This window comes from Balearica regulorum, chromosome 2 (genome assembly GCF_011004875.1).
Source record: "Balearica regulorum gibbericeps isolate bBalReg1 chromosome 2, bBalReg1.pri, whole genome shotgun sequence".
In the NCBI taxonomy this organism is placed as follows: Eukaryota; Metazoa; Chordata; class Aves; order Gruiformes; family Gruidae; genus Balearica; species Balearica regulorum.
Window position 1 is genome coordinate 21733822 of NC_046185.1, and position 126854 is coordinate 21860675.

Sequence of the window (126854 nt, forward strand, 5' to 3'; positions counted from 1 at the left end):
CCACAGGGGCACACAACCTGCAAATTCACATCAGGTATTTGCACCCATAATTCAACTTGAGACAAATCTTAAATTAATCTCCAGACAAAATAAGGCAAAAATACTCTCCTGGGATATTTTGATCAAAATTTTGTTTTGCAGACACACTTTCCTAGCATTAAATTCTTCTAAAATCATTGGAAATGTATATAAGAATAATTAAGGGAGGCTAGCATAATGGCTGGAAATATTAATAGCATATATTTTTCCAGCATAATGAGGGGTTCTTACAAATAAGAGATTGTATATCAGATTTATAGAATTCACATAAAAAGCTAAACATAACCAGAATGTCAAGAAAAATATTGGAGTGGTGTGTATTATACTTCGCAATGCGCTCTGAAGGGAAGTGTAAGAAGCTCCATCACTTCAGTCTCTTAAGGCTGGATTAAGGAAAACAAAAATACACTTTGGGAGGAGAAAATTGCAACTGGTAGATGTGGAATACTAAACATTACTGTTGCAAGAGATCTTGTCTGTCTCCAGTTCTTTTTGTTTTATTAACGTGAGAAATACAAAGATGCAGAAATATGCGTCACAGCACAGTGTTACTTTCCACGGATAGAATTTCTCTGATGAGATTTAAAAAATCCTGGTGCTGCATTGGAGAAAACTGAAGCTCTCAGAAACCAAGCTGAAACCTGAACAGTATGTACCCAATTTCCAGTCTAATTATTCTATTCCATACAGTTGTGAGAAACTGAATAAGAACTTGTCTATTGAAAAGTCCTTGATTACTGCAAACAATTGCAGGGCCACAGCCCCATTTAACTGTTTCTCTTAAAAGAATTGTTGAGCTTTTGAACTGCGAATATTAACCTGTATCTTTTGCCTTCTGCAACAATTAGTCAGTATTCCTGTTGTGGAGAATGTATAATAAATACCTCGATAACCTGAAAAACTGTCGTTTCAAGCCAGTACTCAATAATAGCTCTTTTACTCTAAGTAAAATTTTGTATGAGTGATCACCAGATACAGGTTTCTTTTAACAACAAGCTACTGATGAAGCAAATTATTTTACAAGACACTTCACTGCAGAATCTTTTTTTCTCTATTGTCACTGCTGTCGTTTTTTTGTAAAAATCAATCCTAATGTTTATCTGTAACTGGAATATGTATCTTTATTCACAAATCCAATATTTAATAATCTTTTGTACCCAGCAAATGATGTAATCACATCTCACTTCATTTCCCTGGAAAATGGGTGACGTCCTCTGCCCTGCCTCATATAGCTCAGCATCAAGCTTTGAGACCTAATTAGTTAGAGTCAGTTGAGTGTTTAAAATTCCCAGACAAAATACGTAGAGACAAACTGAAATCATCCTTGGTTTTTTGCAGGTGTCTTCAATTTGTTCTAAATATACACAGAACATTTATTTGGTTCATATTCTTTTTATTATTTTCTGATTCTGTCAAGGTTTTTTCCTTCTGCTATTCTAATATCTCAGGTTTAGGGCTGGGAGAATAAAAAGCCCCTGTGGATGTACACAGTGTGTAGCAGCAGCTGAGATACCACAAAATAAAGGTAGAGTCAAAGAAACACACTTACCTAAATAAAAAGGTGCTGGCAGGGAAAGCCAGTGAAAACCTTTACCTGTCTTTCCTTGGAAATAATAAGAAAGGTATCAAAAGATTTCAACATTTCAGGATTTCAAAATAACTGGAATTCATAAGTCTTAAGAAAAAGGACTTTGCTAAAGTGAAGTAAGTTCAGTCTTTGCAATGTAATTCAAATTGCACTTGTAATTCAGGTCCTGGAATTAACCCACTGAAGCAAAGCTTGAAAAGATTTAGATTTACTCAGGCTACCAACAATACAATAATGTCTTACAATTTCACAACTCCCTGTCTGTTGGCGATACTGCCAAACCGCGGTAATCTGTCAGTCTGAGGCTCAGAGTTGCTAATTGTTAAAAAATTAACCTGGACATCAATGCTGAGTTTCTGTGCCTGAAAACTTATACGGACTCAAGCACTTTTTAATCAGGATGAGATAACAACTGAGCTCTTCATTGAGACACTTGGGGAATGATTTTAACGGTGATGTTTAAGTCCCATTTTTTACAGGAGACGAAGTGTGTTCAGGAGAGAATTCCTGCACTGTCCGACCACTGACTCTGATGAAAAGAGACTCTCACGGCATTGTCCTGCTTGAGGTACAATTCATGTCACCTCAGCTACCACTTTATTTCCAGGGCATTAATCACTTGAGTATTGAGCAGGGGGACATTATTTTATATTATTATTTAATTATTCTAGTATTATTTCATTTTATTGTTCATTATTGATGATGTTATTGTTGTTATTATTATTGTTGTTGTTGTTTGATGATGATGATGAGAGTGGCAGGAACTAAGGAGGGAGAGGAGAGAGGGCGGAAGGGGCTGGGAGAAGGACCTGGTTGAGGTTATGGGCATGTGGCAGAGCCCGGCCAGGCAGCTGGGCTGTCCGTGAGATTTCCATACAAGCAATTTAGGCTAACTCTGCTGTTGCATCTTTATCAAATTTGGCAACAGTTCAGACAGTAAAATAAATCGGGTTTAAAGCTTCATTTTTAATAGGTATGCTCTTTGTCTGCCTACCAAATAATGCTGCAAAATGAGTAACACTATTGTGATGAGGAACTTAGCTTAAAATTTCAGCAACATATCCAGCTATTTTTAGAAGTTTTCATGATTATTTGGAAACCCATCTGAATCTCCAGGGGACACTGAAGCCATCACTTCGTTATCTTAACCTCCATCCCCAATGGCAAGTCAACTTCAGCTAACAGGGTCCCTGCACTGATTTCAGTGGGCTTTGGATCCGGCACTCTCAGAGTAAGGGAAAGCTGCAGTAATGTACTAAAATTGGTTCTATGTAAACAGCTAAAATAATAGGAAAACATAATGAGTTCAAAATTACACACACAGAGAGATAATAAACAAAAAGCTTTGTGCAGATGCTATTCCCACATGAAAAAAAAAAAAAAACACAAACAAAACAAACAACCAAACCCAAAATAAAAATAAATATTATAGGGAGTAGCACAAGGGAAGTATTGCTGGTGAAATCAGAATTCTTTCCAGTGTTTTATATGATACCCCTACGGGGATGATATTTGTTATCACAAAATATGTGTACTTTTTGTCTCATAAATAAGATATAATTTCATATTAGAATATTGTATTTTCTGCTAAAAACACCCTATGCAAAGCAGTGCAGTTTTACATATATTTAGCTTCCTGCTTTCTCTCTTTTAAAACATTTATTAACCAGAAAGACCTCACTGACATGTAAATTTCATTTTCTATGCCCAGCAGATTAAAATACATCTGTTTCAGACATCATTCAGTAAAGAAATAATTTGAATAGTTCATTTTATTAGAAAAAGATTTATGTCAGCATTCAACTATGACAAGAGAGGGGATAGTGGCATGTGCACAATACTGGAAACAGATTTTCCCTGAAAAGTATCTGTATTGAACAGAATTGTGCCAGAAATAACGTGGGCTTTCTATGAATAGGTTAACCTAGTAGGTTGTGGACAACACCGGTCTTTCCAGGTAGAGATATCCTGTTCCCGCCCTGGATAAATCACTCAGGCTCCTGAATTAGCAGCTGACTGAATCAATGTATATTTAATACACATTAGGAGAATGTGCATGACGAGGTAGATGGGAGTCAGTCCTGTCTGGCTGTGTGGAGCTCCACATGTCAAGGAGAGAAATTTCGTTCTCTTGGGGGTTTACTTGTACTGTCTCAGGAAAAGTACCTTTTATTTTATTTTCATTTTTATTTTTCTTATAGTTTGCAACAATACCAGCAGGCTAAACGTAAAGGCATAGTAAATATAAAGCATAACAAATACAGGAATAACATGTCAGGCTAGAGTATTCTGTGCTATATGATCTAGCAGCATATTATAACTGGGATATGAGAGGTGATAAAGTGCCATACATGACTAGGTAGTTTAGGGAGTGATAACAGAATACAGATCCCATCTTATCTAGGTCACAAGTCTGAAGGCAACCTGTTTTTTTGTGATTGAAAGTCATTGCTATCCAATGGGGTTTTAGTACTCTACATGGGTTGAGACCATGATAACCTCATATTTTTAGAGAAAGTATTCCCCCTAACACCAGTTGAACTCTGATTTCTTCCAGGGCTGGACAAAAATGACTACTGTGTTTGTAAATATTTGATTCTTTTAAATGTCATGATAGTATGCATGCTATCATGCATTCATAATATAAATATGAAATAATTGTTCAATTCCGGGCAATATTCACACCAAATTCAGAAAAATGCTTGAGCCTGTCAAAATTAAAGTATGCTTTTCAGAACTTGCCTAGATACAGAAGGTGGGAAGCTTTCTTGAACTGGAGCACACAAGGAAAAGATGAAGTGGAAGAAAGGATGTATCTGTTGAACAACTTACTTGAAAAAAAAAAGTGATCACAGCCTTCAATGAGCTGTTAGGATTGTTATTAAAACATACTGGCAGGTGAATTCAGAAGGGGGGGGGCGGGGGGTGTGTCTCTGCACCTCTAATGCAGTCATACCATGTGAGTAAGTCTCAGCTGCTGGTCTAGAGACTAAATTACCACAAAACCTCGGATGCAAAATGCAAAATAAATATATGTCACACTGGTTGAGCATATTGCAGCATTGTAATGTGTTCCTGTTCATACAAATATTTGATAATAGTGAGCAGCCAAAGCAGCCTGATAGAGAAAAACAGAGTACCAAAACAGAGGCAGAAAGAGATGAACTTCAATACAGCCATCATTAAAGCTTGATTAAAAAAGCACACAAAAAATTTTGCCTAGGTTGCAAATCCCTGCTTATGGAAGAGACCTTTTAAAACATACACTCACTTTACATACCTATGAGATAATTAATTCTCAAGAAATAAAAAAAATATAGATAGCAGATTGAGAAATTGAACTAATAAAATAGAGATAGAATGGAAGCAAATTTGGAGGAGAATGGTAAGGGCTTTTAAAGTGCTAGTTATGGTATTCAATAATCACCATTTGTGTTCTTTACAGACAAAGGCATATAGAAATTTGCCCCACGGAATCTCAAAAGATGTAAATCTCTGCATTGCTCTGGTTCCACCCTACTAAAAACAGCTGGTAAGAAACTGAGAATCTGGTGTGCTTCAGAACCCTCAGACTCACCTTTGATTTTGACTAACTATAACTACAGATTTAGAAACCAGTTCCTCACATTACAATACAGTTATAAATATGACCACTATTACTCATGAAGGAAATCTTGATTTTGTACAATTAATATCTAAATACATTGAAATTCTCTCTTAAATAAGTTTGTTACTTTTTCCTTTAAATATTTACATGATGTATTTCCCATGTGTGTCAATGTTCAATTCTGTGTAATTATGTTCTGTAAATATATAAGCTAGTGTGAATAGTGAGATTGTGTTTAAATATATATAATGTTCTGTATATAAATACACAAACCATAAAGTTTTACCGACTGGGACTAATTTTACCCCAATTTCATGCTCGTGTTTGGAAGCCATTACAATAGGTTGCTAAGGTATATGAATATTTCCCTATTTTCACATTAAAAAAAAGGGAGTAATAAATGAGCTTTTGACCACATTTTCCTGTCTGCAGTGTACTGCAGCACTTGATTAGAGATGTCCTGAGAAGGACATTTGTGATAAGAAGGTACTATATGTCTCAATTTAAGGATCATTTCCCAGTTAAATAAGCCAAATTAAACTGGCGATAGCAAAATACCAAATAGGAAACTCTTTTGTACGATGTCAAACATCTGCATTCCTCCTTTGTCATGGACGTCATTCCCAACCGTTTGTACCTCCTGAAGGATTTACAGTAAATGAGAAGTAGAGAAGATGGCCACTTCATTGTGCGGGAACAGGCTAGGACCTATACTCCATTTATTTCATGAATGAAATCAGGTATGGCAAGTCTTGGTTTAACCCATTCCTGCTCCAGGCAATCCCTGTTTTATTCAACATAAAACAGCCTGAAAGCAAGCAGGCTAAAGAAAATCCTTCTGAGAACTGTGCATCTAAAGCTCTTTCCCTTAATTAAATTCTTGGCAATGAAAAAAATACTTATTATTATACCTCTGAATCAGATGCAGCGACATTCATCCTAAAGGACCGTAAACTGTCTCACAAAGCGTGTGTACGTGTTTGTCATGCCCACAGTTTCGCAAGGAGGTGAAATTATCTGTCAGAATGATTTTCAGAACAATCAGAAGAGTTGCCTTTTAACACCGGCATGAAATAGGGTGCACAAAGATGCTGCTTGGCATATTTATATTTTTCTTTTACAAGAAGGAACCTGAGGGAGTTCCCATTGCACGGAGTTTGGAGAGAAAAGCCCAGATCCCGACCGCTGGGGAGGCAGGTGGAGCCCCATGGCCCAGCTCGCAGGATTGGGCCCGAGCGTGCTGCTGCTTTTGCAGAGCGCTGTGGGGAAAAATTTCCTCGCAATGGTTTCATCACCCACACTTCTAGTTAAGTATCGTTCAATTATTAAGGCCTGTAAAAGTCAGAGAGACTAAAAGAAAGAAGAGATCTTGGAAAGATCTGAGGGGAAAATGGCATTTTTTATTAGTATAAAGATTATTTAACTTTGGAGCTCTACTAATGATAATTTCTGTGACCAAAAATGTCCCCTTATGATTAATCAATTATGCAAACCATCCCCATTTCAAGGCTGGTAAAGACTTATTTAATGACATTTTTCATGCATTTCATGTCTTTAATATATTATTTTTCCCTTTGCTCTGACAGAGCAATCTGCTCTGCAGAAGCAGCACTGTGTGCCATCAAACAAAATCATTCCCCATATCGAGAAACAATTGTTTATTTAGAATACATTCTAAAAATTGATCCTTTTACAAGAACTGATTCCGTGTTCAGCTCGTTTCTCTGCAGCACGAATTATTCCTCCACCGGCATGTTTCAGTACAGACTGTTCCAACATTAACGGTATGAGACACGGAGAACAACAGGCCCACTGCAGGGCTGGTTTTTTCCCTGTTTCTGCTCCCCGAGGAATGATCCCACCTCACCTTGGATATACCCTGTCTCTAGAGATGCAGCAAGAAGTCATTCAGCCCTTTCACTAATTCGTTTCTGGGTATCGTCTGGGCAGAGACTGGCAATAATCCCCAACGGCGTGTTACACGGCGTGGACTAGCGTGTCCCTACGAAATGAGCTGAGACTGCCAAACTCGTTTCAGTTAAGGCCAGTCCACAGCAGTGTCCGAAGGGTTGCGGTCAGTGCTGTATGTGCTACTCCGCAGAGCAATTCGCAAAGCCCAGTTTACTGAAGGGAGGAGAAAGAATCCATCAAGAAAGGAACTATTTAAGACAATGGCTCTAAAATACGATTCACATTTTATGGCTGAGCTTGACATCGCATGAAAGAAAGAGGTACTTATTAAACAAACAACATGTTAACAAGAGAGATTAATTTATTATCATGTGTACAAGTCATATGGAGATTTGGGGAAGATTGAAGGAAAGCGGCTTTCACAGTTGTATTGCTCAGGTTTAGTTAGCACACAAAGATCCCATTTATGGAAAGAACAATGCTTGGGTCATTAGTACTGCTGCAAGTGAGCGACTCCGCCGTCTTTCCCCTTGTCATAATCTGTGCTACACGGCAGTAAGACAATTGTCACTGTAAACTGCATCCCGCACTGAAAAGTGAGAAAACAATTGCAATGTGCCATTGGAATTAAACAAATAATTAGGACGAAGAAGAGCATGTGCTCTGCAGTTCCACATGCATTCCCTTCTCTTTTGAAAGATGCAGTGTAACCTTAATTAAACTTGTATGTTTAAAAGTAAATATTTATTTACTGTAGATTACCCTTCCACCAAAAAAAACCTTAGTAAAAATATAAATGCCTGAAGAGTAAACTTGCATTGCATGTACTCTGTCCGTGATAAAACAGATTAAAATAAAGAAAAAGCAGGATAAAGGAGTCTCTTGCATGGCTGACTCAAGATCCCCATCTAGCGTCCACAAGAAGATTAACAGAACCTTTTAAAAACGTATTTTAAATTTAAAAAAAAAAAAAAAAAAAAGAGAAAGAAAAAAAAAAGAAAAAAAACCCCACAAACCCAAACCAAAAAACCCCAATAAAACAATCACCACAAACAAACCAAAACCCAGATTTCTTTCTCTGAGGCTTCAGGTCTCTGCATTTTATGGTACACCATGATATAGAAATTGCCATATTTCATTTTATGGCCACTGGTTGGTTTTCATCACTTTGCTTCTATTCTTTTCTATTCTATTCTGTTCTACTCTATTCCATTTGTGTCCTTACACTGCCCTCCTCACCACTGCTTATGAGAACCTTTAAGGAGTACCCTAAGTGATATGACTAGGATACGCCATGTATTTTACTCCTATCTTCTCTTCAGTAGCAAATTACATTTAGGGACATGTTTAACTAGGCTGTATCGTGGGGAAGATTGGCTTGTAAGTCCAGCTGGGTTCCTGTTAATTGCTTTCGCTTGTTGTCACTGCATATGCATATTTTGGTCTGAATTTTTACCATAAAAAGCGAGATCAGAATAAAGTTTTCTGTGCTCATGGCAGCAGGTATCATGGTTTGAGAAGTTCCTTTTGCTACCAGTTGCACCTGCCACATTCCACTCCCATAGAAAAAACCAGCCTGACGCAGCGTGCGATAGTCACAGGATGTTCCCACACCCGATCTGGCAATGGGAAGCAACACAGTATCAAAAATCTGGCAAATAAAAATCCCTAATATTTAATCCAAACTTTTCATACACACTAAAAACAGTCTTTAAAAAGATTTTTTTAAAGTTGAAGGAAGGGATTTCTTCCATTTCTCCTCATTCTTGTTCTACTCCTCTACGCTTCCTATAGTTTGGGTAGAAAAATGGGTGGGATTTAAGAAATCTTTTCACAGTATGCAGTACATACCTCTCAGCCAGCTCCTGTAGCTAGCAATGCGGGAAGAAGCAGCAGCGTGGACTTCAGCTTGGCTGTGCACAGGAAAGGGTCACCCTCCCCTTGGCTGCTCAAGCCTGGTGCTAGCTCAGCTAGACCCTCAAAGTGCTGGCCCACACCTCCTGACTGCCGTATAGGGTCCTACAAAGGCTTGTTTATCGAGGGACACACGGGAAGTTACCCTTCCTTTTTATGGTCCTGGATGAAGGGGTCTTAGGGCACATGGTGCCTTGATGGCTACGTGGCTCAGAGTCTCTCTCAGGTGGGAAGTTCTGAATGTATCTATATCTCCAGCGCTGACCACAATCAACTCAGGAGAAGGCGGAAGAGCATTATGGGAATGCTAGTTTTACTTAAAAACAAACCAGAAAAGTCTGAGCTTCTGGATAAAGGGTTTTGGTTTGGTTTGTTGGTTTTTTTTTAAATTTTGTTTCCAGCAGGTTTGTAATAAGTACACAAAAATTTGTAAGAAAATGTCTTCTGAGATATTCCTGGACTAGAGCAGTCAGGATGAAATGAGCCTGCAGATACCTGGGTCTTGTGCTCCTTCCCTCCATGTGAACTAGAACACTTGATGAGCACATTTATAAAGCTGACCGTGGTTTTCAAGATTTCATAGAATCATAGAAATATTTAGGTTGGAAAGGATGCTTAAGATCATCGAGGTTCCCAAGATTTTGCAATATTCCTTATATTCACAGTGGTGAATGCTCCTAGAATTGGCAATATTTCTGAAAGTGGAATCAATTTTTCAAGAGCAGGACTGTAACTAAGCACATTACCGCCGTGCTGAACTCAGCGAGTGAACAAGGCTCTCTGAGCTGGTTCCTAAATCCAAGCGGATATTCTGTAAGGCAAGGATAAAACACTGGGTCTTTTCTATATTTAAACTTTCAGATCAGGAGTGGGCTTTCTTACACAAAAAGACCACATACTTCTGCTGCAATATATAGACTACTGCAGTAGTGCCTCCCAGCTCTGGTCAGAGACTTGTCCCAGGAGCTGCACAAATGCAAAAGATTTACTAGGAGCGAAGCCCACAAGCCCTGTTAGTCAGAAGGCTATAAACAGGCTTGAAAGAAGACAACAATTATTGCAGGTGATGGACAAAGTTATCTATGTACCCATCATCTCAACAGTGTCAGATTGTCCTATAGACATCAAGTCAAAGGGATTTTAAGGATGGAGGTGAAGGAGACCATTCTCTTGGACATCTCCTAAGTCTGGGGGCAGCGTAGGAGAAAGAAGGAAGATGCTTCTGGCAAAAGGTAAAATGAGGCAACAACAGCTGGCATTCATGGGGTGGATGGAGGCGGGAATCCACCATGTGAAGAACAAAGCAAGACATGGAGGATGAGAGAGAGGATGAGTACCTGACAGCTAAAGTGAGTAAAATACAGGGGCAAAAGGAGGTGAGAGGAGTAAAGTCCCATCAGCCTAGTGCGGCCAATGGACTTCATGGGGCAGAACAGTGCCTTTCTTCCTCTATGGGATCACTAAAATGCCACAGGCTGAGGATCAAAGATGTGCTTTTGGCTATTATTAACACTGTTATTTCTTTCTCAAAGTAAGAAGTAACCACACCTTTTAAAGAGTAACTGGAAAATTATAAATTAATATATAATTATAGTCTATATGCCAATATTCTTGGATTGTTAGAAGCATAAATATCTCCAAAACTTTCTAATTTCTTTTATTTTTAAAGAAAAATTGTTGACTTTTCCCATCGATCTGTCTCAGGGTAAAGTACTGTATTGCATATAAATATATACAGAGCATGTGTGCTTCCTTTAATTCACAAATCCTTAGCTTTTCCTTGTCTGCACTTACATAAACTGTTAAATATTTTGTTTAACAAAAATGATGGGGAAATGGCAAACTGACAAATAAAATGAATATTAAGAAATTTCTCATGATCTTCTATGTACCAGTGAAATAATCACTTTGTCACTGGTCACTACATCTCTTCCACCCATATTCATCAAGCCTTGTTATCTGTGCTCCTGGTGCTTTTAAGAGGAGTCTTCATATCCAAATTTCTTTCTTCCTCAGATCAGGTCTGGAATTCCTTCTCCACCACACTTTGCTTCCCTCATTTCCTATGATTACCCAAATCAGTTCTCATAGCTTCCCGTCTAGTATGTAAACATCTCCCCATTAGTAGTGTGGCCAGGATACATTTTGTAGGACTATGTGGTGCTGTTTGATAAGATAGCAGGAAAGAAGCTATTTTCTGATTTAAAGATAGGGTATCTCTCCTGACGGTTTGTGTGGCAGTTAAAAAGTTCTAAAAACATTTGGATTCCCATTAGCACTCTGATGGCAGGGCACAGATAAAACATGTCAAATTTTATCAACGTGCAAAAATTTCCTCAGTTCTTAAGGTGTAAACCAGGCCCTACTATATCAAGCATTAATTCTTTAGGTAAACCAAAAGTCACAGAAATGAAGGGACCTGTAGGGTGGAGGAGACTGTATGACTAAAAGACATAGGCAAATTTTGGCCTCATTTGCAAAGTTTTTGTCCAAGAAAAGGCTGGCAGAAGCAGAGTGATCTCACTGCTGTTGGCAGGGTGGCCACTTTGTAGGGATTTCTTGGTGAAGAAGCAGCTTTCAGCTGTAAAAACTGACAAGTTTGCAGTTACAAATTGATTCTCCAGTATCCTCGGTATCTGGCCACCTAGCACGCTGCCTCGCGAGGCATACTGGGATAGTTTTCCTGACAGCATTGTCAGCAGTCATTTTCTAGCATTGTGGGCTTGACACACACAAGGAGTATTTGCTTTCTACTGAAATTTTTCTTATAAGTAATTACATTCTTATAAATAATTACATCAGGGTGGTATACTTTTCAAAAGCATCTATGGATTTGAGGGGCCACCTCCCATTGAATTTGTTGGAATGGCTTTGGTATTTACGCTAATATGGCCTCATAGCTCATGGGTGCTCTCTTTCCTGGGCAAGACAATAGTATTTAATAGTAAGCTCATGACCTTTTCCAGGGCTGCCCGTGCAGATTAAAAACTGCAGTAGTTTTTGCAAACCTGTAATCTTTTCCTCAGTTCCCTCCCACCAGTCTTCTTCTGATGACTTGGTAGTATTAAGGTTATATTTACGTGGCCCTTAAGCGGTGTGCTATCACTCGGTACCAGCACAAGTATAGTCAAACAAAGAGAAAAGCTGTCTCAGACTCAGAATAAAAACAGAAAACAACATGCCCAACCCTCAACACTGCCAGTCTAAAACTAGCTGGGGTGCAGCCACAAAAGCCGTCGTCTCAGCTTTGGGCTGGTAAACTCTCCCTGTGTGCTCTTTGTACCCCAGGGAAATCGTTACTCATCTCTGGGTATGAATAGTCAGAAGCTGAGCTATAGTTATATTTAAACCAGACATTGTTTATTCAAAAGAGAGAGGGAGAGACAGAAGATACTGACAAAGCCAAGAAATAAAATAAAAGCCTGACCAGAGCCTTCCTAGAGGAATCTAAATATCATTGTGAAATAGTGGTAGCAGTAACCTTCCACGGAGCTGACTCCCTTCCCAGTATCAGCAGTCCCTGACAGGTTGCCCAAAAGGGAGGCTGCTTTTCTTCATCTTCCAAAACATTTGGTACTTGCTTCCAAGAAGAGGCTGTGGCAATACCTCCCCGGCTCCCCCATCGGGTCCGGCCAGGGAAGCAGCTCTGAACTGTGCTCGTCTCAGACACAGCAGTGGATGTTGCTTGAGAACTCCTTTAAATCAACACATTTACCAGATGCTCGGCCCCGCCAGCTTTGGCAGCTGTACCATCTGTCTCAGTCCCCGTGATGGAGTAGACTTGGTGGGCTGCTTGTAACTCCCACGGGTCCCTCTGCACAGAGCGTACATGGCTGGGACTCGCTACCTGGGCTCTGCCAACAAAATGCGAGGAAGTAATCCATCTGAATGGCCCGGGGCAACAACGAGGGTGATATCTGTTAAAAACTGTTTCCCTCAATCTGCATTCCAGAGGAGGTAATCTTTATTTTCATGTAGAACTCCCAGTTTCAGAAGAGATGACAGCCTTGGATTTAAAATCTACAAAGGCTTTTTAAAGTTCTACCAATTCCTTCTTTCTTGTATCTTTTGGCTGAAGTCTGGAGAAATTGTTATCACTTGCCCTTGGAATTCAGTGCTTCTCTCTTTCCAGGCTGCCTGAAGGATCTTCTCCTTATCTCTCATTTCCACTAAAGTCACAAGCATTGTGTTCTTCGAAGGAGTACCCTTGAGTTGGTTGTGGGTGAGTATTTTACAGCATCAATCAATACAGGAAACATCCTCATTCTCTGGCAGAATGTCATTTTTCTAGGAAATCCACTAGATCTTTTCTGTCAGTTCCAGCTGAAGATACTGAGACTTATTCACACTGATGGTCTGGTTTAAATATCAGCTTGTTTCTGAGAATTTCAGCTCTCTGAACATGGATTATATGGTTCGTTTTAACAGATCTTTGTTAAGCCTGCATGCAGAAGGCTTTTGTGTCTGAGCCATTGATCTGTGCAGTCAATCTGATTTCCCCCACATTGACGCAGAGCAGTAGTGCTCACTAACTTTGCTAGAAGCCAAACACCATCCATAAGACAAATCCAAGGTCTGCATTAGCAATCGGGATCTAAAGAAGCAATGCTACTATTGTTACTATTCCCTTTTCATTCTTTTTCTCTCCCTTACTTCGGAAATCAGTGAGTCATTGGCAGGGGTATGGGGGATAGAGTGGGGGAGAAGAGAGTGTTGGCACAAAAGACATCTGATGGTATGTCATTTAATAGAATCGATTCAACCCTCTGAGGTACTTTTATGATCCAGAGTAAAAGCCGAGAGCTGTAATGGCTTAGCAATCTGCAGAGCTGTAAATTACTCACTTTATTGGGGGACAATCTCAGTAAACAGACAGAGGAAGGCAGGAGAACCGCATTCTGCTTCTGCCACCACCACTGACCTGTGGTGGGCAAACCACACAGCTATCAGCGCCCCCCCGGCCCCCTCCTTGTTTTGTGTATTTAGATTGGGGGTGGAGGGACATACCATGTGGTTAAAAAGAGGTTTCAATCTCTCAAGATTGCTTACAGTGTAAATTACTATTAATCATAAATTCCAAGACAAAAGAGTGTGCGTGACAGGCTGGATATGCACATCATCCCAAGGGATGCACACCATTTCCCAGCACGGTGTGGTGGGGAGCGCTGTGTACCTGACTGCTTTCCCCCCATTTGTCTCTGAAAGGGTTGCAGCCAACAGGGGTGTGGTTGGTTGACCCTGGCTGGACACCAGGTGCCACCCAAAGTCGCTCTGTCACTGTCCGTCCTCAGCTGGGCAGGGGAGAGAAAATATAACGAAAGGCTCCTGGCTCGAGATGAGGACAGGGAGAGATCACTCACCAATTACCATCAGGGGCAAAACAGACTCAACTCAGGAAAATTAATTAAATTTATTTCCAATCAAATCAGAGTAGGATAATAAGAAATAAACACAAATCTTAAAAACACCTCCTCCCATCCCTCCCGGGCTCAAATTCACTCCCAATTTCTCTCCCTCCTCCCCCCAGCAGCACAGGGGGACGGGGAGTGGGGGTTGTGGTCAGTTCATCACACGTTGTCTCTGCCACTCCTTCCTGCTCAGGGGGAGGACTCCTCACACTCTGCCCCTGCTCCAGCATGGGGTCCCTCCCACAGGAGACAGTCCTCCATGAACTTCTCCAGTGTGAATCCTTCCCACAGGCTGCAGTTCTTCACAAACTGCTCCAGCGTGGGTCTCTCCCACGGGGTGCAGTCCTTCAGGAGCAGACTGCTCCAGCGTGGGTCCCCCATGGGGTCACAAGTCCTGCCAGCAAACCTGCTCCAGCGTGGGCTCCTCTCTCCATGGGGCCACAGATCCTGCCAGGAGCCTGCTCCAGCACAGGCTTCCCATGGGGTCACAGCTTCCTTTGGGCATTCACGTGCTCCGGCATGGGGTCCTCCATGGGCTGCAGGTGGATTCTGCTCCACCATGGACCTCCATGGGCTGCAGGTGGACAGCCTGCCTCACCATGGTCTTCTCCATGGGCTGCAGGGGAATCTCTGCTCCAGTGCCTTGAGCACCTCCTCCCCCTTCTTCTGCACTGACCTGGGTGTCTGTAGAGTTTCTCACATCTTCTCACTCCTCTCTCTGGCTGCTCCTCCTCCTGGTGATTTTTTTCCTCCTGACTCTGTTATCCCAGAGGTGTTACCACCATTGCTGATGGGCTCAGCCTTGGCCAGCGGCGGGTCCATCTTGGAGCCGGCTGGCATTGGCTCTATAGGACATGGGGGAAGCTTCTAACAGCTTCTCACAGAAGCCACCCCTGTAGCCCCCCCGCTACCAAAACCTTGCCACTCAAACCCAATACAATGGGTAACTGGAGGAGATGGAAGAAATTCATTCCCTCTCCTTTGGGGGCCTGTTCATGCAAAATTGGGGAAGTGGGGAGGCTGTAATAACTGTCCTTCTGCTCTCTTTAGTTTCACCTGTGAGTAACAGACAGGCAACCCTGCTCCTGTTGTTGGGTGCAGAAGGCCTGGCTGGGCGAGCTGTGCCTACGCGCAAGCCATAGGAACAGTAAAAGAAGCAGAAATGTGGCTAGGAGGGGGCAGAAGAGAAGAGGACAGGGGACAAATCCCCCAGGGAACTGAATGGCAGCATGGCTGAGGGCTTTGAGGATAAGAAAGGAGATGATGTAAGGGCAGAGCAAGGGCAGACATCTAACGACAAACTCTTTTCTAGGAAACTTTAATCATAAAAGCTGACAATCTCTATTGAATGTTATAGCCTTCTGCTGATGACTACAGTGCCACTATATTCATTAACATCTTCAAGTCATACTTAATTATATTTATTAATTGTCTCCTTTTCCTCTGTTATTTTCCTCCTGGATTTCATTTCTTCATTCTCTTTCTGATTTTGCTTTCTGTTGTTCAGTTTTTCCTCTCTCTTTCCAGCTTCATTAATTGGCTGATATTGCAAAGATTTTGTAAAACGATTTATATAAAAATAAAGCATCCCTCACCGGGTGCCTGATAAAATGAAATTACATGTTAGTACATGTTAGATGTATTACAGGAGTGACATCTTCACTGCAAAGGTTGAGATCTCACTGTCCTGAAGGGATGGAGCAGGAGCAATCCACAGATTCCCATTCTGTGACCCTCAGATGCTCAAAATAAATTGAGAGATGGGTGCAATGAATTCTGCTGTGTCACCTCCATGCCATGTCAGGATTACACCCAACAACCCCTTCTTTCACTGGATGTGGAGAGGAGCAACCACCCAGGGTGTGACGGAAACAACTGCAAGACATCTCCACCAGCCAGAGCTCCCCTGCCCCAGGGGTGCCACCGCAGGCACCTCCAGCTGCGAGCACTTTCTGTGCAACCCGTACCTTGTTGCAGACTAGATCTTCATCAGGAATAAATCAGTTTAGCTCCACTGACTGGAGGGAAATCATATCAGTGTAAATCAGTTTGGACTGTGATAAAATCTTCTTGAAACTAATCGAAGTTGGCTTCATTAGGAAACTTTCAAGAGTCTAAATTGATTAAAATTAGGAGCTTATTATTTGAAATAAATCGCAAGAATCACATATATGGCAACTTTTACCTATTCCCATTTACAAATTAACGACAAATGAGTTACAAATTTGTCAAATATACTTATTATTTGAAGTCAGTGGAAATTTTATGAATAATTTAGTCCTCAAATCGTGTGTCTTCAGGACTTATTAAGAATTGAGTATTCAGAGTCTCAGATATTCATTTTTGTTTTGACTGAACATACAGATCAGTGATGGATTTCTGCTCATTAATATGAACTTTATGTTGTTGCACGTAAGATTTACTATACCATAAATAATATCAGCAAACTCATTTGTTAGTATAGCCTAACAAAATGAACACAAAAAGAGTGTAAGCACAGCTGAATATAATGTAGTTAGAAACTGGATAGTCACAGAATTTGACCTTTTCAAAGCCTCTTTGTATGAGTCCAGTTTTAGTACGTGGCAAAGTAGTCAAATTTGTAATATATTTTGAGGAACAAAATGTGAATTTATGTTCCTTTAGCACTTTATAAATAGTCTCAAAGGGAATAGAAAGTGTATGCTGATGAGATGCTGAGAACGTAACAGCTGGGGGAGAGGCAGAGACAAAGAGCTGGGCAGAAGGTGGACCTTGGGCACATGATGAGAAAATAATAAAGTAAATTCAATCTGTAAATATGTTGTGGGCTGAGGGAGGCAACACCTGCTCTGAGACTGCATGGTGAGCCAAGAGTCAAAATAGCCATGGCTGGTTAGAGAGATGGTGAGAGATGGTTAGTGAGGTTAGGAGCTGTCTTCTTTTTTCCACTCTCACCCCCAAGCTCTGCTCATTTCATGCCACGGTTCCTTTTTTCTTGTGGGAATTTGTAGCAGCCATGGTATCTTGCTGGAGGTTTTTCAGACCTGAAGCAGCTCTGGGGTCCACTGGGGTCAAGCCTGACCTGGGGTCTCAGAGAAGTGGCCCAAACCTCCCCAGGGAGTCTGTGGGGCTTTGTAGCTCCCTTGGGAATGGCTGTGCCACGCTCTGGAGAGGAGTATTTCATTTCCTCTGGGTCAGTTCGCTTCATTTAAAGCTCGTTATTTTTGTTCTTGAAATAACTGCTCCTGCAGTGGAAGTCTCTGTTTGCTCTCATTTGATGTTGGTTTTCTCAGGCTGTTTGGTACAGCATTATTCCGGTATTGCAAGCAGTATTATGGCTATCTTGAAAGCAGACATCTTCTCTCCAAGTAGTTTTAGAATTTGCTGGGAGGCCACCTACCTGAGCTGCTAGTAAAGGCATAGCAAGAGGTAGAGGGTATAAATGGCTAGTTTCTTTCTATATGCAACTATGAAACATCATTTTATGTTTAAGAACTAAATGGGGAAAAACCTTCTGTGGCTCTACATGGGTTTTTTTCCTCTGGTTGCTTTTTTTTTTTTTGTCTTTTGACTGAAGGGTGTTCTCAGATGTTGACATTAAGGGTTTAACACTTCTGTCTGTTCTCTAAATTAGAAGTGCCATAAAGCACCAGGAAGCCCAGTGTAACAAATTTACATTGTTATGCGTGGATCTTGATGAAGCTAGTGACATGTGCCCAACTTACTTTCAGGGTTTCTGTCGCTCATCCTTCCTTGATGCTCCAGACTGTCTCTTTTCCTACATTATTTTTATTGAAAGATGAGAAAAATGCAAAGCCTCAGCTTACAAAGCATTTGCAATCTCAGCTGAGAAATGAGTCATACCATCATGGACACTTCCCAATAATGCTGGAAGATTTGTGTGCGTGATTTGTAGTCATAGTTCGTAGGAGAAAGGAGAAACTAATTGTAAGTATATGCTGTTGGCAATGTTTCTCGATGAAAGATAGAAATACTGTCAAGAAAAAAATGAAACTTGAAAGATCTTTTAGGAGGGAGGGAGTAGCTGACAAAAAAAAATAATGGCGAGGTGGGGATGCCCTGGAGAAGCTGTGTCCTCTTGGACTGAGCCTGTGTTTGGAATTCCTCCGAGATGAGGTTGTTTGCGTAGCCCGCTGTCGATAAATAAAACATTCACAAACTAGGTCAAGATTAGAGCTATGAGACACTAACAAAACTGGATGATGAGCAGCTCTTTTATGTTGTTGAATAAATACACCAAGACTCATGAGCTGAAACTATTAAAAATTGCTTGTTATTAACTTTAAAAGTCCAGGGGAAAAATGAGGGCCATATGAAAGAAATCTCTGGAAAAATTCTTTAGGCAGAATAAGTATCTGGAGTACTGCTGCACATGTTTGGCCAAAGCTCTTCAGCTTCAGGAACTAGAACTTTGAACAATTTTTGTAAGTATTAAAGAATTTACAGAGATCTGTTTTGCATATTCAGCCTCTACTGTACAAACCAAATTGGAAATTAAATGGAAAACCATACAAAGTCATGTTTTGTTTATTGTATCACTACTCAACCTATATGATTCAGTCTATACAGTGCACAGGGAAGCATTCTTTGCACACCCTCTGTCCCTGAGGCTGGGAACTGGGACAGTGCATTGAAGTTTTTTTCCAAGACAGTGATAACAAAATAGAGAATCTCTCACAACAGTTTAGGAGACGTCACAAATGGGGGCTGTTGGCTGGGATGAAACTTTAGTTGTGGTCTGGTTCCAGATCCAGACAGTGCAGGTCTGCTATGGGATTGTTACGGCAGTTCAGTGAAACTGTGGGGTTATTACTGTTTAATTTCTCATTCCACAGTCCGTGTGCCTCTGGTGTTAGTCTCACACGCTACTCACACTTTGATTTCAATTTGTCTACATTCTTCAGGACACGAATCATGGTTATTGAAAGGTTATTCAACCTCCAGCATGATGCAACCCTGTTCCCAACTCAAAAGCCACTGACTGGTATACTAGTACGGATTGCCAAACTAGTGTGTTTGTAAAATATACCTCAAGGGCTCGATTCAGAGCTGGTCACTCCATGGATTTTCATTGAGATTGACGGTGTTGGTCTGCTGTAGGGTGTACTCTGTTACCTGAAGGATCCACTTCCAAGACGTACTTCTGAAGAACCGCCCCTGTAGCTTGGGCTGCTTCAGCACGTGTAAATATTAGTTACTGAATAGCTCAATAAATTGTAAAGGACAAAAGCAAAGTGTTAAACACATGGGCTTCACAGATCTACACATCCGCAGAACAGACTTTGCATTTGGTCAGATAAATGCAAATTGTGTGAAAGAGAAAACATAGTTTCATATCTTCCTTGATTTCTGGCAGAACACATTTTATGTTTATCTGTTCATTCACGAATGAATATGGATGTACCTATTTGGCATTAACGAAGGGACACTAATCTGAGACGCGAGATAAACTCTGCCGGCAAATTGGCAGCTGATTGCCTATGCTTCACTCTTCAGCAGGTTGTCTCACCCCCACAGTTCCTGTTTCCCTTTCTCCCTGTTTTTGCTGGAACAGCGAGCGTTCCCCAGCCGGACCTGGCTCTGTGCACCTGGACGGGGAGCGCGGGAGTACGGGAAATTGTTGCCCAGAACAAAGAAGTTAGCAGCAGGCTGACATGACTTACTTGAATAGGGATGGCCTGCTGGACTAGGGCCAAAATCATGAGACTTTTAGCCCTGGTTGAGGCGAGTCTCTTAGTGAAGGGTCTCAGTTGGTCAGTGGGCATTCTCACCGCCTTTCCGATTCCTCCGGCTTATTTTAAAAGCCGCATAATTCAGCAAGCGCTCCCAGCCGGTTTGTGGCAGTTTACAGTCGGTGATGGGAGGTGTGTGACGGTTCACCAGCAGATTTTTAACCCGGAGTTTCAGAAAACAAGCTCCTTCACCCCCCACGCGGGATGCTCCGTGGCGGGAGCGCTGCGGGCGGGCGGGCGGGCGCCGCGAGAGGCCGCTGTGCCGCCGGGGCTGGGCGCTGCCGCCGCTGCCGCTGCCGCCCGCCGGGACCGCGGCCACCGCGGTGCCCGCCCCGCTCCGCCGGCTCCCCCTGCTCGGCAGCACGGCCTCCTGGCCGCGCCGGGTTTCACTTCTGGGGCAGGTAAAGGCGCGCTGGCTGCATTTACAGATGAGGAATTTGACCCGAAACTCAAACACAACGTGGCATGTTTTGGGGTTTGTTTTTTTTTTTTAGTACAAGATTCAATCCCTTATAGGATAAAAAATAGATAGTGTGTACATCTATAATCTATGAAACAATTCTAATCATCTATGTTATTTAGGCAACCTCATATTTTCATGAAGCCACTGTAGTATTTACAACACAATGATCAGACGGAACCCACGCAGCAAGATTCTGTAGAGAACATAGGTCTGGCATCCCCGTTACTACTTGTCTTCCCCTGCAGTGACTGGTGAATCAGTGACTGACTTACATTATATAGGCACAGTTCTGTGTAGATATATTTGCACAGCTCTTGTGGACACTTTGCTTTCGGACACTTGGTGTAAGTTGATCAAGCAAAGCTTTTCCCTGTCGCTCTGCACATAGGGAGCTAGCTGATGGGCCTTGTATGCGTGAGCTCGTGGCTTTTTTTTAATTAAAAAAAAAAAAAAAGTCATTATTTTGTGCTTTAATGTATGAACCTAACCAGCTCTATATTCTTACCATCATGAAAATGGATTTTCAAATCAAAATTCTTTCAGCGCCGATTTTTCTAAGATTATTTATACACTTGCAGTGAACTCTACGCTAAAGTACATATTAATGCCTCTGTGCAACAGTGGTCCAAAATTACATTTTCAAACAAGAAAGCCAATTAAATCATTTTTTTTCTTTTTTCCATAACAGAACATAATTGTTTTTGTGAAACTTAATGTAAGTATATACATATACAAAAAAAAAAAAAAAAACTATTTCAGAAATTTCCTTTGCAAATCTGTTCAGAAAATCAAAATATGGGTCAGGATCTTAGCATCATGGCAACAGAACTGGTGGAAAAGGATTGTGTATAAGCCACTGCATGTAACTTTCAGCCACTGTTCTGTTGTTGAGCGTGTTGTTTCTTTCAGGGGTCAGGCTCTGACCATGATGCTGTTTGCACACTGAGATACCTTCAGCTGCTGCCGAGGGAAATTAATTACTTCTAACGTTATCTCTGTGTCTTTCCGTTTGCTGAAGATCTGTATCTAGAATTTCAGAATTCTCCTTTGGAGACAGCTTTAGTTTTACAGTTTATAAACTATTGTTGCTAACAGTGTCTGGATGCTAGATAGCACCCTTAGTCCTTTGTTGCTGTTTGGATGTATGTGTATCTTTTTCTGTTTCAATGTTAAATTAGATTTAGTTAGAATAACTAGATTTAGTTAGAATAACTAAATCACACTGGAAAAACTCTCCAAACTCCTTTCCAGTATCTGACACCATTTATCTCACTGACCATCCCGGTTTCTAGGAGTGAGATGGCAGACAGAGCTTTGTCTGTGCCTCGCTACATTCATTCAGACTGATGGGGAACACTGTCTTTTTCTTCTCTCTTTCCAAGTTGCAAATACTACTGAGGGATTTTTGCATTTTATTTTTCATATAATCATAGAATGGTGTGCTGGTTTTGGCTGGGATAGAGTTAATTTTCGTCATAGTAGCTGCTATGGGGCCATGGTTTGGATTTGTGCCGGAAACAGAGTTGATAACACAGGGATGTTTTTGTTACTGCTGAGCAGTGCTTACACAGAGCCAAGGCCTTTTCTGCTCCTCACCCCACCCCACCAGCAGGATGGCTGGGGGTGCACAAGGAGTTGGGAGGGGACCCAGCCGGGACAGCTGACCCCAGCTGACCAAAGGGATATTCCATACCATATGACGTCATGCTCAGCATATAAGGGGCTGGGGGAAGAAGAAGGAAGGGAGGGGTGTTTCTTTGCTTGTGTGCACAGCTTTTGCTTTATGTATTAAATTGTTTTTATCTCAACCCATGAGTTTTCTCTCTTTTACTCTTTTGATTCTCTCCCCCATCCCACCGAGGTGGGGTGAGCAAGCGGCTGTGTGGTGCTTAGCTGCTGGCTAAGGTTAAACCACAACAAATGGTTTAGGTTGGAAGGGACCTCAAAGATCATCTAGTTCCAACCCCCCTGCCATGGACAGGGACACCTCCACTAGACCAGGTTGCAATGCTCCATCCAATCTGGCCTTGAACACTTCCAGAGGTGGGGCATCCACAACTTCTCCAGGCAACCTGTTCCTACGCCTTCTTCAAGTCCTTCTCCTCAGGGCTGCTCTCAATCCATTCTCCGCCCAGCCTGTAGCTGTGCTTGGGAGTGCTGATTGATGAAAAGCTCAGCATGACCTGGCAATGTGCGCTTGCAGCCCGGAAAGCCAACCGTGTCCTGGGCTGCATCAAAACCAGCATGACCAGCAGGTCAAGGGAGGTGATTCTCTTCCTCTACTCTGCTCTGGTGAGACCCCACCTGGAGTACTGCGTCCAGCTCTGGGGGCCCCAGCAGAAGAAAGACATCAAGCTGTTGGAGTGAGTCCAGAGGAGGCCCACAAAGATGATCAAAGGGCTGGAGCACCTCTCCTATGAGGACAGGCTGAGAGAGTTGGGATTGTTCAGCATGGAGAAGAGAAGGCTCCAGGGAGACCTAATTGTAGCCTTCCAGTACCTGAAGGCACCTACAGGAAAGATGGAGAGGGGCTGTTTATCAGGGAGTGTAGTGACAGGACAAGGAGTAATGGCTTTAACCTGAAAGAGGGTAGATTTAGATTAGATGTTAGGAAGAAATTCTTTACTGTGAGGGTGGTGAGGCACTGGAACAGATTGCCCAAAGAGGTTGTGGATGCCCCATCCCTGGGAGTGTTTAAGGCCAGGTTGGATGGGGCTTGGGGCAACGTGGTCTAGTGGAGGGTGTCCCTGCCCATGGCAGGGGGGTTGGAACTAGATGATCTTTGAGGTCCCTTCCAACCATTCTGTGATTCTATGACCTTGTACTTGGCCTTGTTGAATTTCATGAAGTTTGCACAGGCCCACCTCTCCAGCCTGTCAAGGTCCCTCTGGATGGCATCCCTTCCCTCCAGCGTGTCAACCACACCACACAGCTTGGTGTCGTCGCAAACTTGGTGAGGGTGCACTCGATCCCACTGCCCATGTCACCAACAAAGATGTTAAACAGTGCCAGTCCCAGCACCGACCCCTGAGGAACACCACTTGTCTCAACTCTTTGAGTGCGACCATCCAGCCAATTCCTTATCCAGTGAGTGGTAAACTGTCAGATCCACGTCTCTCCAATTTAGAGACAAGGATGTTGTACAGGACAGTGTCAAATGCTTTGCACAAGTCCAGGTAGATGACATCAGTTGGTCTTCCCTTATCCACCAATGCTGTAACACCGTTGTAGAACTCCATCAAATTTGTCAGGCACGATTTGCCCTTAGTGAAGCCATGTTGACTGTCACCAGTCATTGCCTTATTTTCCATGTGCCTGAGCATAGTTTGTTGTGAATTTAAGTTACTTTTAGCTTGCATGCAGGCCTAAAAGAACTTTTGAAGCTAAGTCAGAAAGCAGAAAAAATGAAATGAACCCTGACATGGACTGAATCATCGTCACGGACAAAGTAGCTTGAAGGGAGCAGAAACTGCCATCCATTATTTTGAAGAAGCTGTCTCTGCTCCTGATGGCACTATGATGTGAAGGAAAAACAGAGAATCCCATCCTGCAGGTCATTAATGCTGGTTTTGTCATTTCCCCGGGCTCAGAGGTTCATCTGTAAAACCACAGGGGAGCGTTATAGTAAGGCAGTGTAGGAGGGAAAGTTTGTGGGCCTGAGTATGTTAGAACTGAACTGCCAGCTCCAGACCATTTCTGAGATAAAGAACATTTGATGGGGATGGAATAAAATATTTAATTTCAAGTTTCAGCCTTCAGTAGAAGGTAATTTTGAGAAATGCTCTGATTTTTGTTTCATTTGGAATTGATTTATCTTGAAAATATCAAAATAAAATTGAGATGAAATTTAGGGAAAAAATCTCAAATCTATTTCCTCCCTGCCTCAAACAAACAAAATTATTTTAATATTATTTTTTTTCTTCAGCTTTCTAAAGGGATGACGAAATGTACCCCAAATAAATGTGTGTATTTTGCTGGCATCAGCTCATCACAGTGTGTATGGAGCATGTGATCCGGGGGTGCAGCTGATGGAGTGCTTAAATCTGGGAGGCAGGAGGGATAGCAGGCCTAGCATCTGAAAGGACGGCAATGTACCACTCTGCTGTAAGGCACAAAACAAGTCGGGAATATGACACTAGTCTCAGAGAATTTGAATTAAAAAAAAATGAAAAATGACTGAACTGTGAATTATTCTGGTGAATGGCCACCTTCTGCAGGATCAGGTTCCTCAGCTACATTAGGCAGGAAATGGTCTGTTATCTGCTTTGGTTTTTAACAGAACACTTTGATGAGAAACTGTACCTGCTCTTACAATATGGCATCTTGTAAGCCACACTGATTTTCAACTGAGGACTGGATCCTGTCAATTCCTGTTTTAAGTAGCCATACCCACAAATTATCCTGCCCTGCATATAAGAAAATCAAGAGGTCACTTCAGTCTTTCCATGAGTTTCAAAAAAGCTCTTTCTTTCATGAAGACTCAATGCTTCTTACCTCCATCCTTGCCTCCTCCTGGCCCGCTTTTCTTACTGAAGTCTTTGAATGCCTTCCAGTAACACATTAAGTGAACTCACTGAAGCCTGTCACATGTTGTTCTTTCCATCTTTTTCTCATTCCTTCCTTATGGAAAAATATTTATCCAACTTGTTGATTCATGCAGTTATGAAAGGTAAATAGCAGCATTGGAAGCAGGGCATGCAGGGTTTCACCTTTCATCCAGAAAGTCTTTTACAGACAGCAGGGTAGGGATCAAAGTGTGAGAAATGCATTCCAAAATACAGAGGCCGACAGATTTCTCAACATCTTCAAAACCAGAACAAAGAATAAGCCATTGTAGCCATTCAATTGTTTTTCTGTTATATTAGCATGTAACAGGAATCAAAGCATATATAAGCAGAATTCTGATACCGTATTTCTGTACTGACATAAAATAGGACAGAAAAAGAGCACTCGGAAGAGCAAAGAGAAGGGACACATGCAGAAAGAGACTCACAAAACTGTTTTAGAAATAATGCTAAAAAGAGTTGGCCAAGCCTCTGCACATGCTCCACATAGCACAGAGGAAAAGCACAGGCTGCTGTCCTTCATGGTTAGATACTGACAGTAGTTTTAAAAACCACGAATGGCAGGGAAGTGTCCAACTAAGAGTTACTTTCCGAAGAAACTATGACTTTAATAAAAAGAAATCACTTGGGATCCCATCCGGCAGGGTGAACCTCAAGATACACGTTAGCTGGCTGCTCTCCCTGCTCGGTGGGCGAGCTACCTGCCTCCCAACAGAGCACTGTATCAGGACAGCGTAAATGTGTGGATACGCCTACTTAAAACACATATGGGTAGCGACAGCTGATGCACCAGCTTCAGGCTGCTGTAAGCCCGCTCCCCATGTAGACCCAGCGGGGCCTTTTCTGCTGCAGGTGAGACTGTGCCTTAGGGGAGTTTGAGGTTTAGCACCTTCTCGGCCTGAAACAAGTCCGCACCTTACACGATCCAGAAAAGTACGGTAACTGCTGGGGTGAAATGAAGCTTTGGGGAACATATTTCTTCTACTGTTGAAGAACTGCCTCTGTGGGTAATGCAAACCAAACCCATGCGGTCAAAACCAAGAGAGCCATAAGAATGAGTGTGACTGTAACGTAAGGACAGATTTTGCATTTTATACTGAACATTCATTAGGTTAAAAGAATAGAAATAACCCAGGGAACAAATCCCCAGTTCTTTTCCTGTTGAGCTGACAAGTTCTTATCACTACTGATGCTTATTTTGGAATTTGACAAATGAAAAAAACCCATGTTCTTAGACATGAAAAAATTCAAGTGAGAAGTTACAGGAAACTTTAATGGTCATAAAATGTGCAGTCTCTCAAATTTGGCTGACAAAATCACTTCAGTTGACAGCTTCCATTGTTAGGGATGTAATGGGTTTAAAAAGAGATAGGAAGCAAATTATAGGCTCTCTACAAATCAAACCCACCCAGCACATTTCTGTGGTACGCAGCAGTCATTTCTGCAGGTCTTTGCCAGGCAGAGCCTGGGGTAGAAGGCATGCTGCACCTGCAAGAGGCTGACGTGAGACGTTTGTGAGATGAATACTCTCGATCGCCAGAAGTAATTTGCAGAGACTTGGAATTAAACTTGTAAACTTTTATCCTTGGTTCACAGTGTTTAAGAATTTATTACTACATCACCAGGCACATACTTTTGAAGGACTGTTCCATACCCTGCCTGGATAGCATGCTGTAGTTTACCTTGCTTAGCTAAGATAGATTTGACATGACCTTTTCCCCTCACCTCCACTTTCACTTTGAAAACCCCTTACTGGTAAAGCACGCTTGTTGCTGGGGAGCCGGTGTGAAGAGAGCGGGAAGCAGTGGAAGGAGGCAGAGGGGCAGAGCCGGAGCGGGAACCAGAGGAGAGGCCCCGGCTGGTTTATGCAGCGCCTGCTCCCCTCCCTCCAGCCACACTGGGGATGGCAGAGGGGTGGAAGGTGAGTCAGCATCTGCTGCACAGATAGGAGGTGACAGTCCCCTCCTGACCTCTTTCTCCACTTGGTAGTGGCGGCAAAAAGGTTGTGCCTGGCTTCATGGCAATCATTCGCCATCACCATCTGATTTAAAGCCACTATTGCAAATGACACGCAGAACTCATTCCCGGGGCAGCTCTATTCAAAATGACACTTAACTGCGCCGAGTGAATGCTGATGAATGTCCTTTAATTAAAGCACTATAATAAAAAACACAGAACATCTGTGCCAAGGTGCTAAGTAATCGGTCTAAACAGATGTCCAATTTTAAACTCAGTCATATTACAGAAATATTATATAAAAATTTAAAATAGAAAACAGAGTTGCTGCTTTTCATATGTGCATTGTATTTCTCTTTACTCAATGCAAATCTTCTCAGCCTGCATTTGGTTTTATCTGAAGTTCAGTGAGCTATTCTCCTCCTTTGGGCTTCCAGTTAAGCAGCTGACATGCTCTGTTGGTAGAAGACTGAAAAAAATTCCCTTTTCTTTTATTGTGATTTGACATCCTAGTATTTATTACATCTAAAGTACTGGAAACAAATATACATGCAGACATGAACTTTTATGATAAATTTGGTTTGCAGAAAACATTTGGGATTGCTTGTGTTGCAAGCAATTTTTTTGAAAGAGAGACCTTTACTTGAAAAAAACCGACCTTGCTGAACAGCTCTGCAGTGCACCACAAGTCTCTCTTCTCAGCATTGAGCCTGTAGGCTCCAGCATAGCCTGACCACTGACCTCAAACACACCAAACTGCAACACAATCCTGAACTCCACATCAGAGAGGCAGCAGCCTGAGCTCTTCTAACAGGTATCTTCTGCAAAACACAGAGCGAGATTTGATCCTGGAAGAAATTAGGTCAAAAGAGTGGAAAACTTATTTCAGGGAATCATCCAGCAGATATTCACAAGCCAGATTCACATATCAGCATCCCTTCACCCTGTTTATTTTGTAGCCTTGTCTTCAGAAAGGAAGTTACAGACTGGTATACCTGCGGCTCCTCCTGTCGCTAAAACCTTTCCAGCTTCTACTAGTCACTAAAAAATGCAATGATGACACCTTCCACCTTTAGATAAAGACTTCTCCTCTTTACATTTAAGGCTATCCCCCCTTCTGCTCCAGCCTCCGTATCGCAATTCATCTTGGGGCCAAACGCCAGCGCTGGTAGACTTTTGCTGAAAGGTCAGAGCTCTGCAGACGGTCAGCAGCCACCTGGGTGCCAGGGGAGCACGGGGTGCCCCGGGCAGCAAAGCACACTTGGTTTGGTTTTGGTAAAAGGTTTCTGAGATAAAGCCCTCTGCTAAAAATAGCTTCACTTAAGGTTTGTCACATTCTGCCACGGTTTTCCAGAAACCCAGAGAAAGAAAAACATGTTTTGATTGTGCTTCCCGATGGCTGAAGCTTACCCCAGCTACAGCTTGTCACTCACTGCCCTACGGGGAGAATAACATGAAGAATAACATATTAAAAAAAAAAAAAAAAAACCAAAAAAACACAGGAAAAAAGAAAAGGGGAAGTTCTCTAAGCAGAGGATTGTCAGCCTCACTTGCAAACCTAAATTATAATGGGAGGCAGAGGTGCCAAAAGACCTTTTGCCTGCCCGTTTTTATGTGAGATAGGTAGCTTTTTCCACAGGAAAGTGGAAATGACCCTGACACTCACACAGTGGCCACTGGAGCTGCAATCTGGGTAGAAAAAAAGGGGGGGGGGGGGGGAATAAAGCTCCTTCTGCTCTGGGGGGAAAGTGATTTGAGAAGGCGAGAAGAGGAAGGCGGGGTGGGTAAAAAGAGGTGTAGTCTGTGGGTAGTGGAAAATTCAGAAAATATTGATTTGCCAGAATGGACAGAAATGGTGGACAAGGATGACCGCAGCGAGGGGATGGAGGACTCGCGTGCAGCACGGGCAGAGCTCTGCGTAGGTCAGGAGGGTGAATAGATCCAGATGTGGGGGGAGAGAGAAATTAGGGCAACGGCGAGTGAATCCCAGGGAGAAGTGCTGGGGCGGAAGAGACCAGTGGGATTGGGAAATGCAGGGAAGGCTGGAAGCTAGAAGGATTGGTGCTCTCCTTTGCCGATGGGCTGAGTGATCCTCAGGTCCTCTGGACGGGCTGAAAGGTTGTCTTCTTCCAGACTACAGCTACTGCATATTTAGGTTATCTCGTCCTGCCTGAAAACTTTCCTAGGTGGATTTTAATTTTTTTCCTCATGTTTGTCCCAGATTTCCTGGCATGCAGCAACCCAATCAGAGCAATTCCCCAGGTATTCCAGCCTATGTGCTATGTGTCTGCAAACCCTGAGCAACTCCACTGCGGAGTGATTGCCAGCACTTTCAGGAAGAAGCAGCTGTGCTGCACATTAACTTTTCTGCACGTATGGGAAATCCAGGCTGTCCCAGGCCCGTCTGTATTCACAGTATGTGAACAGTGGGGGTCAGTATGAAGTTACTGTGGAGGCACCGCACAGCCTGTGCCAGGCAGTCTTTGCACAAGGACCTTTAAAAAAGGCACGGGTTTGCTTGTTTTAATAAAATCTTCCTAGTTTTCTCTGTCGAGAGATGTAGAATTAACTCATGCCTCTGGCTGTCGATCAAGTAGGCCCCCATTGCCTCCTGGGAAAGCATTACTGAGGCATGCAGCAAAAAACCATTGCATGCAATTTAATTCTTTTCTCCTTTGAATGCTCCTAGGCTATTTTCTTATGTTGCCTGAACATGGCGATTGGTTATGCCAGTGCCCCACTTCCTGCCCTTTATATAGTCGTGCTCTGTGACCTGGCCCATAATACCAAAAAGGAAACCCCTCCAAGGAAATCTCTCTTGCTCCGAGGAAATACCAGCTGAGCACTCACAGGTCTCTGCATGGGGCAGCAGTGAAAGGGAGGAGGCAGGGGCTGGGGGAGCAGATAATCCAGCAGGATGGGAGGACAGAGCCTGGCACTCAGCTGGGTGGGATGTCCTGGAGGCCGCCTGGTTTGCTGTCATGGCTGGCCTGCCGGAGCCCTGGAGCATGAGATCAGAGTGCAATAGCTGCCTCTGATTCATGTCTGCAGTACCAAAAGTGCTGGGCAGCCAGGAGTAAGTGTTCCTGCGTGAATAGTTTCTAGAAGGGGAATGGCTTGATGGAATGAGAGGAGAGGAGATGAGCTAGAAAAGCTGTCACTTGATTTTATTGTGCCATTGACCCTGTCAGGATGTGGGGGTAGACAACTGGGTGTATTGTATTATGGCTCTACAGAGAGCAGCTTGAGCTTTCCACAGTGCTCCTTAATCGATCCAAGTGCAAATGGAAACCCAGTTCCTTGGGCAAGCAGCTATGCAAACAGGCAGCCATCTCTCTCCTTCCATTTCCATGTCTTAATGGTTCGCGCTTATGGGGCCTCTAGGCTTGAATGGATCTTACGTTTTTGTGAATGTTCATCATCTGGTCTTTAAGCTATGTCAGCCTTTGTCATTTGAAGGGTAATACTTTTGTCATCATGAATTTACGGTAATTGCATGCAATTCCTGCAAATATACTTCTGCTTTTTCTGTGTGCTCTCCACAGACATTTGTACAGCCTTATCCAAATCTACCACGAGATTTACCTCCATTGTGACGCCCTGCTACCTGATTACAGCTTGGCTGCTAGTGAACTGAGTCGATTCCTTGTTTTCCATAAGGACCAAAGCAAGGGAAGACATAGCAAATGCCATATTGATCTATTCTGTTAGTGTTTTGCAACTTAGCATACATAATTCTCAGAGCAGCAAGCTTTCCAGAGCAAGGATTTTCTTTTTGTCCTTGTTTGTGTAGTTTCTAATACAACGGAGTCCAAATCCTTGATGTGTGCATATTGTAGACCAACAAATTACCGTACTTTTTGGTAGTAAGGAGAATGAAGCAGACAAGAAGGAGATGAAGCTTTATTTCTAAGGGCAGTGAAGAGGAAATGACTCAGAGGAACATTCTGTGGTCCAGTGCACCTGAGTTTGCAGGTAGTATAAATGATCGCTTACAGGCTTCTTTTTGTCTTTATGCACACAGTGCAGAACCAGCATCCAAGAAAAAGAAAGTACAGGCTTACATTAAGAAATGGTTAGCACACAAACAAAAAAAAAAAAGGGTCTCTCATCCCAGCACGAATACTCTTCAGAGTGCTGTAAAGATCTGTGCTTGGATCTCTGCCACTTCTAACCTGTGTGAATGGATCCAGACAAATGTTCCAATGTGAACCAGTTAAAATATTAAGACTGAAGTGTTTGGAGAGCAGAATAAGCTCTGTGTGTATTAGCTGGACAGGAGGAGATATCTGGAACAAATGGATTTTCAGAAAATATTTTCTGAGAGTGTGATGATATAATGGAGTACCAGGGAGGAGGCAGATACCTTATTTAATTAGTCTTTGTCTTCTCTATTATTTGTTTCCTTTCCTACTACTTATTTATCTTAGAAAGTAATGCAGGAATTAACCAGAACAATGTAGGGAAAAAGTGACACTTGTGGAAAAACAGATGCTGATTGCACTGGCATAACGTGTGGGCGCAAAGGTCTATGCACAACTGTGTGTTGACCGCTTTGCAATATCTTTGCTTTTCCTCTTGTTTATTGAGAAATTATAATTTAAGCAGTGAAAAAGCATCTGACTAGTTATATCCAATTCTGCTGCCTTTTTTTTTTTTTCCGAAAGTGGAGGCGATTCACCATGTGGTTCATGTTTTGTAGGAATGTGGTAAGTATTTATGTAGCTCAAGGGCTTTCCTGGTAGCTGAAAGTCATGTTTGCGTAACTGACAAGTCATAACATGCTCATTTTTTATTCTTACTGGTTCCTGAGGATGTTTAATCAACAGCATAATCTGAACAAGTCTAGAAAATTGATGTTCTTAATTAGTAACTATTTCAGTTGCAAAGATTGAGATGTTTCCAGTCAACATGAGTAGAAGACTATTCTATACCTTGAATGTTTTCCTATTTGATTCTACTTCAAAAATATAAACATTTAATTAAAATTGTTAGAAATAATAAACATTTTCCAGCTGCTGTGGTAAATAAATCCCATCAAGCCATTCAAAATAATCTTTTCAGTCTCCAGTTGTTTCTGTTTGCAAACTATGCACAAAACGTCTTTAAGTCTTAGAAATGTTTGTGTGAGGACACGCAGCATGTACATCAGCCCAAGGCTTCTTCCCCTGCTTTGGCTATTTGTTCCTCACTGTTGGTATATGGGCTTTGCCAAGTCTTGCCAAATGGGATTGCTTCTTATCTCTGGTCAGCTGAAACTTAATGAGGGAAGGGGAATCTGAGTACCATTAACAATAACTGAGTAAGCAGGATGAACTCGAATATATTTTTGAAGTTAGCAGGTTAGCTGCCCAAATATCTGGGTTACCACACTTTGTGCAACTCCTTTTCCAACACTGTTCATGAGTGGTTCTATAACAAATTTGACAACAGAGAATCAGACATTCTCGTGAAGCTATTTTAGAAAGCAAATATAGCTGTGAATGAGCAAATTCAGGGAAATTGAATTTGATAATAAATGTGGAAATTAAAAAGACCTAAAATCAGCTAAAATGTATTTATTTTCCTAGCTTAACATTTGTACTGTGCTTGCTGCTACCAATGGCTTCTTTCTTACATAAAATACACACCTGACTAGTTGATACTAAACCATGTTCTTGCTGTTATGTTACTTCATCATCCGACGTGTCCTGTCTTCATCACGCACTGATTTTTGTTGGTCTCATCCACTAGTTACAGACTGTCTGGCTGGGTGCCTGCCTGTTGTCTTGCATAACACAGCTCCCACTTGCTCCAGCCATCTATGTACATCACAAAACAAATAATTACAGCTACCGTGCTCCACTATGTGTGATTTGTTTGAAAATGAAAATTGTCATACATCTGTGCCTTTCAAATGAATTCTGAATGTCTGTACCATGTAGCAATTTATAGCAACTGAGTCTTTGCCCTTAATACTTGAAACAAGTCTTTTGTTGGGAAGCAAATTGAGGATCCTTCTACATCGGAAACTCATCCTTGTATTTTTTTATTGCATTCATGTATGCAGTGATTGCAAAAACACTGCTTTATGCATTCAAAAGGTGATACCAGGCACTGATCCCAGGAGTAGGAACTTGTCTACCATGGGGACATCTTGATAATTAAACACGGTTGCCAGCTGTGGGCAGGGGCAGAGTTCGTGCTTGCTTAGGACAGCAGGCTGCTGAAGGCTGTTACTTGGCTATGACCCTCCTGCTTACCTTGTCTGTGGCAAAATCAGGAAAGTCACTGTTGAAGGACGAGGGCACGTGTGGGAAGCCCAGCCATGCAGGAGTGCCCAGTCCTCCCCTCCAACTGCAGCAAAACCAGCAAAGTTTGTGCCTTCACCAGCTTCCCATGGTGGTTCTGCCCTTTCCCATGGTTGAAGGCCTGGCTCCTCCATCCTTGCAGTGGCAAAATTCAATTTTACAATGCATTTAAGGAGCCTTCAGCTGTCTCTGTATAATGCAATTCCACACTTGGTGATTAAAATCTCTTTTTCATCCTTCTCCAACACAGAGCCTTTTCTGTTGATGACCTCACAAAATTTTCTGCATAGCTTCTTTGGCCCAAAAAGCAGCACTTTAGGGATTTCTAAACTGCAGTGTATCCAGATTTTATCCAGCATTGCAGATGATAAAAAATCCTGAAAGTTATGGTCTTTAATGGTGAAAATGAGTGGTGTTGTTTCTTAAAAACATATTTATCATATGTCTTTTAATGATTATGAACAGCTAGGTAGGTTACCCCTTGAATTGCATAATATAGCCAGCAGAAAAGTTGACATAGGACTTGATCTGAAAATGAGAATTAATCAACAGGTGATTAGATCATTATAACTATTTCTTTTAGCTCATTTGATGTTTGTTCAGTTCACCCTCCCATAAATATTGTTAGACTGCATATGCAATCACCTTTTCACTTACCTGTTAAGGCTAGTAAGTAAGAAATGTAATTAACTCCTACTTTGTTAATGACTGCATGATTCTGGCCTGCTATTAATAAAGACAGACTTGATATAAAATCCAAATTCTAGATGTGGAGCCAAAGATAGACACCCTTAAAGGTCCATACTTGCTCAGAGCCAACTTGGGGATTAAGCTGCTTTCTAATTTTTTCTCAAAGATCAACTAGGCAAAGTAAATATACTCATCTTCAACACCTTGTTCTCTAGAGGATCTATGCAACAATTCACCGTAAGTATTTAAACTTTGAAATTCTCCTCTTAAAATAGATAAATGGCCTGGCATTCAAAGAGACCCATAAGGCAGCTAACAATACCATTTTATCATGCAGTTTTGGAAAACATTTGCACAACTGAGTATTTAAGAGTTGTATAGATGCTTCATATGGTCCTTCTGAAATGTATGCAAACAACTTTCCATAATTACTGGCATGCTTAAATATCTGCATAAGGATAATCTTCTTTCTTGCAAGGTTCAGGTAGATAACAGAAGTAGTAAACCCAACTGTTCCATGCCAACCTTTGGTCCTTGTCTGACTTTTGTGGAAAGGATTTTGCAGTCTCTCTCCAGAAGATAATGACAAATTCCTCCTGATCTGAGGGCCTTGAAGGCTTCACTCAGCACACGCGGTTGCTGCCGGCAGGGCTGTGTCACCCAGCCGGGGCATGGGAGGAACGGCCCAACACCTCAGGATCATCGATGACAGTGTTGAAATGGTTTTGAGAGATCTGGGGGGTTTATTGTTGTTTTTAGCTGGGTCTCAGTTAATCAGTTAGCAAATTATACTAAGTTTTTAAGACCCATCTGGAGGAAAGACATGTAAATGGAAAAAAGAGAAGCATATTTAGCCTTAAAATTATCACTGAGTTTACTACCATCAATGTGGCATCGCTTCTTCTTTATAGCTTTGCAGTCTAGGAAAGAATAGTTGCTTGACTCTGGTTAGGTGTATGTTGAATGTAATTACCTTGGTTGCTCAGCCTGTCAGGCCTAAAAGAGATTTAAAATAACAAAGTATGGCATAAGGTATAGTTATTTTCCATGGCAATTGTAAATATTCGCAGTCTATTGTAACTGTTCTTTGACTTTACAATTTTGAAGTGCTTATCCAAGCATACCTGGGATTTGTTGACTGGAAAGGGGCAGAATGAGAGGATATGGGAAGCTGTAAATAATGCAGCACAAGCCCTGGGGGGTGGAATTGCGTAGCTAAAAACTTTGGGCTTGTGCTTCTTCCAACTGCTTTTATGTGTGCTGTAGTTCCATCTGTCCTACCTTTACCTACTACAAGATGGATGCAATTCACCTCTGGAAATGACGTGCTGTGGCAGTCCCCAGAGAGGCTGACACACAAAATGCTCTTTCCTTGGGGGGACCTCGGCTGCCAAGGCTCGAGCAGAGCAGGAGGACGGGAGTGGCAATGGGGAATTGGGGAGAGGTGCTGCAGGTCCTGTGCGTGCGGCTGAAGAGGCCTTGGCAGAGCTGGTCTCTCAGATTTGTTTGGAGGGCTGAAGAAGGCAGATGGGAGCTGGGAGGACCAGATGCACAGGACATAGCTCGAATGCCATGCAGATGTCTCAGAGCTGTGTTCTTCCCCTCGCTAAATGAGGGGTTAGAGAAGAGTCTGGAAACCATCCTTTAATCCATCATTGACTGTGAGATTTCTGGGTGCCATTCGTTTCAGCGTGACAGAGAAAAGGCTAAGGGCTGACTTGTTTCCCTATGATAGACTGTAATGGGAAATCGACAGGTGTGGAGTTTTCAGTGTTGGGGATCAAGATGTGACTGCTAGCCAGTAGCTCATGTTCAACAATATACAGTCTAGAAATCGAAACCAGAGGCTTACTTCACTTCTTCATTTCATTTTTGTTTGAAGAGTGATTGCAAACAATTAACCAATGAATGCTGTGGGTTGCCTACCACCTTTATTATTTTTTTTCTAAATAGTTATGCACATTTTTAAGTGGTTGTTTATTCAAGGATATTCTATAGTCTTGTCCATAAGAAAAGAAGATTATTGCAGCAGTTCATTCTAGCCTTTTAATCCAGAAGATTTTGTTGCTACTTAACATACAAAAGCAAAATTAATATGTATCAAACAAGAGTTTAATTTCCCACAGTGCCTGCCCTCAGTCTGGTGGGAAGAAGGAGAGACAGGAAAAAGATACACAAACAAATACCATGTGAACTAAAAATAGGATGTGCATAATGATTTTCAACTGGTAAAGAAGGGGTTTGACGAATTCCCACAGAACTGGGAAATAACATACATCACCCATTCTCACGAGGTCAGTAGTCATGGGGTGTTTCATCCTCACTCCTTCCTCCCAAAATCCACCCAAGGAAACAAAGCATAGGGGGGGGGAACAAAAACCAGATAGAAAATGTTTATTGCTCCCTTGCAAGATTTCCAGCTCTTGAACACTCTTCTGACAAACACAGTCAGGATAACCTTTATTCTGGTGGCTTCAAAACCAGAATAGGTGGTACCTATGCGTTGGTTCCAAAACTTCTTTGTACCTCACCCTGTGACCTTAAATTCAGTCTCTCATGCTTATGTAGCTGGCTCATTTTCATTTTGCTATGGAGTACCCCTACCCCCTACCTATCACGCAACAATTCTGTTTTGAAATCTTAAAGCCTGCAGAAATATTCCTGTGGGGGCTTTAACGTGTGCTACCACGGTGCCCAGTCTCCAGTCACTCCAGGATGCTGTTGTGTAGCAACAGTACAGAAGCACAGGGAGAAACAGTCCCTTTCCAACATATTAGCTGCTTAAGTAGCAAAGTGCTTTCCTTTCAGCTGACAAATGCAGAGTTATGGCACAGAAACATGAAGTGAATTGGTAAATACAAGAACTGACTCTGGGTTTTCTAATTGTAAACCCAAGGCTTTATTCTCATGGTGACCCAGACAATATCTCTTCTAGCTTGCGGTTGTTCTTTGTTTAACAGAAAGTCTTCTCTTTATTATTTTCTTTTTAATTTTTAAGCAGATATTTTGTGCAGTGGTTGCTGCAGAGACCCTAACAGATAACACTTCCTTCATTGCGATCGATTGGTTTACTATCATTCCCCTGGTGTGACTGGAGAAAGGGTGATTTAAAAAGCTTAATGATGATAAGCATATGCAAAAGAACACTTATAAAACAAAATTTATTTGAGTCCAATTTTTCTAAAATGTATATACATAACAAAAACTTTCTGAAATCAGCACTGTTGATCTAATGATACATTAACTCCAAGTTATCTTTAATATAAGAGATTAATTGATACTTCTAGTGTAGGAAGAGTGCTAATATTCTTATTAGCAACTATATAAAAAGATCACTTAGCATAGTTATAAAGTATTGCTTTGTAGGATTTAAAAGCAGTTTGCAACTCTTAAGGACCATGCTATATAGCTAATCTTTTCTGTATGACTAGAAAATGTGCTTCTATTGAAATGTATGTAAATTTGACACATCAGGTCAGTTCTAAAAAAGTAAAGAAAAAAGATTAGTAGTAACTAAATTGAATGAATTATGTTCTTACTGACAAAGAACACTGGTATTTCTAATCCCTTCTAAGGCTTTTTCTCTGTGTGCAAGATTATGGATATTTTTCCTGAATATCATAACATGTTTTCAAGGGTCCCTAAAGGCTGACACCTGAATCTGCTCACCTTTTAGGAAAAGGAATTATTTCTTTAAATTATGGAGCATTATTAACGCTTTCAAACTGGTTCAGAAAGAGATTAGAAAGTTATACTCTACCAGGCGAGAGTCAATATTTCCGAGAACAAAACCTACCTCCAAAGAAAATGAAGAGTTTCGTGTGGGGTCAGTGTATTTGTAAATCACTCCACATCAGGCTTAGGTTGCCAACATATTGTCAAACATATGGGTCAAACAGTGATGAACCTGGCTTTTCCCAAAGCTCAGCAGTGCTATTATCAAAGACAGACAAACCGTGGCTGTTTATGCTAGACTTCAGCTAAACTCTTGGTGTCATCTTAGTGAAACATTGGTATCTCCAGCCTTTTCTTCACTGAGTACAAGTTTCTTGGTTATTAAATATGTTGGCTTCTAAAATATGCCAGTAAATATCCAAGAACTGTTTTCGGATATAAGTAGTGAAGCAATCTTCACATTGGCATGATTCAATAAGGCTGAAGTACTTCAATTTAATTTTTATAATTTTAACTTTAGACTATAACTCTTCCATAAGTTTACTTTAGGTATGTCAGAACTTTTACTTTTTTTTAGATATTTTCTTCTTTGGGAAAATTGGAGGGTTTATTTACATTTGGGGAATCTTGACTTGCCTGAATGTCCAAGGAGAAGACAATTCCAACTTTTGATGTGCTGATCTTTTAGCTTAAGCCAAAATATCATCATTTTTCAGTCATTTGAATATATCTGATGGACAAAATAAGACCAGATTAGAATGCAGGATTCTCATTTAAGGAAATGTAAGAGTGTTGTTCTTCCTAAAATGTTTATTTTTTTTCCATTTCATTAATAAATAATAAGTAATTTTCCACATAGTCTTTTCTGAAACAAAAACCTCAATTTATAAACTCTCAATGCAAGTAATTTTGACACATTTAAAAAATGTTTTTTATTTTGTCCAAAATCAGTTTGTCCATGCTAATACGTCATAAAAATTAACATATCAGTAATGTTTTTTGCTTTAAATTAAAACATATAATCATAGAATCATTTAGGTTGGAAAAGACCTTTAAGATCATCACCAGGTCCAACCGTTAACCTAGCACTGCCAAGTCCAACCACTAAACCATGTCCCTAAGCACCACATCTACACATCTTTTAAATATCTCCAGGGATGGTGACTCAACCACTTCCCTGGGCAGCCTGTTCCAATGATTGACAACCCTTTCACTGAAGAAATTTTTCCTAATATCCAATCTAAACCTCCCCTGGCACAACTTGAGGCCATTTCCTCTTGTCCCATTGCTTGTTACTTGGGAGAAGAGACCAACCCCCACCTGGCTACAACCTCCTTTCAGGTAGTTGTAGAGAACGGTAAGGTCTCCCCTCAGCCTCCTTTTCTCCAGGCTAAACAACCCCAGTTCCCTCAGCTGCTCCTCATAAGACTTGTGCTCCAGACCCTTCACCAGCTCCGTTGCCCTTCTCTGGACACGCTCCAGCACCTCAATGTCTGTCTTGTAGTGAGGGGCCCAAAACTGAACACAGCACTCGAGGTGCAGCCTCACAATGATTCTAGTAATAACTCCGTGAAGCAGCCTGAGATTTGAAGTTGGAAAACTTTATGGAAATGTCAAATACAGTTAAAATGCAAGCACTGGAAAACAGTTTCATAAAGAAAATGAAACTTCATCTTGCTATAAAATACTATGGACAGCCTAATTTTTCAGATAGTTTGTTTCCTGCTTATAAACTTCTACTGAGACCAATAAAGAAAGAATTGAATCAAGCCATAGAGAAGCCTGAATTCTTCTGTGCACTTTTCATCTTTCTGGCATACTAAACCAATGCTAGATTCAGAATTAGTTACTTCAGTCATCATAAAACAACAGATAATTTAATATGCATTGATAATCCTCACAAAAACATGTAAACTAGTAGATAATTTAATATGCATACTAGTAGATAATTATCGATTTCCCCAAACACTTTGCAATCAATAAAACAGAATTATTTTTAAACTGTTGGGATTAACCTTTGGATTTCCAGCAATGCTGTAGTTAAGCAGCGGACTCAAACATGAACCATTTACAAGCCTGTGTGTGACAGCCTGTTAGTTCAGGAAGTTCAGTAAAGATCATTTTCTTCAGGAGGCAAGATTACACTTGCCCAACAATTTTTATATTGCATAGATGATCATGTTTCAGCTTCATATCCTGAGGATTATAACTTGATGTTATTCCTAGGAACTGAAAGGATCTTTAATTCAGTATTTTGTGAGCCTGAATGACTCAGAAACAGATTCCTTCCAGAATGGCAGGAAGGAAGGCAAGCTGGCATGTTAGTCCAGGCAATGGATGGCCTCGGACGAGAGCTGTCTGGCTTGCAGGGGGAGCCTGACTGGACTGGGATTTACAGTCCTCTCTTTCTTGGCAATTTCAGCAGCCCTAGCAAAGCACTGTTGGTTAAGTTCACACTTTATTTGTTCATGTGATTTATTTTCCAGATGTGACAGAGAAAAAAAGGAGACACTATAATCTTGCTCCATTCATAGCTACTTCTGCTCTCATAGAATCATAGAATCATTTCAGTTGGAAAAGACACATAAGATCATTGAGTCCAACCGTTAACCTAACACTGCCAAGTCCACAACTAAACCATGTCCCTAAGCACCACATCTACGCGTGTTTTAAATTCCTCCAGGGATGGTGACTCAACCACTTCCCTGGGCAGCCTGTTCCAGTGCTTGATAACCCTTTCAGTGAAGAAATTTTTCCTAATATACAATCTAAACCTTTCCTGGTGCAAATTAAGGCTGTTTCCTTTTGTTTGTCATTCTATGATTTCTCCCACATTTATTTCCTAATCCCCATCTACTTGGGAAGGAAGAAAATTATATTGGGGGATGTCTTTTTTGGGGGGGAGGGAGGAGAGGTTTATTTAAGGGTAAGCATCTGGATGAAGATGCAGCATTAGTAACAGTCACCAAAGAAGGAAGGTAAACCTCCCCTGGCACAACTTGAGGCTGTTTCCTCTCCTCCTATCACTTGTTACTTGGGAGAAGAGAACACCATCCACCTGGCTACAACCTCCTTTCAGGTAGCTGTAGAGAGCCATAAGGTCTCCCCTCAGCCTCCTTTTCTCCAGACTAAACAACCCCAGTTCCCTCAGCCGCTCCTCATAAGACTTGTGTTCCAGACCCTTCACCAGCTTCATTGCCCTTCTTCAGATGTGCTCCAACACAAAGGCAGAAGTTTCTGCCCCACGGGGTCTGCACGCGTATCATCTCACAGCAGCGCTCCCTGTTCTCCCCACGCCTCCCTATCACACAGAGAGACTGCTGTCCATCTTGGAAATAAAATCGGTCGAGGTGCCAAGCTGCTAAACTCTGCGCTGGGCTTTCAAGTCTACTGACAATGGAGGGTGTGCTTAAAGTTGCGGTTGTTTTAGACACATATTTTAAGCATATCACCAAATAATGATCAGAAATGGCATTCATCAGTTCATATGTCACAGACAGAAAAATTGTTGCTGGACTGGAGGCAGGAACTTAACAACTTTACCCAAGATGGCCCTAAGTAATAATTTCCATCACTGCCATTTACTGGCTTAGTTATACATAAATATTTTCTATTGGTCTTTTGAAGCATCACACGCTGCCAAACTTGTGCCCCATGGGCAGATCTATGTTGTGGTTTTTTTATGTGAACCTGAGAACTTCAGCTGAGAACAGTTAAGTCAAAATGAGCTTCATGTGCAAAGTATTTTTACACATCTATTCAGATGTTGGCTTTGGTGAGCTTTCAGGGTACACAGAAAAGTTTCTCTCCAATTCTGTCCCAGAAGGGCTTGCTGCCTTGTGCATCAAAGGCAGAGCGGGATTTATAAGCAAACTTGTTCAGAAAACTTTCCTCCAGCAATGTCGATGTAAGGATTGTCCATCAGAAAGCTTTATTCTCAGAGTCATATTTCTTTGCATAGTAGAGCAATAGCCAAAATGGTATTTCTACTCAAAACCATGAAGCTGCAATGATAACTTTTCAATAGGCAATATTTAATTTTTTTTTAAGGGTAAAGCTAAAAAAAGGCCTTGTCTTGAATACATCTGATCTAAAGTAAAATCTTTTGAACTGCACTAAAACTTTTTATCTGAACTCAGTTCAATCTTTAAGTGTTATGGATGGTTTCATGTATTTGTGTGAATGTTTTGTGGCCCTCCTTTCCTCTATGGTCTGAACTTCTCATTGCCTATACATCTCTCTCATGATGCATTATGGCATACTGTCACGGCAATCATGCACTGCAGGAAAGGCTGCCTAACCCTTAGGCAGGAGGGAGGGCTCTAGAATGACAGGTCCCATGAGGCACTTCAACATCACAGGCTGCTGCAACTTCATGTGGCCTTCAATAAACTTTTCTTCAGTTGGTTTAATGCAAGAAAATTAAATAAGTTGATATGAAAATGCTAAAATGTCTATTTCTGATTTTGGGGAAAAAATATCTTTTCTGGGTTTTTTCCAAAAAATTTCAAAACAATTTCTCAGAACGTTTTGGTATTTAGTCTGTTCATGGAACAAAAGTAATATAAAAATATTTGAGATTGGAAAACACTTGAATGAATGGTCATGGGACTCTCAATCAGTCCCAAAAGGAAGAAAAGATGCTCTGGAAGACAAATAAAGAAAGAGAAATTCCCAAAAGACAGTAACGACACCATGAAATGTTGGATACGCAAACTGGATCAGGCTTTTATGTGAATGACAGAGAACTACTTGTCATCTCTAGTTCAGTCAGTGAGACTGAGTGACTTTAATGGTCTTTTCTTAGCCTTTTGTCTAGCATGTGCTACTACTTGTTTCCTCTGTCTGGATGTACCTCCATAAATCCTCCTTTGATACCTGTACTGTGCTATTATTATTTTATTTAACTGAGTTTCTTGAGAGGAGAGGAGAGGAGAGGAGAGGAGAGGAGAGGAGAGGAGAGGAGAGGAGAGAAGAGAAGAGAAGAGAGAAGAGAAGAGAAGAGAAGAGAAGAGAAGAGAAGAGAAGAGAGAAGAGAAGAGAAGAGAAGAGAAGAGAAGAGAAGAGAAGAGAAGAGAAGAGAAGAGAAGAGGAGAAAGAGGAAAAGACTCTGGGAGAGCTTATAGCAGCCTTCCAGTACCTGAAGGGGCCTTCAAAAAAGCTGGAGAGGGACTGTTTACAAGGGCATGTAGTGATAGGACAAGGGGCAATGGCTTTAAGGTGAAGGAGGGTAGATTTAGATTAGATATAAGGAAACAATTCTTCACTGTGAGGGTGGTGAGGCACTGGCACAGGTTGCCCAGAGAAGTTGTGGATGCCCCATCCCTGGAAGTGTTCAAGGCCAGGTTGGATGGGGCTTTGGGCAACCTGGCCTAGTGGAGGGTGTCTCTTCCCATGGCAGGGGGTTGGAACTAGATGATCTTTAAGGTCCTTTCCAACCCAAAACATTCTATGATTCTACGTTTGTGTTACCACCACTCTCCAAAGCTTCCAGCCACCTTGCAGCAGTCCTGGCTGGAAAGTGACAAGGGAAGAAAAGTAAATAAAAGTATATGTTAAGTATAATTAGTCTATTTTTCTCCACTCTGTCATGTAGCTATCTCAATACATGATCACGGGACACTCTGGTCTCTATGCCACAGTGCCATGTTTGGAGCAGGGTTGCTACAGGAAGAAGAGTTGATGTTGGATAGGATGAGGTTATGAACTCTACTTTGTTCCCTTTTTGTTTTGACATGCTGCTGTCAAGTAGGTCTTCTAAGGAAAAAAGATATGAGACTGTTAGAGAGGATTTCTAGGTCAGACTGGTATTAAATAGAAACAACTAAAATACTTGCATTTCATAAAGTATGGAGTTAATACTCCATGACATTTTAATTTAAAACTGCTTTGTTTCAGAAGTGAAAGACATTTTACTGTATTTATTAATACAAAGACCAGGGAGGGGAAGTTCCAGAAGGACTAAAATCCATTTTTTAGGAACAATGCTATGCTATAAAACCTGTGCTAATTAAATTTGCATATCCTGCAAAGAGAACTGAAATAACAAATTACTAAGTGATGGGTGTTGCTTAGTCAAATGTCACTTTGACTTTAGTGTAAATGTTCAGCAGAAAGCTTTTGTATGAGATTTAGATCTCTTTCGAAGAGCCATGCTTTATCTAGCTTCTGGGGGAGGGATTCAGCCTAAATATATCATGATTTGTACTCATCTCAGTCTGAAAGCCACTAACATTGAAAGTTCATCCCCATCTACACTGTGAACTGAACCTAATACCCATCCAAAATAAACACTAAATCTGTGAGGAGGTCCAAATAAAAATTTGAATGCCATGGCTTATGTGTAATGTCTAAACTTTTCCTTCCATACTTGGCAGCGTCTTAGATTTATCTCTATTATACTGCTGTCAGTGCTCATTGATTTTGCACAGTCCGGCTTGATGGACCATTTAATTAACATTAATCTGTTTTGAATATACAGCCTGCATAGGTAAGATGTGTAGACTGTAGTAACCAGTTTCTTGTTAAGTACTATCTTTATACAATTAACTGTTGATAGACTATACCTCATTTATAGATAAGCTCCTTATGAATTTCCTGTAGTGTGGCAATTCTTACTTTAATATTTTTTTTTTTTTTTTTAATGCAAGGTCATTGGCAAAGTTTAGGTGTCATTTCTTACTGTAAAGGCTGACTTCTAACACCAGTCTGGTAACTGGACTATACAGCTGGTTCTTGAAGATAGGCTTTTGAATCATTTTCCATCTGGTTACATGGAAGTTTATGGAAAATGAATTTGGTGTCATTCCCCAGATGTCCAGCCTCTTTTGCCATTTAAGTTAATTAATTTGCTGGCCAACTCCAAAGAAGGGACAAAAAATGAATGGATTGTAATGATCAAATTTCTCTCTCACAGAAATGATTGAAAGGTTGGCAGGATGGAGCAGGAGAGCTGTCACTCTCATAATTTACATTCCAAGAGGATTTCTTTTTGCAGTAGTCAAGGAATTTGTAGAAAATCTGAATGAGATTTTTTGGGTGTTATTTAAAGAAAAGTTTTAATTCCCAGAGGATATGGTGTCTATTAGAGCAGTGGAAATGTACATTCAAGGTGAGCAACCAACATTAGCCAAGCTGAAAATTATTATAATGGGTCACAGAGGAGTAGCTGGTTATAATTTTTTTTTTTTTTTTTTTTTTGTCCTATAATCAAGGTCAGGAGGGAAGAATTAAAGATTTATTCCAAGTTTTTCATGTACATCTGGAATAAAAAATTGTTATGAAGGAAGAACAGGAGTTGCCTACCTTTTCAAAGTAGGTATCAAACTACAGAACCATACTATCTAATTTGAATCATTCTTTAGGAAGAGGTGAATATAATGACTCAGAATTGTGGAAGGTGAACTTACCGACTGTAAAGAACATTAATATTAGAAATATGAAAAGATTTGTGGTATGCCCACCTCTTATGAAAGCTAATCTCTCAAGTCACTGGGGTAAAAAAAAAGGATACCAATTTGTGATTCTAGCTGTTTGATTCTAAGATTAACCAGGATCCAAGAATTTTCCAAGAGGATAACTTCAGACATGGAACCTCAATGTTTCTGGGATGCTGCTTACACCACAGGCCTATGCAGACCATATCTTTACAGTGGTAGTCATGGAAAGCATGTAACTCTGAGGACTCAATATGGTGGGGAACTAAATACACAGCTTCAGTTAAGCAAGTACAAGAAATAAATCATTAGCTTTGCCTCAGGAGCTGATTTCTGTTTTTTAAAAGGATTTGCTAGGCAAACCTGTGATCTACATCTTAATCACTGCTTCTTAGGAGGATTGATTATTAAATGCAGACTTGTTATCCATATGGTAATCACTTTCAAAATTTTGGATGCTCTTCAAGGCAAAAGGTCTTATGTCAGGTATAGATCTAAAATCTCTTGGTATTTCACCATCATTTTTTGGTTTATAGAGGCAAAGACTCCACAGAGTTATGAAACTAAAAAAGGGAAAAAAGAAAGCAGATGAAGTGCTACACTCCTTAATTCTGTTCTGAGAACTGGTAGCAGATGTGTCAGCAAAAATACTATTTTGCTGGTGTAAGCGAGGCTGTGGACATCCATCCTTGTCCAAGCTGGGCTGTACTGACTGGAGATATTATTGTACCCAAGGTGCTCATTGTTTGCCTGCCCCCATCCACAATCTTGCAGATGAAAACAATCATGTCACCAGTTCTGACCCAGCTGGACATCCTGAAACTGGAGCCCTGGGTGGACTGAATACACTGGCCACGCTGGGAACAAACAGAGAAGGGAAGGGACCCCCTGATTTTCCGACCTGCAGAAGGGGGTGATGAAAGTTCCCAGCAAAGCGTAGGCAACAAACAGCTGGGAAAGCAACAGCACACTCAGCCTGCAGGGCTGGTGTGTAAAAATGTCAAAAGCTTATTTTAGGACGGTGTGCTGCTATGGTCGTTCCTATATAGAAGAAGGTTTTCCTAGCGAAAACAGGTTTAAAATATTCCATAGAAGTAGCATGAGAGTATGTATTCAAAAAGCCTGCATGTAATGAATATGCAAAAGGTTGTGCAGACACATTTAACTTTGGCTGGTTTTGCAGTCTCTATGTATTTGGAAGATAGCTTTTATATGGAATGTATATATATATAACGTACTTAACATAATCCAACGCTTTTTCTGTATGAAAGAGCATAAATATCTTGACTTCCTGTGATGAAAAATTGCAAAAAAAAAAAATCTCAAAACTAATGTATTTAAATTGACTGATATAAAATGGAGGCTTTTTTTAAAAGGTTCTGAACATTTTCAGCAGTATAGACACTTTAATTCACACTCTGTGCTTCACTAATGGCAGCTGTATTTGCCAAAATTGTACACTTGGTCCTGTCCTCCCACATGCTCTAACAGCTAACCAACAAAAGCTCTCAGGGGTTTAAAAATAATCTTACTGAGGCTCAGGGCAAAGGAGGCTTTTACAGTGAAGATATGCTACAGGCCTTTGTAAATCATTTAAGAACTCCAAGATAAAGCTGCAAAATCTAGAGATAAATTTTTAATTCTAATTATGCATGCAGTAATTATTAATAAACTGATGGACAGAAGTTGAGTGTTCATTAGGTACTGAGTATGAGTTCTGCAAATGTCTCATGTTGCTTTTAACATTCAGATATCAAAATAAATCACTAAAAAAACATTGGCATTTCTAATTAAGTGACAACCTGGATGATTTTGATGGAGCCTTAATTTTCTGGAGACTGATACTTCTCATCATCACTGATGCTAATTGACTGAGACCAGTGAGAAGTTTCACTGACCACAGTTTTATTTACACAATTAAGTTTAAGGAGCCAGGTTTGAAAATAGGGTGCCCTCATTTAAGCACATTTTTTGACAGTGTCATGTCTAGGACAACACACTGCTCAGAAGACAGACGTTTTAAAAAAATGTTGTTAACAGTTGGTACAAATGATCGTACAAAGGGAAAAGAAGAAACCACCCCTTTTTCCCAAGGAAGCATTTATGTAGAAATTATATTTATCAGCAGTACTTACTGTGTAAGGACATGTGTATTGGCACATGCTGCCTTGCAGTCATGGTACTAAAAATTCCAAGAAACTAGCTTGCAATGCAACCAGAGAAAATAAGCTGATAGCTAAAATATATATGTATAAAACTATTTTGCTGGCTGTATTTTAGGTTTTTCAGGGGTTTCCCATCCATGTGGATGCATGGCCTATCTCCAGCTATGTAGCAGCCTCTTGTCACCATGTGGCCCTTTGTGGTACAAACAGCTAGTGCCTGTGTCATAGGCAGACCCTGTGTTTGGGGTGGCTCACCACCTCATCTTTCCTTCATGTTCATAGGAGTGCTGTGACTGTGCAGGGCACACACAGTCATTTCAAGGCTTTTATCACTTGGACCATCCATGGAAATATTAGATCAGGTTGACTAGGGTTTGACTTGATACGCATTTAGCTTAAGAGAGGAGTTTAAGGGTTGCCCCTGTACCGAGGTCAGATCATACAACTGGACGCAGGGTTGTGGCACTGCCCGACACTGTTGGATAATCCAAATACCAGACTGGGGTCATCCTTGGGCCAGCGGTACACCCGTGCCCAGTTTACAGCTGGACTATTGTTGTTCTCCTCTTTAACCACTGCATTCAACTCTTGGTCTTTTGGCCAAGGGAAAATTTTGATAGACAGTTGTTAGGATCAGGATTAGGATCTGTGCTGCCAAACACAGAGGATGTGACCTTTTTGCTATGTAACAGCCACTAAGAGAAGCATCAGCCCAATGTCATTTTGTGACAACAAAGTATAGTAGGGCCAACAATTTTATCATCAAAGGGTTTTCATATGTCAGATGTTCACCCAGAAAGATTTTGAGGGCTGGAGAAGACGACAAGTCTGGGCAAACCCCAGACATTTGGTAGCCTTGCTCACATTCAAGGGTGTCCTGATTTACCCCTTGATTCTAGTGCAGTGGCCACAGCTTGCCAGTGTGTTACGGGAAACAGTCAGTCACTCTTTAAGAGATGTCTCATGATGCCATACATGTCCTCCCAGCTGCGAGCTGCAGCTTTTCTCCTGCACCTTGACCCCATATATAAAGGGAACTCACCTCTACATGTATATGGGCATGATGCAGAACCAACTGCAGAGTTTCAACTCCTTTTGAGCCTTACTGAGTCTGTGATTTTAATCACTGACAATATGGGAGTCTAATTCCCTGCCCCACTTGTGTTGCTATTGTAGTGCCATGCCAATGAAATGCTTCTGGCTGGTGAAATAACAGGAGTTGCATTTAAAAACAGGAGTAGTCAGTGGTGAATCTAACATACAGTTTCTAACTGTAAGCAATCGCTAGAATTGAGCTGGTAAAAAGGGACATGAGACTAAGCAAGAGAAGAGGGAAAAGTAGACAGAAATTAATGGCAGGAAGGTAGAAAAAAGCAGAAGGAAGGAAAGAGCCTGGGAAAATTAGGGAGGAAGAAAGAGGACAGAAACAGAAGAATCATTGCTGGAAGAGAAGGATGCATCGAAAGTGAACCTACAGACACTGGCAGCACAGGGCAAAAAAGAGAAATACAGAAAAAGAGGGAAATGAATAATGTATTGCTCCATTTGCACTTCAGTTCTGAAGTGGATTTTGGAGTTATTACCGCAATCTTAACATTTTCCAACTGAATTGGAATCAAGCCCTCACTTCACCCTTCACATCCTATTAGGCCGTTCTTAGATCATAACTTATTTATAGGTGCTCATAATCTCCCATCCTGACTATGGTAGCTTTGCTACAGCTTGACCTTCTTGAGCCTTAAATGTCTTCCCCCTGGCACAGACTAAACGCAGCCACGTCCACATCCATCTGAAGCTGGACTCCCTTTTCAACCTATTGCTCTGAGTTTCTTTTTCCTTCTAGAACCTTTCTAACAAATTTCTGTTTACCTCACGTCTTTTTGCATCATCCATTGATTGTGTTTATGAGGCAGGCTTCCCTGTACAATGCCTGTCACATCTGATATCACATTGTCCTCTATGCCTTGAATCTCTTCTGAATACTCCCTTCTTCTATGAAGTCAAGAAAATCCAAACAGATATCACTGAAGTATGTTTTATGGACCAGAAGTTACATTTTAACAGAAGAAAATTTTCCTGCCAAGCTCAGTCTCTAAGATGTAGTCTGTTGTAAGCTGCATCCTTTCAAGTTCTGTGTGTTAATTTTATGCTCTTTGGGACAAGTTTTGCATTTTCTCCTGTGGTTGGAAAATACCTACCACATGGGCATGAGAAAACCATTTCAGAAAGTGCTGAAAGTTTTCATGAGTAATGGCCATGATAAACAAGCCTGGACTTGCAGCCTGGCTTTAGGCTACTGGGTTCTCTAAATCTCTCCAAGAAAAGGAAAAGTAGCACAAAGGTGATCTGATTTACAACTGAATGAGTTCTGAGACTGGGAAGAGGCAGTTTGACTGCCCACCTCTTATCCACCTCTTGCCCACCTTTGGCCCTTCCTCCGCCTTCACCTCTCCCTCCAGCACAGAGGGATTTAACTTGATGCACATTTAGTTATTTCATGGCTTGAGGTGAAGGAAAGGCTTCGCTGCCTTCACCTACATGTGCTGTATAATGCAGGGAATTAGCAGTAGGTGGTAACACTGATACACCCTCTCTAATGCTGGAGAAAGGACCACCAGTGCAACGATTCACTGTTTTTGTAATTAGCAGATTCCTGTGTCCTAATCTCTTTGGTGAGCCAAAGCTGTCGTCACCAGAAACAATTTGCCCCACCAGCCCTACATCTGTTCACGGAGTGGACAGCCGGTCCTGTCCATCGCACTCCTCGCCAAGAGAGGAAGAGCTGATCGCATTCAGTGAGAAATTGAATTACAGTCACAGCAGAAGACCTGCTGTAATTTCATTTGTTTCTCATTGCATTCTTAAAATTATTTTGTTGTTTGCTTTAAAGTTATTGTTCGGTTTCAGTGATCTAGCAGTCCAGAATTTTTAAAGTAAGCATTTTAAATATAATAACAAGATAAAGATGATAACACGGTATATATGATCAGCATATGATTCCAGCCTTTAAAACAGGAAAAATATGGGCATGGACAAGATGTCTGTAAGTCATCAAATCAAGTTGCTTTAATAGAATTAATATTTTTAAGCTCACTAAAATAGTCTTGTAAGCTGGTGCAGTTTGGGATTTTCAGAAAATTGAAAACTTCCATTTGTGCTTTAGAAAATTGTCTTTGAACATTTTAATGACTAAAGATTTCTTGTAAAATTGTTTTGTATGTCTTTATAGTATTCTGACGTTAATGGAGTTGCCAGTTAAAACCAGAACCATTAAAATGCATGTGAGCAATTAAATGTTTCCTTTGCACCAGGAAAGTCTGAATCCCAGTGAAATTACTTATTGTATCTGAGGAAATGTGATGTTATAAATGAGGCTGTTAAAGCCTGCTGAGATACTCAGCCTGTATTTCTTCTATGTGTAAGAGGAAACAAGTGTGTGTGTGTGTGATGTTATTTAATATTTCCCCACAATCTAGAAGCCTTACTGAGTTTGTATTCAGGCATTGCTTCCATTGACTTTTGGAGACAGTGGGACCGCTACGTATCCAGCCTGAAACTTAAGCACAAGAGCATGGGCTATGTCTTCGGTGGTAATACTAATGTCTAGTCTTACCTTTCATCTTTGTTGTGCACTTATTTCTGGTACCTCAGCTTTCTATGCTTGTCACATCAACTGGGCACACTGAGATGCTCTTGTGGGTCCTACAAACCTTGAAGTCTTGTAGGCCCACTAATACACACTTTCCCAGCTTTATCTGCATCCCAGCCTTATCCACAGCCCACAGTCACCACAAATCACGTTATCTGCCCCTTCACCAGGCTGTTAAGCAACTGTATAACCATGCTGCCTTGTGCTCCCATGGCTGACAGCAAGTCGCATGAGACCTGGAAGGCCATATGATGCCTACTCCCAACTCACCTAGACTTACCTTTCCCTCAATATCAAAGGGAATTAATGCGGGTTATACCACTTGGTAACCTGCTTCTGCCCACCCTACACAGCCAGCATCTCTGGAAAGCCATCCCTGGGTGGAACTGCCAAGGGGTAATGAGACACTACCAGCTGCTGCTAGGACCATGTACGCCACCACTCACACCTCCACATCAGGAACAACCACCGTTATGGATTAGAATCTCTTTTTTTTGTTTGCGACTACACAGACAGCAGAACTGAATGTATACCATTAGACTCATAAAGAATGTTTTCCCCTCTGCATAAAAATGTCAGCACCTGTATCTTTGCTATTGCTACAACTTTACTGGCCACCTAGCTCCTGCAATGAATGGACAAGTACATATAGGCTTTGACTCACTTTGGCACCTTATATTGATGTTATTCGACTTTGGAACAGTCCTAAGGTATTTTACAGTTCTGCAAGCATTTACAGTTTAAGGAGTTTAAGGCCAAAGTCTCCAGTCAAGGTTGGACCAGTGTCCCATCTGCTCTTGGCAGCTTTAGAATAGGGAAACCAAAATGCATTAGTGAGACCACTTCCCTATCGCATCTGCCACAACCCACAGTGTGTACAAAACCCCAAGAGGAGGAAAGTGTCCTCTCTTCTGTCTGCCAAGAGCCCACTCCCATACAAAACCAAAGAGCAGACACTTTCAATTCAGCCAAACAGGGCAACTCTGCCTAATTAGCAGCAAAAGAAAACCCCATCTTTCACATCACAGAGAAGGCATATCTGTCCCTCTTAGCAGAATAGCCCTATCCACAGGGATGTGTGCTTTTTAACTGTTATTTTTGAGGTACCTGTACCTGAAAAATCTCATTATCCTTTTCTCTTCTTCTTGGCCTGGAAATCTTTTAAAATATTCCCTCTGGAAATCAGGTCTGTGATTTCCAGAACATATGCTTAGTGTGGCCTCTTACTCTTTCAGTTCTTAAAAAGGCCCAGATGGTCTGTTCCTCCCCATCCTCTGGGTCTGAGTGCTCTCCTTGACAGAGGCTGCTGCATGGGCATGGTGGCTGGGGGCTACAGAAGCCGTGAACATGCTGCAACGCGTATGCTCTGTTTATGGACAGTTTAACAGGAATGGGCAAAAATCAGGCACAGAAACTTGGCACTGATCTTCATATTTGTCATGTCTCCTACTTCATGGCCTTATCCTGCCAGTTTGAGCCTGTACTTGGAGATGCAAAGAAGTCTCCCAGGAGCAAATCTTCAGTCTCTTTCATCTCCCAATATGCTGGAAAAGAGGAGAGGGCAGACTCGTGATTAAAAGTTAGGCTCCTGCCAGATCACTACTCACATTCCTTTGCTAAGGCTGGACTTATTTCTTTGCAGAGCTTGTACTAGCAGAATTGCCTGGAGAAGATCTCTGGCCCCAGGTGGCAACACCTGGGCACCTGGTAGAGATAGCTGTCTCCTTGATGGCACCACGCTAATGGTACTACCCTGCTGTCTGTCTGTCTTAGATGCTTGACCTACATCTACGTGAACAGAGAACCTGTTGCTTCTTCATATGTCCTTGATAAGTAAAATTGGCATTTGAGATTAGTGGAGTGATGGTGTGCTATGGTGACGGTACATCTGCCTAATGCTACGTTGACCCACACTGGACCAAAAAGTGCTCTAGTCTGGGGTGTTGTAACTACTGCAGACTGTTGACCACAGCCCCAGGCACTCAGGTCTGCTCTTTGTCTGCCAGTATGCCATCCATAAACAGGGGTGTGCAGAGCATGTCCCTTCTCTAAAGACGTTGTCTTCCCTTCAGCCTTGCTCCCCGCCCTGGCAGCATGCGTACCTGCAGCAGCACGCTCACAGAGCCATGCCACGGAGCTGGCGGGGCTGGGCAGCTGAGCTTCCCCTTGCCCTGGAGGGGAGGAAACCTGTCACTGCCATGGCTTGGGAAGAAATAGTCGGTCTCCCGTGTCTTGGAAACTAGTATAGACAGGATGGGTGATCTGGCTTGGTCATAGCCACTTTGTAAAGGATCTTGTCCAGCTTGTGGTAGCAAGGGTAAATTTGCTGAGCTGCTCAAGACTGAAGATTTTTGTCAGGGAACAATCATGTTCCACACTGGAGTTTTCTTTCAAAGTGAAATGATGTCCTGATCTGTGTGTACAGATTCACTACAACCAAATCATTGCTTGTGGGAACCTAGTGCTCATCCCCACCACCTCTGCTGCTGTTACAGCAGGCGTGAGAAGGTGAGAGCTGCTCCATCCAGCAGCGCATGTCACAGCATCGGGCACAGCTACGGTGCCTGTGCCTGGTGGCACAGAGCGAGGAGGGGCGGGATACCTCGGGGGGTGGCGGGCAGGCAAATCCAGCGATGTGCTGTGGCCGTCTGCGGAAGCTGTGAAACTATCTGCCTGCCTCCAAACTTTTCCTCGCAGGCATATCAACATGTAGGCAGTATGGATGACTGTGGTCTAGGACTCCTGCAAGAAATTCAGTACCTATTGCCACTGTCAGTGTTAAGAGAACTAAAGTCATATTTTGTTTTACAGGAGTCAGGTGACAGATAACTGTAGTTAGAAACTTAGCCAAAAAAGCATCAGGACGTTATCAACAAGATCATATGAAAAAGCATTGCAATTCTGATAGAGGGGGTTTATGCCCTAAATAGTGCAAGTTTTCTTCTTCTCTTGGATGAAGTTTGGTGAGCAGAATCTTCGCTGAAAGGAATTCCAACTGCTTTTCCATCAACGGCGCACAGTGCCAGCGCATATGTTCCTGTCTGAATTGTGAAATGGAGAAAATGGAATGTGAGACAGCTGTGACGAGGTTAATAGTGAATTAGCATTTTCCTATTGGAGTGTGAAGAGGGAGGTGAGAAGCATTGTTAATTCTCAGTCTCCCTAAAAAGTCTTAAGAAAACTAGTCAGTTATCTTGCAACTTAATATTTTGCAATCCTGCTTAACGTTCAGCTACAGTAAGTGAAAGCCAGCATTGGCTACTGTGCTGTACTTATTAAAGCTAACAGAGCATTAAAGAAAAAGATCTATGGTTACTAGCAGGGAGGGAGGGAGTGTTTCCAACAAGAGGGAAAAGAGAATAATTCACAGTGCAAATGTTACTTTTATTTAGTTTGGATACTATCTATTATTTACCTAGTGCCCCAAACTCAAAATATAATGTTTCTAAAGAAAAGGAACCCTTCCATTAAAGAAATGTGCTTTCATGTAAATAAATGAATGACACACAGTACGAATAAAGTTTTATGTTACTGACCAATTGTCTCAAGATTGAAGACAACCATAGATTTAAACACTTAAGAATATAAACTGCCGTAAGTTACAGGGAGTAATTTCACTACAGTTGGTGAAGTTGCTTAGTGTTCACATCTCTATGAGGAAGATCTTTTGTTCCTGTCAAATCCTCGTGCATTCAGGTGATACTGTACTCTTTTGACTGCAGCATGATAGTCTGTCTAATCTTGGAATAAAGCACAAGGAAACATGGGCTTATTGAATAATAATATTTATTTAGTGATATATTCTGAGTACAGGGCTTTATCAAAAAAGGCATATATACATATATGTACATAGCATCTTCTAAGTTCCCTGGGCTAATTGTGTATTGGGGTGTTACAGAAGAGAAGTGTTATGCTTTTGAATGATGACAGTACGTATGGAGGGACAATTTGGGTGGTTTGTGAGCTGGAGGAAGCAAGTTGATAATGAGTCCAGCCATTGCTTTATATTTCTCCTGGTTCTTCACCCCTCTGTGCCAACACAGGCCTTCGAATACCTCCCCTTCAAAAACAGTCAGGACGGGTATATGCCTTCCACACTGATGCAAAGACAAATAAACCTTGGTAAGAGATAACCACTCCTCTTGCTCCTCTTATGCCTCCACCCATTTATTTGCCATCAGTTTCCTGTTTGTTAGGGGTGATTTTCCCATATCATCTGTATTTGGACTTTGCTTTGAAACCTGAACAGGCATGAAAGAAATCTGCTGCAGGAAGCCAGGCTACCGCTGGTGTTTATGCTTTTCACATACCGGCAGTAAGAAAGGAACCTCTGAGAAGGGTGGCAGTGAGCACTGGGGATAAGGCTGGAGAAGAAATAAGTTTTGTAATGTTCCAGAATAGGCTTGAAAACATTCTTTTAGTAACCTTTCTACCAAGCTCAATGCTTTATCTTGTCGCTTTTTGACTCAAGTGCTTAGCCAGTATTCAGAGCTGCACCCAATTACTCTGCTGGTAGGCGAAATTGATTTTTACAATAAGGTCGTTCTTTAGCGAAATTCAGTTTATTTACAAAGAAATCTACACAGCGTCCTGCTTGTGTGGACACGCTAAAGCCAAATAGCAGCAGGCAGTTCACTTCCCCACATTTTCCAAGCTGTCCTTTCCCGTGAGTTTCACCTCAGGAGCTCAGTCTGCTCCTTCCCCACACAGCTGCAAACGTGGCTCCTCAGGGTGATGACGCTGCCCTCTCTCCCTTCTTCCCTCTCGCCTCGGAACAACAGATGCACGTGTCTGCTGTCAGTCCGTCCGCTGGTCCGGGCGGTGTAGCCATGCTCTGGTCCTGACGTCCTACCTTCTGACCTTTAGCTTCAGGTTCAATTGCTCCTTCATTGAGCAGGAACAAAGGCTGCCTCACCTGCCCATGGACTTTGGCCAAGTGTCCTGCTCATGGCAAACACTGGCTGCTCCCAGCACACTAGCACAAATGCTTCCTCCAAAAATCCTGTAACTTCAATATTGGGTATATTTTTTTCCTTTTGTGCATGTTACCTTATGGCTAGCACCTGCAGAGAGCATAAGAAAAGTCTGATACTGCCTGTTCCAGTTGATGTGTTTCTTGAATTTCTTAATATATATTTATGCTCACCTTACATAATGCATACCTTTGCACACGTGGATTAAGAAAGGAACATGTTTACAAGGGCAAGTAGTGATAGGGCAAGGGGTAATGGCTTTAAACTAAAAGATGGTAGATCTAGATTGGATATACGGAAGAAATTCTTCACTGTGAGGGTGGTGAGGCACAGGTTGCCCAGAGAGGTTGTGGATGCCCCATCCCTGGAAGTGTTCAAGGCCAGGTTCGATGGGGCTTTGGGCAACCTGGTCTAGTGGAGGGTGTCCCTGCCCATGGCAGGGGGGTTGGAACTCAATGGTCTTTAAGGTCCCTTCCAACCCAAACCTTCTGTGATTCTACGAACACCAAGTTTGGGAAGAAATGTATGTGTCCCAAAGTAAGAACCATAGTTTTGATGTTGGCTACCCCTGCTAACAGCTCTGAATTCCCAAAGATACAAAAAATAGGAGTGGGGGGCTATTTAATTTTATGCAAAAGACTCATAGATCCAGATTTTTTTTAAAAGCACAATTGGATCACCTAAGAGAAAATACTGCAAAGTTTAAAGCAAGTATGAATGTGAAGGTTCCTTAGGGAAGGAAAGAGACTTCTGCTGATATGAGAAAACTTCAACAGAAGAATTGAAGTAAATATCTTATGTGGTAATAATATCAATGGCCTGTACTTAGAAATATTTGTTTTTATAATTTTTAACCTGGTAGCATTTAACCTATTACTGTTTATTGAAGGAAGTTAAAGAATTTAAGTTAAAATCCTAGGTATGATGCCATTTTGATAGTATTTTTCTTCCAAGACTGTTGCCATCACGTGTATTTATAATGAACAGAAATTTTTGTAATCGGAGGAGCTACCCAAAGAAACCCAGACTTTTCATTTCACAACTAAAATATCAATGTTTAGTAGTAGTCAACAGACTGAGCTCTACCTTTGATACTGTAGTTATTTATTATTTTAATTTAATAACTAAGATTTCAATGTAGCAGCAGTATGAAAAATACTGACTTTTAAAATACAGTGTATGAGTGGAGTGGAGGAGACTACCTCACCAGTTCATTTAGGCTGAAAATTTTCATGGTGTGACTTTCCCTAGATTTCCCACTGCTAAGGACATTATTGTTGTTTACGTAATGCTGAACTTAGTTTTTCCTGCAGGGAGTCCATGACAGACAAGCTGAATGTTTTAGTAATTGTAACAACTAAATATGACAATGTTTAATTTTCTTCCATTTGTAATGAGACTTTGTTGACTTTTAGTCTTCAATTCTTTTATAAAATGTTGCTGGCTACATGGGAAAAAATCACACCTGCTTTCTTCATATTCAGATCAATGAAGAACAGCATTTGAGGAAATGCTACGTCAGATCTATTATCAGTACTCTTCAAACTTACAGAACATGAGTGCTGCGTAGAGCTAGCAATATAATCTCTAAGTACACCATTTAAACTGAATATTTACTAGAAAGACATAGTTTCATAGTATTATATTTGGATACCTTTAGAGTCTACTGAAATTAAGAAATGGGCATTTTATTTTTTTATTTCCATAATTTTGTATCACTTGATTGCTGAAATTCTATCATCTGTATTCCACCAGTAAGCACCTACAGCAGCATTATGGGTTTGTGACTTTTTATGAATTATGACAGTAGATCAAATGGTAAATTGGTTATCTAATGGATGTTTTACATTTTTCAATTTAACAGTCTTTGATGATGTCTTGTTTCGAACAGTATTTTTCTGATTAAGACATTGTGTGATCCCTTTGTATGTCTGTAGCGGTTAACTCGACTCTTTTAATTTGTCAGTAATTACTCTTAAAAGGCTGTTTGCTGAGCAAGCTGAATAAATGTAGGTAGTCATTCCACCTGTGGTAAAACTCAGAGGTCCTGTGGTATAATCAGTACAAGCTACTCTTCTGAATTAAAAATGTACAAAGAGGAAGATTCTTACAAGTTAAGCTACTTTGGAGAGGATGAAATATAGGTCAGATAACCCGGCAGACGAAAGACTGGCAATGTAATGCTATGAAAGGGAAATGTGACTGTGAATTCCCTTCTCCTTGCAGCTGCTCATTGCTAGTACTGTCTAGACCACAGTACAAGCGCATGTACAGTCAAGCTGGTGAGGAGAGGTCCGGGTATGGGCTCAGACCTTCTTCTTGGCAGCCTCTGCACATCGTCGTCATAGTAGACCTCCTTAGAGTGGCAAAATCCAAGTGCTAGCCACATGGTATATGTGCCTGATTCCAGACAGACTTTACTGCCTGCATTCTCATGCATTGCAGTTTTTTGGTAAAGAAGCACTGGAGTTACCTGGAGGATATTTCCATGTCACCTCCAGAGCAAAGGGCACCACCTGGCACACATTTACTTCTGCTCCAGGGGAGCAGCTCAGCGACCATGTGTGACAGACAGTTGTCATCTTCCTAATCCTCTGCAAGATACTCAGAGACCGCAGCAATACATGCAGTATAAAAATGTATGTTGAATAAAATAGCATGAAACATTGTCTGCTCGGATAGGAGCTCGTGGATATTTTGCTGTTGACTTCAAATTCATGTAGAATTCCACTCATGCTGTTTCAAGCTAATTGGAAAGTTTTCCTGAAAATTTCTATCAAATTTGGAAATTTTTTTAATTTTTTTTTTACCAAGGGCTTTCTCTGTATTTAACTAGGTAAGTTTGTATTTTACTGTTTATGTTTGTCATCATACTGTCTCACTGGAGAGGCATCTCAAATTCATGTTGCTGTTGACTATGGAATTGCTCCTCTCTCCATGACTCCTAAAGTCCTATGAGATTTTATAGCTGTATCAAATAGCTATCTGATCAAATTCTGAACTAAAATATGAATGTGTCATATGCTTTTTGCATCTGCATCCTTTGACTTGTTGTTATTAGTCCTCACTGGTGTAGATACATACAGATTTTCTTGTTTATTACCTTAATGACATTTACTATAGTTCAAGATACGTTTAGCAAATTGTAATTACTGGTATTTCTTTATATATAACACAAAATTAATCAGTCCATCTTTTCCTTTCCAATTCCTTAGATATGATTCTGGCTCTCCCTTAGCTTACAAAACATAATTACAAATCATTCGGTAATTTTATTAGTGAATACCCTGAAGACTATGGGATGCATATCTTCTAGACTGGCTCATCTTTATATATTCTGTTTCTTCATGTATTCCCTTACCTGCCAGATCACCAGATACAGTGACATAATCTTCATTACTTAATTATAATTATTAGTCAAGGGGTTTCTACCCCAGACATATAACTTCCAAGCAGTCTGTTGAACAGATTAGCAACAGGTTTAAAAAATAAACCATTTGACGCTGGGGATATTACCTGTTAGTCACCTAAGAAGAACAGTAGGAGAATAAATACCCATTTTTTATTTGGAGAATGCTGTGTAATGAACAAGCACAAAGAATGAAGGCTGTATATGCATCAATTGCTAAAATTTATTCACTTTTGAATGCAGTTTAAAGTACTTTTAACATATCAATTATGCAGGCATATATAGGTATAAAAAAAAGTTTGTATGTTCCTTATGTGGGCTGGGGCGTTTCTTGGAGGGAGGAAATTTAAGTGGGAGGAGGAGCTTGAAATTCCAATGAAATCTAATTTGCAAGCAATTTGCACTAGCAGCTATAAATTTCACTCGAGAGATTTCCAGGTGTTTGGTGCACATCTATACATAGGGAACATTTCCCCAGAAATGCAACTGAATTTTCATTTTCATTTCTTGGTTGCAGTACAACGAATCAGAAGCCTTATCTTGATGCAGGGTATTTGCGTCCCTACTCTCTGTGAATCTTTACTTCATGGATGCCTCTTTCGCTTTTGCATTGTCCTTGTTTTTCTGAAAAGAAAGCAGACGAAGACGCTTTCTACTAATGAGTTACACTAAGACCCTGCTGAATTTCCAGACATACATTTCATGAATGCACTTGTCTTTTATAAAGTTCTTTAGTTTATTATACACATTATAGCATACTTGAAACCAGAATCCTTGAGCTATGGGCACTGTGCATTCACAGCACCATCAAAATCATCCCGGTTTAAATGGAAAAGGTGGGCAAAGGAGGATTATCTCCTTCTTTGCCTTGGAAACTGAGACTCAGAAAGACTTTGTTTTTTTCAGGGTCACTGAGGATAACAACTGTGGCAGAGTCAAAAAGTTATCTCTTGACTTTGTGCCAGTTTGTGCCAGCTCCTGTGGAAGTCCTGTCAGCAGCATTCTGATCTTGTATTATTCTTGACCTTCCCTTTTTTCTTTTCTGGCAGAGCCTAAATGTCACAAATTGTCACAGAGCTAAGTAGATCTTACAGCTAGGCTGGACTATCCTATGCAGAATTGTCTGTACTGAAAGTGAGAGTTTAGTCTGGGTCTGTTTAATAGGTAATTGGAGTAGGCAGCAAACCGAAATATATGTGATACATTCCACTTCTCCATGCTCCTGGTTGGAAGAGCAAGAAATGAGTAACTAACGAGCAGAGCTTTAGAGTCGACAGAAAAGTTGCAGCAATATGTAGAGCTTTCTGTGACCTTTTCTTTGTCAAGGACATTTTAATCCTTAGAGCAACAAGCGCCATGTCTGTACCAAGCCTGGCCAGGAGAAGCCAGCATGATCGCTGCGCACAGCAGCCGAGTTGGAAGCTGTCTTGATAGGTTTCTTGATGTCCCAGATTGTTGGAATGAAGGTTTATAGTTCTGCCCCTATTTTCAGCAGGTTTTATCTCCTCCTACAGGAAGAAATTGCCAGACCAAGACAGGGATTTGTTCCTGCACTTTATGTCAACATTCAGTCTAGGAAGTTGAAGTCTTCCAAGGAAGCAACCAAGTGAGTTTTATCTTCTCCTCGGTGTCTACAGCAGCTTCTCTAGAAAGCTTTATCTGTTTAGGGGATTTAGAGATTAACAGCATGGCCAGAGTGTATTCTGTCTCTGGACACACAGATTAAGTGTGAGGAAATATTGGCTTCCCCTCAATTTTTATCCTTCCAGCTCTAGATTCGTGATGAATAAGGGGAGGGGGGGAGGCGCACAGGGGAGCGCAATGAGAGACGGGTGCTGCAGCGTCAGCTAGCTGGGTTTCTGTGTCACAGACCAGCCATCAGGGACAGGATTGCAGAGAGTGATGGAGGGTTTATTACTGACAGAGCCTCTGTCTTTACCCTTTTGCTCTGGACAGTCATGAATAAACAAGTAAAATTTGAACACTGTGAAAAATAACAAAATGCCTTTCTGAATTTTAAGAGCCTCACGTGCTAGTTCAGAAGAAAATGATCCCAGCTGCCAGCATTTCCAGGAGTCCCAGATATCTCCTGCAATGCAATTATGCAGGCTCAGTAGAAAACTATTCTGCACATTTGGAGCTAAAGGACAATATAATAAATGACTGCAGTGAACTACATTGCTATTGCATCAGATTGCATCTGAATCCACTACTAGTGGGTTTTCTGGTGCTGGAAATCTGCCCTTCAGGATCTCATTGTCCTCTTGTTTGTTTGCTTACGTCCTCCTTGATACTGCAATACCAGTGTGAGTCCAAGGTAGATTAGAAGCAGCTGTTTTGTAGCAAACAAACAAAAGCCTTTGTCTATTAGCCGTTATCACTTTTTTCCAGTGGGGAAAAAAAAAAAGCCAGCTGTCTGCAGACAAGCGAAACTTCATCAAATGGTTGAACTTTTCACAAATGGAAAATTTGGAGCTTGATCCAGGAGTGATTTCAGGAAAACCTGGCATTAGCGGAGCTTCATTTACTTTGGGGAACAATGCTAATTCCTGCAGTTCATGATACAGACTGTAGCTCTAAAATCTCTGAATATCGCCATGAAAATATTTCAATTTTATTGTGCTACTTCTCACTTGGAGTGTGTCAAAGACTTCTACAAGCCTGACAAGAATATATTGAAAACATAATTTCAATAAATAAGCAACATAACATAGTAGGACTAAAGCTTGAAAGGGAAAAACGAAGTGCAAAACTGTCTGGAACAGTGGAAAACTAAAATGTAAAACAACTGAGTCTAGTCCTAAAGGCATTTTTTAGTATATTGAAACGCTTCTCCAAATCTCTATGGCTACAGAGGACCAGGAATACGAGGCGATCTCTTCTGCTGTGGGTTTCCCACTCTCACTCACAGCAGATGCATGGAAAGATGCAAATGGGATTTAGAAACCCAGGCCTTAATTTACTCCTGTAGATTTAATGACTAGATGTAAAATGTACTGTTGGCATGATTCTCTGAAGAATAGGTGACAAAATGTGAATGTCATAATCTTAATCTTCCTTTCACATTTTCTTGGTTTTTAATTAAAAGATGGAGAAATGTTAAAAAAAAAAAAAAAAAAGACATCTTTCTTCACTACAAGATATCACCCTACCACAAGGTCCAATTAAAATATTGAATTATTATGCTCAAGACATTTTGTTTTAATTTATATTCATAGACTCATAGAATTGCGAACATTGTTCTTGAATATACATCTTTTGGAATATGCACTTACTCTGTCTTCTGTGCAGTTTAATGTAGGTTTGATTTTACAAATAAAGTTAAGTTTGTATCTTAAATCCAAAAGTGGTGATATCTCTTAGGTGCAGGTTCATGAGAACTGTGAGTCAGGTCATCTAACTAACTGTAGCAAGACCTTAATGTAACCCGAAGGTCAGCCAAGGTTAGAGGAGAGGGCTTCTGAGCTTCTCTCAGGCTGCGAAATACAGACGCAGTAACTGACAGCTACTGGCTTGAGCAAAAGCATCCCGAGGAGTACTACACTTTTCTGCCTGAACTTCTGAACACAACAGTTACTCTGTCAAAGGTCCAAAATGATAGTAGACACACATACACATACACACACATATGTGTCTATATATACATATGTATCCTTCCACACTAGCTAATTAGCTTCTTAGGTTTTGAAAACTGCTCGTGAAGTCTTCTGTTAGTATTGAAGACTTTTTTTTGGTTTTCTTTGCAGTCATGAAGCTTTTTGTCTTGGCTTTTTCTTTCCTTTGGCACATTCAGGTTTTTTGCCTTTCTTTTCCCCTTGGTCTTTGGGCTTGTCTGCTCTAAAATTAAAATAGTATTAATAGTTTAGTCCTTCATTCTATCCATGAATCAGCTGAACAGTTGTGCTCTTTCTGTGATTTGATAATTATTAAAAATTATTTTAAAGTTTTATACATATATCTTTGCCTTTAAATTCATTGTTTTGACTAGACTTTAAACTCAGGCTTTTCTTGTGGGTTTATTATAACGTTTTATAGAGTAATGTGTACAAATGTGTAAAAAGCATATAGATTTTAAAAAGAGATTGTAGTGATAGAAGTTTCTTCCAGGTATCAGCTAGCAGCAGATCCTGAGAAGCTGAATCCAAAGGTAAGAGAATGGCTGCTAAGAGCAGCCTTAAGTCTCTCATGACTGGAGTGAAGGACCAGATTTTCTTCTGAGATGTGACGTGACTATGGACTCAGATTCTCTTTGATCTTCTGATGCTGTTCAACCACTTTAGATAACCACTGATGCTTCTCTAGTGCACTGGAAATCCTGTAGTAAAATAATGGTAATACAGCGGTTCTTTAGCCACTTCTGGGGCTGTTACTAAGGATGCAGGCAGAGGAACAAAGGTATCACCACACTTGTTGATCTTTGCCTGCCATCTAGGTCCATACTGCCACAGTACGAGTTAAGCTGATTTAGTTAACAGTAAGGAGAGAACAAAAGCAGTTTTAACGCTGGTGGTGTTACCATGTTGTAGGTACTCACCTAAGCATTATGTTACGCAGAGTAATTGCAGGCTGAATTAGGTCACGCTTCGTCACATGGGTTATTCCAAATTGAAGTTCCTTCTGTTTGATTGTCCTTGCAGCAGCAGCAATGCACTTTAATAAATGAACAACCTTGGGCAACATTTCCAGAAATGTCTAAAAACTACAAAATTAGTCAATAGCAATTCATGCAGCCTATGACAGAAGTGCTACTATTGTCAGGGAAACTACAGAGCCTGTGACTACAACTCATGATTTAATCTGAACAGTCAGTTGAACATAAAACAGTTGTAATAATATTTAAAGCATAATATCTGATACATGTAAGAGAGACAGTCCAGATTCGGATGACTAACAAAAAAAATAAACTATTACATTAGAGACATGAATTACTTTTTTAACTGAGGTAACAAATTTTGTAGGCAGTTCTTAAAACTTGCTTGTACACAAATCCGTTTCTCCTGCGGGGGATCCAGTTACTCTGTTTAGGTTCCAGGCAAAGAGCTTACAAACTGTCTACAAATCTACAGTTCCCAGGTGATAAAGCACGGAAAAAGAGTACTGACTTACTCCAAGTGCTCTGCAGTGGTTTGAAGAAACCAGTGTGAATCCCAGAAGCAGTTAGTGGACCGTGCTGCTTAAACGAATATGCCCTACAAAATTAGTTTGGGTGCAAGCTACAAGGATGCAGCTACACTGTCACTGGTTCCAGACACACTTCATTTGCAGTTAACTGAGCTATATTTGGACTGTTTTCCACTGCACAATGTACAGCATGTCCTGTTTGTACAGTCCTTAGCATAATGAGACCCTACTCTTGATTGGCCTCTAGACTGCGCAGTGATACTAAAGATAAATATCAGGGAAATAAATGATCACTTAACACATTTGATATATTTTCTCCAGCATGCAACAGCAATACTAATAGGTACACCAACACAAGCAGATTCTGATGTATGCTATATATTTTTAACAGAATTGGCTTGATCTAGACATTTCTGGCACCATCTTCTACTGTCTTTCATCATTTTGCAGTGAAGTTATGTAGAGTACTCTAGATTTGAGGCAGCTGTGGTCTAGTATTAAAAATAATGTAGAATAAAAACCTAGTTTATTAGCACACTTTAGACAACTGCTGTGCAAACAACTGTTTGTTTAAAAAAAAAAAAATCACTGAATAGACGGAACAAATAATTTTTGTCCCAGTCTTCATATGCTGTCCGGCAAAACAAATGCAAGTCTGGGAGAGAAATTCGCTTCCTCTGCTGCCTACTTTTTCATACTTTAAGTTTATACATAATTGTTTTGGAAAAATTAGTATCACAAAATAAGACTACTTAGAATTCCATTGATGTCCTTTTTATGATAAAGTACTTGAGTTCTGCAAAAAACAGGTGAAGTAAATTCAGATATGGTAGAGGTCTCACCATAAATTAATCACTGGTACTTATATGCCAACATTTCTATGACCTCACCTGAAAGGAGGTTATGGGACAGAAAGTAATAAGACTGGTAAAGGAAAACTATTGTTACTTCATTTAGCTGAGATCTACTAAAAAACTTAAATTGTCTCCATTCTTATTGTGTATTAAAATGGTGCTGAGAGGTCCCAACCAGGGCTTGGTATTAGAGAGACGTACTATAAGATTTTCTCCTACAATTTTTCAGACAGTCAGAGCAGGAATAGAGAAAGAGGAACGAACTGGGGAGAAATTCTACAATGGGTCATAAAACTGCTGTTAAATCTGTGGGTGGCATTTGCTAACAGCATAGTCTGAAGTGAGGAAAGGGAGAACTGCTGAGGAAGGGGTATGAAGAGAAAGAAGAGAAGATGGTGAGTGAGAAGGTAGCACGGGTGGCAGGCAGTGAAGTGACTGTAAATAACCAATTGTTAAAAAGAAAACAATGGTGAAAGTAAAACTACAGGAGGGAAAAATCATACGCTGATATCGTCAGTGGGAGCCTGATAATTCCTGCTGAAGCCGCTTCAGTAGCTTCATGTGCCAACCTTGATCTTCAGACAGAAGAATGACTGCCTGCTGTTACAACAAGCTTGGTTTGGTTCAAGGTGAACCATGTGTGCACTTTCAGGATGTTTTATCTTACCTGCCTTCAAATACAAAAGAAAGATGGTGTCGACTTCTGTGCCAGCTTAAAAGTATTCCTATTGATAAACTTTTAGTAGTCATCTCCTGATAAGAGTTAAAAAACCCCAAAATCCACAGTCATGATTAGAGTTGCATTATATAAAGTTACGTCTATGATTTACTGAGTACTTTCCAAGCACAGGAGAAACAATATTTTTCTCCCCAAACATCAAAGAGATTAAGACAGACAGCTCTCAGCAGAGGCCACAGAGGGAGCAGCAAAAAAAAGGAGTAAGATTTTTTACTCAGATAACTTTGCTGGAAAATAACTCTTTTGAAATACTTTAAAGTTTGTAGATTTGGTGAGGCTATATGTGAAGATGTTGCCTGACATCTTGAGTGTCTTATCTGGACTACCAACACATTCTCTTTCCTGAACTTAGAAGATCCAGCTCATCTCATATGCAGGCAAACTGCTCCTGCAGAAGTTATTTCTCTAGATTACAACTTCAGTAGCTCACCTTTTGCTTGCCAAGCTCATCTAGTACTGAGGCAGGACCCTTTTGCATATCATCCTTCATTCTGTGTCTTTGAAAACAATGTTAAAGTTAAGCCCATGATGTCAGGGTTGATGCTTTGCTATCTGCAGCCATGAACAATCAACCTGGGTACATGGCAATGAGTAGCCAGTAGTTTGTGCAAGTGATCAAAATCAGTTTTGCCAACAGAGATATTTGGGTTGTTTGGAATAGCACTTAATCTGAAAAGATAATTACTGCTGTCGTCTTTGTTGTGCAACTAAAATCTATGGAAAGAGAATCATATCACATCACTTCCCTCAATAACATACAACTGGGTGGGAGAAACTGGGTTGAACTAGTCAGACCAAAATAACTTTGGGAGGAGTGGAGGACTGGTCCATCATGTCCTGATTAGTTTAATGTTGACCTGTCTCTATGGCAGAGTTTAACAGGTTCCAGTAAGGACTTCCACCCAGCACGCACAGCCGTAATTACTGTGGGAGGGTTGGAAGTCCCTGTGTGTTTACAGGCTCTGTGTGGTGTCTGTTCATAAAAGCAGTAATGCTGCTCTCAGTGGCTACAGACCGGACTTCCTGAGCACCCCTCCAGTGCCCCATTGTTAATTATGAAAAACAAAAAGAGGAATGGGATGCACTGGGTGGAAAATAGGATATCTGAGGTTTCACTGAAGAAGTTGGTTAGACTTGCAAGTGGAAAGAAGCAAAGAAGATTGTTGGCTAAGATGCTGTGAATGCCTTATTTATGTAAACCTGTAAATAAAGGTTGTGTTTTCTTCTCCCTTAAAGCATTAATTTTGTATGTATAGTCATCGCTTCTGAGAGGTGAACAGTCCCATCTCTCATAGGTTCAAACTGCGACTGAACAAATTTCCTGAAGATTAATCCACTCCACTGAGGGTTATTAAAACTCAATGATACCATCTTTAACATGGGGTGTTCCTGAACCACAACTTCTCAGAGAGTTGGAGGTTTACCTTCCTTCATTGGTGACTATTATTAATGCTGCATCTTCATCCAGATGCTCACCCTTAAATAAACCTCTCCTCCCTCCCCCCCAAAAAAGACATCCCCCAATATACTCTTCTTCCTTCCCAAATAGATGAGGATTGGGAAATAAATGGGGGAGAAATCAGAGAACGACAAACAAAAGGAAATGGCCTCAAGTTGTGCCAGGGGAAGTTGAGATTGGATATTAGGAAAAATTTCTTCACCGAAAGGGTTATCAAGCACTGGAAGAGGCTGCCCAGGGAAGTGGTGGAGTCACCATCCCTGGAGGCATTTAAAAGATGTGTAGATGTGGTGCTTAGGGACATGGTTTAGTGCTGGACTTGGCAGTGCTAGGCTAATGGTCGGACTCGATCTTACGCACCTTTTCCAACCTAAATGATTCCATGAAAAAAAGAGAGGAATAAGGAGAAATAGCATAGAGCATTGTCCATAGCAATCACCGTCTATGGAGCAAGAACTCTGGTCTGATCCAACATACATTCTCATGGTGTAGCTACAAAGCTCTACCAATGTAAGTTAACTTTTGCTTTTCTCAGGAATGGTAATATTTTCTTTTTCCAAGTAGACAGTTCATCTGGTAGAACAGAGGAAATAAACACTGCTCCCAGTCTGCAACAGGCCCTGTGAAATTCAAGCTAAATATAGAAGTTGCACTGTGAATCCCACTGGCTTTTGACACTTGGTTAAACAAGGTAACTGTGCAACAGGAAAATGGTGTCATTAAAGGGTGAAAGACTGCAATTGTAATTGAACAAAAAGTCACAAAGAATTTCTATGGGATCCATAATTTTGGATGCTACACATCTACAGTGGTTATGCTTTTTGGTCCCAGGGTAGTTTATAGGTCTCACTGGTGAAATGATTTGAAGGTCAGAAACGCAGCGGCTGCCAGCTGCCGGGGTGTCTCTGTGCTTTAGAAACTGGGTTTGATTTCAGAGTTTTCTTCAGGGCAGAGAGCCAGGACACCCAAATACCCATTCGGTTATTTTGCGTGTAAGCCGGGAATCCAGGCTGCTCTGCCGCCGCACTGACGGGAAGAGTCACCCTCCCTCCCCCGTCTGAACTCTTCTCCTCGGTCAGCGACACGGCGGCGCGGCGCGGCCCGTGGGGGGGTCAGGCCGGCCCGCGGAGCCCAGCCCCGAGGGACGCTGCCTCGGCCGCGGCTCCCGAAACTCGGCGAGCGCAGCGCTGCCAAGGTCGCGCCGAAACCCGGCAACGGCGGAGGAGGAGGAGAGGGGGGCGGCGGCGGGGCGGTGCCACGCCGGAGCGTGGCGGCCCGGGCCCTCCCCCGCCGTCTGGAGGCCGCTGCTCCGCCCCGCCCGCCCGGCCCGCGGCTGCCGGGAGCGACTCCATGCTCTCGGCCCGCCAGTGCGCAGCCGCGGCGGAGCCCAGCCGGGGAGGAGGAAGCGGCGCGAGGGGAAGGAGGCCGAGGCCGGCGGAGGTGGCGGCTCATGGCTCCGCGGACGGGCGGGCGGATGAGGCGCGGGTGTGCGGGCCGCTAGCGCTCCCCGAGGCGGCAGCTCCGGTGGGCGAGGCGCGGCCGGCCCCTTTCGCGGCGGCGGCTCCGGCTCCGTGTCGGGGGCGCGGCGGTGGCAGGTCCGGCTCCTCGTCGCTTCCCTGCGGGCTGGTGTTATGGCCCCTTGGGGGAGCGCAGAAAGCTCCCCGGCTTGGAGGTCAGCGCAGCTTCTGCTCCTCGTAGTCTCTTGCTGCGGTAGGTACCGGGGGAGTGACGCCACCCGTCCGCCTTCGTCTCCCGGCCGGGAGGCGGCTGCCTGCCGCGGGGGAGGGGGAACAAAGCGGCCTTTCTCCCGGCCGGCCTCCGGCAGCGGCCCTGGCCGGCTGTAGGGTCCCTCGGCCTGCCCCGGGCCCTGGTGCCTCCCGGGACCCGGGCTGCCTCTGCTGCTACCGCCACCTTCCTCGTGGCGGCCCTGCTGTGTCCCCGTACTTCTTCCCAGCCCCGTCCCCCCCTCCGAGCTCGGCTGCTCCAGGACTCGCTCCGGTTTGTTTGGGTTTTTGTATCCGTGGGGGTGGGCGGAAATCTCCTCAGGGAAGTCCTTAAAACTGAGGCTGGGATTTGGCCCAGCTGCTCTCGGCTTTCTCTCTCGCAGATGTATGTTACCGAGAACTCCGGAGTTGGCGTGGGGCCGCGCAAACAATCCAACCCCAAATCCTCTGAGTCACGAATAATCCCTGTCTGTGGATAATGGGGATGCCTGGGAGATGTTCCACGTCCGGCTAGGCTGGGACAGACGCGGCCTGGGGGCAGGACGAGCCCCTCGGACCGGGGGGGGGGGGGCTGGTGCTGGGTGATGAGTTTGTGACACATCAGCGCAGGCCTTGAAGCCCTTCCGGGGACCTTTGCTGCTGCTCAGCCTGCTTTCAGTTCATACCCGAATGGCATTTCATTTATGGCTATAAACCCATCTTCAAACAGAACTGCCAATGAGAAATACTCGTGTAAGTGTGTTAAGGAATGCATTTATGTTGGTTTTTACAGTATGTAAATGGCCCAGTAATAAATGATAGATCAAAACATAGATACTTGACAATGAGCGTCATCCCATGTTTTCTCATGGAGTTGTGTTTGTTTTATGAACTCGAGCAAATGTTGTGTCTGTGGGTCCCCAACGCAAGAAGCAGCCTTTGGCACGGAGCGGGACACGTGCCTTGCTCAGGAGAGGACAAGAGTAGGGGCCCTGATTTAGCAGTTTCTTAAGTAGGTCCCCTTGCTTTAAATGTGTGGTCGAGCATATGAAGTTGGAATGTCTTTTACTGTTTAGCAAAACAAAACTGGGGCCAGAACATCAAGATATTTAGGATTTGTCTGTGCAAAGGGCTTTGTCCAGTAGATGCCTGTGCTGCAAAGATCAGTGCAAACACTTAAGTGTAGATGTACCACGTAAATTTGTAAGAACATTTCATATTTACACGAGTAAAAGTAAGGTAGGCTTCTTCAAACAGAGCTACAGTTACACCAGTACGCATAACTGAATAGTTACGCTGGTATGGTTTAATATTTGAGGGAGCCTACTTGTATGAACAAAGTGAGGTACTGACCAATCTTTTAAATGCACACAAAGTCAAGGAAAAGGGTTTTAATGTCTCTTATAGACTTAAAAATTTGCTGTGTCAAAAGCTAAAGTGAAAGCACAGCTGGAAAGGAGTTGGCTAATGTACAGCAGGAAGTGGTAGGGAAAGTCTCAAGTCTGGATATATTAAGCTGTCCTTATGTTTGCATGCTTAATGTACTTGAGAAATTTAATTTCTGTGCAAAGGTTTTTAACAAACACTGTATTCAGTTTATTATGCTTGCCACAGAATCGAAGTAAAAAGTCAGAATGGTAATTATGATATACCTCATCAGCCTGACTTCAGTAGATAGATTCAGATTGTGATGCTGTAACTTAGGCAATATTGTCAGCATATCCACTGTAAAAATGTAAACCACAAGCACAATCTTCAGTTAGAGAAAAACCAACCGAATAAAATTCTCGCTGAATAACATTTGTCATAGACCTTTAATCAAAGCTTTCCAAACTGCAACAAAGAATGAAGGCTCCATAAGTTCCCTCTGCCTTGCTGAGAAACACATCGCCATCATTATTGCCACTGCCAGGAAGGAGAAGCTGCTTCCAATTTCGATCAGTGTGCTGCCTCATCCTCATGAGGGATTAGTTTCTAACAGCTTTTGTTATAGATGTCTGAAGTTCTGACCAGTTTCACTGCTCAAAAGAAAGGAACTTTCTCCTCCTCAGGCTAGAGCATCCGAAGTGAAAGCAAGCGTTAAAGAAAAGAAAGCAAATGCAGCAAACCCCTATTTCTACCTGTCATTTTGGTTCCTCCTGTTTGTTTCCTTTGGGAGAAGGAAGTGGGAATGAGAACTATTCCCTATTAAAGCATTTAACCTTCCTGTACAACTGCTTTTAGCTCTTCTGAACTAAACTGATTTAATATCATCATGAATTTGATTAAGGCACTTCTGACAGCAGTGCTCTGGCCTGTGATGTTGATCCTGAGCACAGCCTTGTAGGTATCATTATATTACTGTGTTTTAAGGCTTTGAATACAGTAGGCAGTGCTCAAGGTAAATGCACGCTTGGAAAAGCAGTGGTGCATCGCTGTGGTTGCCTTCCATTATGCAGTTGCAAAGCTATAATATCTCGAATTTTCCACTAATTAAAATACTAAATTTACCAAGGTTGATATGTGGGCATTGAGCTCTCCAGAGAATGTTTCTCTGTTTCCCTGTAGTTAGTGAATTTTTCAAACCTTCCTTCTGAAGATGACTATAATTATAAAAATTTGAGAAGGAGGAATACTGATGAGTGAAATATTGGAATAGCACTGACTTAACGAGAATTATAGCTTGGTAGGGTGTTGGGCAATGGTATTTGTCTTAAATATATATGTCTGGCCTTCCTGTTGGCTTGAGAGTTTTATATCCAAGAAAGAATTGATTGTACATGTGTCTATATAATCCTGGCATGGCTTGTACTGGGACAAATATGAAGACATTTCTGCATATCTCAAAGGCCTTGACAGTTATCTGAGTTCAAAACAAAACCATATGTGGTGCAAAGTAGTTTCTTTAGGGGAAAAAAATAATTTGAGAAATTGGTCCTCTTCTTGAGGGCAATGTTTTTCAAAACAAAGTTTGATGATTGATCGGCTGGAAATCAAATGAATCTTACTTGTTTTCCTGTTAAAACATAAGCTTGGATTGGAGAATCAAATTCCTAATGTTACTGTTTTGTATGATTTTTATTTAACCCTTGGCAGGATGATGGTTTATATCTTACTGATACTGTGATGCAGCATTTTCAGGACCAGTTTGGGAGGGATTGGTGTTCCAGAGCAGAGGTTGAGTTATAAAAAATCTCTGAGGTGGTACAGTGCAAGAGCTAGGACATGCATTCCTTCGGAATGGAGTCTGGAAGTGTGGGTACTCAGCTTCTTCAGATTTCTGCAAAGTCAAATATTTTTATAGTCTTAACTGTACTTGTCACCATGATATATCAATTTGAATTTCTGTCCCACAGAACAGAAGACTACAGGAAACTTTTATAGTGTTTTGTATAGTTGGTAGTAGTCAATGCAGTAGTACTGTAGGTAAATTTCCCTGCTTCTGGCTTTACCAGATGTAATGAGTATCAAAGAAAAGTATTTAGTAGGACAGCAAGACTGAAACAGTCCAAAGATACATGTGGGGGTAGATAGAGATCAGTCTTAATTCTCCTTATCTCCAGGATGGGTGTGGCTTTAGTGAGTACTTCTTGAAGCACCAACAACTCAGAAACATTAGCAGAGATCAGAAAATTATTATTCCCAAAAACTGTAATTGAAACAATGTTGTATGTTCTTACTGAGACTGCAATGCTATTGACATTATTCTGGCCAGTTAAAGACAGACATATTACACTTATGTAAGCTTTAAAACACTTAGTTTTGGGTTAGAACCATTCCAGGTTTCTGTGGTACAAATGTTGCTTAACATTACAACGAGACTATGTATAAAATTCATTGTTCATTTGCTTTTAAGATAAAGTAGGTAAAATTGTCATAAAAGTTCACCAGTCATCATTACTTACCATCATTAGCAAACTGACATGTATGAGGAAGAATAAGTAATTTTTCAGGTTCATTCACCTTGTTTGAAAGAATAGCCTGAATCATGTAAGCAAATAAAATCTGCCAGCCAGTTTATTTAATTTTCTAAAAAAAGTTGAACTATAGAGCCAGAACAGACTGTCCTAAAGGAATGGCTTGGCTCAATAAATTATTGTACCTGAAACTGCTGAATGTCACTCTTCAGTGATAGTTTTGTGATTGTGATCTATCTATTTTGCTAAGCTATAAATAGTATTATTGGCAATACTGCTGCATTTAATTTATTAGAATGGTTTTGTAGTCCTTGAAGTGAAAATGTCCTGATTTTAATGGTATAGAAGTTTCTGTTGTCTAGTAAGTTGATCATATGTCAACTTGTGCAAGTACATACATACTCAACTGGCTGTTCAGAGCCATAGATCTGTGGTCAAAGTATATGTGAGATTACATGGACAGTATTTAAAGTAGTGTTCATTCAAGGGGAGAAGAAAATAACGACATCCTGGACAACCTTGTAGCAAAGAGAGTTTGAAAACTTAATCTAGGGTAATTGGCATGGTTGTTATTATGAACTAAATGAGAATGTCATCAGCCAGAGGAGGAGCGGAGAAGTACTTATAACAGGAATCAGGACAGAAACCACCTGACTCCATTCCTGTCATCAGAGCAAAACATATAATTAGCATGGCTTTTTTGGCAGTTTCTGTCATTGCTAGGAGAGGAAGAGCTCTGCTGGGTTAGTGCTGGCAGGGCCCTACAGGTGAATCTGTTTGACTCATTTGCTTTAGTCACTCCTATTTTAGTATCAAATAGGTGAAAACTATATGAGTATTATTTTCAACTAAGCCCTAAATATATTGTTTTGTGTTTGTCCTGCCCAAAACTTGCACTTGTGATCAATCTTGTGGTTCATTAACAAATGTCAAATTTTTAAACTTGGTATCTTTGGTGTGTTCGGTACATCTCTGCACACATCATTTATCTTTTATCATACGCCTTAGTTTCCCAAGCTGTAGACATTATTTTCATACTTGTTAAGTATAATTCACTAATTTCCTTAAAATTGTTTAAAAATTCATGAATACTGTTTGTACTGTATAAATAGTGTGGTTTTGCTTTCCTAGATATCTCTGCATTTTCTAGTTTTAGTTGTTCCATTTATATTGTCCCAGGTAGTTAACGATTACACTAAATACTGGAACAGCTGAGGTATCTAGCTAGGCATTAGTGGAAAGAGTGTGTGATTTGTCAACAACCCAGGATCTTTTTGGCTTGTATGCATTTCGGAATTACTAGATGTAACATTTTGCAGTACCGATTATTACTGAGGTGTCAGCTGGTCAGCAGGATTCAGCCTACTTAGTTTACGTGGTTGTAATAAAACACTGGTACCAATGCATTTGATACTGTGGAAGTTGGTTGTAGATCTGAGTTCTTGTGTTTATCCTCTCAGTAGAAATAAATGCTCCAAGTGGTTTATAGCAGGCTATACAATATCATACTCTGAAGAATTGTGGTGTTCTGACTACATTGGGGTTTTTTCTGCACTTATTTTTTGCTGCAGTGTTACTTTACTGATGCTTTATTACATGAAGGTTGACAGTTGCATCAAAATATATAGTATTGATTCTTGTATCTAAGTTTAAACTACTAAATTTAGCATAATTGGCAGATCGGTGCAAATACTTTCAAAAGCACTATTCTAAATTGTGGTTCCGACTTGTTTCTCTGAACAGATGCTTTAAATTTGCATATAACCTTTGTTACATTGTTACCATGTTGATAGAAGTCTAGCTATCTGCTAGATTTTTTTTTTTCCTATTATTCTAGTTGACAGTCTGAATTTTAGGTTATGAGGGAATTCGTGTATAACTTTCTCATCTGTTTTGTGAGGAACAACTTTCTGGAAAAACTAGTCAGGAAAAAAAAGTTTAGAATTCCCGCCCCCCCCCCCCCGACTTATTTGTTACTGGATCAAAAGTAAGTTAGAAGCAAGAATAAGAGTCCCCCAAAAATAAAGCAAGCTTACAAGTAGAGTGTATTTTGAAAGGGGGAGGGGGGGAAGAAGTGACACAAAAACATTTGGTATAGTAGCTTGAGTTGTCATAAGATGGTCGCTCTTTTCATTTAAGCATCTTGTGACTTGTCAGTACTTTCCCCGGATACCTTTAGTTGGTTGTGGGATTTTTTGATGTGCAAGAAAGCTGAACTTGGTCACTCTTATAGTGAACTCAAAACTTTCTGTAAAGCAATGAAAGTGAAGTAGTTGTGTTTCTCTGTAAGTGGAAAGTACATTTGAACTACATATTAGGATGTGAACTGCATGTTTTCAGCCATCTGATTGTGTGGCTGTAATTCGTGCCTACCCTTCCCTTAACCTCTGAGATGTTTCCTCCGCTAAGTAGAAGCCCCTGGGACTGACTCTGAGTAATCAGAGCAGACTTTTTAAGTCAGCTGCAGCCAGAAAACAGTAGAGTGATCCTCCAACAAGCAGTGTGAGCACACTTTGGCATGTGATGGAAGTCTACAATGAAGTTGCTTGTGTTTAAAAGTTAGGAAAAAATTACTCTGGTAGAGGCTCCTGCAACTTGGTTTTATTACTTGAGCTTTGTGTGAACCTATTGGGAGACATAGATAGGTCTCTCTGAAAGTACAGATAGTTGCTTCATTAAAAGAATAGGATTTTGTTTTTCCTCTAACTTATACAGTATTACTAGTAATAAGTGTGTTGTAGTCAATAATGTCTCTTAAAAATTTAGTGATCTTATTCATTTAAGGAACTGCTCCTGTAGAAAGAACTTTCTAGTAACTGAAGATAAGTTCAGAACAGAAAATGGAAGTCTCGTTGATGCATTGTGTACAAGGAACATGTGTGCTTTCATGTGCTCTGGCTTCTAGATTTTAGCTATATATGAATTTTCATGAGACTTTGATGAGCACATTTTTCTACGCTTTATGAAGTGTATAAGAATCCAGTGACTTGGTATACCCTGACAGGGTGTTTTCCTTCAATGAAATAGTATTTTGAGTATCTCAAGTAAAAGAAAGTAAAGCTTCGATTAGGGATATTGCAGTAACTGGGACTGACACAGGTAATGAATAGGTCACATGCAGTAAACAAATCCATATAATTGTTCCTCTTGTTGTATAGTGTTAAGTGGAGGCTTTAACCCTCCCCTCCTTTTTTCCTGCACATAGAGCTAAATGCAGTATTTTCCAAAGAAAGAATGATTCTAGAGTCCTAATTAACATGCTGGTTTATTCATAATATTCTTGTATTTACTCCAGTCTGCTCTTCATACTACTAAGCAATTACATTTTTCCATTTGCTCTCTTCTGAAGAAGTGCTCAGAGTGCACAGGGATTTAACTCAAAATGCGTGTCTAAACTGTATGGAAATATTTGTAACTGGACTTGGGAGACTACATTTTTTTTTCTACAGTTGATCATTTTTTAAAAGTATGGAGGCAGAATATTTCTCCTTTCCATGATGTAAACATCAGTTTAAATATTCTGAAAGAGATCATAGAATTGTTTAGGTTGGAAAAGACCTTTCAGGTCATTGCATCTAACCATTAACCTAGCACTGCCAAGGCCACCGCTAAGCCATGTCCCTAAGCACCACATCTACACATCTTTTAAATGCCTCCAGGGATGGTGACCCAACCACTTCCCTGGGCAGCCTGTTCCAATGATTGACAACCCTTTCACTGAAGAAATTTTTCCTAATATCCAATCTAAACCTCCCCTGGTGCAACTTGAGGTCATTTCCTCTCATCCTACCACTAGTTACTTGGGAGAAGAGACCAACACCCACCTGGCTACAACCTCCTTTCAGGTAGTTGCAGGGAGCCATAAGGTCTCCCATCAGCCTCCTTTTCTCCAGGCTAAACAACCCCAGTTCCCTCAGCTGCTCCTCATAAGACATGTGCTCCACACCCTTCACCAGCTCCGTTGCCCTTCTCTGGACACACTCCAGCACCTCAATGTCTTTCTTGTAGTGAGGGGCCCAAAACTGAACACAGCACTCGAGGTGGGGCCTCACCAGTGCCAAGTACAGGGGACGATCAGTTCCCTAGTCCTGCTGGCCACATCATTTCTGGTACAAGCCAGGGTGCTGTTGGCCTTGGCCACCTGGGCACACTGCTGGCTCATGTTCAGCCAGCTGTCAGCTGCCACCCCCAGGTCCTTTTCTGCCAAGCACATTTCCAGCCACTCTTCCCCAAGCCTGTAGCGTTGCATGGGGTTGTTGTGACCCAAGTGCAGGACTGGCACTGAGCCTTGTTGAACCTCACACAACTGGCCTTGGCCCATCGATCCAGCCTGTCCAGATCCCTCTGCAGAGCCTTCTGACACTCCTGCCCAGCTTGGTGTCACCTGCAAACTTACTGAGTGCACTTGATCCCCTTGCCCAGATCATTAATAAAGATATTAAAGAGAACTGGTCCCAGTACTGAGACCTGGGAAACACCACTTGTGACCAGCCACCAACTGGATTTGACTCCATTCACCACAACTCTTTGGGCCCGGCCATCCAGCCAGTTTTTTACCCAGCGAAGCGTGCGCCCATCCAAGCCATGAGCAGCCAGTTTCTCCAGGAGAATGCTGTGGGAAAGTGTCAAAGGCTTTACTAAAGTCCAGGTAGACAACATCCACAGCCTTTCCTTCATGCACTAAGTGGGTCAGCTTGTCATAGAAGGAAATCAAGTTAGTCAAGCAGGACCTGCCTTTCATAACCCCGTGCTGACTGGGCCTGATCACCTGGTTGTCCTGTACATGCTGCATGACGGCACTCAAGATGATCTGCTCCATAACCTTCTCTGGCAGCGAGGTCAGGCTGACAGGCCTGGAGTTCTGCAGATCCTACTCCCAGCCCTTCTTGTAGATGGGCATCACATTGGCTAACCTCCAGTCAACTGGGAGATCCCCAGTTAGCCAGGACTGCTGATAAGTGATGGAAATTGGCTTGCTGAGCACTTCTAACAGCTTCCTCAGTACCCTTGGGTGGATCGGGCCCCCTAGACTTGTGTGAGTCTAAGTGGTGTAGCAGGTCACTAACCATTTCCCCTTGGGTTATGGGGGCTTCATTCTGCTCCCTGTCCCTGTCTTCCAGCTCAGGGGGCTGGGTACCCGGAGATCAACTGGTCTGACCAAGGCAAAGAAGGCATTAAGTACCTCAGCCTTTTCCTCATCCTTTGTCAGTATGTTTGCCCTCGAATCCAATAAAGGATGGAGATTCTCTTTAGCTCTCCTTTTGTTGCTAATGTATTTATAGAAACTTTTTTAATTGTCTTTTATGGCAGTAGCCAGATTAAATTCTAGTTGGGCTTTGCCCTTTCTAATTTTCTCCCTGCATAACCTCACAACATCCTTGTAGTCCTCCTAAGTTCCTGCCTCTTCTTCCAAAGGCCATAAACTCTTTTTTTTCCTGAGTTCCAGCCGAAGTTCTCTGTTCAGCCAGGCAAGTCTTCTTCCCCACCAGCTCATTTTTTGGCACATGAGGACAGCCTGCTCCTGCACCTTTAAGATTTCCTTCTATGCTTGTTTGTGAGTTAGGAAGATGAATGATAACATCCTCAGTCACCTGCCTCTTGATCACAGTGACATGCAGCTGGAAGTACTGACTGGGATGGATTTGAGTAGTTGTGTAATTAGTAGAAATTACTTCCCTCATCAGAGCACCTTCCATTGTTCATGTTTCCGATCTAAAGGTGTTGAAAATGCAACCAGTTCTGTGGCTAAAGCTCAGCTAGTGTCAGTGGTTAGAGATATTCATAAAGACTGGAGAGCTGGGATGGCAAGGCAGGGAAAGACTGGAGCATCTTGGGAAAGCATCTTCATGGCTAAAGGTGGCAGAACCGTCCTTCTGTGTGGAAGAGGAAGCCAAGCTGTCTGGGAGAGCAGCTGTTCAAGAGGCTGTGCTAGTGGAAGGGAGGAAGGGAACCAACCCTTTTATTTTAAGGGGTGTTATGGTGGCTGGGTGAGCATCTAATCAGTGAAGAGGTTACTCTTACAAGTTAGGAGCAAGCAAGAAAAGGGGGTTGAGTGCAGGAGGAGCTCAGGAGTTGTGTGAAGTCTCACCCTCAGGCAGGGGAATGTTAGGGAAACAATAGATTGTTGCATTTTACCTGCACTTTAGAAAGTAAGTGGATGAACAAACAGATTTTTAAGCGTTTTGTAACTCAGCATATACTTTTTGAAACATCCTTTTTTGTGACCCTGCTGTGTGTTCTTCTTTCTGGGTGATACTGGCATTTGGCAGTTGTGCACTCTTTAGCAGCTTTACTGCTGGATGTGCCTGGGAGCTGTGTGTTTCTAGAGTCCAGTTACTGCTGACCTTCCTGTTGCTGCTGATCCAGCTAATGCTGTTTCCAGTGCCAGTTGCCTAGGTGTTGTCTAGCTTGTCTCACTCCAGTCCCTGATTTCAGGTTATCTGTTGTGTCTGTCATTTGTGCACGCTCTAACAAAGCTTCAGTGGTATCACAGTTCTCATGTAAATGGCAATCCAGTATACCAAAGCTGAGTGATAATGTTACTAATCTCTTATTAAGTCCACAATACTAGCTTTCTGGTTTTCTTCATCCGTTGTGGAAATCTGGGACAGTACTGCCTGTACAGCCCTTTAACCTGTATTCTGTAGATGAGTAAGGCTTGGGAGAAGGACTATGCCTTTATGCTCTTCCCTTAGTGAGGATCACAGTCTGCTTTCCCCACTATCTGTTGGAACCACACAGCTTGTGTGTAGTGACTTTGGGGTCGATGAGTTTTCCTGGGTAAGAGATTCTTTGTTATAAATGTGCAGATAGGAGGAGCAGCAGTGCTGCAGGCTGTCCTATGCAATGACATCTCCCAGGGATGACTCCCTTGCAAGTCAGATCTGCCCAGAGTGAAAAGTTAAGGTTGTGGCTGGGGAGTTGAGAGACCCCCTTCTGCACTCCCAAATAACAGAAAGTTCTAGTGGTGCTTGATAGTGACTGTTTGCAGTGAGTATCATTAAATATTCAGCTGTACATCTGTCTTAAAATGTTAATTAAAAGCATGGAGGCCAGGAAGATGTATGTGGGAATCAAGTGAGCAAGTGTACACTTGAATCTCTTTCACCAGTTTTCTGGAACTGACCCTAGTTTGTGGCTTTACAGGGGAGGTTGATCTGAACTCTGGACATAGCCATTTAGTGCGTTGGACATGAAGGAATTCTGCATAAAATGCAATAGCTTTCAGAAATGATTAATGACCAAAATAAAGCTGAATTTAAATTTTTAATCGGAGATCTTGCTTGCTGACCATACTGCACATTTGGAAGCCAGTAAAGTGCTCAAAGTGCCTAACTTGAAATAAACATGCAATTTCTCAGACGTGTGTTATTCAAGTAAAATGATCATATCAAACAGTTCTTTTCAAGGGAGACGAATTGCTCTGATGGGAAGGAGGTCTGAACTAGCTTTAAACCTGTGAGTTGTTGAACATAGTTTATAAATTATTGCTGTGAACGTAAGGATCATGGTATCAGATTCTTATTAAGCAACTCCTTCATGCCTGTACTGAAATACTGTGTACGTTGTGTTTTTTGAAGTATCTGAAGATATTTTGATTTATTTAGAGATGTAATTGGAGTTTGTGTTTTGCAGTTTATGGGGTTCCATTGTTCCGGGTCTGCTTTTCTCACTGTATCTGGAAATATGGTATTAAGCAGGAAGGACCTGTACCTGAGTGATACACTTCACTATATAAAAGCAGATAAATAGAAATTTGAACATGTAGGCAATATGTCTGACATTGATCTTGTACTTGTCACCATGCTGTGTCACATCTTTTGCTATTTTAAAATTCAGTGCCTCCCTTTAAAAAGGATGTAGGAGCAAGTGCTGAATTTTGTTAGCAGGTTGGCTTTTAATAGAGTGAGAATGTCTGCCTATATATGTAATTTTTTACCCTTTATTTTACAGCTGAATTAGTGCATTGAAACCTAATTTACCCATTTTCCTCTTCAAGCTACATTCCTTAAAAAGGAAACCCATGGCTGTTTGAGCCTTAGAACCTTTCTGTAGCAGTATGGAGTGAAGCGTCCCCTGTTGTAGCATGGTCATGATTATTTTTTAAAAGAAATACTACCAAGTACTGTATTCTTCAGTTAAACTTCTCAAGAGATCGGATTTGTGTATTTGTGCATGGCAGGCTAGGAACTTCTGTGATTAATCCACAACTCTGTCTCCTAAGCGAGGACTAACTTCAGGTTGTCTGCTGTTTTGTTGACCGTTGCCTTACCCCTTCCTTAGTGAAGTTAGTCATTGACTTCATCCATAATTCTGTGTCAGCAGAAGTTGACAAAATCAAGGTAAATCTTTGGTTTTCCAATGTGATTATGATTTTGTGTAAATACTACTAAGTCCTGTGGTTGCTTTGAATATGTATATACATACTTGGAAGGGGTAGTGTGTGGAATTTTAATCCACACTCAGCCTTGACTTTGCTGTGCTTTGTTGTGATCAGTTTGAATTTTACTGCTGGCATCAATAAGATCAAAGTTGAATCAAAATGTTTGCTAAAATGCTTTTAGAAGTGTAGTAAAATTGTTACGTGCAGTTTGATAAATGTCAGCCATGAAATTAACTTTAGACCTTAGGAACTTTCAATGGTGTGTTTATTCATTCAAAATTATCTTTATAAAAAGCTGCATTTGAAAGTTTTACCCACCCAGGATTATGGTAGGACGTTTATCTCTTGTAGGTGGTTGACATTAGAAACCTATACAGTTTGTTTTGCTTTGAGAGGACAGAGGCCAACAGGAATACCATCCATACCATCACTTTTAGCTGCAGCAAGCCTAACATTTACCTTCTGGGGACTGAACCGGCTGAAATACTTCAAGAGTGAATACACAGATCTCTTGAAAAATCATGTTGTCTTGGTGCCCCAGCACTGGTAATGACGGAATCCACGTAAAAGTTGTCTTGTAATGTCAGTGCTGAGCCTCTGAGTACTTCTGCAGATGATCCAGAAAAGAAAATCAAGTAAATAGTCAAGTGGATAACAATCAGTGGTGAGGTATCAACAGTGTAGGAATTTGCAAGTATTCTGTCTTCACAGTATCTGCTTTATCACAAATAAGCTTAGCTCTTCAGTTTTGCAATCTATATCTACTTGAAAGTACTTCCTAATTTTAGAAAGTAGTACTTGAATATGCTATCAATAAAAGATGAGGAATGATTACCTCAGATACCATGAAATATTCCAGACTTCCTTTATACTTCTTTCCCAGAAGTGTACCTCTTGTAGTGATATCCTCTTCCTTTTTTGAATAGCCAACACACAGCAAAACCAATGCCCTTAAACTGCAGCTTATTATTATTCATTAGGCAGAGTTGCCAGTAAGGAATTGTAAGGGATGTAATCTGCTTTCATCAATGCACAAGTGTAACAAAGCTTTTCATGCAAATTGAAAAGAAGCTACATCCAAAAGAATACAACTGCCTGTCACATTTGGTAAACGGTATTAACATAAAAACTAGTATATTTTCACATAGCTATTTTTCCAAAGCATTCTTCATCCCTTTCTTCAAAATATCATTTTGTTTCATTCATACACAGGTTGAATCTGAGTGTCCCAACAAATAGCTGCTGTTTGAGTTTCTTTCCCTAGCTGGCTGTTACTTCGTATGTGGCATCTCTTTGTAAAAGAACACTTGTGTATCAAGCAGTGACTTGCTGGTACTGAGCTTTCTTCTTAAAAATAGGCTTATACCGAAAGAATATTATAAAGCTAACTCGCATCTAAATTTACAGTGCTTTACTGATGTGACATGCTTGGGAACAAACCTTCAATGAATATTTTTCTTTTAAAATAATCTTTGTGTAGATGCCTAAAAGCTCTTTATTATCTGGAGTTTAAGTATTAAGATAGACTAATAACCCCTCACACTGACAGTATTCCTGTAAAGTATTGGTTGTTTGCAAGGTCGAAGCTGAAGCACAGAAAATAAATAGCTATTCCATGGTTGTGTGTGAATAGAGTTTGTTACTCCACATTTCTGGTCCTACGCTGATTTTGTGTGTGGAGTGGGGACTATTGGTTTGGCTTAACTTAAGGCAGAGTCTGTGGGGAAAAGGCAGGCTTCATTAAGGGTATGAGAAGCAACAGGAATGTGACTTACTGATCTGAATTGCTCTTCAGAGAGGTCTCAGTTATCGGTGTAGGGTGGTCCTAAAGCATTTAAATGCAAAGAGCACCCTTTTGGGAAAGATGCAGTTGCTGAGTTTCCATTGAACTGGAAATAGGCTACTTTGCGAGCAGCTGTCTGTTCTACTTAAAACTCTAACTCCTACCCTTGTCTGTTTTTACAAATGTAACTGCCAACTGATTTCATCCCCGAAATGCCAATCCTTTTCTGCTCATAAGAAGCACAGTCCATTGTATGTTTTGGCTATTGTTTCTTAACTGAATGGATGCAGACTGCTTTAAAAGCTTTAGTGATGATCTGCTGCTGCCTCTTACGAGAGCTCCTTCAGACCAGCTGTCTTTTATTGGAAGCAGACAGGTAGAACATTTTTTTTTTCTCATGGATTATTGTATTCTGTGTCAAATCTCTTATATTTAGTAACAAATTTTACAGTGAAACCTTTACATTCAAACAGAAGTAGAAATGTATAATTTTTTCTTGAAGTTCTTACTAACTGGATTTTTGGGACTGTTACTCTTCTGCCAAATGTGGTAGAAATAGTCCAAAGTATTTGGAAGTTGTGGGGAATGTACAGATGTGCACAACTGCTCTTATGCTGTGTGATCCGTGGGAAACTGGGCTCAAGCTGATACTCAGATTGCCAGGTAACAGTGAATACGCACAAACTAAACAGCTGAAGTGGCTTTTGAAGTATCTGGTTGTGAAGTGGGTGGACAGAGGAGTGGGCAGTAATTATGTAACTTGACCTTCAGTCATCTGGTGTTTATCTGAATGATTCCTGGTGGGGATTTCCTCAGAGGAAGAGCCAAAACAGGTTTTGGTATAGTATCCCATATATTTAATAAGAGGTTTTTTTTCGGAAGCTGGAGTGCAGGGAGAAAAAAAAAAAAGTTGTTAAAACTATTCTCAGGAAGGAAGTTAATGACTCATGTAAACATGTGTAGTGAGAATGTGTTTTGGTCAAGAAAGGAAGAGTTTGTGTCAAGGCAAAAGTGCAGAAAAGGTGTACTAGGTCTAGGATAGCGTACTGGAATGTAATTATATAGATATGAATGTCAGGGTAAATGGTGATAAGGATTTAGGAAATACCTGTTAGATCGCATTCTCTTCTCCAAGGTGTTCGTTCCTCTCATTATGTTTAAACCTCTCTCCCTATTACTGCTTTTGTCACAGGAACTCTGTCCCAGAGGGAGCGCGCGCGCGTGTGTGTGGGTCTTGGTGAACATCCCAGGACCTGGAGGGGCTGGGGAGCACGTGCCTGTGTGAACCCCCTTTCCTGGTTCTGCAGGTGGGACTGGCACGTGGATAAGCTCGAGGACAGAGGTGTTGGAAATTGGCACCCTCACACCAGCCATATTGAAGCTGAGAGGGATGGTACAGTCCCAAGTATAGCTGTGTTGGGGTGAAAGGGGGCAGCTTGTTTCCTTGTCACTCATCTCCATAGGGCTTTTCCATTACAGTGGTAACATTAGGTGAAAGTGAATAGGCCAGTTCACACCTCTGTACATGTGCCTATTTCAACTATCTAATTTCTTGGAAATCTGTTTGCTCTTTTGAATTGCTATGAACTTACATCTGAAACATGAAAGTTCAGAGTGCAGTGAGATACCAAATTTGGGTTTATTTGACCTAGAGATAAACAAATAAAGTGTGTATCATGAATTTTATAGACATTTCCAATTTCTTGCAAAGTGTTCGGATTGAAATGATGATTCTCCTGCACTGGGGTACACGTGTATGGTGAACAGAGGCTCATGGTGGGAGCATCTGTGCATGTTTGAGAAGGAAAGCAGGATGTAGTTCAAATTCTGTGTTCCGAAAAACAGTAAGATAAAGGATGAAGGATGCGGGACTTCTCTTGCATGCTTAGAGCTACTGTAATGTAATAAAACTTGGGATTTTGTGACTTGTACAATGTGAGACTTTTTCTTACTGGCTCTATAGAGAGTAGGCATGGAAAGTGCGTTTAGGGTCATACAAACAGCCTTTATTGTAAATGATGGCTTCTACAAGTCATTGTGATCTTTTAATTTCTGTAACAAATACTAACTTTGCAAGAACCCCAAACTAGAATCCATATAGTAATATAGCTGTGTGCCCACTTTAACACATTTGAAGTTTTCTAGTGGTAATTTGTGTGTCTCAGGGATGTAGTTTGACAGCAGGGAAAGATATACTTCAGTGTTTTGAAACAAACTTTGTTCTGCCCTCTTTGACTAATGTTTCATAAACTATGGCTGTCTTGAAAGGGTGCTGTACTCTGCTGAATTGCAGCTGCCTAAACTGACTGTCAAGTCAAATGCTTATTCAACTCTACAGAAAGGATTTCTTTGCTCCAGTTTGCAATTGTGGAGTCATAGTACTATCCAACACTCTTGTTTCCAGTTCCTGATAGCAAAAGACGGTGTTTATCTTTCCTAACTACTGGGAATCCTTGTGGCAAGAGGCTCCAGTACCCTATAGTATGATGTAATGTGAAAAGAAGTATTCTGGCTGTTAGATGTACACTTCTTTTCATTGCATATACAGGTGGCAGTGTTAGCTATCTTTATATTGTCATTACTGTTTTACAACTGTGTTCACATAAGCACTCCTGTCTCTATAGCTACCTCCAGCACAATTAATGTAATTCAGACTTGCCCAAATGCTTCCTGAAGTTTCCATTTTGGGAAAGGGACAAGCTTTTACTTTTGGTGTTCAGAATTTTTAACTTTGTTCTGAGTGATTTGGGGGAGAGAGGGAAGGTGAGGCACAATGAAGAGTGTTAGCACAGGATAACTGTAAATCAAAATTCTGTTTCATTTGCTTTTACTATCCTGTTCATCTGCAGTGGTTCTTTAGTACTGATAGCTTTATCACTTATTAACATTACTCAAGTTTATCCATGCTTTCCTTTGTGCTTCCCACCGCTTGGGTAGATCTGTCCATGGGAAACACAAAGCCATCATGTTTGCTTTCTTCAAACCCTCTTGACTGTGCTGTGGTTCCTGTAAAGTGCTGCCATCTGATGATGTTTTGGCACCTGGTGGGCTGGGATTTCACATTGTTTTATATATTGTGCTTTTCTATTTTGTTTTCCTTTACTTGATAAAAATGTGGCATATACAGTTTTCACAAAGTAGTGAGCTCTGTGGAGCAAGAGTTGTTTTTCTTGTTTGTACTGTTCCTAACACAATAAAGCTATAATCATGATAAATGCTTATTAGTGCTGTTAGGAAAAAATGCAGTAATATGTTACTGTGTTTTACAGATATTGTGACTAAAGAGACTAAACTTTTTGCAAATTTATTTTTATGACACTGCATAGTGTCTAAAGTAAAAGGTGTTAAACCCTTTTACAGGTGTAGTCATGCTAATGTGTGAGGTAGAGCACCAGCATCATTCTTGCAGGACAAGAATCACAGGATTAATAGCAGGTATCATTGAAGGGGGAAAAAAAAAAAAAAAAATCTGTGTTCCAAAGAGAGGGGATAGAAATACTAGTTTGGGTCTTCGAGATTTACACCTGTTTCTCTTTTTTTTAATTATATAAATACATATATACTACTTCTACACTTCTTAAAATATCTATGGGGCTTCCTGAAGTTTCCTATTTTGAATCAACTTGAATCAGTGCAGTAGCTGTAGCAGAGTTTTCTTGAAGTGTACATAGGTCTTGCATAAAACACTGGAGATAAAGTAAGTTTTACTGGATTATAAATTTTACTGGATATTTCCCTTATCATTTGTTTGCTTTGAAACTAATTTGTTTGAAGGAAAGAATGTAAAAGTAGCAAGGCTGCCACACACAGAATTCTTACATGGTTGCTGAGCATAGTCATGCAAGTATGTGTGCACGCATGTTCGTACCAGGAGTATGCCTTGGCAATTTTAAGATCTGTTTCCTAATTAAAGTTATTAATCTGAGTAAAATCAATTTCATATCTTGCAGGCAATCTGTCTTCTATTAATGTCTGTCTTGTTTGAATAGAAGCGATTCACAGTGCATTTTGAGGAATGCAGTATGTTATGACTGGCAAGTTATAGCAAGTTCAGCTCTTATTCTTCCTAAGTCCTGAAGCTATTTAATAAGCAGCATAGTTTCAGCAAGTCTCAAAAATTAGTGTAGCTAATTAATAGCCTTTACTATTGTAGTGATTTGAGATTTTGAAGCTGACAAGAGCTATGTGGATTGAATGTCTTTTTAATAGTGAGAATGGATGCATCTACATGTTGTGGTTCCCTCAAAACTGTGACGTCTTCACTTCTGTCTGCTATAACTAGAACAGATCAAATTGTTCATAATAAATAATAAAATTAATTTTGCACGTGGGTGTTTGCATGACATTAACAAACAGCTTTGTTTTACAGATGTCAAAGGCACAGGCAAGAAGTGAGTTGCCATAGGAGTTCTTCCCTCCTTTGGCTGTGTTTTTTAATGTGTTGTTGCAGTTCGTATAATTGGTGGCATGCTGAGTTACATTGTGCAAGGTTACTTCTACACTTTAATTAGTTCAGTGAAGCATTAATAAGGGACAGAGACTCTGTCCTGTATTACTGGAAGATAGTTGGGCAGACTGCATGACATTTTGTGTAAGTTCAGTTTCAGTCTGAATAGGTGCTAGGGGTCTAAAAACTCCAGTTGCCAGACTTTGCATAAACAAGTCTGCACCAGTACTTGCAAGGTCTGTGGTTTTTGTGAACTTTTTTTTGTAAATTAAAGAAAAGAAGCTTTCTTGAGAACTCTGCAGTGCTTTTTAATTCTATCAGGAAGAAACCAAAACACATTAAAAAGTATAAAAGGTTGTCAAAATCAAAGTTTTATTTCTAGTAATAAGTAGCAAGAAGGGAAGAAAACACAGTTTTATCTTTCAAATGAGGATATTTTTCCTAGATGCAATAAACATGCTGTGCTTTTATGATTTTTATATTTGATGTATGTGCAAAATATGCATGTAAATATACTGCTGCTTCACCACCCTTTCCAGCAAACGGCTTGCATTCAATTCAGTTATGTCATTTCAGTGAATGCACTGGGATGCTTTGCAGTTAATTCTAATTTATTGTTCTTATTTTTGTGAGGGCAGGGTTGAAGCTCAGCGGGTATATACTCTTGGCTCCAGAATCCCCTGGTTTACTCAGGCCAATGTTCCAGAAAGAATCTAGCAAATCTGGAAATCACGGTTAGATTTTTCAATCGCCTGCTTTTGCTCCTGTCAGAAGTATGAAATTTCCTCCTTGATTTCTGCCCGAATTGTAACATCTTCACCCATCTGTTGAATAAAGATTTAAAATAAATAGATTTTGTAATTTTATATTATGAATCCAATGAGCTTTCTGGATTTTGACACCATTATTCTCTGGATGTATCTTAGGTGGATTTATTTTTTTCTTTTTTCTTCTGACATGACTAGTGTTTTCTTTCTCTTCTGTTTTGAGTTGTTGGTCACATGAAATGTAGGCTCTGTAATAAAGATGCAGCAGTGGAGCAGTGTTTTCCTTTTCAAAAATCCTCGTGATTCTCCCCCACCCCCTAATATTAAGTACTCCTACACTACTTAAGTCTTTTTTGGAAAAAAATCGGTTGTAAGTCTGAGTCATGCTGTCATCTGGAACAAGAAGCTTGGGTGTTTTGAGGGTTCCTGGTAGGGATTCATGGGGTAATAGCAGATAATATTTTCATTTCTTTCTTTCAAGCTTATAATAGATTTATGATGGCTGCTGTTATTAGTTTAGGAATAATGATTTCATTTCTTCTGTTAGCACTTTTTCAAGACAGAATGGAATTAAATAATTTGTAGAAAACAGGATAACAAGCTGTATTATATCTTAAGAATATATGACCTGAAGCCCTGCTTTTATTGTCTAACTTCTGATCAAAATCTGGTTGACTGTAGATGGATGTTTGGGGTTTTTTTTGTTTTGGTTTTGGTGGTGTTTTTTGTTTAAATATACCAGCTATATGTAGACTGTTGCCTACTGCCATTTGTTCCTGTAGTTATAAGGAATTAAGACGGAAATCAATCTAAACCTGCATGGAGGTAAAACAAAACTAGTTTTTTTACTGTAACAGTGATTTAAAGAAACTGTAGTAGATAAAAATACAAAGCACGTGGAGAGTATGAATCAAATCTGAAATGCTCTTCCCCCTACTGTATAAGCACTGTGCAGCCCACACATTGAAATTTTCCCCTAGTCTGGCACTTCTCAAATGTGAAATACTTTTAGTATCTGAAATGGAATTTCAGAAGAAAAGAATAGTTACTGCAGCCGAACATGTACAAAGGCTCTGAGCAGTCCTTTGTTAAAATAATTGAGTTTTATTATTTTAAATATAGCTGCTTAAAATAGCTAGAAACTTTGGCTTTTTCTGGATTTGTATGTAATACAGCAGTGTATGTTTTCGAATAGGAGGGCAAATTGTTACGTTCACGTTCATGATAGGGTCTAATCAGTTAATAGGCACCTAAGCCTTATAAAGGAGATGGCTCTCTTGCCTTTTTTTTTCTTTTTTCTTTTTTTTTTTTTTGGCCTAGTTTCTGGTCTACTCCCTTTTCCTCAGATTTCCTTATCTTTTTTAAAGTTACTTGAGATTTAGCTGTAATTTAGAAGACTGCATTCACTGTTTGAACTGTTTAATTGGTTTTAGTAATCTGATTTTTTTTTCTACTCTCAGTTTGTCTAATCTGAAATGCTGCGTTAGACAACCACCTGAGAACACGTACGACTTGCAGGCAATGGTCAGTCAAGTAACTACCTTCATATCTGGCTGGGCAGAAGTACAGGGTTTGACTAGACCTAGGTTGAATAGAACTACTTATGTGCTTAAAATCGGGAATCTTGTTGAAGCTGAGCCAGTGTTTCTGCTAGATTTCCAATTTCCACTGCTTGCTGCCAAGTATATTAGAGCTGTCTATAAATAGTTTGTGGAATTTTTGAGTGAGAATTAAAAAAAAGGCCAGGTTCTTTTCTGTCCCCACCTTTTATAACTACAGCCGAGATACTTTAACTGGTTTTGCTGGAACTTTCTTCTTAAGTTGTTTTAGTTATTAATTTTAGCTTTTGTATTTTAAGAACAATATACTCAATTAAAAATTGTCTCATGGGATTTACAGGTATGACCCAATATGTTTTTTTCCACCTGCAGCATTAAATCAGAGTTGCTATAGTTACTACTCTAGCTTCTCTTTTGCAACCTACGATAAAGGAACCTCGGGTTATCTTGCTAATTTGGGGTGCAAAGATCTTTCAAAGGTGTTTCCTGTTCTGTCTTGTGAGAGTCTCTCCTGCTGGTACACCCAAAGAAAAGGTTTGTGCTGCATTAAACACAACCAAGTACAGAACTGCTGGCTGCTTCGCAGTTTGATTTGCAATGAGGGAGAGCTGTCCCTTTCTATGGAAGGGAGAGCTGTCCCTTTCTATGGAAGGGAGAAGGAAGAGTGGAAATTGACTGAGAAGCCACCACACCTATAGAGTACGAATGCGGGAGCTCACATTGTAGACTGTAGCATCTTCCACATGTTTCCTTGATGTATCCCAGTGGTGCTGAGGGCTGTGTTTGGACACTCAAGATCATTTGGTTGGCAGCATCTGTGTCAAATTTGCATTAGGCTAGCATCTTGTTATGGTTTATATGGAATTGTGTAAATTTTCTTTTGTGTGTTGCAACAGCATTCAGAATTGGTATAATATTAGTGAATAATGTATGCAGTGCTTAATGAATCCAGAAAAGGAACTTGCGTTGCTCACACAGAATTACCATGGAGACTATGAAGCTTATGTCTGAAGTCGAGGTGGAGCTTCCTGGGCAGCACTGGAGCTGTGGTGAGCGAAGAGCACACCTAGGATGTTGAGTGGGTGGAGGTATCTCTGCATCAGCCTGGCAGGAGCGGGTTTGTGGAGCAAAACAAGTTACGGTGAAGATCTAATGTATACATTGCTGAAGGGTTTTCCATGGACTAGCTCTAGTGTGGCCCAGAGGAGTGAGTACCCGTTACCAGTAGGAGCGTGTCATCTAAAAGGAACCCAGTTTGGTGGTTCCAAGGCCACAGTGTGATGTGAACCAAAGCAGAGTAAGTGGACCAGATCAGGAGATTAAGAAGCATGCCCCTTATTTGAAATAAAATACTAACATAGACAAATCCCAAGTTAACACCATAAAATTATCAGGAATAAAGGATATATTTGGTGGTTTTGGTAGAGAAGTTAATGTACCTGTTACGACCCGACCGTTGTATATTCTTCAAATTCAAAGCAATAACTTTGATTTTTAGAGTACCTGTTTTAATAGTCAATTTTTGAAGAATGAGCACAGACTTTTTGATGGAGGGAATAATGTTACAATGCTGAAGAATGTAAAAGAATTGGAATATTTTTCTTTGGACATTTTTAAGTCAGTGTTATCAAGATTATAGGTATAAAAGTATGCGCTATTGTTCAGTCAAGTACTGATTAACTTTGGGTTTAGACTCTGTACAGTGAATGTAGATTTGGAAACTTCCTGGCTGTGCTTATTCACCAAGAGATGAATAAAGAGTTGGTTTTCAAAAGTATCGTGCAGCTACATGTCATTTAAAATCCCTCTGTGAGGAGGAAAGGACAGTATAATAATGAGGGGGTGATACAAAAATGCAATGTTGGACAACAGGTTTTAAGTATACAGCGCAGACTTTCAGCAGCACCATACCCGTTGTTTTATACCCAAGCAATAATTTTCTAAGCACAAAATGGTAGATATTGGTTGTTGTAAAAAGTGAAAATAAGAATCTAAAACCTACATAAAACAATTCCATTGCAGAATTGATTCTCTAGTTCTTAGTTTTCTAAATAAAACTAAATCACAGTTGGTCTAAAATAAAAATGGTACTACATAAAATAACAGCATTGAGTATTGTAAACAAATGTTGTGCTTTATCTGTTTTTACAGTGAAATTTTATGTGCTTATTTCTTGCTTTTGTATCATAAACATATTTAAATAAGCCACTATTTCAGCATAGTTTCATCTGTTAGTCATTTTTATTCTTTCCTTAATTAAAGAAATTAATTATGCCATTGTAGTATTTGAATATACAACTTTCTCATTTCAGGTGAACATTCGCTTTCACTGTTTGAAATTTTAGATATATTTACTGTATCTTCTTTGTAGCAGATGTTCTTCTGTTGTAGGGATTTGGAATAAATCTTGTCACTCGGTTGCTCAGCTTGCCTTTAGTAGAGAATTCTGGCTGATGTCTGCACAGCAGTATGCACTCTCTCAATGTTTCTGTCTATTGCATGTGTAATTTTCTATTAAAAGCAATGATTATTTAATCCTTCCGTTACCTGAAGGATAATTTACATCTTGCTGCACAGCTTGATGCTGTTTTACAAATGACCACCTGAAATTCCTATGACTTCCAGTACCGAATCCTAAGGAAATACGGAAGAGATCTGCACATAACTAGTTGACACCAAACTCTTAATTTAAAAATAAATAATACAAAATTTTTCTATAACTCTTGCAAAGATTCTGCAGCTAACCTGAAGATTATTGATCAGTTAATGTTTAAAAGTCAATACTGTCACTTCTCACGATGCTTCTCATTTTGTCATGAAATATATGAACTTCAGCAAAAGCATGTGTTGCCCTTTGTCAAGGAAGTAAGTAGCAGTTGGGTGTAGGACAAAAACTTCTGGTCAAAAAGGCAATGCACTGTATGAAAAAGAACAATGAAAATGTGAAAATATTAGATGACTCTAGATCATTAATCTTATCTTGAGTAGTTAATCCAAACACCTGTTGGTGCACAAATGTGTTAATTTGATTTCATGCATAACTCTAATCAAAAGGATGCAGTGATTGCAAACTAAGCCATCAGAAGGCAGGAAATAATAAGATGGTGTCACCTGTAAATGCTGTGACTGGTTTCAGTAGGAATCTGGGAATGACACTTCTGCTTCGCTTTGTTACTGAAAATAGAGACATAACAAATGTTGCTTGGCTTCAGTGGACTGTGTACTCTCAGCTCTGCTGCACCTTAGTTTGAAGCATTCCCTGTAGCAATAATACTGTTTATTTCATGAACTGTTCTGGGAGGGTAAGTTTCAAATGCTTAGACTGCGCTTTTTTTTTTCTTTCTATTTGCTCCACTTTCAGTTCCTTGTCTCTCGTAATGTTGAAGTTGCACATGTAGTTCTGTTCCTGTCTTCTGACGAAAGTGAAGCCTGAATTTCTGTATTAGCGGTTTAGCAGTGGTAGAACATGTTTTGCACAGACAGAAGAGAAAGTACAGAGAAGCCAAAAAGATATTCTCAGAGACTTTTCTAGGTTATAAAGGATGAAATAACAAGTAGAGTCCCTTTTGTACAATCACATTAATTTGAGATTATAGAAAGTGGTTTTTTTTCTCTCAATTGCATAATCTCAATTCACTGTCTACTACTACTCTTGCTTTACAGTTGAGTTTGGCAGCAGTATGGCCATATGCCTGTGGACATACAGGTTTTTGCTGTTACAGCATTAAAATCCCTGCAGCTAATACATTTAGTTCTAAATGTGCAGTAGTTTAATAAATATAGGTGCAAAGCGTTCAGGAGATGAGGAGGTTGTAAATGATGAGCCAAAAGACTGAGGAGGATCTTACCTAATTTTTTTGGCTCATTAACTGCATGTGACCTACGTCTAAATAATTCAATGTCGTATTTTGGGTTAAATGCTGAACAAATATTTTTATCATAGAATGGCTCGAGTTGGAAGGGACTTTTAAAGATCATCTAGTTTATCTGGAAGAAGGTGATAGTACTTGTTTTTCTGTTGATCTCCTGCATACTTTGCTCTGAGCTGTAACATCTTAACCTTAGATTAACCACAGGTATGATGGGTAGGCAGTTAGCCTTTGCACTTTTCTCCCACAGAGTCAGCAGACAAGTGTGACTGCGGTTCAGCCTGACACACGGCGTCTTCAGGTGGAACTTGTTTCTGCATAATGGTGCTCAGATATTCGCAGGAAGGCAGGAACGGCCCCTGGCTGGGAGTGTCACAAAATGTGCTAGCAAAAGGGGTCTTTTCAAGAAGCATGCTGGAATGTTACAGAGGCATCATGGATGTTTCCAGCTTCCATATCTCCAGATCAAGAAGGATATTGCTATTTTTAGACTAGGGCATCATAGGACCATTGCTAAGTGGCTTTTTAGTGGAGTGATATGTAAGGCAGCACCAATTTATTCATGGAAGTGTACAGTAAGTTTCTTATTTTGGTGGCATCATGCACACTTGGTCAGTTAGAAGCAAGATTTGGTGAAGATTAATGCAAGGTAACTTCAGCTGACAAGAGGCAGCATAAACAGGTTAATCTTACTCATTGTAAGGTACAGAGTAGACAGGAATTTTGGAAGTAGGATGAAGAAAGGAAGTTTGGTCATGGAAGTACATTGTCTAAAGTAAAGCAGGTTGAACACGTACCATGATAAAGGGTGTTCGGAAACACGTGGTATACAGGAAGTGTTGTTGATCTCTTGATCCTGATAATTGCAGTTCAAGAGAAATACCCTGTTCAGTCTGCTTATATAGCATTCGTTGTGGACCAGAGTACCTTTTAACTCAAGGTAGTTTAGAAAAGGCTCTCTCTTCATAGCCATTCAGCTACAGCAGTTCCTCAGTTTATACAGTTCTATTTATAGGGGGGTTGTAATTTGGCTGTTAAAGCTAATGGCAGAGGCTTAATCTTGAGATTGAAGAATTTAGCTTCACTGGAGATTTGTGTGCATTATTTCTGTTGTGGTCTAACAGCAAAAAGAAAGGTAACTTAAATGTGGTGTTTGCCACTATGGATTTTTTTTCTTTTCCTTTTTCATTTCAACAGTCAAGTTAATTTTTCTGTAAAACACAATCTGGATTTAACGGATTCCCAAATACATGATGTTCTTCCAAACTGAAGATATAAAATTTGATTTTACAATCACTGTGGACAAAGTAACGTGTACCAGATTTTTTGGGTGCGCTTTTACAATATTCATCACTTCGTTGTGCATTTGTATTACTGGTTTTAGTCTAATTGAAATTAAAATGGGGTTTTCATTTAGGAGTCATTATTTACTATCTCAAATACATCAGTATTTAGATAAACTTCTTGTTCTTTGTCTGAAACCTCCAAGTTCATATATCTGGAATGTGGAAGCTTCTCTTGTTTAATCTGAATGCTTTGACTAAGAGGGACACATAATTATTGGGGGGGAAGGAGGAGAAATCTGTTTGGCTATCCTTTTTGAAAACTGCAAGAATATCAGTGAAACTTAGAGGAGAAGCTCATTTCAGGACTGTAGGCTTAGTTTTATGCTCTGAAGTTATATGCAGATAATCCTTTGAGTCTGATGATACTCTTCCCTGTCTGACAGCAAGCTGTGCTGTGTAGGCTATTGGGAAGGAGGGGTGTAGAGGGGTAACATCCTAAAGTGAAGGCTGTTGCATTGTTGTTAGCCTCCACATTAGTCTGAGCATCCCTGCTACTGTCTGGGTTTCAAATTTGTAGAACTTGGCAACTGTTTTTTCCAAACATGTCATGTTTTTCAAGTGTGAAAGCATTGTTTTTTCCACACTTTCCCCTTATAGTTTTGCTCTGTAGTTTGCTTGGAGTGATTGCTACTGTGATGTTTTCCTTGTTGCCAGCCTTGTTCCCACTCCCCTGTCCTGTGTTTATTTTCCTGTCTGTGATGAAACTCAGAAGATGTTAGCAAGTCAAATACCTTCCAAGGCTATGGTTTTTTTATGTTCCACAGGGTTTTGTTCTCCTCTTCAGACTCCGTATAGGGCTCATGCCTCTTTGCCCAGGATGTTTGGAAGTGGTGTTGTGAGGGTGTTGGGTTTTGCAGGGGCGGGTGGGGGTGTTTAATGTCGTTTCATATAGACTGATAGCGGAGAAATGCCCCAACTGCCAGAAAACCTGAAGGCAAACCTCGTGTCTTCTTGCCTGCTTCTGTGGTCAGTCAGCTGTGAGACACAAATCAAAAGGAATTAATTCAAGTGTTCATGGAACTACTTGTTGTCTATTTCTTCCTGCTCCTAAGACAAGACAGCATCTCAGCTCAGAAGATTTGAGTGGGGTAGAAAAAACTGATGAAGGTCAAAGGGACTGGCTTTGTGCTATGAAAATAAAATAAAAATTTATGGATGAGTCCATTGGAATCAGTGACCAAGTTTGACCATAACCATACTTTGAACATTGAAGAGATTTAAGTTGTTCAAGATAGAAAGGCACCTCAGAAATCGGAGATTATTCCATACTGTAAACACACTCTATAAAGAATCTAACTCACTTAATAACCAATGGGCTGATTTTTTTTTTATTGCAGTCAAGGAATCTTTAGAGATACTACCAGTGATGGTGGTAACAAACCCATGTATGCGTAAAAGCCATTAAAAGTATTTTCCGTACTTTTGTTTAACATGTAGGTTTAACATGTGGTTTAACATATCATGTATCCTATTTGTCCAAGATTCTATTTTGATATTTTTTTTTTTAGAAAAAACATAGTAGACACTCATTTTTATCTTGAGCCTTGTCCATTTGAATTTTTAACTTAAATGCAGTTGCTGACCATATCTTAAGCTGTAGGACTAAAGTTGATAGGCATTTGTGTTTAATACTACCTAAAATAAGTGATCCATTTGTATGACAAATCATAAGTAATTATAAAAGGATCTGAAGGAGATGGGTATAGTCTCGGTTACACAAGTGTTTTTTTAATTATTTTTTTAAGAAATCACCAAAAAAAGTGATGGAAGATGACAGGTTTTGAAAAACTAACTCAGTTTCTTGCAGGCAGAATGGATTTGTGCAGGAGCTTCTCAGTGTGCATCTTCCAGCACTGTGCTATCACATGGACTTAACCAGCTCCTGTAACTGATGGGGGCAAACTTTGTGTTAAGTTTTGTTAGGTGACACCTGTTTCAGTTTTGAACTTCAGGTTCGAATGGGAATGAAAAATAAATATTTCTTTAAAAGATCAAGAATAGGAAAGCTTACTGATGGCCTAAGGAAAAAAAAAATATATACTCAGTGTGCTGTATTAAATAGACTGACAGGAATTTCAAAGATAATTATGTTCTCATATCTTAATGGAAATTACTGATCTGTTATCTGATATATTGATATTCTAGTGGGCTCAGTTTATATGGAACCATGTGACATAATTGTTGAGATCATATAAGGATCATTGCCTAAAAATTTCATAAAGGTGTCAGCAGTTAGTAACGTTTAAATGGTGTCTGAACACACTCTGTTTCAGTGACAATTTCCAGTAAAAAAGGAAGTAATAATCTGAAAGGTTTCTAAGGTTCATCTTTCATGTAATGAAGGATTATTGGGAAGGAAATAATTTAATAAAAACCACCTTATTTTGATATTATAGTACTTGGATCTGAGTTGAGGCTTCATCATCACACATTAGTGCTGCTTCTGACTAATCACTGAAGTTAGTTTGACAATAAATGTGACATCACTTTATGTCAAGAGATTAATAGTTAGATCATAAAGCATATTTAAATGGAAAATATTAAAGTGTTCCATTTTGGATATTGACTTAAGTTTTCCTCTTAATTTAAGCCATTAATTCTCAGTCAATGCTTATAGGATTTGGATGTGAGTTCCCATTTTAGTGTGCTTCTCATTACTGATTTATAGTTTTTCTCAATTTTTTATATGCACATTGCTTTTCTTTCCATCACTTCAGTGTAATGTCAGTATTATCATGTTTTGTTATTGTATTTTTATCAGAACTGATAACAGGGTTATCTGATAACAGGGTTTTTGTTTTCCTGGCCTTTATGTATAGGCAGCCTGTCTGTAATTCAGATTCTGGGGCTATCAATGGAGTGCCCAGATACTGGCTGTCTTCAATGTAATTACTTTGGGGTTTTCATATTTCTAAATATCTCTGAATTCCTTCTTTTTTGTCATGCTGCTCATTTTCAGTGTTCAATAACAACTACAGATATAGCTGTATGTGCTAATAACCCCTTTTTGAAAGTACAAAAAAGTTGAGTAATCCCTATGGTAATTTGAAAAATGGAATACTGGTAAGCGATTTTTAGCTTAAAACAAGAGATCTTGAAATGTGTTAAAGTTTTCCTTATGTTGATGGAAATAATAGAAAACAAGACAATCAGAAATGTACTTCTGTGCAATCAGTTACAGGTAAAAACCACAGCAAAGATGGTGTTTATTTTGTAAATTTAGAGCTAAGTGTTACTGAAGACATAAAATCAGAGTGGCAAACATTCCTCAGCATGTCAGTTTATATGCAAAATGGAGAAATTATTTGGAGAATAGCTTTTTAAAACTTACAGGTATTTTAATTTTGAAAGTAATTTAATTATAAAATAGTTGTTTGCTAATACAGTATTTGAAATCGGTTTTGGTTTAAAATACTTCTGTCTTTTGAACATTGAGAATTGTTACAGTATGGATTTTTTTTTTTTAAGTTGAGACAAAAAACCTTGGTATGTGAATATATGCAGTGAAATCAGTACATTAAAATGGGGGGGGGGGGAGCCACGAACGCATCACTTTTAAGAGCCTAAGAATTTATTTTATTTTTTTCTTTAAAGAAAAATTAGACTTAGTATTTTTCTACAAATTCTGATCATCAAGTTTCTGACTGTATTGTGTCTTTAGGAACTAAAAAAAATACGTGTTTGTGCATTTGGTGTCAATCCTGGGAGCAATTTCTGAAACGTTTTATTTGTAACCAGTGCAATGGAGGAGCATTGAGATCTTAGCTTAGATGTCTATGTTCTAGGTCACCTCTAACAGTCTTTAAGCTTAGCATAAAAGAATTTGAGTTTTCTTCATGTATTTAGGGTTCTTGTTACCCAAACATATTGCACTTACATTGCAGTGCTGGTAGAACAACTGATTTCCCATGTATGAAAATCTGTGTGACATGGCAAATCCTCAATATTACAAAACTTTGAGGGATTAAGAGTTGTGGTTTTAAAATTTGCTTAGTGATGTATTTTAAATTTTGGATTCACTGCCTATATTCGAAGCAGCTTATTTATGAAAGTATCTCTCTCCTCTTGAAATGCCTGGAATTTTTTATTAAAGATTTGTTGTAAAGGTTAAAAGAAAAGATGTTGAGTAAAGGACAGGAGAATGAGAGCTGTTCAGTAGGGAAATGTGCACAAATACAACTAGATCTGTCGCATCATATAACAGGGCTACCACTTCTTTTACTTTGAAGGGGAGTACAAACTAGTATGAGATTTGGAGGAATAACTTTTTTGTCTCTTAAGTCTTGATGACCACATGGGTCTCATTGTTCACCTTTGGAAGCATACTTAGTTTTAATTAACATTGATGGGGAGTTACTCTGGAAGGTAGCTAGTTCCTGGCTGTATCTGAAGCATCCTTCTGGCTGTAATTCATTATGAAGTAGGTGGATGTCTTCCCCCAGATGTCTTTATTTGCATAGCATTTACTTACAAATCTTGATCTAGGAGGAGACAGGGATGATGCATTGAAATAAACCTTTCCTGAAAAGAAAATAACACTTGGTGCAAAATCATGCAAAATGTACCATCTAAAATGCTTGAAGTTTCTCAAAACTCTTTGCTACTATCAATCTCTCATTCCTTAACTTTCTAGTATATTTAAGTTGTTCCTAGTACACCAGTGATGCTTATTTTTTATTTTCATTGTATAGTAACTTTTTCTGTAGTTCTTCTCTAAGTTTTACCATAAAATGAATGTAGGACCTTTAACGTTTAATATTAATTAAAATAACTTCAGTTTTGTTCTTTCAGTTCTGTAAAAGGGTATCTGAAGAATTTTTACAAATTTTATCTTGGAAATTAGCTTATTCATTATGTTTAATTTTAGGAAATGGTGCTCTTGCAGAACATTCTGAAAATGTGCATATTTCAGGAGTGTCAACGGGTAAGTCATTTTTTGTAATGTTTAAATTTCATGCATGACTTAAATAGTAAATATTGAAAGCCACCTGGTATCTTATGAAGAGATATTTGGCTATAAAAATTATTACTGCCTTTTGCAGCATGTAATAAGGAATGAAGCAACTGGAACATGGAAAAATTCTCATAAGATAAAATTGATACCTGCATGCTCATGAACAGATTATGCCTTTCTAAGTGGACTGCTTAATTATTTTTCCATACAAACATTGAACTAAGAGAAAAGTTGGTTTAAGTTGAATTGATATTTTCTTTCCACAGTAAAGTTTTTGCGAAATGAAATTTATTGAAATGTAATTTTGGACACTGCTACTATCAAATAATATAAATCCAGGAGTTATGCGTTTCACCTGATTAGATTGAAGCAGTAACTGAAACTACGGTACACATGACTGCACAGTTTCCTTAATACAAGAAAAAAAGAATTTTAGAACTCATGAAACTGAGAACCTGATGAGATGCTGGGAGAATATGAGGTATAAAAGCAGCGTGTGCTGCTCAAAGGTTGCTATGTTCTCTTCCAGTAGGTTGGTCCGAGGCCTCTTCTGGGCAGCAGCCACGGTTGGGACTGGGCTGTGTTAGTGAGGTGACTGTATGTCCATTGAGGCATTAGGTGATACCGGTATATAGTCTCTTCTTCAGATGGTAAGCAGTGCCAGCTAAGCTGGAGTTGTGTTTGATGATACGGATACTCAGAATATGTGCAAATGGGGAGACAAACACTCTTCTTCAGCTGGTGGAAGAATACAAGCCTGATTGTTTCCATAGGGAAGCTGCCACTAATCCCTGGATGTCAAACTGATTTTCACACCCTTCTCATAAAATAAAGAGTCAAAATGCAAACTTACCCTTTTTGGCAACAGCTTGCACATCTCACTGTAGTTATCCTTGCAGTATCACTTCAAATATTACATTGCTACTTGTGCACACAGTTAAGATTTTGGATAAATGTGTGGGCAGTGGATGGTCTCTGTTACACCATACTGCCTTCTTTTTCCCTTCCATTGTTTGCCACTCAAAGACTGTCAAATGTCTAGTTATAGAAGATCTTTGCTATACATTCTTGTGCTGCATCATGAAGAATGTTGTTGCTTTTCAACAGTAGCAATGCACCAAGGATCATGCGTAGTACATTTGTGGCACACTGTAAATAATAAATAACAGCACAGGTACTTGCCACTGTTGGAACAATTATTGCTGGAATTGGATTGTTTGAGATACACAGGCAGCCTAAAATCTAGCTATGCAGCTTTCAGGATGTTTTAACAGCCCTTCACCCCTTTGTTTACTGCAACAGTCGTGTCACAGGTCGCAATACAGGCAAAAGCATCTGCTGGCAAGAGGTGAATGGAATTTTTGACTCTGCATTCAGTGCTGTGGCCAGCATGCTTGAATAGGCAGTGCCAAGAAGAGGAGAACACAATGTACGTTCTACACAAGATAACAGCAGCTGGTAGACAGACCTTTAACTACTGAGAAGAAAGATCCAGTGAGGACTTCCATTTAAAAATAAATTAAAAAAAAAATATATATATATATATGTGTATAAAAAAGTAGTTCTGTCTGTCCTGTGTTCTAAAATAGCTTTCCAGCTGGGGAAAAATAAATGTTTTATTATTAAAGTTTCTATCTTAATATAATTTGAAAATTCTTCACTGGAGAATTTTGAGATAATGGGGATGGGGGTGGTCTGTTAATGAAAACCTGAAGAACGTGTGTAGGCAGACCCAGTGGCATTTTCCTTGCAGTTCTTTTGTGTGTACATCTTAAATGTTAGGTGTATGGGCCCAAGTATAAAAGGTGGGGATGGATTTAGATGAAACAATCTGGGTCTCCCAAACATGTTTTTGAACTTGCAGATTATATATTTCATCAAGCGTACCTGGAGAACTTTATATTTATCAGAACAATTTTAAGCAGAGTTTCTGTAAAATAGAACCAAAGACATCTGGCCTTTAATCTTTCTAAATCCAACTTCCGCTTGGTGTTGAAACCAAGCAAGTGATTTTCTTGGACAGTTTGCTACTGAGAAGGGATTTAAAATGAAATGATTGTCTTGATGGTAGATTTCCTGTCATGCTGCCGCTGTAAGGCTACATGACCTACCTTCCTAAATTATGTTCTAATAGCACAGACCTCTGTGGTCTTTGGTATTTATGCTTCTGCTGTATATTATATCTGCCAAGTTGCAGGTACACCTCTAATATACGAGCACGCTTTTTCTACCAACAGCAGTAATAGAATGTTGTCTCTTGTGTATAAGCTATCACTAGAGAACAAGTGTTTATGCCTTTAAAATCTGAACAATTGAGAAATATTTTCACATCTGTCTTTGGGGTATGAAGCACCATAATTGTCACAGCTGCAAACCCAATCCCCCCTGTTCTGTTTTAAAGAACTCCTACACTGGTGAAAGCACTTGATCACAACAATTTAAAAAAAAAAAAAAAAAAATCCTTTTTACTGAGTGTGTCTCTGTTGCAGAGCAAAAGCCATTTTAAATTAAAGCTTTACAGCTTGACCTGGAGGCAAAGATTCCTATGCCTTCTTCCCCTGTAGTTCTCCAAATAAGACTTTCAGTGGCTCCTGAGAGTTACAAATGCAATAATTATCCTCCCTATTCATGGTTTAGACTTTATCACAACATTATTCTCTTTTTACTCTAAGCTGTTTTAAACACCTTTAGATCATTTATCCAGCTGCATTCATGTCCTTACCATGTCCAATATAATGCATACCTTATCATCTTGTGGTTCACATTGAAAGCTAATTCTTTTATCTTTTCAACTAATCTCCTGGCATTACTGTGAAGATAAATCCCTAATCTCCCTCTCCCTGCTTTTCTGAAGTGACTTTTTTCCTTGACATGTTGTTCACTGTTACTACCGGTACTTTACTTCTCTAGATCTTGCTACAGAATTTTTGCATAGGTTTCTCAATTATTTTCTTGTTATAACTTGCAAGTTGAATTTTGTACTGTAAAGTTTTCATTGGCTCTCTTCTGTTTACCAGTCAACATCCCGTAGGTGGTTTACGGTCATATTCTGTAATGTGGGGTGGTAAACAAATTTCAGGAAGAAGGGAATAAGGAAACAGTTGTACATGTTTTTAAAAAGCCTACAAGAAAATCCATATACACCAGAAAACCACATGCACAGCTTATCCTCTCAGCAGTGTTTTTGGACCGTTATTTTATCTGTGAAACATCTTCAGTCCTAATTACAGTACTGCAATCTACTGAACAGAGTAATGGCAGAGTAACAGAACTGCAAATAGATTGTTAATAAAATAAAGGCTCACAAAGGAAAGAGTTTAAAGCAGGTAGGAGATGGATGAGCAGAATTGTACCAAAGAATACAGGGGAATTGAGAGGAATGTAAGCAGAGACAACACCCACGGAGAAATAGTTGTGCAGGAGGGAGCTGCTCCCACCCAAAAATCTTATAACCACCAGCATGAGATTTGAAAACATCTTGGGCATGCATCAGACTATCTTTGCTTCTCTCTAGTGCAACCTTCTCAATTTGTTTTGTGCTTCTACCTCCGTTACAAACTCATCTTTTTTCCTGACTCTTCTAATTTTCATTGTGCTGTTTTCTTATGTAATTTTAATACTTTTAATAAATTATTCCAAACCTAGTCAGTTTTCCTGTAATTTTAAGTTCCTGTAGATGTAACTGACCTGCATGACAAATGTCTGCAGGGCCACTAGCAATTGAAATTAGAAGTGCAAATTCTTCACAACTTAGTGAAAAGACGTTTGCCTTTATTCATACATGTCTGGTTTATGTGCTGTCAGTTGAATTGCTTTTTTTGATTCCCATGCCCTTCTTGATGTTGCTCACATTCTCCATGTTTACAAACACATGAATAAAATGTATGTTACATTATATTCTCAAAAGCTTTAGAAGAAACATTCTAGTTAAGCAGAGGGTCAGAAATTGATTTTAAAAAGCTTGCTATTATCTTTATAAAGTAAACTCCTTTTTAGCCTGTTTCTATTTCAAAAGGTTATCCTTGATTTTAAAAATCTGTCTGAGAAATTATTCTCTCTCAAAATGACAGCACTTCTGAAGTGCAGCTTCTACACAGTTGATCTTGACCTTTATATACTTTTTAAGCAAATGGGAGATTTCTGTTGTCTCCTGAGTTACAAGTAAGAGATTTCAGTGCATGAATGTATACCAAGTATGCAAGTACATTTAGCTTATCTGGCTAACCTTCAGTTAAGGAAGCTGTGATTCCCTTTTCAAGTCCATTCCTTTTTTTTTTTTCTTTTTTTGAATCCCCACTTTGTGATATGCAGACTTTCTTCAGTTGAGTTATTGTCTCTCCTACAGCAGAAGCGCAGTATCGTTTACCCTGTATCTTAGTGCCTCTGATCATTCTTGCTTCCTCATGCCCCTCCTTAGTCTGCTGCTCTCTTCCCATATTGCATGGTGCTGGAAGTGGTCCTAGTTTGCCCTCAGCTCTTTAATGTTGGCTTTAGTGGAAACAAAGAAAAAGCCATCTTAAACAACAGAATATGGAAAATATAGAGATATGGTTGGTATTGCAAACAAAGGCTAAAAAACCTGAATTTGAGTAAAACTGGAAGTTTTCATGGTGCTCTGAAAATACCACCTTGGTTACAGAGGCTTCCCATGTGTAATTTCTTCCGTTTAAACTCATATAACAAGTAAAAGTTACTGCTTGTACTACTGTGGGGATCGGATTGAGTAGTTTATAGTTGTCAGGGTGCGCTGTGCTGGCATAGGAGGTTGCAAAGCTAATTGCATAGTAGTAATTTACAGTTGCTAGCAGTGTTTAGAGGTTCCTGTTCACCAGACACATGCTGTACATATATGTATAGTATGCTTAATTTTTAGCAGGTGAACTTTGTAAAACTGAATGAACATATGTTGAATAGATTATCTTCTGGTATAAGGTTTTTGTTAGGGAAATTTAAAAGATTCCTTAGAGATTCTCAGTGACAAAATCTCATATGTCAGTTTGTAAATATCAAAACCCAGCTGAACTTTTAATAGTATAAATTTCACCCAAAGGCAGCTTATTTTAAGCACAGCACTATTTCAGTTGTAACCAAGTAGAGCATGGAATTGCTTGCCAACATCTGCGAGCTTGGTACAAAATGTTTTACACATCCTTCTATTTTTTTTACATGTGTTTTTATTTCGATCCTGTGAAAACTGCTATTTTATTTCAGCATTTAATTGTGAATAACCCGGTTTTCTTTCCAGTCCTTCCATTTCTTGTCTGAACAGATGTAAAGTATATGCAGATGATTCACACAGGAGCAGGGTTCCAAAATATCCCGGTGTTAGAGCACCACCTATAGGGTTTGCTCAAAACTAAACCAAGAAATGTTCCAGGGAACAGTTGATTGAATATTCAAATAAAATAATATCTTTCTCTATTTTGAGATTTTTTTTTTTTTGTCCCTAGATATTAGGGCATGTCCTACATTCTATAGCTGAAGTATGTTGATACTTAACTGTGCAGCATGAATAAAGCTCTAATAAAAAACCTGTTTAAAACAATGTTTTCTTACAACTGTACATGAAAGCAGTAAATTTGTGGAGTTTTATTTTTGTTTCTAGAGTTCTATATTTACACTAATACAGAAAATGCAGGCATATGCCAGCTTTTTTGTCTTTTAATCCTTTAAAACCTATTTTTAGAAATGTATTTGTCATGCCATATAGAAATATTTTTAAGTAATAATAATCATTTAAGAATATAACTTCTTATTGTATTGGAGCTCATCAATAATTTCAGGTCCCTATAGTTTTGAAAAATGATCTTAAAAGTTTGATTGTGGATAAAAATAGAAAAAAAATTGATAACCTGTTTACAGATTGCATTATTACAACTTTGGCACTATTACAAATGCAGTTCATTCTTCATCATGTTTGTTCACTGCATCAGTTCTGATTTGTTATTTTAACCAAATACATATTCAGAATTTAAAAAAAATTAAAAGCTTTTGATCATCAGACAATAATGAAAATGTCTCCTCATTTGTAATAGTTCTTGTGTTAAACTAGTGTGCGTAACTGATTGTGCTACCAGTAAACTTCGAGAGCCCACAAGTTTTGGACTAGCAGTGAGGAAATTGTAAAATAAAAGCACAGAAGGCAATTAATTTTTAATGTGTTTTCTGACCTCTGAAACTTCCTCATAATTTCAGATTCTGTAGCGAGAGTATTCTGGCCTTCCTATTTTTGTGAAGGTTGTGAATATGCTTCATGACAGGTGTTGGATATAAGGCCGCTAAAGGGGAAAAAAAAAACAACAGCAAAACAAAACCACAAAACTAATATGTACATTACTTGAAATAAAATGAACAGAGCTGAGAACGCTCCAGTGAAAGGAACGAGCAACTGAGTTAAGGCCAATACAGAAAGCTACACCTATAATAAAGTAAGAATACAAATGGCTGAGTTACTTCAGTTGCATAGAATTAGTCCTATAAATACAATCTTTCTAGTCCGTTATTGGAAATGTAGTTACAGAAGTCCCTATTAAGAATAATCTCTTGTAAACCTAACTTTTTTAATATCTGTAAATGAAGTGTGCTGCCGGAAGTGCTCTTTGCCTTCCAAGCATTGGAATCATTTATGAAGACAATTTCCATGCCAAGGGCTAGAAGGGATATTTAAATGAGGGCCAGGAACTGGGTCTTCCTAAGACAGGAAATTTCAACTACTTGATTATTTTGCTTTAATTTATTTTTCACCTTCTAATGCATTTTTCAGCATAAGGTGTAAATGCATAGTTAAATTGAACTGAGTCTTTGTGAAGGCTAAAACTAAAATTAGGAAATACAAAATCTTTCACATTACTGATAAAGTTGTCAAAGTCTGTATAGAGTGATCTGTTTTTAATCTGTAGTACTAATTGACATTAGTATAAACTTCTATACTGGCAACACTGGAAAACATCTTTTGGTTGACATGTTGTGACCTCTGTCCATTATGAACTCCTTTACACATTGCTTTTGATGCTACCTCATCTAACTCAGTAGGAGATTTTCCCTGATAAGTGTTGATTGATTTTTGTCCTACTGGCTTTTTAAAAAACGGCATTAATCAAGTTGCTTTCAATATATATGTATTTTTTTAGCTTGTGGAGATATTCCAGAACAAATTCGATCACCAAGTGGGACAATCACAAGTCCAGGGTGGCCCTCTGAGTATCCTGCCCGAATCAACTGTAGCTGGTACATCCATGCAAACCCAGGGGAGATCATTACTATAAGGTAACAGTGCTCCTGTATTAACTACATGGATTGAAGAAGTACTGACTAGACATTTTTAACTGTCAATTGTGTATTTACCAATTTCCTCTTCCTTCCTGTAAAGGTAGGATTTCTGTTTTGTTTGTTTTCTGCCTTTCCTTTTTTCTGATTTGCTCTTACACAGCCATGTAGCATTTGTTTTCAGCTGGAGGGTTGGCGACTAGAAAAAGTTTCTATGTGCTCTTTTATTTGATTCTTGTTAATGTCTCTGAAATACAAGAATTTTGCATTTAAAAATGTGTAGGGGAAATTCTATAATGCTTCATTGCTATGGAGTCTTCTGGGTATAAATAGTAAATCAATAGATACGATTGCAGTTTGGGAAATGCTGAGTTTTGGTGCAGGGAGCTCCTCACAGTTTCACGTACCTTATAACTTTTCTAAAGTAATGTAAAAAAGTTGTATCGTAGGTTCAGGTTCTCATGAGTTCATTCCCCATTACTGCCACAAGGGAAATCTAGGCTTGTTTTAGCATCAAGATACAAATTAGTACTGCTTCACAGGCTGATCATGAAACTGCATTAGCTGCAGATTTACTTACGTTTCCAGTACAGACCTGCTGACCTAAGAAGCAGCTCTTCATTATGAAGTATTTGCTTTGACATCAGTTACTCTTTTGAAGTACTGCTTTTTAATTTAAACAGCCTTTCTACTAAATATTAAACTGGCACAAATGCAATGTAAAGTAGGTAGAGCTGTTCATCTACTAGAATGCTTTCTAAACTTTTTCATACAGTTTATTTTTCATAAAACCCTTTTTTTTTTCCTCTCACATTGTTTCCTTCCACTCATCTACCTAGCATACACTTCACATTTCATTTCTGGTTTACTGCTGTGTTGTTTGTACTGACCTGTTTTGCCCAGACTGTCTTCCCTTCACACTTCATTACCATGGCAGCATGTCTTGGTATAGCTGTAGCCATACCATGACATACCCATTGGGTAACTGAGTAGTGCAACTGGGAAATTGCCTGAAATTACAGCTTTGAACAATTTAGCTGTATTTATAATGTCAAGTCATATCATCGGCTAAGTGTAACATTAGCTAAAGTTCTGATGAAATTTGGGTTAAATAAAACCCCTTAGTAGTATATGAAAGTCATTAAGTGAGACTCATAAAGACAATTTCATTAACAGAATTATTTAATTCTTTGTTTTTTTTTTTAGATGAAGGCTTAATGTGTTTTTTTATAGCAAAACGATCTTCTTTAAGTAGTGGATGCAGTATTTAGGTTAACAGAATGGATTCTTCTGTCCAAATAAAAGTATCATCACCACAAGGTTAAATCCTGTTCTTACACGGTTAGAGAAGCTGCTCTTTTTATTTCAGACCAGAAAGAACTTACAGCTAACTTCCATTTTTGTGTGTAGCAATTCATCAGCTTAGAATCCTAGAATGGTTTGGGTTGGAAGGGACCTTAAAGATCATCTAGTTCCAAGCCCTGCCCCTGTTATGGGCAGGGACACCTCCACTAGACCACGTTGCTCAAAGCCCCATCCAACTGGCCTGAGCTTGTTGTGTAATATCCAGTCAGTAGCAATTTTGACCTCTTTTTTTTTCCTTTCTTTCTCCCCCCCCCCCCCCCCCCCCCCCCCCCCCCCCCCCCCCCCCCCCCCCCCCCCCCCCCCCCCCCCCCCCCCCCCCCCCAGCTTTCAAGATTTTGATGTTCAGGGATCACGACGATGCAGCTCAGATTGGTTAACAATTGGAAGCTACAAGAATATTGAAGGCTATAGAGCATGCGGCTCCTCCATTCCTTCACCATACATCTCTTCACAGGATCATGTTTGGATCAGATTTCATTCAGATGATAGCATCTCCAGAAAAGGCTTCAGATTAGCCTACTTTGCTGGTATGTTTCAAATGATACCTAGTTCAGTTTTATGGTTTCATTTTTTGTTTTCTGTTTCAAGAACTACTTCCTTGCAGCCGAGTATGGTATATGCATTTCCTGTAATTGATTCAAAGGTTATTGGAAGTATACATTGTGTAGATTATTTTGATCCCATGCACAACTTGACTATTCAAAGCGAGAATTAGTGTTCACAGTGATAAGCAGAGTAAATGATTGGGGATGGGGAGTTCACTTTTAATTCTAGGCAATTTGCAAGGTTTTTTTAACATAGCTTTAAGATTTGAAATTTTTCTATCAGAATAAAATTAGTTCTTAAAATAGTTGGGTAAACTTCTGAGTAGCATAAATAGGGCAAAAGAAGGAAGAAACGGTGGCATGTTTTTACATTTGCATCATTTTTTCCCATTTGTAGAAGGTATACTCTCTTTTTAGAAAAAAAACCCCACAATTTAAAAACCTTTTAACATGATTAATTACTCTAGCCAAGTATAGACATGGTTTTGTACATGCAAAACTTGTATAACTCAAGTATGCAATATAAGCTGTTTAACAGTAGTAATAGTTTGAAACTGTTTTGTGGACAATTCTTGCTCTGGTAGCTGTTACCAAGAGAGGGGAGGAAGACAGTCCTAGGTGAATACTAGCTCCAAACTTTTTTGTGGCCTTACGCGATATTAAGATTTTATATAATAGCATGATCATGGTTTTCTATGTCCTGATCATCAAAAATACTCAATTAGATTCCTCTTTGTTTTCATAATGGTTTCACTTTCTCTTGCTTCCTCAGTGTATGCTTATACTCCACTCTCTGACCTGCTCCACTAACACATCTCTGTGCACTAACTTGTAACTCCTCTCCTGCATAAAACAATTCATACTCTTACACTTATCCACTGCCACCCATCTTCAAAACTACTCCTCCAAGACTGAATAAAATGAGCCCTGATCTCCTCTACCCTAAGCCATGTTTGTGCCTGTTGTGTTCTGCACTCTTTCTGTCTTCCTGTGATGGTACCTTCCTGGCTTCCTTCACCGTCAGTGCTTCACAAACCTGAAGTTTCCAGGAGGCTTATCCCTTTCTATTGCCTGTTTTCAAGCCTACAGAAAAGTTTCCTCTAAGCTTTAGCTTCTTTGCAGCTTAGCAAGTCTTGGGAGAAGTCATGCAGCCTTGCGTTTGATGCTGGCTCAGCTTTCAGGGCAATGTTCTACCTGTGTTTTGCTTACTGTCTCACAAAAAAACATGACGAGGAAAAAAAAAAAAGCCGCTGTCTTAATCAGTCATCCTCTACTACTATTTCTGCTAACTGCCCAAGCACATGCTGTTATCCTGTGTGAGGCATTGGCTTCTGCCCCGCTTATCTCCCTCTCCTCCTCGGCACAGAGGGAAGGCAGCATTCCTGCCCGAGGGGCTTTGAGAAGGAAGGACATTTTGGATAAGGGTGTGCAGTGGGCAGAGGAGGCAAGCCACAGGCTTAGTAGAGTTTTTCTGAAAATCCTTTCCTCTCTTTTCCTCTGATCTTGAAAAAATTTGAATATGTAACCCCTTTTGAAAGAAGCCTTAACATTTTCAACAATAAGTAATTTTTACTGTTATGTGATTTCTTGTTAGCATCATGCAGTGGTACTCAGTTTAAAGTACTTAAGACTTTAATGTTTTGAAATGTCTTTTAAAAAATATTTTGGTTTGGGGTTTTTTTTTGTGTTTGGATCAGGATCAAGTAGGCAGTTCTTTTCTGGGATGTTTAAAAGCCTGCAGAAGGAAGAGCTTAGGTTGAAATCATACCCTGGTTTGTTACTACAGTGTTGCCATTAATATTTACAGCTCCATGTTATAGCTTTCTACTCAACCTTTTTCCAGGTTCTGCAAGGTAGAAGCATTGAGCTAGAGTATAATCAGTACTTGAGCAAGTTCAGTGACTTCTTATGCATATTCTACTATATTGCCCGCCACCTGTGGGGCACAGTCATTCAATTTAGGCTGAAGAAGTCTAGAAGTTCACTTCTGCAAGTTTCAAATTGAAGGCCAAGGTTCATACTAAGTACTTGCCATACTAATATTACGAACAATGTGTGTGTGTATATAATATATATAAAAATACATATATATACACACATATATGTAAGAGAACAAGAAGATCGAATCATTTACACTAGATCTGGTTTGGATTTTTTTCTTACTGAAATAAACATTTTCTAAAACTTTAATCACTAGCAGCACATAAATTTTGCTCTCCTTTTACTCTCTGTCAGCAAATTTGTTGACTTAAACACTCTTCAGCAGCGCTTATAACATTTATCAGTCTTGTTGGTTTCATTTTTTTCCTGCATTCATTTTTTAAAAACCATATCATTTGTGAAATTTTTAAAATGCTGATGTTACACCTTTTATAAAAAATTATTTCAAGGTAGAGTATTTCTTTTTAATGCTAAGATACTAAAACAGCAAAAAGGAGAACAGAGGTGTGATATGACTTGACCTATCACAGCAGATTAGTTGCAGCAAGGGAAATTCACGCTAGATACGAGGACTTGCATCACTTTGTGTGGTTAAGCATTGGAACTTTGAAAATACTTGATTGGACAGGGCCCCAAACAACCCAATCAAACTTCAGTTAGCCTTGCTTTGAGCACATGATTTGATTTGGTGACCTCCAGAGATCCCTTCCAATCTGAATTGTTATTTTGTAAAGCAAGATAGAACATACTACTTCTGGGAAAGTGTTTCAGTAAGTTCATCGTGCTGTATTTTCTGTTTCTTTTTTAAAACCCTAAGTATAGCATTACTTAGATTTGGTATATATTTGTCTAATTTACTTCCTGAATTACTGCTGTGTAGGACTATCTGCATTGCAGATGTTTTTGAAAATATTTGGAGGATTGACCGTGGCAGTTTGTTTAATAGCCAGTTTTACAGTCTGTACCATGTTTTTTAGAAATCACAGTGATTTTAAATGATACAGCGGTATTTAACTCAGCTAAGTAGTTGCAGAGCTGAAACAGCTTTCTTCTCAGGTATGCTTCAGTGTTTACCATGGTTGGAACTTTAATAAATGAATCGCTGAAAAAATATTCTTGATGTTAAAAGTGTGGTAGTAGCCTGTAGACCACAGTTTCTTAAATAAAGGTGTCTCTTGACTTTTTTTTTCTGAATAAAAAAACAAACACCAACACCCAAAACAAAGCCAAACCAACCAACCAAAAAACCCCAAACCCTACACTTCCATATTTTCTGGACCATACTTGGATTCTTAACTTTTAAAGCATAATTTTTTATGGTTTTGTATGCTTTAAGTATGTGTTTCTGCTTTTGCTGCACTCTTCTCTTAGTTGCTGGAGGAGAGGCTGGAACAAACAGTGGGAAGAGGTGAGGAAAGAGGTTTCTGTCTTTGGTTGGTGATAACAGGTAATCTTCAACTGTCAGCTTCTCTCTTGCCATAGAACTTTTGGTACCAAGTAGGAACTTACGAAAATAGGAGAGGTCTGACTGCTTTTACAAGAAAGAATTTGAAGAGGTAACTGGACAAAATGTTTCTGTATTTTGAGTGATATAGAGAAGAGAAATGGTATTTTTTGACTTATTTTTAGTACCTTAGAAGCCAGATTTTTCAATCACTATAAATGAGCATTGTTTTCTTGCTTGGGTTAAAGTTATTTGACTGAAAGCAGCTAAGGATGAGGCTCATGCTGATATGCTGGCAGAATTTCAGCTTGAAAAAAACTTTTATCTTGAAACTTACTGAAAGTTGTGATGACTTACAGAGAATTTAAATAGTTGTTTTTTCCCTTCTTACATACCTGGTGCAGCAAATAAATATGCAACACAGACCATAAAGTACTAAATTCTAAAAAGATAATATTTTTCTTTCAGGGAAATCTGATGAACCAAGTTGTGACTGTGACCAGTTTCATTGTGCTAATGGGAAGTGTATTCCAGAAAGTTGGAAATGTAATAATATGGATGAATGTGGAGACAACTCGGACGAAGAAATCTGTGCCAAAGCTAATCCTCCGACAGCTTCTTCCTTTCAACCTTGTGCTTACAGTCAGTTCCAGTGTCTTTCTCGCTTCACCAAGCTTTACACTTGCCTTCCAGAGTCTTTAAAATGTGATGGTAACATTGATTGTCTTGACCTAGGAGATGAAATAGACTGTGATGTGCCAACATGTGGGCAGTGGTTAAAATACTTTTATGGTACTTTCAGTTCTCCCAACTATCCTGACTTCTATCCACCTGGAAGCAACTGCACCTGGCTGATAGACACTGGTGACCATCGCAAAGTAATTTTGCGATTCACTGATTTTAAACTTGATGGTACAGGTTATGGAGACTATGTCAAAATATATGATGGATTAGAGGAGAATCCCCGGAGGCTGTTGCGCGTGCTAACAGCATTTGACTCTCATGCTCCCCTCACAGTTGTTTCATCCTCAGGACAGATAAGAGTGCATTTTTGTGCTGACAAAGTGAATGCTGCACGAGGATTCAATGCCACCTATCAAGTAGATGGCTTCTGTTTGCCATGGGAAATTCCATGTGGTGGAAATTGGGGTTGCTACACTGAGCAGCAACGCTGCGATGGCTACTGGCACTGTCCAAACGGAAGGGATGAAACCAACTGCACCATGTGCCAAAGAGATGAGTTTCCCTGCTCTCGAAATGGTGTTTGCTACCCTCGGTCAGATCGCTGCAACTACCAGAACCATTGCCCTAATGGTTCAGATGAAAAAAATTGTTTCTTCTGTCAGCCAGGAAATTTTCATTGTAAAAATAACCGCTGTGTGTTTGAGAGCTGGGTTTGCGATTCTCAAGATGACTGTGGCGATGGCAGTGACGAAGAGAATTGCCCAGTCATTGTGCCCACTAGAGTAATAACTGCAGCTGTCATTGGGAGTCTTATTTGTGGATTGCTGCTTGTCATTGCACTGGGATGTACTTGTAAATTGTACTCACTCAGGATGTTTGAGCGAAGGTAAGTAGGACAGATCACCTCGAGAACTTAAATTTTTAAAATATTTTCATATCTTTTATACTTGAAGGATTTTTATTGACATAAATTTATTGTTGCATGTGATTTCTGAAGGCATTGCTCCTTCTTCTTTGACAGTAAAAAGAAGTTAGTTAAAAGGGGATAGAAGTATTCCGATCACTTAACTCTTGAGACTTAGGCTTTCAGATGTTGTTACCAAAAAGAAAGTTTGGAAAAGCTGCATTTATGCAATTAAATATCTCAATTCTGTATTTAACAGCATGTTTCTTCTGTTGTAGACTATCTCATACTAGGATTACACATTCTTCAATTTTTACAAAATAATATAAGCATCTCATGGTGCCTTTTGTATTTAGCCCATGCTTCTTTTTTTTTTAGGAATTTATTGTTGGATTGGTTTTGTTGTTCTTGTCACAGCTGGACAGACCCATGAACTGACTGCAAGGACTTATTGTATATTCTTTGTCAATTAAATTTCAATTAAATTAATAAATATTCATCTGCTAAACTTATTATTTTAGATTATAATAATCTGATGTAGTTTTACTCTTAAATATATATACACACATCAAAGTCCTATGTATTATGAAATTTCTTTTCTCTTTGAAAGATCATTTGAAACACATTTGTCAAGGGTTGAGGCTGAACTGCTAAGAAGAGAAGCTCCTCCATCCTATGGACAGTTAATTGCCCAGGGTTTAATTCCACCAGTTGAAGATTTTCCTGTTTGTTCACCAAATCAGGTAAGATTCCAAAACAGCAGGCAGACCGCTTAAATTTTAAGGACACTGAAATAAAGATATTTTAACTTTCATCTGCTTTATTTTTGTTCTGTAGCATTTTCCTTTTCTTCTTTTCAGGCCAATACTATTATACTAAGGATTAGCCATGGGATAAAATCATGATATGCTAGTACCACACAGTTCTCTTTGCAGGTTTTTTTCTCGTTAAAGAATGCCAGTAATGCACACTATAGAATCCATCTTGCATGAGAAGTAATGGATTGGTAGATCTAGTTGTATGTTCTGTATTGATGATGTTGTATAAGTTCAGATTGCAAGATAACTTTGAAATTTGGGAAAGAAGAATAGAGACTTCTAATGCAAAATGGTAGTTCATATCCACTGTGTATATGTGTTAAGGTACAATCAATTCCACTATGCGTAGAAAAGATGATGGCAAAGGCAAGGTTGTAATATTATATAAAATTAACAGGAATGAGTAACAAAGTAAAAGCTAGTAAATGGGAGTTAGTGTCTAGCCATCTTGATTCTCAGATGGATCACTAGCACAATTCTTATTTGGTTGATGAATGAATTTCTATCAGAACAATCTTTTCATTAAAAAAAAAAGACTTTCAGTTAGAATGCTCTTTTGTCAAATAGAAGAAGAGTCTTAGTCTAGGAATCCCGCTGTAGTGCTGTATTAAAGTTGGCATTAACTTGTATTATGTGTTGCAGTTAATACAGCAAAGTTTGCTGTTAGTTAATATTGCTGAGCATGTAAGGAAAATAGTTACAAGACCATAAGAAGGGGAATCTTTTTTTTTTGAACAGTACTGATTTTATTACGCTTACTCTGCCATAGATTTCACTTAATCTTTCATGCATACGTGTGCACAAGCAGCAGCTGTGATCCACAACAAAGGATTTTGCAGAGGAAGAGAGGAAAATAAGTTGCAATTTGCATGAGAGACTTTGAAAACATAACAGAAAGAAGACATTGTGAAGATTTTTTAGTAGCTAAATTAGCACTAAAACATCAATGAGCTTATTAATGAATGCCTTTAATGAAGACTGTAGAATCCCTCATTCTTAATGGATGGGATATCACGGTTATAATAAAGATCAGTATATTTCTGTTTAAAAACAATTTTGTACTTTTACAAATTTGTCTTGCTGTCCTCTTTTCCAAAATGAGGCTTCACCAGTTTGTGATGCAGCTGTGCTCACAAAACCCTTGAGGTAGGGTTAACTGGTAAGACAGTGCAGTTGTTGTGCCCAGATGTGTAAATCCTTCCGGTACAGGTAACTTGGAACAAACCAATGCTTCCTGCACATCCCTACCCCGGATGGGACACTTCAGGTTTGGTGCACATGAACGTGTTTAGGAACCATTACGATTTTCAGACAAACTTAGTTTTTCATCATGGAACCTGACAAAGGTGGCCTAAAGATCTTGGATTTTACTAATATGAAATCTCCTGATAGAGAGGACAATTCTGGAAAACCCAGACATGTAGTAACTGCAGTCAGAGATTGGTATTGGAGCTTTTAAAAAGTTGTGCAATTACTGAAACTTTCTTTTATCTTTAGTTTGACTTGAATTCAATTAACCACTGTTGGTTTGGATATATTTAAATTATTTTTCAGAACTAAAATATAATGGAATTTGAAAGACTTCCTGCAAGTGACAGTCTTTCATAGGGACACATAACAAAATGTAGTTGCTTCTTAGTCTTTCTGTGTAACCATTATTTCATACGCCATAAAAATACTGATGCATGTACAGTAGTTTGGAACAGTGGAAGAGTATTAGTAAGTTCACATTATGAAGACCAGTATTTCAGATAAGATTTGTGGCCTTGAAAACTTAAGTAGCTACAAGCAATGAGCTTAAGTTCATTCTGTGAACTATTGGAAGGGAAGAGGTAGGTTGCACATGAAGTGCTGGTTGGATACCCGACTGCGTACACCCTGTGGCATCTGAAGGATTGTGGGAGGGAGCTGAAGGTGACAGCATGAGAACACTGAAGTTCAGTGTTTGTAAACAAGGTGAGATATATGCATATATGTTAAATGTTTAACTGGAAAAAAAGACTATTCTGAAAATTATTCTGTATTTTAGCCATAATCTTTATTAAAAAGTTGTGGATATGGATTTTATCCTGTAATTAAACACATCAGTGAATATTTTTCAGAATCATGGGCATCTGGCAGATCTTCCACCCTACTATTTGAGAATTGAGCTATTTAGCAGAGGTACTGTTTTATGTAAGTTTGAGTAAGGGAGTCCTGAGTCAAAGATGTTAATGTGTTCATGTTACTTTACCATTTAAAAGTTATACAAGGTTTTAAGCAGAAAAATTCAGGTATGCATTGTTCTATAGCTGAATGACTAGGAAATGTATACCAAGTTTGGCAAACGCATGGTTTAGGACACCCAAGATAATTTTAATTAAACAGAAGTATTAAAGCATTTTGAAACTGAAATTAACTGATTATGCCAAAATGGGAAAAAATCAAACTGCAAGCCTCTGCTAGAGAGGATATTTAATTTAGTCTCTATTCTAGGCAGCCCCATGGTAGTGGCTAAGGAAAGGTCACCTCCGTTAAATCTTTCTGGAAGATTTCATTTTTAAATTCCAGACTTTTTGAGGCATGTTTCTATGTACTGTACTCTAAAATCCACAGTGACTACTTTATCTTCTTGGTGAGATTGTGTGTAACAGATCTTGCCTTCCGCTGTACCCCACCTTCTGCACTGGGTCTGTGGCTCTGCTTTTCTGTAGTCAGTGTTCCATATACAGGTTATAGCGCATTCTTTATTTAGAGGTCCTTGATTTGGGCAGAACCATACCTTAAATACTTTATTGCTCTTTTACTTTTCTTCCATACATATTTCTGCTTAATTTCCCTGTTCATTTTTTTTTTTTTCCACAGGAGAATCTAGACTTCTTTCATGCCTGCTTTGTTTTTAAAATAGCGTATTGCTACATACAGCAGATCTTAATATTAAAGACACTTTTTTTTTAATATTTAAGACTCTACATTTAACTTTGTGATGATATGCCATTTTGTGCAATAGTTGTCATTCTTCTTTTGTTAGAATGGTGCCAATGTACTGTCAACGCTTGATTGTTGCTTGTCTTCTTATTTAGGCTTCAGTTCTGGAAAACCTGAGACTGGCAGTACGATCTCAGCTTGGATTTACCTCAATCAGACTTCCTATTGCTGGCAGATCGAGTAACATTTGGAATCGAATTTTTAATTTTGCAAGGTCGCGTCATTCTGGATCATTGGCATTGGTCTCAGCGGATGGAGATGATGTTGCCAACCAAAGTACTAGTAGAGAAGCTGAAAGAAATAATACTCACAGAAGTCTGTTTTCAGTTGAATCTGATGATACAGACACAGAAAATGAAAGAAGAGACACAGCGGGAGCAGTTGGTGGTGTTGCTGCCACTTTGCCTCAGAAAGTCCCACCTGCAACAGCAATAGAAGCCACAGTCGGAGCATGTGGGAGTTCCTCTGCTCAGAGCGGCAGTAGGGGTAACACGGATAGTGGAAGAGAAGTGACGAGTGTAGAGCCCCCAAGCACAAGTCCCGCACGTCACCAGCTCACTAGTGCGCTAAGTCGTATGACTCAAGGCTTACGCTGGGTACGCTTTACTTTAGGGAGATCAAGCTCAGTGAATCAGAACCAAAGTCCTTTGAGACAGCTTGATAATGGGGTAAGTGGAAGAGAAGAGGATGATGATGTTGAAATGTTAATTCCAGTCTCTGATGTAGCATCAGACTTTGACGTGAATGACTGTTCAAGACCTCTACTTGATCTCAGCTCAGATCAAGGACCAGGGCTTAGACAGCCTTACAGTGCAACACATCACGGTGTAAGGTCATGCAGTCGAGATGGGCCCTGTGAGAGCTGTGGCATCGTACACACTGCCCAGATACCCGACACTTGCTTAGAAGCAACAGTGAAAAATGAAACTAGTGACGATGAGGCATTATTACTCTGCTAGGTACGGATTGTTTAGGAAAGATTGTGTACAAGTTGGAGCAATATCTGTCATTGTTTTGTACTTCACAGTTAAAACTAGTTTTTAGTTTTAAAAAGTCCAGGAGAACATTATGTTAAAACTATTTTAGCCTGTGTGGTTATTAAACATTTCTTATACTGGATGATGTTATGGAACTATTAGAGTGAACGTTTTAATGGCTCTGAATACACGATGTGTGTATCCAGTATAATCTGATTACTCTTTAAACTGAAGCTATCCCACTTAGTTTCAAATTTAGTTTATCCTGGTACTGTAGTTCAAACCAGAAACATGGCTGCTCAAGACTTATTTGGCTGCCTGTTTAACCCCATATTAACAGGTGAATTTGTACAGAATTATTTTCCTTTAGGAATTGACTCTGTTGTATTATTGCCAACATACTTGTAACTTAATATACTAAATGCTGGTAAGGATTGTTAATGTAAAATATGTACTTTTCTTTGAGTTTATACAACACTTTGTCTAAATATTCTTGAATTTCATCATAATGTGAACTTACTTAAAGGGAGGAGATACTTTCTCCAGGAGCATTCTTTTTCCTTCAGAAGTACAAAATGCAATGATTTGTGAAATTTAGATACAATAGATAAACTGGTGGCAAAAGCTTTTATAGCACTGACTTTCCTAAACTGCAGTCTAATATGGTACAGCCAAATAGTACGTAAAATCCCCAGTCATTAGTCTTTTCGATTTGAAGTAAAACAAGGCCGAAGATATTACAATATGTGTTAGTTCTTTAAATATCCGATATGTACAAATACACTACAGAATAAGTTCCAACTGGTAATAGATCTTTCCCTAATACTGTAGGGTGTAAAGCTTGTTTGGACTCAAGGGATTTGCACTAAAATCATATTAAGGTCTCTAATGAGCTTAGTGCACAAGCACTATCACTTTAAGTACTATTATTGTCTAATATTGCAATGGCTATATATTTTCATGGCTCTTTTCTTGGGGTGTTGCATTTTTGTTGCAATTGAAGTTGCTTTACTAATTCCCCTATTTATTCGTTGTATTTAAAAACTGGTTTACTTGGTTGCAGACTGGTTGTTTAAAAAAAAAGAATCCCTTTTAATGTCTTTTTTTAATGATACTACATGTTGGAGCAAAACAGATCAGTGGGAAAAGCGCTCATAACTTCCAATTTTGTAATAAGCAGATTAATATGTGGCTACTATTGTGACAACAAGAATCTACACCTTTTAAAAACAAAAATGTCAACTACTGTTTTATTTATTCTTTGCCAGTCTGTTTTTAGTAGGCTTAAAGATCCAGTATGAAATGTATTTGTGTGTGATTGTATGCTATTTATTAAAGTTTAAATACTTTGTTGAATGTCATTTTAAAGCATGTTTAAAGTCTTGTGCATTTCTGTCGTGTTATGCTGTCGGGCAGAACTGACTAAACTATTTTAATATGTATCAAAATTAAATTGAATTTTTGTTATGTTTTTGAGGTACTTTTAAAGATAAATCCAAGATCTGTCTGGCTTTTTTTTATTTTTTAAAAATCCTCATCTCTGAAGTACAAATCACATGCAGAAGAAACAAATAATTGAATGGATTCCAAAGTGTATATATCTTCTCCCTCTTCTTTCACAGACACTGGGAAGAGAAAAATAAACAATTTTACTGTCTGGTTGATTTTATTCATGAGAGTTAGCAGGTAAATTCTGAGTTCAGGACAAGGTTATGTAGATTTGTGCTTTTGAGGAACTTATGTGCAATACAGTTGTAAAAGATTTTATTATAACGACCCATGCGGTTTCAAGTTTCAGGACAGATCATGTCACACTGGTACCAGATCAGGTACAAATTGGCCCATAATTACACATACTCGAGTAAACGTCATCAATGGCCATTTTTATTCACATTGAATAATATCTAAATCTGTGGGTAATCTTTAGTCTGATTTCAGTAGCATTGCTTATAGAGCAGGCAACTTTGCAATATGAACCTGGTAACACACCCTGAAATACATGTGAACAGTATGTCCTGGTATAAAATACTGGGTTTTTAAACCTTCCTAACTAATTGTCATTAGAAAGTGGTTATGGAAATGTTGGTCCCCGAGGCAGATACATTTTGAAGAAAGAGTCTTCACAGAATACCTTTGGTGTTATACACACACATAATGATCTAAATTTGTTCCATTAGAAGCCCCAAATAGCATGTACCTATGGACTCCATATTGCAGATGTAAAAAGAACACAATGTTTCATTTGTTTTAAAGGAGAAATGCTACACATTTAACTGAGAAGTTGGATTTGATTGATAATTTGGGAAATTGTAAATAAAATTCATATTTGTATGAGGCTAATTTGTTGCGGTGATTTTTTTTCTTAGTGAATTTAAAAAGAATGATCAAATTTTCTTTTGATGAATACTGGGGTTATTCTTTTGTTTGTTTGGGTTTTTTGATTGTTGGGTTTGTTTTGGTTGGTTGTTTCCCACCTCCCCCCCCCGAGACTTACATTGAATCATGTTACTTTTTTTTTTTTGGAGCTGCTCTTTTAAGTGATTCTCGGTTTAGCTGTGCTACAACGCTAGGGCATTTTGAAGAAAAGTCAAAATGATTCATTGTGGAATTATCTTACTTTCTGTAATAAATCACTTTCATCTGAAAGCTTTGAAGAACGCAGGCTATTGTGAGGTGAGGTTTTTCCTCATGTAAACTTTCTAAGCAAGGAAGGAATTTGTCTTTGTTTCTTTTCACATACCATGCTTTTCTTGTCATTTGATTTGCACTGAAACATTAAGGGGGCTGACTTAGCCTCCGATGCTACAAGGGCTTGTTTTGTTTCCAAAGTAAAGTCCATTTTCAGTACAAGTTCAGCAAGTATTGCTGATAACTCTTCTTTCAAAACAGGTTCCTGAAGAGGATCCTGGAATTACAGTATTGTGTGTTCCACTTCCTATCCAAAGGCCAAAGCAAGAACTTGTGACAAAGCTTGGATTCAGTCTAGGAAAATCACAGTTCAAATCTTGGACACAAATACTTTTTCAGTGAGTCCTTATATTAAATACTTTCTGCAGATCAAAGTTAATTGTTGGTTTTCCTGTCGAGATGAGTTTTTTTTCCTTTCTGAAAAGTGAATGTTTACTGGCCTGCTTCATTCTCCCACAGCAATTCACCTGCTGCAGTTGTCCTGAGGAAGTACTGCACGTTTTCCATAAATCTTTAACAGCTTTAATCTTCCTGTAGTTCTGACGAGTGGGAGGTTTTTGGCTGTGTCTCGTCTCTTCCTCACCTGTGAGTTTCTGAAAATAAGCAGTTGGTAATTGAACTCCTCCAGGATATCATCTACAATCCAATTGCCCAAAAAGGGATATGTTCTGAAAGGACAAGGGAGAAGTCTGTCCTATCCCACTGCCAAGTCACTGAAGGTATGGAGAGGTAAGCAGATCGTAGTTAAAGCTGCTTTCCTTCTATCCTCTTTTGGGATTTGACTACTGTAGTTAGCTTTCCCTCATCAAAGTAAATTAATTGAGTTCATGCATATTGGTCTTGATACCAAGAAGTTTTTATAGCAGAACATTCCTATCATGTCAATATATTTGCCCAGTTGAGGCTTCCATTCACAACCAGTATGGCACCGTGGTCTATCTCGTGAATAGTAACTTGGGGGTATTCACTGAACTGAGGTATTATTTACCAATTTGGATAGATGAGATTTCCTCCATAACGGATGGGGGAAATGAGAGAAGCAGCTCTATAAGCAATCTAGGTTGGTGATTCTTAATTGCACTTTGAGAAAGGGCATTTGTGGAAAGCCAGCATTAACAAAACGTAGCTCATCTTTGTGAGTATCCTGAGAAAAATCAGTGTTGGTAATATTCCCCCTGCCCTGAAATCTAGCAGAAGAGCTTAGATTTCAGCATTAGTTCCTCCTTGTGACCGAATTGTATCTTACTATCAAAATACCAAAGAAAAGATACAATCTGAAAGAACTTACTTCATCTGCATTCAGTTTGAAAGATTATTCTGTATTACAGTTGCCTTGTATGCTGCTTATGCAGGAAGGAAAGGGGTGGAACACAGGAGGCAAAAAAATTAAGATGAAGAGGTGAGTCACTGTATTTTGATTTTGAATGATGGGAGAGCTGTAATAAGATGGCCTAGAAACTCTAAAGGAATATAATTATTTTTTTCCAGATAATGCATTACTAAAAATAACAGTTTCCAAAGGACAGCTAATCTCTGTGCTTTTGTGGTTATGTTTCTGGGAGTCTGGAAAAATGCCACCTATGAACTGGCTTTCTTTCGTTGAGATTATCCACCAGGAAGCAACTGACATGTCTGATGAGTCTTTTTCCCAGAATGTCTCGAGACCTAGAATTCCGATGCCTAAACTGAACTGCCTTTGTGGTCTCATGGATTTTTAGAAGGTGGCTATTTTATTGGACCCTTAGTAAGCCACTGTGGGAAGTAAATAGGGAAAAAAGCATAGTATTACGGTTCCTTAGATGCTGCTCTGCTGGGTTCCTGGTCTTTCTTTTTTCATCCTTGTTTGTGCTGTCTGTGATCTATCGTTTGTGTTGAGCAATTTCAAGGAGCAAGAAGCACTTAGTCTTATGAAAGATGAGAGAGAACAGGTCACTACCAGTTGTCACTTTAAAAAGTAGGATGGTCCAGCACATGCAACAGCTTTGGTTGCCTTCCTTTGTGTCACCGATGTGAGGTTTCAAGGCTGGATGCTAATGGCTGCAGCATCACTTCCAATATATTTGGGGAAAGATTGGCACTAGGAGCTTGGATGTGGCCCGGTAGTACTTACACTAAGGAGAGCCTATTTATAATTGTAGAGATGACATGGAACTACGTGATTCAACTCTTTTTAGATTTCAATCTTTTTTAGCCTTGGTTTATTATAGAAAACCAATAGGATGTACTTAGTTGCTAGATTTGTAAAGCATTTACAACTGAAGAAACCCTTAGAGATTAGACTTTAAAATACCACCACTTGTTTGTGTCTGCAAATCCATCTTATGAAAGCAATCAGCACCAGATTGTTCAGAAAATCAGTTACGACATTTTCACAAGGGGCACCTGACTGTTCTCTCAATTATGAGGACTTTCCAGGTAGAATTACATGCAGACCATCTGATTTCCTTGAATGAGTATTAAATTCCCACTGCAGAAAAGATGGGTGTGAAAGTAAATCCCAGGTGAACAGGCATTATGAATTTGTTGTAGGAATTGTGGAGAAATGCCTACTGAGTATTCAAAGTCCTTACTTTGACTATGGCAAAAGATAACCATTCATTCCCTTCTGCAGATCCAGAGTTCACCTCAAACTGATACATCTTTACACCGATTCTCCAAAACCAAGTGTTTTATCCAGCTTTACTAAAAATCAGTGGTATCCTTTCTGTTAATTGTCTTGAATTGAGTCTGTCCCCATCCTCTTGACATCCACTCTTTAGATATTTATAAGCATTGATAAGATCCTGTTATGGTTCAGCCCCAGCTGGCAGTTGAGCACCACGCGGCTGCTCGCTCGCTCGCTCACGCTCACCTTCCCTCTTCCCCCCTCTCCCCCCCTCTCCCCCCCCCCCCCCATGGGATGGGGAGGAGAATGGGAAGGAAAAGGCAAGACCTCCTGGGTTGGTATAAGGACAGTTTACTGGGACAGCAAAGGGAGAGGGGAAAAAACCAAACCAAACCAGTACTTAACAGAATGCACAAAACTGGTGACACACAATGCAGTTTCTCACCCAAGGACCGTACAAATCAGACTGCACGCTCAGACCTGTCCCGAAGCCGGACCGTCCCCAAGCCACATACCCTGGAGCTGCTGCTGCCCCTACCCGACTAGCCCCCCTGTCATACTGAGCATGATGTCACATGGTATGGAATATCCCTTTGGCCAGTTTGGGTCAGCTGTCCTGTCTGTGTCTCCTCCCAACTCCTTGTGCACCCCCAGCCATCCCACTGGCAGGGCAGTGCGAGAAGCAGAAAAGGCCTTGGCTCTGTATGAGCACTGCTCAACAACAACAGGTCCATAGAACAAAAACATCTCTATATTATCAACACTGTTTCCCACACAAATCCAAAACACAGCCCCGTACTAGCTACTCTGAAGAAAATTAACCCTCTCAGCTGAAACCAGGACAGATCCCCTCCCAGTCTTCTCTTCTCCAGGGTAAACTCTCAGCCTTTCCTCATATGAGAGATGCCCCAGTCCCCTCATCATCTTCGTAGCCCTCCACTGTACTCTCTCCAGTAGTTCCCTTTCTTGAACTGGGGAGCCCAGAACTGGACACAGAACTCCAGATGTGGCCTCACTGGGGCAGAGTAGAAGGGGAGGATAACCTCCCTCGAGTCTAAATTAGCCAGGAGGAAATCAGAGGAGGAAACAAGGAGCTCAACCCGTATGCTGTTCAGAAACAGAAATAAATAGGATTTTGAGTCATGCTACTCTTCATGCATTTAGGTGTCAAAGGTGTGAAATATCAAATGTCAGCTTTTTCCTGCACAATACACACAAAAAAAGGGAATTGAATACCCTGTTGTTTACCATAGTCTGCTGTAATGTGGCAGGCCTGCCTTCAAATCTCACTCTCCCCAGTTTGAGGGAAGGATTTCAGCAGGAACAGTTTACCACTGCCACTAGTCCAAGAATATACTTGGAGGTGATTATCTAGGTCTGTCACGTAGAAACTCAGTAGAAATAACTAAATATTCATTAGCGAGGGAGAAATAGTGAGAAAGTGACTATTTTACGTTGGCAGTTTTGGCACCGAGTTGGGAGATGCTAGGTGAAGTGTCTTGGCCAATAAGTACTTAATAATTTGTTAATGTTGTTCCACTTGAAGTCATTAAATACCCATTGGGGCAGGCACAGGAACTTGACTGCTGCACCCCACGTGACTGCACACAATCAAATGAACCTCTGTCTTTGCCACTCCCTCTCCTCACGTAACAAAGGTCACTTCATTCATACAAAGCAGAACCTTTGTACCTGAGACACATCCATCTCAGACCCCCTGCAGTCCAGCCATTCGGGTGCCCATCTGCATGGTGTGGGAGATGGGTTCACAGCCTCAGCAGCAGCAGAGATTCACAGTATAGCCCTGTTACCCTACTTCAGTGCCCTGGACCTCTTCCATCATCACGTTTTAATGTTCACAATTCCTATCTTAAGATGACCACAGTTTTACTTCCCTCCTGCGTCTTTCTTCCCCTGCTCTTCATCTGAATAATCATATTGCTGAAACTCAGCTGTTCCTGGCTCATCAATACCATTCTAATTAGTGAGCCAGAGTTCCCACCTGAATTCCCATCACACCACCTTGACCCTTGTCTTTTTACCAGCTTTAAAGGCAGCAGACATGGTAGGTGCAGCTTACCCTTTCCTGCCTGTTCAGCACCATGCAGCTGCCCTGGGAGCCTTGGGGCATTTCACTTTCTGTTGTTCCCATTCTCTGCCCTGCTTTTCCAAATGAGTTTTGACTTTTTCTGCTGCTGTGTGGTGCGATGAATCCTGGTGGGTCTCTGTCCCACAGCACAAAGGTAAGGCATCAGATGAGACAATTTGGGATGAGCAGATACAAAAGCAAACATCTG

The 126854-nt window shown here is 40.0% G+C and overlaps 1 protein-coding gene and 1 long non-coding RNA gene across 2 annotated transcripts; both read left to right on the top strand.

Moving 5' to 3' along the window:
• The first annotated feature begins 12585 nt into the window (after positions 1 to 12585).
• On the top strand, positions 12586 to 61050 carry LOC142600710 (uncharacterized). Its single transcript, XR_012834270.1, has 3 exons — positions 12586 to 13016; positions 13192 to 13281; positions 60988 to 61050. It is a non-coding gene; the product is annotated as an uncharacterized LOC142600710 (long non-coding RNA).
• Positions 61051 to 68970: 7920 nt separating this feature from the next.
• Positions 68971 to 121604, top strand: LRP12 (LDL receptor related protein 12). Its single transcript, XM_075743508.1, has 7 exons — positions 68971 to 69356; positions 100267 to 100323; positions 107484 to 107619; positions 109309 to 109511; positions 113383 to 114484; positions 115113 to 115245; positions 118383 to 121604. The coding sequence occupies exons 1-7, from the start codon at positions 69278 to 69280 to the stop codon at positions 119244 to 119246; spliced, it is 2574 nt and encodes an 857-aa protein (XP_075599623.1). The 5' UTR covers positions 68971 to 69277; the 3' UTR covers positions 119247 to 121604.
• Positions 121605 to 126854: the final 5250 nt, after the last annotated feature.

Bases quoted from the DNA above. Each gene is read 5' to 3' on its own strand.
- LRP12 (XM_075743508.1), top strand. From the start codon at position 69,278: ATGGCCCCTTGGGGGAGCGCAGAAAGCTCCCCGGCTTGGAGGTCAGCG. The intron at 100,324-107,483 runs GTAAGTCATTTT...GTATTTTTTTAG, and splicing joins TATTTCAGGAGTGTCAACGG to CTTGTGGAGATATTCCAGAA. The intron at 107,620-109,308 runs GTAACAGTGCTC...CCCCCCCCCCAG, and splicing joins GGGGAGATCATTACTATAAG to CTTTCAAGATTTTGATGTTC.